Source organism: Carassius carassius, chromosome 13 (assembly GCF_963082965.1).
Source record: "Carassius carassius chromosome 13, fCarCar2.1, whole genome shotgun sequence".
Classification (NCBI taxonomy): Eukaryota; Metazoa; Chordata; class Actinopteri; order Cypriniformes; family Cyprinidae; genus Carassius; species Carassius carassius.
In genome coordinates, this window is record NC_081767.1 from 23,835,084 (window position 1) to 23,979,262 (window position 144,179).

Below are 144,179 nucleotides of genomic sequence, written 5' to 3' on the forward strand. Positions count from 1 at the left end.
TCACACACGCCGCTTTATCAGGCATATAACATGCAAGTCTTCCTTCAGAAATACAGCGATATAAAAAACACATGTGCCTCGTTTTGATATTTAAACATATAAATGTAAGGGATTATTATTAAACGTGCAGTACATAAAGTTACTCATGTTTATTCAGCGAAGCCTTTTTGAAAATCGATCAGTTTTAAAATTGTGGTGAGTTTCCAAAAATAAATAAATGTATGGGAAACACATCCCGCAGCACAACCACCTGAGCCCTCAGTCTACTCATCGCCTTGACTTTAACCGCGTTTGTAGAAGGCACTGCAGCCAGACCGATATACACAACACAGACCGGAAGCTAACTTAGGTCCAGGCGCGTGCGCCCGATGAAACCGTCTATATGACTATCGCGCTTCTTTTTTTAAAGAATGTTTTTCAAATGAGTTGACAGTTTGGAATGGACAGTGAACGAGCGGGAACGAGGCTACCTAGTCTTTGCTGGGATTGGCCAGAATTTCTGGCGAATGTATCATAGACGAGCAAGTCATTTAGCCTTCATACAATATCACAAGGTTGCATCCTAGTGCCATGGACTATAACATATCAAAGTGATAACCTGTAGAACAAATGGATGTTGTTGTACACACGGCATGGGTCTGCAGACCATTGACACAAAGGTAAGACGCGATAACTTATGTTTATTAAGATTTGCTGGTATTGTGGCTAGGTCTTGTGCATTTGCACACAAGGGATCGGCTGTTTTAATTCTTCTCTTGCAATTAATGTTACGTTAGACTTCCTTAGCCACCAACTTAATTAGCTAGTTACGGTTTGCGTTCATACAGCAAGTGTTGGGGGAGATGATTGTTGAGTAGTCAGTATCTTGTTTAATTATTGCTTGAATCTATTGCTGAATTCTGAAATAGTTGTGATGATGATGATGATGATGATGAGGAATGGATCAAGTTTTAGTCAAAATGCCTGATGTAGATTGGATGGATGCATGTTGTTGTGAATTGAGAGCAGTCAGATCATGGTGTGATAGTCAATAGTGTTCATGTGCTACACGTATTTTTGCTTTTTCAATCTTGATAAAATTTGTAGTGCTTAAGTTGTGTTGTGTGTAGATATGGTAAATTGTACTGGGAATTAAATCAAATTATTACATGGCTTGGTTGAATTCCACTGTAGAATGAAGTCTGTTATTTCTTGATAATAACACCGTTGCCATGAAAAACAGAGCGTTGCTATGGACGCGGCAGGATTCTAATCGTAGAGACGGAACTATTTTCTTTAGCGGAAGCAATACAATCGTGTTTAAATCAATAAACTCTTTTTTAAATCAATATTTTGTGTCAAATTATTGATTTATTTGGTGGGTAGCCATGTAATTAGCGGGATAATGTAGAGCGAGGCCCGATTTTGGGTTAGATTTTTTTCCCCGTTTTCAGTGGTTATAACAAAGCAACATGAAAGAGAAATTTGGTAATCATTGTTTAGGTACATTAAACCACGTCATGGCCATGTCATATTGTCAACATGGTACTTATATGATGATATGAAGCAGATTAGTGGGTCATATATCATATGTCTAATGCTTTGTACGGCTTTCTTCTTCATAAAACGAGTCGGACATCATCACATTTTTGTATACATTTTTATTTATTTACATTAATAAGATACAGGACGTCTTTCAAAACATGACCTGCGCGAAAGAGAAAAAAAAATGCAGCATTGTACCCACCACTTCTGAAAATGCACTTCTGAATGCGTCTCTGTCCCCACCACATTTCAAACCAAACTGACGGCTTTTCATAGAAAAGAATGCACAACTGAGAAAACCTTCTTTTTTTTTTTGCCAAGCCCATTATTTAGTTAAGTACATAAACAGCGTGTTGAAGACTACTCACCCCCATACTCTAATTTTCACAGCAAAATATTTACCCTAGAGAACTCAAATCCCCTATCATTTTCCAGCAAAAGGCAACAGTGTAGTACAGAAGAACACAAGAGGGCAGTCTGATCCCTTCACTTTAAAGAACACTGCTTTGTACATGGCCTGATGAAACAGAATTTAAAGAGCTGTGACTCACAAGAACTGGATCAGAAGGGTCTTGATTACCAGATGTAATTTTATGTACTAATCATGCAGATGTAAATATCTAAGTTCAGCAAAAAGAGAAATTCTGTTATCATTCACTGATGTTCATTAGTTTTGAAAAAAATGTCTCAGTGTCTATTTACAGCAACTTAATGTTATTAATGTTTCTTGTGTTGAATTTAGTGGTGTCCAAGTTAAAGCAATAAGACATTAAATGGATAGTTCACCCAAAATGAAAATGCTGTCATCATTTACTCACCATGATGTCGTTCCAAACCTATATGAGTTGCTTTCTTATGTTGAACGTAAAAGAAGATATTTTTTAGATTGCTGGTAATCAAACAGTTGGTTGTTCCCGTTGACTTGCTTATTAGGGTAATATGGAAGTCGATGGGAACCACCAACTGCAATCTTCAAAATATCTTTTTTTATGTATAAGAAATGATGATAAGAAATGTTTCTAAGCATATTAGAATGATTTCTGAAGGATCACATGACACTGAATAATGAATAAAGTAGTGAATGCTAAAAATAGAACATTGCCATTAGAGAAAGATTCAGATTCAGATTATTTTATTTAATGCCATGTCAGCACTCAAAGCTATTTTCATGGCAAAAATACAATTACAAAAATACAAATATCATATAAATACAATAAAATAAATAAATAAATAAACACAGCAAGTCATATTATACAAGATTTTTTAAATTAACACATGATAAAAAAATCCAAAACCTTTTCAGGCATAATCTCATTAAATATGTCCTTAAGTGAAGTAACTTCATAAAAGAGCATTCTGCTTGTAATAAGTCCAGGACAATCCAATAAAATATGTTTAACAGATAAGGGTATTTTACAAAACATGCATAGAGTTGGTAATTTCCGGATTAGTTCCATACAATTTATAATTCTTCAACTCTTCTTGCCACTTATTTAAAATATATCGATCAATAATCGGTTCCATATCTGAAGGAGGAATTTGACTTTCGTTAACTTCCTGATTAAGATCATCCTTAGCAGCTGCATCAGCTCGTTCATTTCCTGAAAGTCCAACATGTCCTGGAACCCAGCAAAAGATAATACTGAAGAACTGATTTAGTAGATAATCCACTTTTGTTAAGATGCAGTCCACTAAAGGATGATCAGTTGTTAAAGTGTCCAATGCTTGAAGACAAGATTTCGAGTCTGTAAAAATTATAGAATTTTTTTGTTGTGCATTTTCAATATGCTCCAAAGCTAAAAGTAAAGCACGTGCTTTAGCAGAAAAAATTGAGCAGTTTTGGAATACGGATTTGATAGCGTTGATGTCCAGTCACCATTGCTGCTGTTACACTATTTTCCACCTTCGAACCATCTGTGAATATAGGTACATGAGAAGGGAATTGGTTTCTTATGTCCAAATATTGCTGTCTATACATTTGGATGAGTCACTCCTTTCCTCTGATGAGCCAAATCCAAATTGATATTAGGTTTCTTTAATTTCCGGGGAGATATAGTGGTGTGGGGTGGTGTTGGCGCAGTGGATAAGTCACATGCCTTTGGTGTGAGAGACCCGGGTTCGAATCCACTGTGAGACACCAATGTGTCCTTGAGCAAGACACTTAACCCCTAGTTGCTCCAGAGGCGTGCGACCTCTGACATATATAGCAATTGTAAGTTGCTTTGGATAAAAGCGTCAGCTAAATGAATAAATGTAATATTGAATTGTATTTGATTTAAAATGTTCAAATTTGTATTTAAGTTCTCAAAATGTGGTTTAATATGAATAGCAAAGGATCTGATGCTTTTAGGTTTGCTCTCATACAAAGGAGTAAATTGTGGGTTGAAGACTGTAGAATAAGCAGGATTGGTTTTATTTGCCTTTATTTTGACAGCATATTGGAGTGAGAGCTTCAATCGTCTATTTTGAAGAGAAGGTTCATTGGCTTCAATGTACAAACTTTGCACTGGCGAAGTTCTAAATGCTCCCAAGGCAAGTCGTAAGCCTTGATGATGTACTGAGTCAAGCATCTGCTTATATGATTTTCTGGCAGAGTCATATATTATGCTTCCATAATCCAGACGGGAACGAATTAGTGTTCTATAGAGTCTCAAAAGAACAATATAATCTGCTCCCCATTTTGTTTTTGCCAATACTTTCATTATATTCATAGCTTTAAGACATTAGTTTTTTAGTGATTTTAAATGAGGAATGAAAGTCATTTTGTTATCAAATATAAGACCCAAGTACTTGATTTCCTTAACAACATTAATCGGTTCTCTATTAATGAAGAGTTCTGGATCATGATGAAGGGATCGCTGGATACAGAAGTGGGTACAAACTGTTTTTGATTTAGAGAACTTGAATCCATTTTCAACTGACCACTGATATATTTTGTGAATACATAACTGCAGTTGCCTTTCAATTGTATTCATGTTCTTCCCTCTATAACAGATACAGAGATCATCCACATATAGGCTGCAGAATATATTAGATCCAATGATATTCTCAATGCTGTTTATTTTAATGCTGAAAAGAGTGACAGAGAGAATACTTCCCTGAGGAACTCCAAGTTCTTGTTTGTGAATATCCGACAAGGTGTTTCCTACTTTAAAATATCTACTAGCCAAAAAATTTAAAATGAAGATGGGTAATCGTCCTCTAAAACCCATGTGGTAAAGATCTTTTAAGATTCCATATCTCCATGTTGTATCATATGCTTTTTCCAAGTCAAAAAAGACAGCGACAACATGTTCTTTTCTAATGAAACCATCTCTGATATAAGTTTCCAGTCGGATTAATTGATCCAAAGTGCACTTTCCACGTCTAAAGCCACATTATTTTCCATTCTCTCCATTGTTTTACAGAGCCAACTGGTAAGAGCGATTGGTCGATACTTATTTGGATCTGTATGGTCTATTCCTGGTTTAGGTATTGGGATTACGGTTGCTTCTTTCCAAGAGGGTGGTATTTGTCCAGAAGACCATACAAGATTGAAGTTATCCAAAAGAAGAGATAATATACTTTGGGGTAAGTGCTTTAAGAATTGATGTAAGAATTGATGAAGAATTTTGTCTGGACCAACAGCAGTGTCATGTGAACATTTTATAGAATGTATTAATTCTTCTATCTTAAAATGTTGATTATATACTTCTTTGTTATCTGAATAGAAGTTCAATTTTTTCCTTTCCTGCTGTGTTCGTATTAACTGGAATTCAGGGAGGCAGTTTTCTATTGACAAATTCTTTTCAAAAGATTCTGCTAATGTATTTGCTATATCCATTTCCTTTGTCTGAAGAATATCCCGTTTTTTTATATGTTGTATATCAGATCCATTTCCAATGCCCTTCATTTTGCGAATCATGTTCCAGATCCTCTTCATGGCAGTGTAACATGTTAAACTTGATACAAATTGTCTCCAGCTTTGTTTCTTTGCTTCATTTATAGTTCTGCGAGCTTGAGCTCTACAAATTTTAAAAAGTGTAAAATTAGTCGTTGATGGCTGTCTATTAAAAAGTCTTTCCGCCTTTTTCCGTGCCCCGATAGCTTTTTTACACTGCTCATTAAACCAAGGGTTAGTCTTACAGTGTGATTTAGAGGACATCTTTGGAATTGTTTCATTTGCAATATCATTTAACTGTTCAGTAAAAGTTTCTTTAGAGTTCTGAGTATCTTGAGTTGCTGAAATAAATTTTTCATAACACATGCTTTTAAAAGAAGGCCAATCTGCTTTCTTAAGTAGCCATCTTGAAGGTCTTTGTTGGGCATCCGGTTTTGTAAATGAGGTGATAAGTGGAAAGTGGTCACTCCCACATAAATCATCCCAAACCCGCCGTGTACAATCTAAAAACATTTCAGCAATGCATATATTCAAATCAATTGCAGAATAAGTGCCATGACCTGGATGAAGGTAGGTTTTTGTTCCATCATTTAATAAACACAAGTCATTATTATGTATAAAATCTTCCATTCTCTTTCCTTTAACATCACATCGATCTTCTCCCAATAAAGGATTATGACTGTTAAAATCACCCATAAGTATAAATGGAGTCGGCAATTGTGCAACAAGTTTATCCAATTCTTGCGTTGTAATAACTTCACTGGGAGGTATGTAGATAGAGCATAGTGTAATTACTCTATGAAGGGTTATTCGTACGGCTATTGCTTGTATTTGGGTATCCAGTACAATATGACTGTGAATTATATCCTTTTTTACCAAGACGGCTGATCCACCAGAAGGTCTTTGTACATTTGGTCCATATACACTAAACATTTAAAAAAATGTAACAGTCAAGGGATCATTTGGAGATAAATGGGTCTCTTGAATACAATAAGCCAGGGGATTTAAAACAGCAGTTAAACGTTGTAACTCTGCAAAGTTAGCTTTTAAACCCTGACAATTCCATTGAATTATATGGTTACTTATCTTCAAGTGGGGAAGATAGGTACAGGTCCTTTATTCTTGCACTTTGGAGAAAGGCTACGACTTAGACTAGTCATAGTTTCTGACATTTCAACATCTTTTGGATTGTCATGTTTTTGAGTTCTATTTTTGTCTTGATTTGATTGTCGAGTTACTGTGCTTTGAGATTTCTTTTTCTCTCTGGATTCTCTTTGTTCCAACTGGGTGTCTTGAGTCGGATTAGTTTGGGTATATACATTCTTGCTTTTTTGTGAAGACAAATTCTTATTACTGCTTACAGCTTGAGGTTTGTCTGTAGATATCCAAGTCAGTTCTGTCTGAGTACTAATTTCCCAAATGTTTGGTTTGACCACAGCAGAATAGGATTTATTCAGCGTGAAGGCAGAGAGACCTTCAACAAGTTTGCGGTCTTCAGGATAGCTCACCTTCTTTGTGTGTTTAATTTTTTGTATTTCCTTCTCTTTAATCCAGGCAGGGCATTTCTTTGATGAAGCTGCATGATCACCAAGACAGTTTGTACACTTAGCGACATTAGTACAGTTTGTTTCATGGTCATCCTTACCACAATTGTGGCAAATAGCCTTATTTTTGCATCCAGCAGAACCATGACCAAATTTCTGACATCAAAAAACATCTCAACGGGTTCGGTATGTAGATATCCACAGTGACGCTTAAATATCCTATTTGAATTCTCTCTGGCGGGTGAGGTCTGTTAAAAGTCAGAATGTATGTTCCTGTTGGAATTATTTGTCCATCTTTTTTGATACTTATTCTTTTGACATCAATCACACCCAGATGATTTAGTTCTGAGGTTATATCAGCTTCGTCCATGTCTTGCAATTCTCTGGTGCGGATCACTCCGTTACTGTTATTCAGAGAAGGGTGACAAAATGCTTTCATAGTGACTCCAGCCAAATTTGTTGCTCGTAATAAGTTCTCAGAGTTTGCTTTGCGAGAACATTCAACCAAAATTTGTTCCAATCGCAGCTTTTTGATATCTTTGACTGTTCCTGCTATTCCTGTGATTCCTTTCTGAATAGCAAAAGGAGACAGTTTAGTGAGAGGGCTATCAATTGATAGAGACTCAAGTAATATAAATATTTGCCAGTTTTCATTTTTAGAGGGAAAAATGAGATTAGAGGTTAGTTCAACTTCCAAGTCTTGAAGCCAAATCCAGGGCAAGTCCTGACAAGCCGATTGGTTGGAATGAGCCATACCAACCTCTCGTCTAAATGAAGTAGGAGCCAAAGTGATGTGTTGGAAATGTGGCGGCCGCAACAAGCCAAAATCCTCAAGCACCAGGATCTCTTCCTCCACTGACACAAGCTGCCCCATTTGTCGCCTCTTACGATCAGCAAGGGGGTGCTAGGGACCTATTCTACCCCGGGTCCCCACGGGGAATTAGAGAAAGAAAATGGAAATATATTTAAATAGAAAATTGTTATTTTAAATGGTAATATTTGACTATATTGCTGTTTTTTATTTAATCAAAAAAGGCACACTTGGTGAGCATAAGACTTCTTTCAAAGGCATTAAAAAAATCTTACAGACCCCATGCTTTTGAACAGTAGAACACACACACACAAACACTCAGGAACAGCAGCACAGTGAATGCTCAACACACACACTCCTTTCTAATCTTGGCAATCTGAAGCAGAGCCACTTTGGCCTCTTCATCTATGTAACCCTGAAAAAGAAATACACCATTTCTGAACATAAATGCAACCATCTTCATGGGTCTACAGTACTTTTGAAAGCACATTAGATAATAAGACAATATACAAAAATAAAATGTTACCTGTGCTGCACTGAGCAACCGTGTTCGGTATATTGAAAGCACATGTCTATAATGTTTTTCACAGTCCTGGCAATAAGAAAAGAAAAGAAAACAAGCAGTTCATAATGCATTGGTTTACCATCAGGTAAAAAAAACACAATACTGCATAAACCAACATTTCATTTAGAAATGGACTTTACAGGTCATAAAGTGCTTTGTTTTGTTGGATTACGGTAAAAGCATCTGATAAACAAGATTATCTTGAAGAAAGTTAAGATGTCTCTGGAGAGTGATTCATGTGTAATGCTGTTTTTGATCACAGTCACTGCAGATTTCTTCTAATATCACAGGACAATTTATGTTACTCTGTGGGACCGTAATAATGGCTTCTGTTAAGTGTGCCAAGGTGAAGACCTCTCCAGCCACCCACCTCATGTCCACTGATGCCCCTGTTGCTAAGAAACATGCTACTGTAACATATTGCCAGCACATTTCCATCCCCAGGGAGCTGAACAAAAGATCTCTGTCTGTGCAAAGGCACAACAACTTTACTAGCAGACTGAATTTAAATTTGGTGAATTTGGATATTCTTTTCTACAAAAAGACAGCACAAGCAACAGAATATTAATTAAAAAATAATCAAACTCTGTTCTTAGTATTACAAATCACTTTGTATATATCTGTACTAATTTTTATACCAGATCACTTTTTATCGTCTTGGGTTTCTTAATGTATTCATTCTTGTTTTACGATGTTGTATTTTGTGAAATTTTTTTTAAAATTATGTCATAAATTTCTCACTTCATGTTGGCCCAGATTAATTTTGTGTTCCATAGAGGAAATAAGGTCATACAGGTTTAGAACAAAATTAGTATGAGTACATGATTTTTCATTTTTGGATAAAACCTATACTTACACTTAAAGGGATAGTTCACCCAAAAATGAAAATTCTGTCATTGTGGGTTTTTTTTTCTTTTTTGTGGAACAAAAATATATTTTGAAAAGTGTTGGAAACAAGACCGTTTTGTTTCCATTGTATGGAAAATAAATAAATAAATACAGTGGAACTCAATGGGAACCAAAACTGTTTGGTTATCAGCATTCAGAATTTTACATTTTGGGTGACCTATCACTTTAATTTTTTAAAAATGTATATACTAAAGTATCTTATCACAACCCTATCCAATTACTCATTTTGAGCCAATCTGCACCAAAAGCAATGAGGTCTCTAGTTCAAGAAAGCATCAACAAAACAAAACCTCAAAAAATAAAATAAGCATAAATGATAAAGCACTCAGTAACTAACCTCTAGCTGCTGTTGTAGGCTGTGGACCTGCGTCTGGAGAGAGCTGTCAGACTGTGATGGTTCACAGGAGCTGATGGGTTCTGATATGTTGACCTTAGCCAACCTCTGTCCTCCATGCTCATGAAAAAAAAAGTATATATATAATATATAACAGTCTTTGTTCTTTTATTTATTTATTTTATTTCTTTTTTTTTTGGGGGGGGGGGTATTTATTTATTTTTGGGGGGCAAATCAGTGCAGGTTTGATGATCTGCAAGAAAAAAAAGAATATCACAAATAAGCAGGCAATAATCACCTTTTCAACCTGATCTTGCAATGTGCTGCCCTGGTCTTCAGTTGTGCTACTTTTGCTCTCTTTTTCAGTTGGCTGCACATTTTTCACCGCACTTCTAGTGATTTCACATTCTGCTCTGTCACTCCCTGAAGAAAATAAAACACTTGATTCTGCTGTACTTCACTTGTGCATGGCTGTCTGTGTTCTTCTCTCTTGAATACCCTCATCCTTTATGTTTGAGATGTTCACACTGCCCTGGTTTTGTTGCTTCTCCATCTCTTCCTGGACCAGTTTGAGTCGCTCCACATCTTTCTCCTTTTCCTCCATTAAGGCAACAGGAACAAACCTAGCCTGCAGAGCCTTCTGGATGGTGTCCAGCTCAATCTTTTGTTCTTGAAGTTCTCTCAGCAAGCTCTGGTTCTCCTTCTGGACACTCTAGTACTTCTGTAGAGCCTCGTCAGCTTTTTTTTCAGCCTGCTGCAGTGCATCTTTTAGTGAGTTAGTTATGACTGTGTGCTCATTCTTGCTAATGTAGTTCTCCAGATCTATGGTTTGTTCATCTGTCTCACTCGGGTTTCCAAGCCGGCCATCCATCTCTGCACCTCACCCAGGGCCTGCTCCAGTTCCCACGACTGGTTATGGGCCGCATGCAAAGCCTGCTCACTACTTCTCCTCAGTCCTTCATACTCCTGAGCACGCAGAGCCAGCGCCGTGTCCAGCCTGTGCACCTCCGCCTCTGTTGCTTCTTGCCTCCTTCGTGAATCTCTTAGTTCTCTCCTAAGGGCCTCCACCTCACCAGGCAATAACTCCATCGGAGCAGATCTCACTGGCACAGAAGCAGACTGTGCAGGCCTGACCTGAATAAAAAGGGTAATGATGAAGTAGGAAATCATTTGTTTGTATATTTTAATTCAACTGCAGTCAGTTTTATTTTTATTTTGATGAGAATAAGATGTAATATGGCTCATGTCAAGTGAGTATATGACTCTTTAATCTCTCATTATAAAAAAGACTCAACTATATTAGTCGGTGTGCCGACTAATACCACGACTGTTAATTTTATATATACAATAAAATAGACGATAAAAAGTTATATTCTCTAAAAAACAAGCCTTATAGAATTTTGAATCACAAGTACATTTAAGTTTTTACTGGAAAACTCACAAAAATACTCAATGATTGATTTGTTTATTTGTGAAGACCTTAATCTAAAATGTTGTTTAATTGCCTAATAAAAGCAAAAACTGTTCAAGTTATCAAGGTCACATACTAAATATACATATTAATGCCACTGACATTGAAGAAAAAGTTAATCAAAATCCAAAATTTGCTGAGAATTTGGAAATTAAATTTCTTCAAATCTGATCCGATCAAGAAACAAACTCATCTACATCTTGGAATGGCCTGAGGGTGAGTACATTTTCATCGAATTAAAATTTTTGGGTGAAAACGACAGACACAGATCAAGTTAGACTGGGTACCTGTGTAGAATCCAGATTATGACTTTGTTTGGCCCCTTTTCCTTCAGGGAAAAGAAACATGTTTAAAACTGTAGACCCCAGACCTAAAAAGCTTCTGTGATATGACTGATTGCAATCCTGATGTTCTGCCATGATAAAAAAAACAACAACAACAACAACAACAAACACACACACACACACACACACACACACACACATTCCAAGTTACCTTCAATAGAGTGACTGCCATGCTCCCTCTGTAATTAAGAGACAACTCTTTACTGGTGACATTCACAACTGATCACAGGACCATAATCAGCTTCACGAGAGGAAAATTACTGCCTTATTTTAAAAAAGTCATACCATGAAGAAACTCACTGTTAGTGGCTCTGAAAAAGGTTACTCAGTGTTTACTGATCCTGCTTTGATCCGGCCAATCCCTGCTGATGGGGGTTTAGCCTGCATTTGAAAAGAAAAACACTATTATAATAAAAAAAACATCATCTGTGCTGTTTTATTGCAGATATAATATTATACTATATACTATAGGGAATATTCAGGGTACCTAAATGTCTATGTACAGCATCACTGACTTGCATTGGCTGCAGAGCATATATCTTTTGTAATTTATTAAATTATAGTTGGTTTGACAGTAAGATCAATAAACAGATGAAGTCAGTTTAAGTGCAGCAAACCAACTACTTTTCTTGTCTGCTCTTAGCTGCACTCCTGTCTTGGATTATAAATACTTGAACTTAACTGCAAATATGCATGCAAATGTGTTTAAACAGTTAAAATGTCAGCTAAATGTCAGTGTTACCTGTTGGATCTTCTGTGAAGCAGTGGCAGGTTCTTTAGCTAAAAACAAAATTAGAGAAATGTTTTTGCACACGATGTTTCTGTTTTTAATGCACAACATTTCGGATAAGAATTTGTCTCATTGTTGCATTTAATTATCTGGAGATATTAAGGCTTAAAGGGTATGATAAGCATCGTTCAGGGACCCAAGTGACCTTCTTACAATAAGCATCTGATTTGAAAAAGGCCTCTCTATTTAAATAAGACGGTCCTTGGAAAAGGAATACAGACCAGTCACCTCTTGAAAATTATTTCCTTTTAGTATTAGGATCTGGGATGTTTCTGTGAGGACAGCTGGATCTAAATCTATCAGGCACTTCTCTTAAATGACATGACATTACCCAGAAATGATACTGTGCTGGTTGATATGGCAGACCTGCTGTTTGCAAGAGCAAGTTCAGTAATTGCTACATGTAAGGATAACAAGACCAGCATTTTGCAATGCCTTTCTGAAAAGAAAAAAAAAACAGCATTGCTGGTCACAAGATTAGATGGTGTTCTCACACAACAACATTTCATTTCACTTTATACATGTATATTGCTGGAAAAATTGTTTGACAAGGAACAAGTTACCTTTATTGGTTGTTTCCAAGGCATGTTGTACAAGTGTTATCAAGTCTTGTTTCTGACTGAGTCCTAGTCTTTAGGAGAATCTCCACTGCTTCTTTACAGGAATTCTCACAAGCTAAGATTAGCGCAGTCCTGGTCAAATACACCAACATACAAACAAGTGAACAGGTCAAACAAAACACAGAAAAAATAAAAAGACTGATCAGTTGGTTTGAACTTCAAACTGATTCCTTCTGCAAAGCTTAAAATATCTTTACATGCATGAGATTTTTGTAATTGACTTATCTGGAGTTCATGGCTTGATGTCCTGAATTATATTATATTATTTATATAATGACTTTGCTCACACAGAGAATAGCCTCCTGCACCAGCCCCCTTCCCCATCTTGTTACATTGTGGTGTTTCTGGTCAAAAATGACCTGCCTACAAAAAATTGCTCATCAATTTCTTAATATGCTATATTATTAGGATCCAAATATTGGATCAGTGAGGCCTATGACCAATCAGTTCCAAAAGAAGTACAAAACCTGTGCTAACTGAAAGACAATGAACCCAAGATTTGGTGATAATATAGCATAATGACAAATGTACTATTTTTAAAGTCTGTATTTTTTGACCATCAACTCAGCACAGAGGTTAAATTAACTCTGGCAGCCTTATCAAATATTTTTTTCATATTAGGTTGCAAGCTGATATACGGTTCCGATTCACTTCAGTATATTGACTGGAACTGGATATAAATATGCATTTGTATTTAAGATTTTCTTCTTTTGCCATTTTGGTTAAACAAATTTGATTTATACAAACATTTTATGCATAATTATTAATACAGAACATAAAATCTGATAATTTTAAAATGCTTACTTGTTTTGTTTGTCTCGAAGAACAGTACATGCTCCATATTGCACAAGCATCTGGCATGCTCCTGATTGGCTCATCTTAGCGGCGAGCAATAAAGGTGATCTACCATCCTGAAAGAGGTAACAAAAGTCAATGCCACATACATTGCAACACCTTTTTGGTTTCAATTTCAAGATCAATTCTTCTATCTCCCTTTCTCACATAGCTTCTTATACATACACAGGGTGCAATGAATTGCTGTTTCAAAACCCATTTTACTTATTGTGTCGACAGCATCAATAGATGAACCGCTGTCACAGAGTACTTTGATGGTGGATTTGCAGCCTATATATGACACAAGACGTTATAATTTCCCAAAAAAAGCACTGCTGGCTTCAGCAGTGAGAGGTCAGTTCAAGAGCAGGGGTTGTTATCGTTTTATACTTTGCGGATTTTTCATTTTGAAAAAAGTTATTTGCAGTGGTTATATTGGCCAGGCTTATCAATAATATTAATAATAAACAATATGAAGCTTTAACGATACATTGTGGTCTGGAAAACAAATGCAAATGTTGTATTATAAATTATGAAATTTTTACTAACATTTTAAGTGGAATAATAGAAATGTAATAAAAAATAAAAATACTGAAAATAAAAATAATAAAATATTTTAAATGTAATTATTTTATTATGAGCCCTTTAATGTGTAGACCTAATACTATTAATAAATAGTACTTTTAATAAAATACTATTATAAAATTTTGCCACATCTTAAAAAGCAAAAAATCCACATACCTGCCTCATGCAAAGCCATACGTCCCTGCAGGTCTGTACCATCAACAGGACATTTACTCTGTTGTAAAAATAACATAATTATTAACACATTGACATCTGCAATATTATACATTCTAAATCGAAATAATATGGTTTTTTTTTTTTAAATCTTAAATTATTTTTTTAACAGCTTAAGATTGGTTCCATATTCTTCTGCTCAACAAGCTAGGAAACTGAGGTAAGGACATATTGTAGAGAATGTAAATTGCTCTAATCATGCATGCAAATGTACATTTGCACTTTAGCTTAATCATAAGATTGCATTTGATTAAGCTGGTATGTAATGTTCACACTGATGCTTAGGGTGCATTATATTTCTCTTAGATTATTTTTAATACTTTACATTGCTCATGGTTTTAATTATTTTGTTTATACTACTTTAATGCAACTGCCTGCCCATTGAATCTCATTTGCATTAATTTCCTTCTTTGTCGCTTGCATTTAATTACTGCTGTATTCACATTAAAGCTCCACAAAAGAGAATTCATATTTGCATACCAGATAACACACCTCACATTCTTAAAGGTATGTTTGTGAGCAAAACAATTGTTGCTGTGATACAAAAATGAGAAGTATATTTCTCTAGCCCTGCCTTAAGCTCACAGCTTTATGGAGGTCAAAAGCACAAGAAAGTGTAGAGATAGAAAAAAAACTAATAAACAAGGGCTTTAAACATAAAACACAAAGTATAGAGGGTAAGAAAAGATAGCAATCACTAAAGGGGCTGGTTAGAAGTCAGTGCTGTGACATTCCAATGTGGTTTCTCATTAGTCAGTCTTCCTGAGATTGTTATTGAAGAAACAGTACCTTTTCAGTATGAAAAGGTACTGTTTTACCTGCAGAAATGAACGACAATGACATTTACAACAAAACACAGTTACCTAATAAATACTATGTTTTTCATAATTTGGTTGGTCCGTCTTTTGCTGTAATGGCAGCAGCAGCTGCATGAACTCTACAAGTTTGACTAAAGCCTGATGATGATGATATCCTCCAACACGATTTGAATTTCACAAATTTGCTTATTTAATAAGTTTGATTAGCAATAGTGCAGAATCTTACCGGCAGCATCTACGGCCTTCACACTGACACCGTTATCCAGGAAAACATTTAGACTATTCACAAGGCCTTTGCTAGCAGCAACATGAAACCTTAAAAAAATAATATACAAGTAAATCTATAAAATATAAGCATAATTACCAACAATAACATCAGTAGTTGTCAATGTTATATATACACAAATACAACATGAATAATGCATATATTCAGATAATTAATATCATCATACTTCTATGAAAATCAACAACATATAGGTGCGTTTACCAGTGATTTACCAATTATATGAGGATGTATTAAGAGCCAAGAAAAATTAAAAGAAACATGCAACAACATGGCAGCCTAGGCCTGTTTCAACAGAAAATAGAGACACTCCTTGAGCCTAGTAACAAAGCAGACATGAGACATCAGTGTTAAGATCACAGAGAGAGACTGTTGCTAATTGAAAAGTGAAATAGTGAGAGGACAAAAGAACTATCAGCAAAATGTAGGAGTGGGTATAAAGACATTGTTTAGCATAAAATTAACTATTTTAATGAAAATAAAATGCACAGGAAATAAATTAAGAAACTTATTTTTTTCCCATCACATTTACTGGCAAGGTCAAGGCAGAAAAACAGAAAACAGAACAGAAAACAGAAAAATGTTAGCAGGTAGAAAATATTTAACAAAAACAGGACATGACTGAAATCCTGTTACAGGCCTAACACATCTAATACATAACAACCCCATTTAAAAACAGCTGACCTGAAGAGATAAAGGAAGAAAAATAGGAAAATTACAGGCTGCATGTAACACTGCACACCATGTTTACTACGCTTCCATTAACATATTATCACCAGAGCACCGCTGTGCTACGCATTTATGATTTAGTTAAACGCCCATAGTTAGAAAGATTTACTGTATGATTTATGATTTGTTTAGTCTGTGGTACAACTTCTCTGCTTTCCATTCTTCTTTGTTTCACTAATTAGGAACCTCTTTTGTGCCTTACATGGCTCCATTGTAAATGGGAAGTGATGTGATGGGCAACTGAAATGCTTGGTAAAACCTTGTAATTGCCTTTTTCTTCCATAAAAAAAAAAACAAAAAAACAACAACAACAGACCAAATGACAGACGCAGCTAACTTTAATATTGGGAACTGTATTTTAAGCTATCATGGAGCTTTTTCTTTTTTTAATCTTTCTATGAAGCAAGCAAAGAGGATGGAACTGGAAACAATCTTGCTACAACTGTTTTATTGGCATATAAAAAAGTTAATAAGATTACAAGATTAAATTCATATTATTTTGAGAATGTCAGCATAAACTCACAGCAACACGAGAATAATGTTGTAATATTTTCAGAATAAAGTCTTAGAATTTTGAGATTTAAAGTTGCAATATTTTGAGAACAAATTCAAAATTACCAGAACATAATTGGAGCAATTTGAGACTAAAATCATAGCAAATTAAGATTAAATTTACAAGAATAAAGTCATAATTTTTTACATGAAAAAAGCAAGCTGTGAATACAAAATATGGAAATCGGACGGCTTCGCAAGGAAAATTAAGTTATAAAACAGGTTCTAGTGAGGCAATGTGAAAACTACATATAGCTTTGAGAAAAAAAATTATTGATCATACTTGGAGGTTCAACATTTTTTTGTGTGCTTTGTTTATCCTTCTTCACACTTACAAAACGATACTATTATTTATCACCACAAGTCTGCAGCAGGCCCACGAGGGAAAGATCTCATACAGATTGTGGAAGCACTACCATAGCTGCGTCAATTATACAATAAAGGAATACAGAACTCTCCACAAAGCAAACAGGGTAAACTGTAAGAAGAAGAAAAAACAATGCAGAAGTGGGATCTAAATGGCATTATAGGTGAAATAGCAGTAAATACTTAGGCTAGCGTGCATGTGCCAGTCATGATCCAGGCAATTCTAAAGCAAAAGAAGAAAAACACTACAAGACTTGAGTACTACAGACTCCCTATTTTTCATTCTGAAGCAGCTACTAGAAATAAATTCAACAACAACCAAGGCATTGTGCATTGCAGTGGAGGATGAGGGCACAAAGAAATCCTATCAACTATCAAAATTCCTTCCTTCATTCTGTGGCTGGACATTTGCACTTTTATTAAAAACATATCTTTTGTTTTGAAATGAGTGAAGAAATGCATATAGGAAACGTGAGCACAGGAGTCCCAGCAGGCAGAAAGGAGATGTTTCTGAGATTCAAGTCAAATCAAACATCACAAGACAACTTGATCCCAGAGCCCTTCACAGAGGGGTTCGCTTCCACTTCAAAATTTAGAGTGGGAATGAGTTTAGTAGTGCACAAAACCTCAGAGGACACTGACTGACTTTAAAATTAGTTTTCTTTGCAAAAATGTTATGACAGTCAGTTGGTTTTTTGCACACAGGCAAAAAATATAGATTATACACAGGAACTTATTCTCAGTAAAGTTTGAGTAAAGAGCATGAAATACTGCTTTTTGTACAGTGGACAATATTTTTCAGCATCACGTAAGACGGGGTCATTTGAAAGTGGTACTTACGCAGAATGGCCCTCTATGTTTAGTTTGGTGGGGTTGGTTCCTTTCTTGAGTGTGCCTGTGAGTTTCTCAAATCTACGTTCTCTGCTGCCTTCATCAGATGCTCATCATACTTTCCCCATTCTGTGCTCTGAGACAATGGCAAATATAAAAAAATGTAATATTCATACCATCAGTTTTACGTATCCTGTTGCAGCTCTACAGATGCATCACTGGAAGTGTAATCACTTTTGTCACTGTCTGTTTGGCTCTGCTAATAAACACTTTCTTTGTTTTATTTTATTTATTTTTTTAAACTAAAACTTTGTTTCCATGTTTAACAGAAACAAATCACACGTTTTAATGTGAAGCCAATGTTAAAATTAAATAAGTGACAAATTCCACAATATGATGTATTTCCTTCTAAAATTACAGAATATAGCTATGCAAAATATAAAATAATGATTCTGCTATGGGCGCAGTGAACGTCTTCTACTGTATATTGTGGAATATAGCAGGCTGGAAAGCTGTATTTGACCAATCAGCATTCAGGACTAAAACTATCCTTTTTATATTGTAATTTATGCCAAGGTGCAGAGGTGGAAAGAGTACAAAAATATTCTACTCAAGTAGCAGTACCATTACATTAATGAAATTTTACTTAAGTACAAGTAAAAGTACCAGTCTAAAAATCAACTCAAGTAAAAGTAAAAAGTAGCTCATTTAAGATTTACTCAGAGTAAAAATTACTTAGTTACATTCTAACAGTGGGAGGGAGTCAAAAATGGGACAGGTCTATTAATCTCAAACTAGTTGTTTTTAATTAAAGGAATCAGTTATTTAGAATAATAAAACATTTGGGCTCTTACAAGGCAAATCAGTAGAGCTGAAACAACGAATCGATTTAATCGATTAAAATCGATTATTAAAATAGTTGTCAACTAATTTAGTCATCGATTCGTTGCTAAATAACTTTTATTTGCCGTAAGCGGCTCATTTCGTGCATATTTCAAATCTGCGGTGACCAAAGTGTGGCAGTAATGAGCCACCGGAGGTTTTAATCAGCCAGTACAGCAGGAGAAGTAGCGAATAGCCAATAGCTGGCCTCGTTTTGTCACGTGCTTCCCGAACAGCGTCTCTTTTTTATTTTTTATTTTTTTTATTTAGTCAGTTCAAGTACAAAAACATTTCAGTACAATACAAAAAAAAAAGAAAGGTTACAAAGTATTAACAATACAGCTCAAAATATTTTACCAGAAAAACAAAAAAAAATAAAAAAATAAACATAAACATAAGAGCAATTACAAAAATATAAGTATAACATATCAGGGCAGTTATATGTATTTGAAAAGCTTTAATATTTGTATTGTTTTTATAAGCTTTTTATTTTGTGATCTCATGTTTAAGAGAGTTTCAAAATATATTGTTAGATCAGTGTTATAGAAGGCAATATAGGAGGGTTTCTTTTGAATTATTTTTGTCTTATGAATATAAAATTTCGCCAAAATGATAAAAAGATTAATTATATAATTTTGTTTTTCAGAAAAAGATGGGTTTTGGAAACAAAGTAAAATGTCATGAGGGTCTAAATTAAGACATTTGTTCAATTTTTTTGTCATATCCATTTTAAAGTCAGTCCAAAAAGAAATAGAAAAAGGGCAATATAAAAATAAATGTTCAATGTCTTCAAGTGATGTATTACAAAAAGTGCACTTATCACAAACAGCGTGAATATATCTACTAATGGTTGCATTTACAGGATAGCATCTATGAATAATTTTGTACATTACTTCTTTGACTTTATTAGAAATAATAAACTTATAGGGCATAGTCCAAATGTTGCGCCAAGATATACAATAAGGTTTAAGCCACTTTGATTTACATGGAGGACTGGATCCAACATTAAAGGAGTTTCTTATAAAGTTGTTATTAAAACCTTTATCAAATAAAGAGAGACCATTTACAAAGAGTTGAGGATTTTGTAAAGATGTATTATTGATATCTACATCTGAAAATTTGTTTAATATTAGTATGCCATTAGGAATAGCCTTAATTACTTTGTTAAATTCTTTTTCATTTACAAATAAACCATATTTTGAAATAAAATTAGGGTAGGAGTAAAATTGCCCATTTTTGTCAATTAGTTGGCTAACAATTAAAATGTTGTGTTGGACCCAATTCTCCATGTACAAAGATTTTTTATTATGAATGATATTACTATTGTTCCATATAAAACACCTACTGGGAGAAAAATTGTGTTTGTACAAAAGGGACCAGAAAAGTAATGTTTGTTTATGATAGTTAGCTAAAGCAATTGGAAGTTTACCGGTCATATAAGGACACTGCAACAAAAAGTTTAATCCCCCAAGTCTCTTGAACAAAAAATAAGGGACTATATTAAATATACTTGTTTGATTTTTTAAAAAGTTTTTAAGCCAATTTATTTTTAGAATTTGGTTAAAGATAGTAAAATTAAGAACGTTTAATCCACCATCAGATAGTTTATTAACAAGAACGCTTTTCTTAATTTTATGAGGTTTGTTTTTCCAGATGAAATTGAAGAGTAATTTATCCATTTGTGAGCATATATCCTTTGGGGCACTAAGTGAAGAGAAAAGATATGCTGCTCTTGAAAGACCTTCTGCCTTACTCAATAGAATTCTCCCTTGAATAGAAAGATCTCTTGCTAACCATGAGTTATATTTCTTTTGTATTTTTTCAATAATAGGCAAAAAATTGGAGTTAACCATTACATCAGTGCTTTTAGAAATTTTAATTCCTAAATAGGTTACCATACTTTTAACAGGAATATTACACACAGTGGATAGGTTGTTGTTTTTAAGTTGTAGGATCTCACATTTAGATAAATTTAAATTCAATCCAGAGAATTTTGAGAAGCTATTAATCATGTTTAGAGCCAAAGGTACCTCAGAACTATCACCAAGAAAGATTGTTGTGTCATCAGCAAGTTGCGATATTTTAATTTGTCTTTCATGAATTTCAATCCCTTTAAAAGGGTGTTGGTTTATCATATTGCTTAACACTTGAGCTACAACTAAAAAAAGGAATGCAGAAATTGGGCAGCCTTGCCGAATGCCTCGGTTTATTTCAAATCTGGGAGATGTCCGATTAATAAGTTTAATAGAGCTATTACTACCATAGTACATCGTTTTTACACCTTTTATAAAATATTCTCCGAAACCAAAGAATTTTAAGGAATCAAATATAAATTTATGGCTAACTGTATCGAAAGCTTTTCTAAAATCTAAAAAGAGTATTAAAGGGTCACCATTTAGTAAATTGCTATATTCTACTAAATCAATAACTAAACGAATATTAGAGGAAATATGGCGTCCTTTCATGAAACCACATTGAGTTTCATCAATTATCTCATTTAAAGCATTTTTCATCCGTTTTGCAAAAACTACTGCCATTATTTTATAATCATTATTTAATAATGATATAGGTCGCCAATTTTCTAATAATAGTCTATCTTTTTGAGGTTTAGGGATCAATGTGATGACGCTTTGTCTAAGTGATGTAGGTAAGGATCCTTTGTTGATGGCCTCTTCATATACTGCTAATAGGAATTTAGATATATCGTTTATAAAAGCTTTATAGAATTCTGATGAAAGGCCGTCATTTCCGGGGGATTTGTTGTTTTTTAGTGTCTTTATACAGAACTCAATTTCACTTAAAAAAAGATTTTCAGAACATTCAATTCTACTTTCTAAAGATAGCAATTTTGGATTTCTAATGGTTTTAAGAAGAATTGAATTATCTTGGTCTTCTCCTAATGAATATATATCTGTATAATATTTAGAAATAAATGTAGAGATTGTGTTTAGGTCTTCAGTAACAAAGTTATTTATTTTTAATTTTCTAATTAGGCACATTTCTGCATTCCTTTTCTCGAGGCTAAAAAAATATTTACTATTTCTTTCACCTTCTTCCATCCATTTTCTTCGAGATCTTACAAAAGCACCTTTGGCTTTTTCTTGATAAATATGGTCTAATTCTTTTTGCAAATTATCTAAAACATCATTATTGGATGGGTGTGTAGATGTTTGAGTTAAATTGGAAATCTCTTTAATTATATCTTGAATACGTGTTCTTTTTTTCACTGCCAATTTTTTCCCAAATTGAATACTGTATTTTCTTATTTCAAATTTTAATAGTTCCCATATCTTGCCATATTCCTTCTTAATATTTGCCTGCTGCCAGTATGTATTTATTAATAATTGGATTTGTTTCACATAATCTTCATGGTATAAAAGTGAATTGTTTAGTTTCCAATAGCCTACATTTCGAGAGTTACACTGGATATCTTCAAATTTAATACTTAAAGTTAAAACTTTGTGATCAGTAAGAATAGCTGGGGAAATTTCAGTTTGTAAAACTTTTTGTTCCAAGTCTAAGGAAATTAGCCAAAAGTCAATTCGCGATTGCAGAGTCATTTGTTTATTGCTCCATGTGAATTGTCTAACAAGGGGGTGTCTATATCTCCAAATGTCCATGAGAGCTAAATTATTACAAAAATTCTGGAGGATGCTATTTTTATTAAAGACTTTGGAGGGGAATCTATCTAGAACATTATCATGAACCATATTAAAATCTCCGCCAATAATTATTTTTGCCATTGGAAATTTAGTTGAGAAAATATTGACATTTTCTTCTATTGTGTCTAACAATTCACAATTTAAAGAAGAAGAGTTGTAACCATAAATATTACATAATATAAACAAATGACTGCTAGTTTCAACAACTATAATTACCCAATGCCCTTTAACATCACATTTGTTACAAATAATTTTTCCTCTAAAGTTGCCTTTCAAAGTGCTTACACCAGCTGAATGGTTGTTTCCATGAGCTAACCAGAGATCATCTCTCCACTGATTCTTCCAAAATAAAACATCTTCCACACTTGAGTGGGATTCTTGTAAAAAAATAAAATCTGCCTTCATTTCTTTGCAAAACAAAAATATTGCTTTTCTTTTAACAATATCTCGAATGCCCTTTACATTAAGTGAAATGAGTGATAACTCCGTTATAATATAACAAGTTACAACAGGAGAAAAAATAACAGAAGTATGAGGAGGGTTTGGTTTATCCTCAATTTCAAAAGCAGAACAAATTTACTATAGCCCAATATACGAACATTATATATGAACTAAAAAACGTTAAGTTTGAACAAAAAAAAAACAACAACCGTGCATGCGTTTGTGGCCATACATCTCAGATGTCTGAGGATCAGTTACCGTAGGTTACTTGTTCAGCTTATCTTTTGGCCTTCTGCATTCAGTTTAATCTCAATACCTTCAATGAACGCCTTGGACCCGACATAGTAGGCTTTTCTGTTATCTTCGCGTGCTTTCTTCACATGTGGCCATAAAAGCGATCGTCTGTCTTTTTCATCCTTGGTCAGATCCTCCACGAAGCGAAGCTTGTGTTGTTTCAGGAACTCGTTGTTTTTGGCATTCTTCCAAATGGCATCACGCACAGACCGTAACGTGAATAAAGCAATGATGGCACGAATCCTACCCGATTGCGGTTTACCAAGCCTGTGAGCAATGTCAATGACTTCAAAACCTTTTTTGCAAGACTCAGGGGCAACAACGTTACAAATTTCTACAACTTTTGCCTTTACATCTTCGTTTGGTTGCTCAGAGAGGCCATGTAGACGTAGGCACCAACGTCTTTTGTAACGTTCAGCATCGGCGACTCTTTCTTCCAGACTGACGAGAGATTTTTGTTGTTGCGTGAATTTCTCACCCAGCTTGGTTTTGTCCTCCTTAATATCTTGAATCTCCGCATAAAGATGATTTAAGGATGTTTTGAGTTCCTCGATCGTGTTGGAGTTGGTAATTATCATTTTTTCGAGTGAGTCTGCCCTTTGATTAATTTTCAAGGTGAGGGCCGTGATGATATTTTCCTGCAACTCAGATAGGGAAGGCTCACCTCGGTTTTTCTTCGGCATAGGGCTGCTCAGTGGAGTGTCAGGAGCGGGAGGAAGAATTACTGGCAGGTCTCCTTTAGCTGAATCAGCTGAAGATGTGTAATCAGTTGCGTAGAAATGATCTGAGATCGCTTTCTTTCGTTTGTCTTTGGCGCTCATTTTAATCGCTTGTCGTGCGTCACGCGGTGACGGATCTAGATCAGCAACTTCTTAGTATTTTTTCCAAGCGAAAAAATAAAGTTTGCTATTACAGTATTATAGACTATAGTTTCAAGTTCGTTTTTTGAAAGATTTAACACACGAAGAGTCTTCACAGAAAGAGGATAAAATCAAACCCTTCAGAGCGTTTCAACATACGTCTGTCTTGGTCGCCATCTTGTCTCGACCACCCCCCCCCGAACAGCGTCTCTGCAGCATTCAGCAGGATGTGGGAGTACTTTACTTTGAGCCTTCAAAAAAGAAGAGTAACCTGTAAACTCTGCACTACGGAACTGTTTAAGGGGACGTTCACATATCGCGTCTTTTGCGCGCTCAAGTTCGTTATTTCCAACACCGCACCGAGTTAAAACATTTCAACTTTTCAGAACGCAGCAAGCTCACCGCGTGTCATGTGACAAGAACTAACCAATCAGCTTCATCCTTTCCCGTAACAACGTTAAAAGCTCAGTCAAGATGAAAGGAACAGCTGATCATAGTTGTATATGGATCTCCATTTTGAAATAAATTTAGTAGCAGAGCTACTGCAAGCGATTTTTTTGAGCTGCAAATCCATTTATCCTTTGCTGAAATTTCCGCGTCTTCAAGGAGAGAGCACGTCATGGTTGCTTAGCAAAGGCAGACGCCTCAGGGGCGCTTCTGCCCGAGCGCTTGGGAAAGGAGGAGAAAGCGGCGCGCCTAGCGTTTTCCACGCGTTTTTAGGCGCGATATGTGAACGGCCCCTAAGACTTTCATTTGTGCAGATTCTCCAGTACAATGTTGTTTGCAAATGTTTAGTCGTAAAAGCTGATAACATTGCTTTTTAACAGTTAACATTTAAAGCTTTACAAACATGTTCTGTGATCAGTTTGTCGTTTACCAGTTCAAAATTCAGTCGTGCAGCCTAATTATGACTGAATGAGAGAGATAAATGTTTAAAGATATTTGAAATACACTTTTTGTCTAAGTATTCACTGCTCTTTTTCACACAGCAGGTTTTTTGTGTGTGTCCAATTTTTTTTTCTGGACAACCTTCTGATGGATTTTACTTTAAATTGTGAGTTCCATTCAGGTTTCATGCCACTGGCACTTTTTTCGAAGGATTGTTTACAATTTCACAGCAAAAGCTATAAAGCTGTTTTCCAGTAAATAATAAAATACAATGCACTGCAATTTTATTCTGTTTTATCCTTATTCTTCGTGAAAATATGTTCTGAAAGATTCCTTAATAAGCTTTGTCCGGGATGTTAAACTACTTTAGTAGCTCTAAGGACTGCCATGGTGAAAACATTTGATATCTCCTTGTGAAATTTGCTAGAGTATGGGTCAGTGTTTTGATTGCAGAAGAGTTCGACAAAGGATTACTAACACAATAAAACAACTCCAGGTATATTTTTAATGAGGATATGACAATGCAAAATGGTTAAAATCTCTTAAAAATCTATGCTGAAGGATAAAGACCATTTATTAATAATTTACTTGGGGAAAAAATGGGAAAAACTAAAATATAAGCACATAAACCGATTAATCGATTAATCGTAAAAATAATCGACAGATTAATCGATTATCCAAATAATCGTTAGTTGCAGCCCTACAAATCAGTATCAACAAACTCATCTTTTAATGCAGAGGAAATGCAGAAGATTCATTGGAAGTGGCATTTAGATGTATTACACTGTTTAGTGCAGGACAAGAATGCATTTAACCTGCAGTTACAAATGCATGAATAATGTTTTGATATACAAGACATAAAATGTTGAATACTCATTTGTAATGATAAGAAATTAATTATTTAAAAAAATCAAAAGATACTTTAAATGTGAAATTAAAATGGCCAGTATGTGTCAGCAAGTCACTGTTAATAAGTGAGTCATTGCGATTGAATCGAATCATTTAAACGGTTGATTCATTCAGGAACGAAACACTGTCACGTTGCTCAGAGACGCAAAACTGTGCTTTGGTGGCTGTGGTTGGAATTATTTTCTGTTGCAGAAATAGAGCTAAAAAAGGCAATATGGTGTCTAAAACGCAAGTCTCTTAATTAACTTGTTTACTGAACTGTTATATGTATGTATGTATATATTCATGATTATTTTTGGAGGAAAAGACGGCATTCTTTGTGTGATTTTGATTTAATTTATGAAATCTGCCCCATATCTTCAATTTTGTGATCATTCTAAATGCATTTTAGGAGACTGAATCACACAGTGAAAGAACGCACTATAAATGCGCGCGCACATCATTAAAACAAAAAACATGATATTATCGCAGACAATATATATAGCACACTCCTCACCACTGTCTTTTTGGCTAATTTGTGCAAAACCTCTTGCTAAAATGTCAAAGCTTCATTTTAACCACCAATGCAACGATGTAATTATTTAGCTTACCTCTAACGTTACATTCTTGCGAAGGGTTGATGTCCTGTCGAGATTTTATAAGCTGCTAGTTTGGTCTTCCTAGGCAAATACAGCTTACACTGCATAATAGAGCATACATATGGCCAGGGGTTCAATTCATTTCCTTCGAGTTCAACTTCAGAATATGACGGGGTTTCGTTTTCAGCATCTTTCTTGTGATTTTAGCGCCAGTTTGCCCTCCTGCCCATTATTTACTGACGTAGTTTCCAGGGAGCGATTTTTTTTTTTACTCAGTAATTAATGTGTTTTAAAATGTAGCGAAGTACAATACTTTAAACAAAATATACTTAAGTAAAAGTAAAATTACAGATTTAAAAAATTACTTTAAAAAGTATTAGTACACAAAAAAGCTACTCAATTACAGTAACGCGAGTAAATATAATTCGTTACTTTCCACCTCTGCCAAGGTGTTTTAAACTTTTCATAGTTCCAGTATAACAGTAATCCCAGTGCTCTTGTCCAGATGTCCAAATGTGCGTCTTTTGTCAAAGTTTGTCTGTAAACTTCATTCCACCCCTCAGTTACAAGGTTCAGGAGACCTGACGCACTCCCTGATCCAATCACCAGGAAAACTGTGTAACAATGAGCCAATCGGCGTGCACTGGAGTCTCCGCATCAAGGTCATACCGTGGAAAAGCTGATTCACATGATTTGTGGGCTACAGATTCCCCAGACACTATATATGCCTTGTTTTGGATTCAGCTTCGAGTAGCCTAATGCTGTCAGTAAGCTAGTCCTGTTTGAAAACTTGTAAACACAGTTGTGTCCTGAGCGGGTTTTTTTGTTTTATTTCAAATTTAGCATATGATTTAAAATGAACATTAATTTATTATATAAACTGATATCTCACTTTTTGTGATTTTGTAAAAAAAAAATAAAAAAATAAAAAATAAAAAAAAAATAAATAATAATAATAATAATAATATTATATATATATATATATATACACACATACAGTCGTGGCCAAAAGTTTTGAGATTTACATAAATATTGGAAAAGTTGCTGCTTAAGTTTTTATAATAACAATTTGCATATACGCCAGAATGTTATGAAGAGTGATCAGATGAATTGCATAGTCCTTCTTTGCAATGAAAATTAACTTAATCCCCAAAAAAACCTTTCCACTGCATTTCATTGCTGTCATTAAAGGACCTGCTGAGATCATTTCAGTAATCGTCTTGTTAACTCAGGTGAGAATGTTGACGAGCACAAGGCTGGAGATCATTATGTCAGGCTGATTGGGTTAGAATGACAGACTTGACATGTTAAAAGGAGGGTGATGCTTGAAATCATTGTTCTTCCATTGTTAACCATGGTGACCTGCAAAGAAACGCGTGCAGCCATCATTGCATTGCATAAAAATGGCTTCACAGGCAAGGATATTGTGGCTACTAAGATTGCACCTAAATCAATAATTTATAGGATCATCAAGAACTTCAAGGAAAGAGGTTCAATTCTTGTAAAGAAGGCTTCAGGGCGTCCAAGAAAGTCCAGCAAGTGGCAGGATCGTCTCCTAAAGAGGATTCAGCTGCGGAATCGGAGTGCCACCAGTGCAGAGCTTGCTCAGGAATGGCAGCAGGCAGGTGTGAGCGCATCTGCACGCACAGTGAGGCGAAGACTTTTGGAAGATGGCCTGGTGACAAGAAGGGCAGCAAAGAAGCCACTTCTCTCCAAAAAAACATCAGGGACAGATTGATCTTCTGCAGAAAGTATAGTGAATGGACTGCTGAGGACTGGGGCAAAGTCATATTCTCCGATGAAGCCCCTTTCCGATTGTTTGGGGCATCTGGAAAAAGGCTTGTCCGGAGAAGAAAAGGTGAGCGCTGCCATCAGTCCTGTGTCATGCCAACAGTAAAGCATCCTGACACCATTCATGTGTGGGGTTGTTTCTCATCCAAGGTAGTGGGCTCACTCACAATTCTGCCCAAAAACACAGCCATGAATAAAGAATGGTACCAAAACACCCTCCAACAGCAACTTCTTCCAACAATCCAACAACAGTTTGGTGAAGAACAATGCATTTTCCAGCACGATGGAGCACCGTGCCATAAGGCAAAAGTGATAACGAAGTGGCTCGGGGACCAGAATGTTGAAATTTTGTGTCCATGGCCTGGAAACTCCCCAGATCTTAATCCCATTGAGAACTTTTGGTCAATCCTCAAGAGGCGGGTGGACAAACAAAAACCCACTAATTCTGACAAACTCCAAGAAGTGATTATGAAAGAATGGGTTGCTATCAGTCAGGATTTGGCCCAGAAGTTGATTGAGAGCATGTCCAGTCGAATTGCAGAGGTCCTGAAAAAGAAGGGCCAACACTGCAAATACTGACTCTTTGCATAAATGTCATGTAATTGTCGATAAAAGCCTTTGAAACGTATGAAGTGCTTGAAATTATATTTCAGAATCACAGAAACATCTGAAACAAAGATCTAAACTTTTTGAAAACTAATATTTATGTAATTCTCAAAACTTTTGGCCACGACTATATACATATATATATATATACATACACACTAGGGGTGTAACGATTCACTCGTTTTCTCGATGCATCGATTACAAACCCTGACGATTCATATGCATCGATCTTGAAACATGATTTTTGAATCATGAATCGCCGATCTCGGACAGTAATAAATTTAAAACACTAATCGAATGAATGAAGTATTATTGTCGAGCAGTGTATTTGATTTCTTACAGCAAATTAAAAGTAATAAAAAAAGAATTCATTAAAAAAAAAAAAAAATTATGAAAACCCTTACGAAAGGAAAATATATTTACCAATATATTTCTTAAAATATATTGTGATATATTGTAATATATTATTTTCCCATATATTATATATTTGAATACATTTAATAATATATTAATGATAAATATATTATATAATATATTGCAAAATATACAAATGATTGCCGCTTTCAATATATTGCAATATATTGGAAAAAATAAATATATATAAGAATATATGCCTTATATATTACATGATATTTTCCAATATACTACAATATATTTTTGTTTCATAAGGGAATACATAGGCTACATACATAAAATGATTTTTTTTACATTTTTCACTTCAGAAATGATGGCTACGCCCCTGGTGTGACAAAATGTTAGTTGATACATAATACTTTTAAAGCTCTTTTTTTAAATCTTGGCTTACATACATTTGTACTTATGCCATGTCATGCCATAGCACCATTAAACTAGCATTTAACAATGGACAAAATTTTTTTTTTTTTTTTTTTTTTTAAGACTGCTGTGTAATATGCCCCCTGACTAAGCATTTAAAGAATTTAGGGGAAGCATTGAAATAATCCTGTGAATGCACTTAAAGAACACAGAATCGAATCGTTATAATCGAGTCGAATTGAATTTAATTGCAAAACGAATCGAATCGTTATAAATTGTTCTTGAATCGAATCGAAAACCTATGAATCGTGAATAGAATCGAATCGCTGCCTACCCAAAGATTCACAGCCCTAATACACACACACACACACACACATATATACATACATGTATATATGTGTGTGTGTACTTGTGCTACCATGGACCTGCTGTCAATGTACCAGGTTTTAAAATTTGGGCAATGCCCTCACAAGATAAAGGCTAGTAATTTTCAGGCATTAATGAAAATAAAAATGACCTATTATAGCGCCACCAATGCTAATTAATACCAATGTTGCTGCTACTTCCAGTAAAAATACATTTAACGCCAGGGTTATGTTTTTTGAGGTAGTTGTCATTTTATGATCCTTGAGTGGCTCCAGTCTGGAAACTTGCCAAATCCAGTAGACAAACCTGTTTCAAACACAAGCCTCTTGAAAGACCTCATTCATTCTGCCCTTAAAATATGTTCTAAGTAACAGCAGAAGCACAAATAGAGTTATTCATTGCCTTGCCACTGCATTTCTCAAAAAGCAGCTGAAGAGTGCTTTAATAGTCACTGTACTGCTGTGTGGTTTCTAAACATTTGTAGTGTGGTGAAAATATGAATCTGTACAGTAACATGTTCTTTTAATTTCATAATATATTTAAACAACATAGGCCTACTCAAAAGTTTCAATTGCAAATCCCCCAAATGTATATTAGATTGAAGCTAGCAAAGAACTAAAAAAAAACAGGGACTCGAAAATCAAACTCTTTCAAATGTGTCCCAAAGTCAACGGCATCTGCTTTAATGTGGCTGCACACCTTTGAATTGTTATTCATCGGTAAAGCTTTTGAACTTTCTATAAAAGAAAATTGTCAAGAGTCCATTTGTTGTTAAAAAAAAATGCAGCAGTCACAGCTGAGAGGGACAATTTATTGAGTGACATGTTTGGGAAAAAAATAAAAAAGGAAATATGCAGCATTTCAACTATATACGACCAGGTTCTGTTTATGAATATTACATAAACCAAAAAAAATTATTTGATCAATAAAATGGGAGCAATTAACAGCAGCTTTCCGAAGAGATTTAATCCTTATCTGGAATACCAGACATTATCCTTAGAGTACTGAATAATTATTGACTGATGTTGTGGGCACGAAGATCTTCCACAAGACTTGATGAATAGATTTTACAAGATAAAAATGAGGACCAGAATGTAGCACCAAACATCCTCACTGGCTTTGCCCTCAGACAGCTTTTCGATGATATTCTGGAGGTGCAACCTCATAGTCACTTGCACTGAACAGAGACGATGAATTCTTCACCAAATACCTAAATCGAGCATAAACGTCAGTTACTACCTGCAAGCAATGTATAAAATGCATTTTAAAATAAATTTCATAATCTGCATAACTTTGGCTTGATATTAGGCCAGCTTTATTAAAAACTAGTGTACAAGATTATCATAAAATGTCTTAATAAAATTCAATAAAAAGTTGTTAACAAAAAGAATGGTCTTATTCATAACCTGACAGCTTCAGAAAGTTGCTCAAATCCTCATAACGACTTCAAAACATTAAAACAGATTTCTACTTACTTTAAAAAATCTTGCAGGTAGCTGAGAAGCAGGGCCAGACTCTTCTCATCCAGAGGTGTGTAGGCCAGCATTGCTCCAATTCTCACTGTCAGTGAATACACAAAAGAGACTATAATCAATCAAAACGTTCTCTGAGATATGGAGACTGATTAAATTTTATTTAAATTTTTTTGCTTTTATTTTAAAGGTACAGTTAGGTTTCAATATAAAATTAGCATTTAAGTTCATACCAAAAAGCCTTAGCAAGTGCGGCGCTCCATAGATCTGAGACATGGATTTATCTGGATGGTTTGCTAAGATCTCTGCATACTGTGGCCTCTCAAACTTGTAGAGGAGCTGAGTGCCCAACATTACATTGAAGTACTCACGGATTCCAGCAACCACCTCATTCACGGCCTGTTCTCTGAGTAAAAATCAAAGTACCTCTTTAGAAACTCTCTCTACATCTTATTTGCAAATTTCTACAACAGGGTATTTCAAATTAACTGGATGATTTAAATAAAAAATGAATAATTTGTACAATGGTGATTTCAACTAACTGGATAAGATTATTATTATTATTATTTTTACATATGGCATACAAACATACTTGTTATCACAGTTTCCTCTTGTTCTCTTGTAGCTTGCATAGTCCTCAAGGACATCATCTACTTTCTTTTTTGCAGGCAAGTGAAAAAGCTAAACAAACAAGAAAAGAAATAAACCACAAAAATGTTCACAGTGCACATTAAGGCGTGTTCACAACATGTAATAATTATCGTAATTACAAGATTCTGACTTGCAAAAAGTTAATATCTTCGTAGAACTCATAATTATAACCTGCAAGCTCTGACAGCAGTTTCAACAGTAAAACGCAGTTCAGTAGTTACCTTGCATAAAACCAATGACTAAAGGTAATGTCTGAATAATGCAGCAATCTCAAAATTAAATAACACACAAAAAATACTTTCATGTGACTAGCACATAGTTGAATACATCTGTCCAATGTCCTACTAAAACTAGTAAGCTATTTTCATAACAACTGCTTCCATGATGGATTGCAGTTTTGTCTCTTGATTACTAAATTCACAAATTTCTAATTCATTTAATTTTAAAGATTTATTTATAATTTCTTGCCTTTATTATATAGTACGGTGGAGAGCAGACAAGAAGCGAATTGGTTCAGAACTCTGGTCATCCTAGAAATGCATAACTCCAAGTCTGAAAAAGTCTCAGACTGTCATCTAGTAATTATGCTAATTACTACATGGTGTGAAAACAGTATTATATTTCAAAACATAATTTAATTGTTCCACCAATTTATTCAGAAACGTGCAGTCGGAAAAATAGTTTATCACATAAATATATTTTTTTTCTGTCTAGTTGTTGCTTTAGACAGCATTCTATTATATAATTTAGTTGAATAAAGAGCAATGCAGAAGTTGGATTGGGTTGAGCATGGGGAGGTTGTTTTTAGTCACCTGCTTCTGTCTAGTGATCAGGTCCCAGTCATCTACCAGCCACGGTTTTAACTCTTCAGGAATTTTTACTTTCACTTCTACTCTGTTAATGAAAGTCTCCTCCTGCATACAAAGCCAGTTTGGAAGTCAAAAATAGCCTCACTTTTCACTTGTTAAAACACCAACTCAGAAAGACTCTAAATATTAGCCATTTAATTTAAACATTTTTTGATCTGACATACACTCTCCACAGTTGGGTCAACACGTGCCCTCTTCTTTCGTGGGGGGTGAGGCATGTCCCCAGTGCTAGTGCCCTCTCCAGCCCCTGGTGCTGAGAAGCAAACAAGACAATTGTGTTATCAGTTAATAATCAATGGTTCCAAACCACATTTAATACTGTATGAATTTGATTGCATCTGCAACTACTTGGAGAACAAGATGACAGATCTGTAAACTAACTGTGAAACTCTTTAAATGGATTTTTACATACATTTAAATTCAACAGGTTCAATCAAACTGCTTTCATAGATCAAAATACATCAGTATTTGATTAGGGAATTGGAACTTACTCTTTTGCTTGTTCTTCTTTGTTTTTCTAGTGAAATGAATAGAAAGCCTATGGTTAAATATGCATCAATAAACATAAGTTTGCAGTTTCGAAAGTTCATTTTAAAAATTCTAGATGAGGCAAGAAGCAGAGTTTATTTGAGGGCACTCCAAAAAGTCAAAGCTGACAAAGCAACACTCACACATCTACATTTTTTTGCTGCACAGCAGCGATTTTCTTGCTTGGTGCGACACCCCTCATCCTTCCCTCAACATAATGGTCTCTGAAAAACAGTATGTTTTGCATTAAATCTTTACTCATAAAAAGATAAACATGCATCACAGATTGTATTAACTGTTTCTTGTTCCACTGGAATTTCAATGACAGAATAATATGGAAGCTTTATGTGCATTAAATAGTCTAATTAATTTCATTTCTTTGAAATATCTATTTTTATGTCTCGTTTCTAAATTGTATTACTCACTGGTTTGCCTTCTGAAGCTCTTTCTGTTTCTGCAGGTTACTGTCCACATATTTGAGCACACGGCTTTCAGGAACCCATTCGTCCCAGCTAGAAACACATTGAACACCCATTCTTAGAATTAAGTGATCAAATCGATAACATAACACGGTAATTGTCAGAAACTACATTAACTACATAACCATTACAACTAGGGCTGTAGCTATCGAATATTTTAGTAATCGAGTATTCTATTAAAAATTCCATCGATTAATCGAGTAATTGGATAAAATGCGTTTTTGCTTAAAGTGCAATATTAATTATGCAAGAGAAAATAAGACTCCTGGGTCTCTTAAAATGAACAACTTAGTTTTCTTTTTTAGAAAAATAATATTTTTATTTTTTAAATGCATAGAATGCAATGCATACATCAAAAACAAAACATTTAATTATTACCCATTGTTTCTCTGTCTGTACTTGAACTGTGAACAATGACAAAGTTGACAGATGAATTAAGTGAATTTAAGTGCCATTCAGTTGGGGTTTTAAATAAAGCATTTTCTGAGATGCACATTAAACACATAAAAAATTTATTTATCTTTTAATTATTGAAAATTAAGCAAACTTTCTGGTAAACAAAGGGGATTTACTATTAAAAACATGGAAAAATGTTGTGTGATTAAACCTTAAAAAAAAATAATGTTTGATTTTTTTTTTTTTGTAGGATATATACATTCTACTGAACAATAGTAATACATATCTGGCAAATACTTGTCTTTAAAACAGACTTTTATTTTGATGGGTTGACGTACCTTTACAGTTCTGTGTATGTGATGTGACGCTAGTTTTACTGAAATCAAACGATCAAATGCTTATGAAGTGACTGTCAGAGCAGTTCTGGAGATGTTTTTCATGTGTTCACGTCCTTATTTAGTGAGACAGCAGATGCTGAAATCACCGCGAGCGTCACGCACGCTTCAGTGTGTTTAAATAAGCGAAGAAGCGCTTCTGCTCCATTCATTAACAGAGACACACAGAACATGCAGGATTCATATTTAAATAGACAGTTCCGGCTTAATATTTACAGATATTATTCCATATGATTTGATGTAAGTGCAATGACCTATTTTTGATTAATTCATTCAAAATTTGGCAAATTACGTGCCATTCCGCGTTAAACTGTAAATTCTGTTTTTATGACTGGATTCCGCGATTCCCTCCGCGTTTTCTGCATAGCGGAAATCATAGGGCCCTAGTTGTCGTATGCCAGCTCTCTTGCAATGGACATACGTTTGCCCGCGTCCTCAAATCAAAACACTGCTGACTCCTTGCAGTATGCCATTTCGGACGCAGCGCTTGTGTCTCCTTCCGCTTTGTGGGTGACGTAAACGCGTTGTGTCACATTAAAAAAATCATTGCGAAAGAACCTGATGTGAGATATAAAATAAATTAAAAGAGGCTTCGAGGCAAAGGAATTTGACTCAATAATTTTTTGTAATCGAGTTACTCGAGGAATCGTTTCAGCCCTAATTACAACTTACATAACATAGGGATTTTAACTGTGTCCTAACTAGCACTTTCATCCCTTCAAACCAGCACTTTGAATACTTAAACTTACTTCTTATTCCATCCACTGTAATGAATAAAGTATTTCACTTGTTTGTCCTTGATAGAGATTCTTACACACTGTGAGGAAAGACATAAAATATGCAGAAACATCCAAATCATCTATCAGAGTAAGACAGTTCAAAAGTTATCTGATAACTACTACAATTTAAATGTTTAACACAACCACGGAAAAAACTTGCAACATTTTCACATGGAAAAAAAAAAATGAGGACGCCAAAACATCTTAAGCCCCGAGATTTAAAAGAATGGTTAAATAGCTGCTGTGCCTATTTTATTTAACTTTTATTTAACAAAGAAAATAATATCAAAAGCATAAAACCCAATCTACAAAACCACTACATCAAGCACTTAGACTACATTTACTCTAATGTTATTGCTCCCCCAAAAAATAAAAAATTAAATAGGCTTTTGAAGGATGCAAAATGACATGAATGATTCGGATACCTTAGCTTCGTATAGCAATGGCCCATGAAAGCACAGCACTCGTTCACCTGAAATACATCAGAAATATTAATGTGTAATGACATCAAATGGCAGGCTAATACACAAATCATTAAATTATATGAAAACATGGGCAGAGGATAATTTGTTTGTGTACATTCTTAGCAAATACATTCAAAATAAGTCACAACTAACTTAAAAAATACATTAAGGGTGTTTATTGTAATTTTCAAATTTCTGCCTGCCACAGCCAGGATTCAGCTCATAAAAACAAAGTTATTTAAAACTGAAATATAATTTGCATTTCTATAAAACAATACTAAATTTAATTTACAAGTCGTGGCTTAAAATGGTTCTGCAAGTTTTAAATAAAATGCTATTTGCTCAACTACACGGGTTTGCATGTATGCATGTTTTATTTAAGTTATATTACATTTATACTGTTATATTACAATATCTTCTTTACGTGGATTGTGCATCAGCACGGTTCGTCAACACAGATTAAATTAATGTTTTAAGGTGTATGTATGGGCTGTAAGTCAACGCACCAGTGTAGATATTTACTGTACTTCAGAATTACAGATAATACATCTTAAAAGTATGTCCAAAATAAGAGGTTTCACCTGAAAATGTAATCTGAGCAAGTAACATGTTTACCAGTTTTGTTCTGAACAACTGAAAAAAATTCAAGTTTTAAAATAAGTCACGCCACCAATGGTGATTAAATCTAATGATCACAAAGTAAGTTCAGATCACTTCAAACCATGCAAATAATTTTTATAATTTGTTCTCAAATTATATTCTCAAATTAATATTAACAATGTCAACATTGGGTGACTATGTGTTTTAGTGTGTATTAGCGTTATCTCTAGATATCTCTTCAATTTAATCTCTAATTGTCACACTGTTCGAATGTCCTTGAATGACCTCTTTTAACCACACACAAACAACAAAAAAATAAAAAATAATATTACTTAGAACTCGTTCTAAAATTAGAAGTTAAAAGCTACAATCGCCACTTGCAGCATCCACACATGTGGTTATAGCCTACTAGCCAGAACTTCTTTATGAATACAGACATGATGCAAAGACAAACGACTCAACCCACTAAATTTTATTAAAACGTTATAATTTATTACAATACAAGCTTACCGTTGTCGATCGGCCTGAAGTAGGAGATAGTTTTGAATACTGATTGGTTATATAAATTCTCAATTGATTTTGATTCATTTTTAACCAAATGAATGCTCTTATTATCTGCTCATTACAAATCAGACAGGTTCGAAAGACACAATCCTTTTTTCAATGAACCACTAAGTTGTTGAATTTAACCATTTATTCATGAAATACATTTTGCCAAATCAAAATCGCTATTGAAATTTAAACCAATACATTTTTTTTTTTTTTTTTTAAATAAAAACACTCTTTTGTATCAACCTCATGGTGTTCCTCTTGTTACTGTTTTTATAAGAACATTTTTATGTTCGTTTTAGTCACAGAACTATGACAGAAAACATGTTTCAACTTTCAAATTCAACAATTAAGACAAAGCTGGGAAAGAGTGTTATTTTGCAGTTGTTTTGACGAGTTTCAAAATTGAATTTTTTATAAATTAAGTTTAATTTCAGTTTTATTACACAACTTCAAAGGGTGTGTCCGTTTCAGTTTAGACAAACATATTGATGGTGGTTTTAGTCACAGAACTTAATTAAACATTCTATAGAAAATTAAACCAATAGATAATTTAGTTTAAAATAAATAGGCTCTACGAGACTCCAGACTCTACAATCTTCTACCTCTGCTTTATAGGCTGTATTGTTAAAGATTTCTTAAAGAACATTTTGCAGAAGCTTTCATTGTAAAAGAGATCCAGTAATCACGCTATTGACCTTCAAGAATCGTTGACATGTCAGACTTGTATTTTTTATTCATTTGTGACCCTGGACCATAAAAACATCTTAAATGTACATTTTTCAAAATTAAAATTTATACATAATCTGAAAGCTGAATAAATAAGCTTTCGGTTGATATATGGTTTATTAGGATCGGACAATATTTGGCCGAGTTGCAACTATTTGAATATCTGGAATCTGAGTGTACACAAAAATCTAAATATTGAGAAAATCACCTTTAAAGTTTTCCAAAAGATGTTCTTAGCAATGCTATATTTAGGGCTGTCGCGATGACCGCAATATTGTAATACCGCGCTATTGACAAGCAAACCGCAGAGGAAAGATAGCAACCGCAGAAACCGCGGCAACCGCAGTGTTCAGTTTTTGTTTTTTTTGTTTTTTTATGAGGCTGTTGCCTTGTTTTTTCAATTTGTCACTGTGCATTCAATGTTAAATAAATTAATGATACAATATGGTTACGACTAATTTTCTCACGAGCCGTTGTAGCTTTATGGTGCACCATTTGTTTTGAATAGGCCGGCTGAAACGATTGGAGGAGCTCGACCTCGTCCCAAAACCTAATGTCACTTCTACAGTTTGGGAAAATTTTGGCTTTCAACCCAATGAAAAGGGCGAGCCAGCGAATATAGATGAGCCGATATGCAAAATTTGCTGCAAAAAGGTTCCTGTGACGCGGCAATACATCTAAAAAAAAACAGATGATCCCTGAATATGAATTCAACGCGTTTAATAATACGTTAAGCCTTTTCCTCCCATAGAAAACCATCATAAGGCTTAACGTGTTATTAAACGACTTGCATTCATATTCAGGGATCATCTGTTTTTTTGGGGGGGGGGGTTTGTACATCGTATACTTTATTAGTATAATGTTTAGTGAGTTTGGTTTTTAAAAATCACTGTCTTAGTACATTAAGCCACATTAAGCGTTTTCTTATAACGGTTTTTTATGGGAGGCTTAACGTGTTATTAAACGAGTTGCATTCAAATTCAGGGCTAATCTGATTTTTTTATAGATAGTATACTTTATTAGTATGATTTTTAGTGAGTTTGGTCTGTTAATATCACTGTCTTAGTACATTAAGCCATGTTAAGCGTTTTAGAGTGTCCCCTGTCATCAAGCATCAGGTCGCGGAGCAACATCAAAAAGAACAGCTGAGACCGGCCGACAGTTAGGAGTAGCTGAAGCCTTTGCGAAATCTGTAAAATACAGCTGTGAAAGTAACAGGCATACCTGCTGAAGTCACGGACAACCTCTGCGTAAGTGCCCATACCCAAGAGAGCGTGAGCAGATAACGAGCTCACACGCTATCTGCATGAGGTGTGCATCGACTCCAATGGGAATCCACTGTCCTGGTGGGCCAGTGGTGACGTGATAATCAGTCTAGATTTCCGCTGCTGTCCAAAGTCGCGCACAAATACGTGTAATACATGTTAGAACTCTTTGATTTCTTCAAAAAAATAATTATTGGAAAACGCATGTTCTTGTTGCTGTTTGGCATTTAACAAGAAACAAAAATGTTTTAAAACGTGTCTCTCTGTCAGTTAAAAAAGCAACAATATATGCTACATAACTCAACGATATAGCTTTGTATGCAGCAAAATCAGGTTAAATTATGTAAAAAAAAAACCAAAAAAAAAAAAAAAACCGGCGGTAATACCGCATATCGCGCTATTGAGCTACCCATAATAACAACAGGGGAAATTTCTTAACCGCGACAGCCGTAGCTATATTACTAATATTAATAATTAAAAATTAACTTTTTATATATTTACAGTAGGAAATTTACAAAATATTTTCATGGAACATGATCTTTACTTAATATCCTATTAATTTTTATAATTTTGACCTACACGATGTATTTTTGGCTATTGCTACAAATATATTCCAGCAACTTGAGACTTGTTTTGTGGTCCAGGGTTACCTGTTTTCACGACTGAATATGAAACTCAGTCGAAGCAAATGCAATGTATTCCTCTAGGGGGCGTTATACTGCACACTCTTTTGGAAGCTTCCAGATATCTTTCTCAGTATTTATAATTCAACAGCTTTTGTTGTGTAACACTTTTGTGAACACCTAAATGTCATTATAGAAAACAATTACAAGATACATCCCCATAAAGCTGAAATAAAAGAGTATTTATATTTTTTTGATGTGCTTACATTTCAATAGCATGTGGTGTGCTATAGTTCTGCAAATTCATCAGATATCTAACTGTTATTCTAACCAGCAACAAGACACAGCCTTTGAGGTTTGAATGTGTATAAAAACAACATCGAAATGTTCTTATTATAAGACACACCCCTTAGATTGGAGATTTATTTCTGATACACTTCACAAGTGAAGCATTTATACGGCATAACTATGCTTTTGCTCTTGGTTTTGCACTTTGCAGACGGTCCCTTTCTGTACTATTACATTATAAGGTAACGTTATATCAGTTATGATACCTTGAGGGAAAAATAAAACAAATAAAACACAGTGTGTTCTCTTTTACATTTGAAAATAATTAGAACACCGTATGTTTCTTGTCATTGTGCTAAATCGTTTAAGAACTACTGAAGATCCCCGAGAATGAATCTCTGACAAACGTCGAACCAGCTTTATATCGGTGAGCTGACATTCCTAGCATTAACCTGTTATGAATGGCAACCATTCCCGCCAGGACTTCAATGTTATAATGGGAGCTTCCTGTAAACAAGCCCTGCTATAAGCTAACGGGCTACATAGACAACAGCTAATGTTTCGTTTCCGAAACACTCAGCTGCGTGCATGTATACAGACTGTTACAGAAAACAGAAAGCACTAACGTGCAGTCGTACATGCGCCTGACTGCTGATAAACAAAACTGCACAATATATAGAAGGCAATTAGCATTGCTCGGTAAAAACTGCTTTTCAGTACACATCCTGCTGTGTACACGCGCCATTGTAGAGTTGTAGCGCCCGCTTCCTTTGCGCGGCTGAATGAGAGGAGACAAAGCTTTCCCATAGGGTATCTTACCTTCTTGAAATTTAGGTTTAGGGTCCTGTTTAGGCGCCATTCACAGATTAAACTATAAAAATAGCTGGAAAATCAAATCCAGGCATTGCCAGCTCCGATTTAATTCACACAGGGTGAAGGCGCCGCGCTGCGTTTCTATGACGCACTTTTTTGGCGCCCCTGTCAGGTGACTTCCAAACTGAGCACCAATATTTAAACAGCAGCCCCTGTTGGAGCTCATGGAAAATCATTTAGGGCAGTATTAAATTCAGTAGCAGTATCTAAAAGCAGTATCTATTCATATTTTTAGACAGCTATTTGTGCGTTGAGTAGCATATTTTATAGTCTTACATGTGCAATGTTCACAGTTGTGATTAATTATTTTATTGTAGCCTATATTTTGCCTAAATAAATAAATACACACACACACACACACACACACAGGTGCTTAATGAATTATAATGTTGTGGAAAAGTTCATTTATTTCAGTAACTCAACTCAAATTGTGAAACTCGTGTATTAAATAAATTCAATGCACACAGACTTAAGTAGTTTAAGTTAGGTTCTTTTCATCGTGATGATTTAGACTCACATTTAACAAAAACCCACCAATTCACAATTTCAACAAATTAGAATACTTCATAAGACCAATAAAAAAAACAGTTTTAGTGAATTGTTGGCCTTCTGAAAAGTATGTTCAGTTACTGTACATGTACTCAATACTTGGTAGGGGCTCCTTTTGCTTTAATTGCTGCCTCAATTCGGCGTGGCATGGAGGTGATCAGTTTGTGGCACTGCTGAGGTCGTATGGAAGCCCAGGTTTCTTTGACAGTGGCCTTCAGCTCATCTTCATTGTTTGGTCTCTTGTTTCTCATCTTCCTCTTGACAATAGCCCATAGATTCTCTATGAGGTTCAGGTCTGCTGAGTTTGCTGGCCAGTCAAGCACACCAACACCATGGTCATTTAACCAACTTTTGTTGCTTTTGGCAGTGTGGGCAGGTGCTAAATCCTGCTGGAAAATTAAATCAGCATCTTCAAATGCTGGTCAGCAGAAGGAAGCATGAAGTGCTCTTAAAATTTCTTGGCAAACGGGTGCAGTGACTTTGGTTTTCAAAAATCACAATGGACGAACATCAGCAGATGACATTGCATCCCAGATCCTCACAGACTGTGGAAACTTAACACTGTACTTCTTGGGCAACTTGGGCTATGAGCTTCTCCGCCCTTCCTTCAGACTCTAGGACCTTGGTTTCCAAATAAAATACATAACTTGCTCTCATTTGAAAAGAGGACTTTGGATCACAACAGTCCAATTCTTCTTCTCCTTAGCCCAGGTAAGACGCCTCAGGAGTGGCTTAACAAGAGGAATACGACAACTGTATCCAAATTACTTGACACATCTGTGTGTGGTGGCTCTTGATGGCTTGACGCTAACCTCAGTCCATTCCTTGTGAAGTTCACTCAAATTCTTGAATCAATTTCGCTTGACAATCCTCATAAGGCTGTGGTTCTCTTGGTTGGTTGTGCTTGATTGTCTTCTGGACAACTGTCAGATCAGCTGTCTTCCCCATGATTGTGTAGACTAGTGAACCAAACTGAGAGACCATTTTGAAGGCTCAGGAAACATGCATTTTTTTTTAATTGATTAGTTTATTGGCATGTCACCATATTCTAATTTGTTGAAATAGTGAATTGGTGGGTTTTTGTTAAATGTGAGCCTAAATCATCACAATTAAAAGAACGAAAGACTTAAATTTACTTCAGTCTGTGTGCATTGAATTTATTTAATACACTAGTTTCACAATTTGAGTTGAATTACTGATACAAAATGAACATTTTCACGAAAAGAACCTGTATATATATATATATATATATATATATATATATATATATATATATATATATATATATAGTTATAGCATACATCCTTGGATGCTACTACTTCAGTCATTTTCCAATGGCTGGAGCTCTCAGCCAGGAGGTTGTGTCATTAGATGGTTACCAACTATCATTGAGTGTTTCGACCCTTAACCATAACACTCTCCTGTTGGCGGGTCAGCAGTGGCCAGCCACTAGTTCTAGTTCTAGTTCTTTTATTTATAAAGCACATTTAAAACAATCACACGACTGACCAAAGTGCTGTACAACATATTGATCATAGATAAAAATAAAATATGCTACATTTACACAACAATTAATTTGCAAAGGCTTCAGAAAACAAGTGAGTTTTCAGAAGGGATTTAAAAACCGATAAAAGATGGAGCAGTTCTAAGGGGTGCTGGCAAGCTGTTCCACAATCTTGGGCCCATCACCGAGAAAGCTCTATCTCCTCTACGTTTCAGCCTTGTAGAGGGAACCAATAGTAGGTTTTGATTACTAGATCTTAAATCTCTGGAAGGGTTGTAAGGGTGCAGAAATTCAGATAGGTAATGCGGAGCGAGATTGTGCAAACATTTAAAAAACAAATAAGAGTATTTTTAAATTTATCCTAGAGTTAACAAGAAGCCAATGAAGTGCTCGTTGAAATTTGGCTGCTGCGTTTTGGACCAATTGTAAACGAGCTACTTGGGACTTTGAGATGCCATAATACAAACAGTTGCAATAGTCCAATCGAGAAGTGATAAACGCATGAATAGCTATCTCAAGAGGTTTTTCAGGCAGATAGTGTTTAATTTTAGTGAGTAAGCGAAGCTGGAAAAAGCTAGAGGCAACAACTGAGGAGACGTGTTTCTCAAGAGTGAGCCGACTGTCTAAGAATACACCAAGGTTCTTAACACACTTTGACTCAAAAACTACCAGGTTGTCCAAGGTTAAGTTGTTAAATTTAAAATTGTCAAAAGGACCAAAAACAATGACCTCAGTCTTAGAGTCATTTAAGGTTAAAAAGTTACTGGCTAACCAATGCTTTACCTCATCAAGACATGTAAGCAGTGAATTAATGGCTGAAGGATCGTTTCTTTTAATAGGCAGATAGATCTGTGTGTCATCAGCATAAAAATGGAATGACACACCATGCCTTCTCAGAATCGAACCTAAGGGAAGCATGTAGAGGGAAAAGAGCAGAAGTGCTAAAATGGATCCCTAAGGAAGTCCAAAATTAAGAGGTGCGGCAGAAGAGGTAAAATTGCCAATTTTGACTGAAAAATATCGATCAGTTAAATAGGATTTAAACCAATTCAAGACTGAGCCTTTTAGCCCCACACAATATTCTAATCTAGACAGGAGCAACTGATGATCAATAGTGTCAAATGCAGCTACTCACTTCCTCCTGGCTTCCAGCTCGACTCCTCCCTCCTATTCCAAATCCAACAGGAGGCTCTCTCTGCTGCCTCCCAGAGTCTTCGTGCCACCTTTTTTCTGTCTGATTCTCTCAGTCCAACAGCTGTCAACAGTTTCCAGACTGATTGGGCTGGGAACCCCCTGCATCCCACCTCAACAGGGTACAGCCATGTCTGCCAGCCTTTCTCGCGGCAGTTTTGCACCAGCTCCCTGTAATGTTCAGATTTCCTTTCAAATGCCTCTTCACACCCCTCTTCCCATGGTACCGTAAGTTCAACCAGGATGATCTTCTTTCCTGTGTGAGAGAAAAGGATTGCGTCTGGTCTCAAGGTAGTGTGGACGAAGTCAGGAAACTGAAGTCTTTTCTTTAGGTCAACCCTAAGCTCCCATGCTTGGGCAGACTGCAGAATGCTCGCACTGATCTTACTGGACCCTGATAGCTTTGAACCCTCCTTTACAAAAGCTTTTGCAAGGGGCGCCTTGATCTTATTTTGAAATTTCCTGTTTCTCTCCTGCTCCAAAATATCAGCAAGGACGGTTAGGACTTCGTCATGGCGCCATATGTCTGCCCTGAGCAAGCGCTGTGCTGCAACCTGTCAAGACATGGACCATTGTTCCTTTCTGCCCACAGAGCTTGCACAGTGGGTCATCTCTCAGCCCCCATCTGTGGAGGTACACAGGGTAAGGAAGGGTGTCATAAACGGCCCTCAGTAAAAAGGATATTCAGTATGGCTCCAGCCTCCAGAGATCATTCCATGACACTTTCTGCTTGGGGAGATCCCACCGAGTCCAGGCACCCTGGGATCCAAGTTCCACTGCCTTTGCCCTTCTTCGCTCATCCTCTAGATCCCTTACTTCTGCCTGGATCATTGCTTTTTTTCTTTTCTTTTTGGCTTTCCCCCACGTATGAAAGTGGGACATGCCTAGGCCTTGCCGTCCTACACAGGGTACTCCAATGATTTATTTGAGCTTTAAGTTCCTTTCAGCTAGGGCTAGTGAAGCTGTGGCATCCCATTTTCGTCCTGACCTCGTTCTTATTCCGGCTTCACTGATTTTCCTATCTCTGGATTCTCTGAAGGTCATGGCCACCCTACATTTGGCTACTTGAAACTCCTCAACCAAGGAAGAGAGAGGTAGCTGAAGTTGCCCTGATCTGATGTATAGCCCAACTGATGTAAAACTAGGTGGAATTCCAAGCCACTTTCTGAGGTGTGTGTTGATCTTACGCTTTACCCCTTCCACTGCAGTGAGTGGGGCATCATAAACGGTCAGCAGCCACATCAGTCTGGGAAGCAGTCCATGTTGATACAGCCATGCTTTGAATTTCCCTGGAAGTCCGGATGTTTCTATTTTCTTCAGCCACAGCTCTGCTTGCTTTTCAGTGGTGCGGACATTGTTGTGGTCCTTTAGTGACTCATCGTACCACTTTCCCAAATACTTGATAGGGTTATCTTTAATGGAGGGGATGGTCTCACCTTGTATGGCCAGGTTGCCTTAAAATGTAATTCTGTTTTGGTGTATAGCTTGTTCATTCAACTTTCAGCTTAGTTGAGGGCCAATAAACTTTTTACTTGTTGTCTGGACAATTCAAAAATGTTTTGTCTAAAAAAAAAAAAATGAAATGGCAAAATCTCAACATGATTTTTTACAGAATGTATACTTATTTTGCACATAAATAATTATTTTCTATTTACGGGGCTCTTGAATGCCTCTCAGATTTAAAAATCTTTTTTTACAAAAAAAAGTTCAGTTTCTTTCTCAATGCCCTTCTCGTAAGACGATATATAAACGGATTTAAGCAACTATTAGTGGATAGAGCAAAGCAAACAGTCACGGGAAATTCATAAGTATCGACAATATAATAGACCTGCGCTTCATCCCAGTGAATCAAGTTCAACTTTACCAAACACCCCAAAATGTAATTGCGTGGTTCGGCATCCAGCAAAGAAAGAATGAACCACAACTGTGATCGAATGAACGTTATTCAGATTTCGCTTTCTCACAAATCTCAGAAGCAGCAAATAAGACACGGAAAGGATCAACATGGGCAGAACAAAAGCAACTAGGATTTTTTTTTTTTTGCTAATTCTAAAAAGCCAGCCAGTAATGTCTAGCAGGAAACTTGAGTAAGCAGAGCTTCTCTCCAGCCACGTTGATCACAGTGGAGAAAGCGGTGGCGACGGTAGCAACGAGCCACAAAAACGCGCAAACACATTTGACAGAACACGATGTAGGAGCACGAACCCCGAACTGTTCTATTTGGCTGAAGCCACGGAGCAGTATCTAGTGATGCTCATAGCAGTGAGGAAGAAGACGCTGGCGTACACGTTTATCACAGTGACCGACAGTATGAACTTGCGCATGGCGTCTCCAGACGGCCAGCTGAAATCCAGAGCGGTATCCACCGCCTAAAACGGCAACGTCAGGACGGACTGGAGGTCTGTGACAGCTTATCAAGATACAGGTGTTGGTTTTCCTGCTGGAGATCACTGCCTGACGCACCTCCTCCAGTGCCTTTTGAACTGGTGTGCCGTGACACCTCACTGAACACTTCTGTAAGCCTGAGCGGGTCGTCAGCTGGGGACCACCACTCATCGACGTTTCGCTCCTTTAACCCCAGTACGTCTCATGGTGGCGGAGCGATGGCAGGGATCTCTCCCTGCCACCCCCTGCTGATGCCCTAGGTGTTTACCCCCCAACCCTTCTCCTTCCTCCTTAGCCACAGCCAGAAGCTGCCTTTCTCTGCCTCCTCTGCCAGCTCTTTCATGGCTTTCCGATGCCTCGCTCCTGTGCATCCCATGCCGCGGAGTAGGCGAGCGGTTGAGGAACCTACGAAGCCCCTACACCCCACTTCTACAGGGCATATAACGGCTTTCCAGCCCGCCTCCCTGCACTCTGCCGCCAGATCAGAGTACTTGGCTCGCTTCCGCTCATACGCAGCCTCCACCCCTCCCTCCCATGGTACAGTGAGTTCCACAAGGAGGACGGTCTTGCAAGCCTCTGACCACATGACGATGTCGGGCTGCAGGGATGTTTCCACTATCTCCCTGGGGAACTGGAGCTGCTTTCCCAAGTCGACCCTCATGGTCCACTCACTTCCCGGTGGGAGGAGCCTTGCTGTATCTCTCTGGCGGGAGGGTCTGACACTCTCTCCAGCCCTCGCGAACTGGATGGAATGTCGTCCTCGAGCGAAATGTCTACTGTTCGCCTCCTTTCTGCATGACTCTGACATCTCTGCCAGCTTTTTCAGTACTTGGTCATGTCGCCACCTGTAGCGGCCTTGGGACAGTGCCGTCGTGCAGCCCGACAGGATGTGCTGGAGGCTTGCATTGCTGGTGTTGCAAAGGGGACAGGTCTCTTCAGCACCAAACCATTGGTGGAGGTTTCGGGGACAAGGCAAGGTGTCATAGGTTGCTCTGATCAGGAAGCTGAGCCTAGCTTGGGGGATTTTCCATAGGTCGGACCATGACATGGACCTGTCTGTGAGACCTTCCCATGACGTCCAACGTCCTTGCTGGCCCTGGGACACCGCTTTGATGTTAAGGTGTTCGTGCTCAGTTCTTGCCACTTCCACCACCACCATGGCTTTCCGGTCTTCTTTGGAAGCCTTTGACCAGAACAAGGGAATATCGCCCCTCCCAAGGCCTGCTCGACCCTCCTGGACTCTGCCGACCACCTCGCGGTGCTTCAGCCTGCCGATTGCCATGTCGACCTCTTCTTGGGCTTTCCACTTTCTTCCCGTTCTTATCTGGGTGCCCGCTGCTCTCACCAGCTGGTCAGTGGTTTCCCTCAGCTCCAGCACCAGCCGAGCCTTCTCTTGCTTGTATCCCACGCTGATGGATCGCAGTGGTAGTTGTAGCGTGTTCCTCCCGAAGAGGCCTACCTCCGAGAAGCATCTTGGTAGACCCAGCCACTTCCTGATGAACGAGTTTGCCAGCCCGTCCATCTTGTTTACCACTGATGAGGGGATTTCACTCATCTTCAGTGGCCACATCACCCTTTGGTACAGTATGGCCTGGTAACACCAAACTTTGTACTTTCCGGGAAGTTGGCTTTGGTTGATCTTGGCCAGGCCATCTGCGAGCTGCTTCCTCACCGTCTCCCCCATCTGCCTGTCTGAGAGCTCTGCTGTGTAGGTACGACCCAGGCTACGGACAGGTTGATCTTTCAGCAACGGGATATTCTCACCGCCTGCGACAAAGATGGTGTTGTCGTTTCTGACTCCGTTCTTGATCGACAAACTGCGTGACTTGGAGGGTTTGATCTTCATCCTCGCCCAGCCCACAAGCTCGTCGATCCTCTTCAGCAGCCTTGTTGTGCATGCTGCTGTCCGGAGTATGGTGGTAATATCGTCCATGTAACCTCTAACTGCTGGTAGCCTTTGTCCTGACGGCAGTTTCACTCCTCCGACAATCTTCCTAGCCCCTATGAGGATGATCTCAAAGGCTGCGATGAACAGGATGAACGAGATTGAGCATCCCTTGGCAATGCCTACTTCCAGCTGTTGCCAGCCTGTTGTAAAGTCCTGGTGGGTGCAGCACATCTGGAGGTCTCCAAAGTACTTGGCCACCAGGGCTCTTATGCCGACTGGGATGTGGAAGAAGTCCAAGGCGAACTCGATGAGTTGGTGGGGGACTGACCCGTATGCCTTAGCAAGATCGAGCCACACTACGTGCAGGTCACCTCTCTCTCTCTTCGCCCTTTGGATCTGCTCCCATATTACTGCTGAGTGTTCCACACACCCTGGGAAGCCTGGCACACCTGCCTTCTGGCAGCTGGTGTCAATGTACCCGTTTCCTGTGAGGTAGCTGGTCAACCTCTTGGCTAGGATGGAGAAGAAGATCTTCCCTTCGACATTCAGGAGGGCGATACTCCTAAACTGGCCGATCGTACTGGAGTTTTGCTCCTTTGGGATGAAAACTGTGACAGCTCTCTGCCACTCTGACGGGATGACTTGGTTTTTCCAAGCCACTCTCAGCAGATTCCAGAGGTGTCTCAAGACCCCTGGGCAGTACTTGTACAGCTTGTATGGTATCCCGTTAGGGCCTGGGGCTGTTCTTGCCTTCCGGACCACCTCTGTTACCTCGCTGAGTTTGGGGAGGGCAGCATCAAAGAGGGAGGTTGGGGGAGCTGGGCGAGGAACATACCCAGGGGATCCCAGTGGAGTTAACTAAGCTAAGTTAATGATAAAAACATTAATGGCGGTGGTCTGCTTGCAGTGTTTCATTCTCATGATAAGAAGTAGCCTACTAAGGATATTGCGCAGACAAGAATGTACACAACGGAGATCGAGATCCTCAGGACCAGGCTCCTGTCCGCGGTCACGTCAATATCCTCCAGATTTCCAAATGTGACATGACCCTGAGGGGTTCAGGTAAACACCCTGCTGCTGCTGTTGAAAGGGTCACCCACGGGTTAAGCATCCAATAGCGCGTTCCATCTGCGACATCTGCGCGCGCGCTGCGCTTAGGTTGTGTTGAAGAGGTTTTCTCAGCGGTGTGTGCGCAAAATTATAAAAATGAATAATAATAAATTCAATCTAAAGTTGAAACTATTCATCATTTGTAAATGTTTATAAACGATTACTAATCACTTTGTGCTCATTATATTTGTAACATTTCATTTAGCATTTTGTGCATTCATTTGATAAACTTTTACTCATGCTTAACATCGAATCAAGAGAATCTTCTGATTTAAACGATACCAAATCCAATTAAAAACCACAAGTGAAACTTTACAAATTTTTACTCTCCAATGTCTTGATCTTCTTGCTTTAATTTCTAATTTATTTATATATATATATATATCCTAATTTTTTAGTATTATTTCATTAAACACTGAAAAAGAACACACAAAAACAGATAAAATAACCTTATTTCTGCAACCAAAGGGAAACAAACAAAGAGACCAAAATACAGATAAGACAGAAATAGAAAAGATTTAATGTATTTGTTTTATTACAGCTAAACCGCTCTCTACATAAACAAGTTACATTCATTTAGTAAACAATGTATCCCAATTCAAATAATAAATAATTCATATAATATTTTGTACAAACTGGTATCGATTTCCTGTACATAATGGTTTCTCTCATAGCGTACCATACAGTAAGAGAAGAACTTAAGGCAGAGAGTTCATACTTGCCAGTTATTGGTACAGCTATACAAGACTGACTGTCTAGTGGTATATTTCAAGGACATAGCGGATCAGTGGGCACATGAAATGTATGATTTCAGTCCAATGTCAAATGGGAGATTTGTGCAGAATGATGGCGGTCTCAATTTTGTGTGCTATCATAACTCAGTGCAAAGGTAAAATATATAAATTAAACAAGCATGGGTTCCATCAATCCAATTGTTAATTTGCAACACTGAAGACAAAAATCACTAATGTAGAAAGGTTTGTGGACTCTGTGTACTGGCTGTCATCAAGAGATTAAAAGTGTGCTAACATTTATCAAGGCCCAACATTAGCTGTTCCACAACCTTTTTTTCAATGCACGAGAATTAATGACAAATCAAAAACAGCTGTCACATCACAATGAAGCCAGAGGATGTGCACACAACAGTTTCATTTCAACTAAAGTTGAATGTGACACAGCAAGCATGATTGTGGAATTAATGCCTCAGATGTCTCATATAGTACAAATATGAGAGAAAGAGAGACAAAGACAGGTAATTAGCTACTTGTACAATGCAAAGCAGGTGTTAAGAGCTCTTGAAATAATTACGAAATGCATGAAAGCAACACATGATCAAACAGTAAAAATATAATATATAGATAAAATAAATTAATTCAATTTTAAACAGATAGCACAGATTATGTTGCAATAAGGTCACCTTCCAAGCGCACTTCGAAAATCTATAAAGCTAAATCTCAATTGTAGCCCACCTGAAGCCCAAACCATACAGACCTTGGGAAAATGACATTTCATACATGGCATTCTTAACATTACAAATGGAATAACAGCATTCACTGGAGGAGACTCCAAATGGAAATGTCAAGTGCGTTTAGCCATTTTTACACAAAGCTGTCAGCTGGCATTCAATAGCTGGAATCTTGGGACCAAATTTGGATCTGAAGGTCTGCTGGCGTGGGATATAACACTACTGTCAGATTCCTGTCTTGAGGAAATAATTATTGTCTGCACTGTGGCTACTGCAACATCATTCTGGTTATTCTTCTTTCATATCTGCAACAAACTAAATGAGGTATGCTATAGCGTCTGATACCCTCAGCGCTGTTTTTGCGAACCACACCTCATCTTTTGAGGTTTAGTTCAGACAAACAACATTAAAGAATATGACATCAGGAAAAAAGTACAAGAGTTTCCCTAAGGTACTAACCAGCAAATCTGGGCACCGAAACCAAACTCCGCTTCTTACATACTTAAAGTGGTGATGGATGAGAAAAAATGTGCAACAGGAATAAGACGTGACCTCTTTTCAAGCATGTCGTGGCTAGATTCTATATTGGCATAAGGGAATGCTTCTGTACAGCATAAATCCTACATAACTTAAAGCAATAAATTACCTGCACAGGCTAATGGCATTAAATAATGTGATTTTCCCTCGCTGATCAAACAATGGCTAGGGAAAAGTGTCTTCGAAAAAAAAAATTATAAAGATGACTGCCATTCTATTACTTCGACTGAAATAATTATTTGAAGTTAAATAAAATAGCAAGTATAAAAGGTACAGAATAAGATAAAATCAAGGAACAACACACAGAGCAGTGAAAAACATCTTCAGTATCCATGGAGAAAATACCAACTGAAGTCACTCACTGGGTAGGCAGTGTCCTATTGTTTATATACAAAAAGTAAAACTGAAAATAGATTTTTCTTCTCTGTACACAGCAATTGTATTCTTCTCTTTACAAAAGTCTTTGTTCTCTTTTTTTGTCTCCCCACCTTCCATCCCATTCACATCTAAATCCTATCACGAGTGCACAAAGCTCCTCCTGTTGTTTGTGATAAAGGCATGTCTGTTTGCGGGGCGCCCCGGTGTGGTCAGTCCAGTGAAATTACGTCAGGGATAGATCCGTATATTACTGATGTGGCGGCAGCGTCAGAGCGCGAGCGGGACACGTTACTTTGTGGGTGGCTGTCTCTCAGACTGCTGGAAGATACCAGACTGCTGCTGCTTCCGCTGCTGCTGCCCCCGCTGGCTGGCACTAGTGAGCTGTTCGCCGGCGTCCCCGGCTGCTCCAGGAAGAGCTGTGAGGAACCATAGGGCATGAAGCGGTTCAACAGCAGCTCGTGGTCTTCTGACGCAGAAGCTGAGGCGGCGGCTGCAGCGGCCATGACCATGTTATAATGCTGTGGAAAGGATAAAATCAACAAATTAAGGCTATGCTGATGTTTAGTAAAAAATGTATATGCTAATTCTCTCTCAGTCAGATCTGGGCCCTAGTGTATCCAATCCATTTAATTCGCCATTAGATGTGGTTAAACCAAATGCCAACCTCCCGCTCTCTCTCGTGAGACCAATAAGGAAGTGACAAACAATTCGATGCAATTCATCGACTGGCTGCTTGAGGCTGGCTGCAAAAGGGAGTCAGTCCCATAGACTTCCCATGTTAAAATGCCCAACTTTACAGCAGGAAAAAACATGTTTACAGCCTGGTTCAAAAAATGGTTTTGGTCTAAATAGCTAATTTTGCCCTTCATGACAACTGTGAGGGGGGTGAATTTTTTTATAACTCATCCATTTAAATTATATTAAGACTTAAAGTTTTGCATAATTAAGGGCGTAGCCACTTGAGTGACAGGTGGATTGCCGCTGCTGACACTGTCGTCGTGCTAGGTGGGTGTGGCTACAGCAACTAGCTCCCGCCTTTTTGCCCATTTTTGATTGTCTGGGAGAGTCGCGAGGTGACGCGCTGCAAAGATGGCGACGGCCCGCTCTACACACTTTAGGCTTCAAAAACACACTTCAGGAGTCTACGGGTGATGTCACGGACACTACGTCCATGTTTTTATACGGTCTATGGGTTAAACACAGGTGTTTGTTCGAGCACAATTCTGCCCCCTAGCAGTGATGTGCTGCGTGAACTTACCTGGTGATTGTCCCCTTGTAAAAATGAGAAGAAATTCAGATCTGTCGAACAAAAAAATAAATAAAAATAAAAATATGTTGTTTGGCATAATTTGTTAAGCTTTTATATGAAGTATTTTTAAATTTTTTAAATACTAAATCTTTGCTCATTGGATTAAATAAAAATAAATTCCAGACTTAACTCTCAAATATTACATTACCGAATTATGTTTATAATTTAATAAACTCAATAACACAAGTTTGGGGTTAATACTTTTTTTTATGAAATACATAACTTTATTTAGCATGCATTACATTGATTAAAAGTGGATGTAAAAGCTTTTGTAATATCACAATAGATTTCCATTTCAAACACATGCTGTTCTTTTGAACTTTCTATTCAAAGAATTCTGAAAGAAATAATGTATTATGGTTTTCACAAAAATATTAAACAGCATGACTGTTTTCAACATTGATAATAATAAAAAAAAAATTTCTTGAGCACATTTTTGTCATCACAAAATAGTAACACTATTTCACGACAATACTGTTTTACAGTATTTGTGATTTATATAAAAACAAAACGGCATTGGAAGCATAAAATACTTTTAAATTCTTTCAAAATGTTATAGACCCCAAACTTTTGAACGGTAGTGACAAACAAGACAAGTCAACATGAACAGTGCCAGTTGAGCTAGTAGGCACATTCTCTATTATATATGATGAAGTATTATTTTAGTGGAATGATGACGGTACCTGAGAGGTCACTGGGTGTGTGGTAATATTGACGGTAGTCTTGAATGAGAGGAGGAGGGGGAGGGATATAGTTTGTCTCCATTGCTGGCATGCTGGGAGCCCGTGCCAGTGGAGACGCCTGATGATGCAGATTTAACACTCTGCAGCAAAATGTAACAAAATTATTAGTAAACTAGTCAAATATTAAAATAATATTTTAAGTAGTACAAACAGTGCCTCCAATAATTATCATAACATTTAAAATCACACATAAACATGTGAATATCTTTGCATTAGTTGACAAAATATGAATCAATGTGGCACTTAAAATAAATAACTTAAAAAAAAACACTTTTCAAAAAAGGTTTTAAAACATTTCACAAAAATGTTTGTTGGGTTTTAAATGTTAACAAAATTGACATACTGTTCAAAATAACAGAAATGTAAATTCTAACCCTTTGTTGATAGGTGGGGAGTTTGGTGATAGAGATGGACAAGCTCTTTTAGGAGGAGGCTCTTCATTTTCATTTTCATTTTCATCATCATCATCATCATCTGAGGAGCTGTCCAGTGTCAGGTCAATCACCTCCACTTTCTTACTGCTACTGCCATGGGACGAACTGTTTCTGTGGTCTGAACCAACTGAGCGACACGAGTCTAGAGAAGCATTAAAAAAAAACAGACCCTCACTGAATCAAAAAGAATGTAGCATGCAAATGTCTACATCTTTTAGTATCTATATATATATATATATATATATATATATATATGTGTGTGTGTGTGTGTGTGTGTGTGTGTGTGTAATTGACACAACTGTCTATAGTCTTCTTAACAAACATACAATACCTTCAATGCCATTTGATGAGGCTGACACTTCCTGTACCACCTTTTTGGATCTCATAGGAGCCCAATTGCCATCTTCTTTAAACTGGATCTCATCACAGTCCACACAGCTGCTCAGGATCTCCATGAACAACCTGTAGAAAGAAAATATTAAGCAGCACAACTGTTTTTAACATTGATAAGAAATGTTTCTCAATCACCAAATCAAGATGACTGCTAATGGATCATTTGACACTGAATATTGGAGTAATGGCTGCTGAAAATTCAGCTTTGCCTTCAGTGGAATAAATTACATTTTAAAATATATTCAAAGAAAAAAAGTTATTTTCAATTGTAATAATATTTCACAACATTACCATATCATGTTGCCTTGCACATTCATATCATATTTTTAGTCAAATAAATGCAGCCCTGGTGAGCATATGAATTCTTTCAAAAACATAAAAAAAATCCTATCAACCCCAAATTCTTTGAACAGTAGCGCATAAATGCTTATACACATTAAACAATGATGTATTCTGCTGTTCAAAAGTTTAGGATCAGTGAGATGCTGTTCTTTTATAAGTTGTATTCATCAAAGAATCTTGGAATCTTGAAAAAAATTATCACAGCTTCCAAAAAAAATATGAAGCAGCACAACACTCATAATAAATCAGCATATTAGAATGATTTCTGAAGGATCATGTGACACTGAAGACTGGAGCAATGATGCTGATGAGAAGTACATTAAAGCAAGCAAATAGTTTATGCATATTTCAGATGGCTCACAATCACAGGTGTAAAAGGCGAGATCAGCACTGACCCGTCAATAATAAGGTGCTCATATGGGGCTTTCTTGTCGCAGACCGGACACACCCAGGTGGGTTTCTTCTCATTCATTTGGATGTAGAGTGTAGCATCAAAGCATTGCAGGTGTGAGCAAGTGAGCGCTCGGCAGGGAATCATCAGTCGCATCTTTCCCAGCTGTTCAGTTACACACAGATAGACACACATTATGTCAGCATTCATTATAAGGGCTACATACTGCTTTCAAACTTTATAACAATGATGATAATAAAGAAGTTTCTTATCTCTAAACTGCTAGCTTGTGGTTTATTCTCCATCGCTCAAATATATTAAACTGACAAAGAACACAATATGGGAAATCAGAGAGTCATAAGCAGAGCTCGGTGGTCACAGTGAACAGAAGCAGAGTTTCATTATTCTGACAAAATGATTAATGCAATTGCATCCAAAGGAACATTACAATGTTTAACAGAACCCCTTGAAGAGAATAAAATCTTTCTTCAGGGTTGAGGGTCCATTACATACCGGACAGAGCAAGGAAACTCGCAGGCTGGTGGTGGCAATCTCACTGTCAGGGTCAGCGGTAAGCTTTTCTTTGACTGAAGAGTGAGCACAGAATACAAAATCAATTGGATTAATTTTTTACAACATTGAATATCTCCCATCATATTCACACACATCTAACAGGAACTTTGCAGGTTATTTGAAAAAATCTTTATTTTGATAATCACTTAAAGGAGCTATGTGGAGGTTTTTACTTAAAAAAATCTTTAAGATAGAGTTTTCATTTGTACATGTATGAGCCAACCATGATGTAAAAAAAAGAATGACACCTCAACTGTCCACCACGGTTGCCTCTATCAGCCTGTAGGCTCAATTGTGTGTGGAGGATTCGGGCCCGAATTGGCGTGAAAATTCACAAAATGTGACGTCATGCGCGTTCTCGTCTACTTGGGCTTACAACCGTACGGCACGCCAGACATTATAGTAAGCAGCGGCAATAGTGTTTTCAAATGGACTCTGAGGATGGAAAGAAGCGACCAGCCTCCAGCACAATTCAGACACCCACAGACACTCCTCGTAAGTAAGTAAAAAAAAAAAAAAAAAAAAAAAAAAAAAAAAAAAAAAAGAGCGTGCGCACTGAGAACGAGCATGCGACTGGCTGCAGTTCCTCTAACGGCCACTGGTGTCAGTAACGGTTAGAAATTTCAGAACCTACGCAATGCTCCTTTAATTAAAACAATAGTTGCAGATGTCAAATTGGAGCACTGGTAGGAGAAAGCCTGAAAATCTAAAGTGAAAATGTTGCAAAATACATGAAGTGGAAGAAATTTGCACTTGTCTGATTAACATTCAGCTATATTGAGACTCAATTCAACTGTTATAAGTCCAGAGTTAACCTACTGAGTGCTCTTGAGTGGTCTGGGTTTCTAATGCCTTTTGACCGTAGTCTCTGTAGCAAAACTGAGGAGGACTGCTGACGGACCAGGTATACTGCCATGGAGTAACTCTGTATGGACAACAAAATATTTAAAAGGCATAAAAATTACTATTTTTTAAACCCATAAGATTTCGAACAGATTTACATTCATTACCCTTCCGATTTCTGACGTCCATGACACAACAATGGTGTTGGGAACTGTTGTAGACAACCTAACCAGCGAGGTAATGTTGATGGGTCTGCTCGGCCGCTTTGGCTCCACTCCATTTTTGGTTGGAGGAAGATATCCCTGAGGACAACCACAACAAGGCATTTAGATAAACAGCCAGCCCAGTACATGAAACAATCAACTACATTTGTATCTGAAATATACATTTGTTGAGGAAAAGGCTGTAAGATGCTGAAACCAAGAAATCTTTAAAATAAGTTCTGGTTCAAGTGCCAAATTCTTTGCATTCATCTTTGTGTCTGATGGTTTCGTACCATTTAAAAAAAAATGTTTGTCATTTAATGACTCAAAAATGGTTCAACGGAGTATAAAAAAAATTATGAAATACTTTCCTTACACTATAAATTTGAGTATTCATGAGTTAATAATTTTTTCATTTGTCTAAAAGTTTCCTGCTGTTTTGTGGCCAAAAATAAAGCCAGACTCACAGGGAGGTTACAGGGTTTTCCATTCACTTTCACACAAAGGTTGGGTGGAAAATGATCTTCCTGAGGACAGCTTGTCTCTGATAAGCAAAACCTGAAAAATATGTGTTGAGATTCTTTGAGGAATGTGTGGGAAAGACTTCCAAAACCCTCTCAGAAACCCAAAAAAAAAGCTCTGAAGATGGGGGTAGGTTAGCTTCAAACACAGAAAATCAGAAAATAGATACAGCACATTCAAATATACAATATTCAACCACACAGCATTCTAAACTGCAAAGAACATGCTATTTTAAATGTTAAATGCAACATTATAAATTATCTTAAGATTTTGTGATAACACAAAACATTAACAATGGTGGCAAGTAAAATGATACGCTTTAATTATTTAACTTAAATTACGTTTTAATTTTTTTTTACAAGTTCCAGCTGAGCTTTGGAGATCTTTTGTTGGAAACTGTTGTCTTATCATACCTTAGCTGTACTTGAACGGTGAAGTCACATTTGGTCCCAGAGATGTCCCTGTTGAGACAAGAGGATGGGAGTAAAGGAATGTGTGATAGAGCGTGGGAGAGAAAAGCATACCAATCATTCTACAGGACCGCTCGCTTGGGCACGTTTCAGAAGCACTATTGTCTGCTATGTAAGAACAAGAGGAAGATATCTAGAAGACAAGATAAACTGCTAAACAGCTGTTTCAAATTCAGCAGCTTTGCAGTTCTGACTGAAATGTATTACAAGCTCAAAATTAGGGTATTTCAAGCACTCCATGTTAACTTGTCTAACTGTCAATTAATATCCCCCCACACTTACACTGAACTGCTGATCTGCTGAACTTGCTGAGGCGTTAGTGCAAACGCAAAACATGTTTCCTGAAACCTCTGACTGCTGTCTGACGCTGTAAAACAAAAAGAGAGGAGACGATTATAAAAGATGGAGAACCCATTACATCACTCTATTGATGAAATGACAGATGAGAAGGAAAGGTCAGCCAAGCTAGTGAGTCGTTTTCATTCCGAAATAGTCATTAAGTCAGTCGTTAAGACAAAAAATAAAATAAAATAGCTACAAAATAAGAATTTAAATACAAATACAAAAAAAAATTATACAATTACTGCAATCAAATTCAATTGATAAAAATAATAAGGAATTCAAATGTGTTTACCATTTTAATGTGACATTTTATTAACAAAAAAAAGTGGGGAGCTTACCAACTAGTCAAATTTTATTAATTTAGCACTAATTTCGAAAATAGTACTTTCATACTGCATACAAACAACATTTTATAGAACTGTATCCTTCCAACTTTGTAGCGAAAGTTAGTAGAGGGACTTTTCTGTTCCACACAGTCCTAAGAAAATGCTTTATTAAAGGCCTTTCCATACTAAACGCGATGCAAAAAAGCGAGGTGAATCGCCGGCGAACGGTGCATTCACACCGAACGCAAAAAGATTGTTCACCTTCTGCTAATTCATGCCTGCATGTTAGGTGGGACCGACCAACAATGAATTTTTCCTCAGATATGTATCTCGTAAATGTATTCAACATCTTCTGCTGCTTAATATACAGCATTAAATTAAGATAAACAAAGTTGGGTTCTACACCAGAAACAAAAACTATCTATTAATCCTTACAAGAATAGGCTACATTCTAAAATATAATTAGAAGTACAATTAGCATCAAGCTACACTTGAAAATGCATATAATTAATGTATTTGCTTACCCACTTTAAACCATTGAGTGCTTGTAATAACTTTCTGATTGTAATCTATAGTTGATCTTGATTAAGCAGACACGTTTAATAATGCTACACTGCTAATATTTGTCATAAACATCCTTTATTGCTATAAAAATACTATGAGTTGCATACAAAACACATACAGAAAATGTATCGTTATAATCATGTCTATTTGCTTTCTTATGTCATGTGTAGAAAAATGTTTCACATTTTAAAAAACGGTCAAATTTCTCAAACTCTTATAATAAAATAAAATAAAATAATATAATATAAAATAAAGCATCTTATCTCTTACCTTTAGTTTGTTTCTTATCCATTTGACTTACAAAAGGAGAGTCTTTTGGTGACTTTTTCATAAGGTTAACTAAACAGTAAATGAGAGTTTCTCCGTCATCTCCTTTTGTGCGCCAAATATATTTATTTGTATAAATGATAATTAGTATAATAATTGATATTACATGATATGATTTTCAAAAGCTGAAGTGATTTCCCTTTTTATTTGTTAGAAAATGTATACCTCAATATTTTAACTAATTGCAAATGCTGAATAATTAAAGTGTTCTGATTAACCAGTGAATTGATTAATCGTTCTAATAATCGTTAGATTAATCAATTATCAAAATAATTGTTTGTTGCAGCCCTAGTAGAAAGGCCTCAAGTATGATGTATTTACTGAAGAGGAAAAATATTAGAGAGGACCAGCTTCTTTGTAATGTAAATGGTTTCTGCTGGTCCACATACTTCTGGTTGTGTAGTATATATTTTAATATTTCGCGACAACATCCTTGACCAAGCATCCAACGTTAAATAAAGTTAATTATCTTAAACCGATAACAAAGCAGCATCTCAGTTACATACACAAGGTTGCTGGTCCTCTTCTGTGGAACTACTTTAAACATTTGTGCAGTTTAGTTCAAAGCCAAACTCTACAACATAGCCCAAAAAAAACTTAGGGTTACATAACCCAATCTCCTTAAATGAAACAAGTGTTTGAGGAGCAAGAGAGAGTGGAAGAGATAAGAGGAACCTCTATCTGCGTCACTAAAGGTGCTCCACACTGCACACATAAGTGGCTGTACTCAATGAAAGAGACTGAAATGAGAGGTGCATTTTCTGGATAGGGGCGCAAAGGGGTGAAAATTTCCTGTACATTTCTGGAAACTTTCCAAAAAATCCCTGAAAGTTTTTACAAATTCTATAATATTTCTGAAATTTTCCACGTTTTTGCAACCCTATTTGTAAACACTAATCACTTAGTCACGTGAAGAGGAAAATCTATTCCAACTGAAGTGGAAATAAAATGTAAAAATGTAACTTGAAATAAGGTAAACCTGCTTCCAAAATGAGCTAAGCATTAGCTCAAACTGCAACTCATTTTTGAATGCATTGACATTTATTCTGAGTCTTTACTTTGGCATTCATTTTCGTTTAAAGAATAAAATGACAGGCTTGTGCTTGAAAATCCACATAACAATTTTAAATGTCCTGATGTGAAAACACTAAGGCTAGTTTTCTGAATCCCTCACAGACCAAAACCAGTAAAAGAACATAACACTTAAACCTGCTGAAGAGAGAACTATGAAAGCAAAAATATATTAACACATCCTTTCCATTGATATTGGCCTTTTATTCTTAGCATGAGCTGGATGACTAAATATAGCGCAGGTGAGCCTTGTCCAATCTGATAAGCCATAAATCACTTGAAGAGCAGCTTTATGTTTGTATAGGCCGGAGAAGGTAAAGTCTTCACAAGAGGCCTACATTATTCATAAAGGATGTACAAAATTAAAAATGTTCAAAATCGATTAGTGGGTGGGTTGTCGGAATACCTAGTTAGTCTAAAGGCAGCGTCATGTCCACAAGCTCCTGATCAGTGCATTTCCTAGCAATACACGGATGCTAAGTGAAGCTTTTAAATACAGTAAAAAGGTTAAATAAGGAGTTTTCAAACCAGATCCTGTAAAATTTTCTAGAAAACAAGAAGTATTTGTAAAAGATACATTTTTTGGACTGTCAAAGATAACATGTTGACTTAAGAGGTTTATTAAATAAGATATAGCCTACATACAACATTACACTAATTGTGGACAGAAAGAAATTGAACCCAATAGTAGTAGTAGCCCTTTATTGTCACTAGTCACAAGTACAGGCGAAATTAGCCATCAACCTGTCCATACATACATACAATATGACAATGGGGTAGACAGGACAGGAAGAAAGGGAATTGAGGAAGAAATACAGCATAACATTAGGGAAGTGAGGAGAAAAAATAAAACAACACCCAGACTATGCTCCTTAAGATATACATAATACATAAATATTATATATAAATAAATATTTCCAGAAAATATTTTAATATTTTGCCATGGACACAAATACATGACAAATATAAAAGTGAATTATTTAAACAGATCAATGTGTTTTTTAATTCAATAACATTATTTTAAGGTGACGTAGTTAAACATTACAAATAACTACTATAGAAATAACAGTAAATTATGCATAATTACAACTAAGCCGACAAAAACCCTAAACCTAACCTTTACCATATACTATATACATGTAGTTAATAAGTATCACTCAATATCTATGTGTTATAACACTGTAAATAAATACATTCAATTTAAAATAGTGTAACTAGAATTATTTCTCTCACAGTATTACATATAAAAATATAGAGATTACTTTACACTTTAGGGTTTTCACCATATTTGGGGGTCCTCTTTGGTAGGGCTATAAAATTTATGAAAATTGATAAACAAATATATATTACATATATTTCTTAAATATACACACATAGATTATGTAAACACAAAATATTATTTTGGAAACGATTCATTGCGATTCATCAATTTTAACCTTTTTCGCATGTGAGTTTTAAATATTCATTTTATATATTTTAGAATGTATTGTTTCCATGGCGACGCGTCATACTTGTCATGTGACAACACAGCCACAATATATCTGTATGTCACATGGATCGCTTTTATTGAATTTTTCCTGTTTTATTCAAAATATTCACAAACATGCTCATTATATTATGAAATAACTGATATTCCGATTCTGAAATATGTGCAAGTAAATATATTTGGTAGTTAAACACTTTTATATTGACTGTGTTATTTGATCTACACTGGGTCATGGGTGCCGCTATGTTAGTCGTGCTGAATCCGAACTGTAGGATTTACAACACGCAAATTCATCCTCTCCTCCCGAAACACATTAAAGTAGGTCTCCGGTAAACTGGGAGAAGAGCAGAGTAAACTTTATAGTTACCAACACAATCTGTATATGATATCAATAAAAACATAGATTATATTTGTAAAGATCATTAATGCTGTTCCCTTAGACATTAGCGTGTATTTTACAAACTGTAAATTTATGGTTTTGCTAGTATTCATGTGTATTTAAATGTCTGAAACCTAAAATAAGCATTACATGATTGAAAACACAGACTATTTGTGATATGACAAGCGCTCAGCGCGTCCGATCTGGCTTTGCAACCAGCCAAAGCTCGAAAGCATATTTAAATTCAGCAGTTGATGATGTGACTAGGGGTGCACGATATATATCGGCTGATGATTAATGCGCATCTAGTCAGTAAACCCAGTCTCTAATAAACGGTAAATTCCATCAGGTGCATGATTTCACATAGAGCAGCTGTTACTACACAGAGCCGTTGTTAACTGACAAGCTGCACAAATCAAAGCTTATATTGAACGTGGATTTGTGCAGCTTGTCAGTTAACAGTTAAATTTTATTAATTTTTTCAACAGTAGTAGCAGTATCACACACATTCTACTAAATAATAGTAATATTTCTAGCACCATGTCTTTTAAAACCCTACTCTTTGGCATCAGAAAACTCCTTGTAACAACAACCACAAGCTGAATTTCTAGATTCATTACTGTAGAAGCACTATTCAACCTTAATAATAAACTAATCAACCGTTAGAGATCATTCCTGTTACTCACCTAAACTGGTGGGTTTGATAAGCTCATCGAGTACATCATAGAATGGCAGCCTTTGGAGCTTGATGTCTGGATGGACTGGGTGAAGGGCTGAGGGCAGATGAGGCAGACCCAGCTCGTGCTTTGGCCCGAGCAGTGCGACGGGTAATAGAGATGGTGAGCCATGCCCATCGAATCCCAGCTGTGTCAGGCTGGTGGGCAGGCCTGCAGGAGCCCCTCTGGTGGTTGAGTGCAGGCCTGGGAGGGAGAGGTCTGTCGGGGACACCATCTTTGTGGGGAAGCGGCGACGGTAGAGCTCCTTGATCTTCATCTGCACAGCAGGGCTGCAGCCGGCTTTCAATAAATGTAGCGCTTTGGTCAAGAGTTCATGCTTCCTTCCATGTTTGTTGCGGCCTGCATATCCCAGAAGAACCTGAAGCTCTGAGACACGGAGGCTCATCACCATTTGCTGTTTTAAAAAAAAGAGAAGAAACAGGAGTTAAATTATGCAATTGACAAAACAAATATTTAAGAGTGCATCTAACTAGGCTAAAGGAAACAGTTCAGCCCAAAGGGGAAAAAATTTATAGGATACATACATATTGTATAGGAACAACATATGGTTGAGTAAATAGTACAGTAAAATATAGTAAATAGTTGAGGTTTTGTAATTTATTTATACATTTTATATTGTACAAATATCTTATTTTTTATAAATAGTAATAACAGTAACAGCATAAAATTGTAATATTTTGAAACAATTTAAAAGAAGTTTTCAATTTTAATATATTTTAAAAAGCAAATCTATTCCCGATAGAAAATGTGAATTTTCAGTGTCACACGATCATTCAGAAATCATTCTAATATGCCGATTTGATGCTTAAGAAACACTTCACAGTATAATCAATGTTAACAGTTAAGTTGATTCATTTATTTGTGGAAACATTAAAACATTTTACTTTGATAAATAGAAAATTCAAAAAGGAAGCATTTATTTGAAATACAAATCTTTTAAACCATTTTAACTTCATTCACTTTTGATCAATCAAGCATCTTTACTGAATAAAAATATACATTCTAAAAAAAAACAAAAAAAAAAAACAACCCAAATATCTGAACAGTAGGGCATTTTTTAATAGATTTTGCAACCCATTTCTACTTGCTGCAACTACTGACAGACACACATCTCCCAGGTGAAATCACGGAGTCATCGCTTAATTTCTTTTTAAACATTAGTCAACCGAATTCATGGTAACTAGTGTCTAGGTACCCATTTTTAATGATGGTGATTTAAAGGGATAGTCCACCCAAACATAGTAAGGACATAGATAAAATAGTCCACGTGATATCAGTGGTTCAACCGTAATTTTATGAAGCTACGAGAATACTTTTTGTGTGCAAAAAAACAAACAAAAGTAACGTCTTTTTTAAACAATTATTTTCTTGTGCATCAATTTCCACTGCCATTCACGAGAGTACCACGATGCAGTATCACACGCATGCATTGTGGTACTCTCATGAATGGTGGCGGAGACTGACACCGAAGAGAAGAACTGTTGAGTAAAGTCAAGAAATCATTATAATGCTGAAGGTGAGGTACAATTCATATATCTTTATTAAATAAATTAAAGTAATTTGAAACTTTCTGTGAGACATAATTTCACAATCAGCATGAGTGAATCACCGTGAGCGCTTTCTCTCTCAAAATGCACAAATGGCTTCAAATCACATCGCGTCTGCACTATAAGCAAACTGTATAGTTGACACAGGAATTGTCACTTGCACAATCGAGGCAGTGTTGCATCGTCACTAAAGTTTATAAACTAAATTTATTAGGGGTGCACCGAAATTTCGGCCGCCGAAAATTTTCGGCCGAAATGGCATTATCGGTTTCGGGCCGAAATAAAAAAAACAGCCGAAAACATAAACCGAAAATGAATGTCACCCGCCCCTCCCATCCGTGAGCAAGCGCTTAGGTTTCACTCATGGTCGAGCCATACTTGCCAACCTTGAGACCTCAGAATTAGGGAGATATTAAAAAGGACCCGGGGGGGTTGGGGCGGGTGGTGGTTGTGTTTCGTCATATATATCACATACACAAACGATGTGTCGCCATATATAGTATCACATACACAAACGCAAAGAAAAATGTAATTCATTTATTTGACAAATTCAATTCCTTAAGGCCTCTCCTCAGGAGGTTAGACCCTAATTTGTTAGCTACTGTAAATGAAGAGATATGAAATAGCTAGATCTTATCAAACATTTATTAATTCATAGCCTAATGCAACAATTACATAATTAAACTCTCAAAACATTATAATTATGACATTTCATTTTTAAATTTTCATGTAAAAGTCTAAAGCTAAATAAATAGCTGTTCTTGCCTTTCATTTCAGACGTCTGCTTCTAGGGGCCGTTCACATATCGCATCTTTTTCGCGCTCAAGGTCGTTATTTCAACCGTAGGTGCACGGCCGCGGTGAGCACGCTCATAATGGAAGCAACGTGGTGCGCTACTTTTTCCAGGCGGGTTTTTCCTTCTCATCTCCAGAAATATATCTAGTAGTAAAGCTAATGCGAGCCGAGGTGAGGCTAGAAATCAATTAATCCTTTGCTGATACTTCGTCGTCGTCATCATGGAGAGCGCAGTTTGGTTGCATAGCAACGACAGACGCCATGGGAGCGCAAGCGTTTGGTCCAGAGCCGTTGAAAAACATATTTAACGGCTCTGGTTTGGTCTAAAACGGCGCCCAGTGACGGATGGTGTAGCAATATTGTTGTCCGGGTGGAAATCGGGAGAAATTCGGGAGAAAGGTCGGTCCGGGAGATTTTCGGGAGGGGCTTTGAAATTCGGGAGTCTCCCGGAAAATTAGGGAGGGTTGGCATGTATGGGTCGAGCTGTTATCACGCGTCTGCCTATCAAAGATTAAGCATGTCAAATGGCTGTCACAATCAAAAAAAGCTTGTCACAAAAGCTGCACAATCGATCGGACCAACCAACACAAGTTTCGAAAACGAAAACGGGGAATCGATTTTAACGGCCTTCTCTCGGAGCGCGTCCAGCTCGTCACTATACGCTCGCAGCGAACGCGCGTCACACAGCAACTGCAGGTTCTGACACACACACACACACACACACACACACACACAGCCTATTAGTGCATAATATCAATGTAGTCTTCAATAATGTTTTTCATTGATGTTATGGCAGTCCACATTGCTGACTTGTGCGCGTCTCAAGCGCCCTCTTTACGTTCGCCCTAATGCCTGTTTAGTTGTCGGTGGATTTGCCTATATTTGGCGTTGAAAAACGGATCAACGCCAAATATAGGCAATTTACTAACGATTCAATGAACACTTTGCCTATGTCTCAAAAATCGAACAGGATTTTTTTTTCACAAAAGTGACAGCCCTATACGAGAGGAGACCAAAGTTGCAATATGTAGCATTTGTTCTGCAAAATCTCCAAAATTGTGGATTTTTTTTGCACAATTTTTAAAAAACTATTTTATTTGATGGAACATAAAACTTGAAGAATAATTATTATTTATATTTATTGTAAAAAATATTTTATGTTTTGTTATGTAACTGTTAATAAAAGTTTGATTATTATATTGTGATTTTTCAATTCAGATCCATTAAATCCAAGCAATATATATATATACGTTTTTAAAAGAAGCCATTTTCGGCTTCAGTTTCGGTTTTCGGCCAAGTGCATCCTAAATTTTCGGTTTCGGTGCAGAATTTTCATTTCGGTGCATCACTAGAATTTATTTTTAATTCTTGACAGTGTTTAGAACATTCAGCAATCACGTGATCTCCTGGAGACTGTGCGCTCATGCACACTCGCAGCGCAAAAACATAATGTCAGGTTCACATTATAATACTCCGTTTGCAGTGTGTATCTTTTTCCCTCACTTATGTTACTGGTTTAAAGCATTCACACTTCACCCGGTTGCGGTCCGGCAGTGCGTTCCAGGAGAGGTGTGTCCTCAGAAGTCCAAAGATCATATATAGTCTATTTCTGCTGTGCTGCAAGTGCTGAATTAAAGTAACAACATATGTTTGTGGTAGATATGAACATGGATTGAAACAAAAATGTAGTAATTACACCATAAATGCATATAATTAAACTCTACTGTGTTTCACATTCAACACATAGGTTATAGCTATTTGGCTAGGTGTAAAGGAATAGAGCACTTTTAGATAAACAATGCAATATAGACAGCACTCGTGGAGGTAGTAAAACAAAGTTATTTATGAACCGCAAGTATTGCCTGTAATAAAGATTTAAATGCTAAAGAAAAGGTAGTAGAGCTGACTGTTTCTGTCAATGGTAAGTATGGAGTGGTGTTGGTGCAGTGGATAAGACACATGCCTTTGGTGTGAGAGACCCGGGTTCAAATCCACTGTGAGACACCAATGTGTCCCTGAGCAAGACACTTAACCCCTAGTTGTTCCAGAGGCGTGCAACCTCAAAAATGCAGTGCATGATCAAACATTTAGGTGAGATGAATATAATATATATTTTTGAAAAATGTAAAAAAAAAAAAAATGCCCCTCTTCAACCCTCAAATTAAAAAATCCCCTCTCACAAGTCACCTAAAAGGTGAAATAATTTTCAAAAATGAAATTCAAGCCCTGAATAAATGCCTAAAAATAATTGGATCATCACTATAAATAATTCTACATTATAAAAAGAAGGCTTTAAAAAGATTGGTGATCATATCGGCTGGTGATTTTTGGGTGAACTATCCCTTCAATATGAGGCTATCAAGGCTGTTCGGTGAAACCTATGGTTTATATCCCTTAATATACACAAAGTAGACTGGCTAGGAAAATTTGCTTCAGGCTTTGTCATGGACAAGCATTCATTTATAAGCCATTATTTAAAATATGTATCTTTTGAAACGTTATAACTTCACTGTCACTTTTGATCAATTCCATGCATCTTTACTGAATAAAAATATACATTCTTAAAGAAAAAAAAAACACCCCAAACTTCTGAACAGTAGTGAATTTTTTAAAATAAATTTTTCAGCACGTAGGATCCCTCAGAACCCGGATATTTGTGGCTGTTTCAGAATAAACATGCTTTCCCGGGATAAACCATAGAGGGATAAACACACTGCTTTGAGGATATGTGCAATTCTATGTGCTGAAACACCCCCCTAAAAAAGGCAGGCAGGCAGCTGCAGCTCAGCATCTATATCCTCCCAACTTTTCTCTCTGGCATTCCTGTTGTGGTAATTTGAAGATGACACGTCGAAGGCTGACATGTTGCTGCCATAACTCCACAAGTTTTCCCTCCATCACTTCAGTCCACACTACACGCCATGTCACCATGGTTTCGTTTATGGTTCCGCGCATGTGCAGTGAGGGAAACGCGGAAAATCGGTTTGTAGTTCAATAGTGCGATACCTCACGAGAGGCGACCAAAATTTCTGACATGTCAGAAATCCATCCAACCAACCGATTGCCGGTTGAGAGAGGTCAATCGCCTCTCATTTCCCCTTGTACACTGCACGAACACTGCACGACACACGACAATGCTGAAAATCTGCCCGACCTGAAAAAGAGTCGCACGAGTCAGAATTCAGCTCAAAATCGGATGAAAATCGCACAGTGTATGCCCGGCTTTATTCACAATCTAGACCGGCTAAGACTAAATTCACTTCAGGCTCTGTCTTGGATGAGCGTTCATTATAAGCCGTAAGTCATACATAGTCATGCTGCCCAAAAGGCATGTCAGTAAGTATACAATCAGTTCAGTTAAGAGCTGTAATCGGGCCTTAAAAGTTAGGCCTGACAGGACCCGAGCCCGACAAGTACATTTTGATTGACAGCTTTTTTAAAGCCCGAACCCGTTTACAACCCGACATTATTCAAATGTGCGCACACACACAGCCCTTTTGCCTTTTGTCAAGAATGAGTCATTTATACATGTTTTAACATAATTTATTCATAACTAACGTAGACTAGACCACTTGGAAGTTGGAATAAAGAAATAAAATAAGTCCTCTGTGACATCGTAACATCTCAGCATTCTAGACATAGGCTCATTTAGCCTAAAAATAGACGCACCAATAAAAGAGTCATTTTTAACAAATTAAATTAAGATATATTTTAAATTAAGATGGGTATCCGGCAATAATGAAATTAGGGCTGTAGCTATTGAATATTTTAGTAATCGAGTATTCTACCAAAAATTCCATTGATTAATTGAGTAATCGGATAAAATGTGTTTTTGCTTAAAGTGCAATATTAATTATGCAAGAGAAAATAAGACTCCTGGGTCTTGTGACGGTCACGGAGGGACCGCACGTTCAACATGGACGTTGATACGCACAAACACACACTGAGACTGTTTGGTGATACAAGAGTTTATTGTAATTATTGATCAGAGAGTGAATGAAATACCTGTAAACTATGTGTATTGTTCCCATTAGTGATGTGTCGTTCGTGAACGAATCGTTCTTTTTGAACAAATCTTTTAGGTGAAAGAATCGTTCTCGTTCACGTAATCCACTCACTCATATTTCTCGTTCACTGAAGTTCATCCCTCGACAGCAGGGTGGCACTATTAGTAGCGCATGCGCAGCTCGGTGAACCGGGTAGCCCTGTGAACTGTTTTATCCTGTCAAGTTACTCAACCTCGAGCCAATAGCCTTCAAGTATGAGACGTGACGGAGCATGTGATTTGTTGAATGTAGTGAACGAATACGCCCTTCACTGAACGAGTTTCATGAGTCTGAACGAGATCCAGAGATATCGTTCGTGAATGAAATGACTAAACTGGTACATGTCGTTCGTGAACGAGTTGAATGATTTAGTACATCACGTTCGTGAATGAAATGACTGAACTGATACTGATTCGTGAATGAGTTATTTGAACGGATACATGTCGTTCATGATTGAAATGAACTTGTACAAAGCTTATCTCGTTCGTGAGCGAAATGAATGAGAGTAAACCGGGTCAGTTGGCCATTTAGCATGTTAATCTCGCAAAATGCAAAGCGCAGTTACAGATGCTATGCACATTGTTTTCATATTTAGCATACAGAACATGACTCCACGTTTAATCCCCGACTTATGAATGTGAATATATAATATACGAACTGTCTGACCAAACAATTAAAATGCTAATTATGCAAGAAAAACTTGTGCTTTGTTCATCTGAACAACTTAATTAGACTTTATATATTGAATGTGATTATGCACACACTTTAATAAAGCCAAATAATTTTTTGTAACAAGTGAGTTTGTTGACTTAAGACATAACATATAAGACACTCTTTTTCGCCACCTGCTGGCATATTTTGTGCAATAGGAAGAAATGGTCACTGAACGAATCGATGAACAAATCATTTTGGTGAACGAACTGAAAATGAAGGAATCTCTAGAAAGAATCATAATTTCCACCTCTAGTTCCCATGTAGCGTTTGTCCCGTGATTTTTATAGTCCTGGTAAGAAACAATGGCAGGAATTATTGGTTCCGCTTAGGGTGGCAATCTACCATGTATTAATTGAGCGTGGGGGTTTCAGGAGCAACGTGGCCGAGTTGTTGCTGTTATTTCCTGTTTAATGTGAACCAATTAATAACATCAAAGTAGATTTAATAAGTAGAACATCATGTCAATATGTTTCTTTCAGACTCTGTATATTTAAGGGAACATGTGTAAAGTGTTTTCTGTGAGTTTGTCCCTCCACATGTGGTAATGGTGCTGGCCACCAGTATAAATGTGAATGTCTTTGTAATGGAAGGTAGTTTGTGTTGTGTTTGTTTCTGCAGTGGAGAGTGTGGCCTGAGGGTTGCAGGTATTTTATTCACTCTCTGATCAATAATTACAATAAACTCTTGTATCACCAAACAGTCTCAGTGTGTGTTTGTGCGTATTAACGTCCATGTTGAACGTGCGGTCCCTACGTGACAGTCACAGGTCTCTTAAAATGAACAACTAAGATTCCAAATTTAGAAAAAAAATATTTGTATTTTTTAAATGCATAGAATGCAATGCATACATCAAAAATAAACATTTAATTATTACCCATTGTTTCTCTGTCTGTACTTGTACTGTGAACAATGACAAGAAAGTTGACGGATGAATTAAGAGCATTTAAGTGCCATTCAGTTGGGGTTTTAAATAAAGCATTTTCTGAGATTCACATTAAACATTAAACACATAAAACATTAATTTAATTTATCTTTTAATTATTGAAAATGAACTTAACTTTTTGGTAAACAAAGGGGATTTACTATTAAAAATAAAACATAGAAGAAATGTTGTGTGATTAAACCTTTAAAAAAAAAAAAAATGTTTGATTTATTTATTTTTTTTAGTGGTAGGCTACGTACATTCTGCTGAACAATAGTCTTTAACCGGACTTTTATTTTGACGGGTTGACGTACCTTTACAGTTCTGTGTATGTGATGTGACGCTAGTTTTACTCAAATCAAACGGTCAAATGCTTATGAAGTGACTGTCAGAGCAGTTCTGGAGATGTTGTTCATGTGTTCACGTCCGTATTTAGAGAGACGACAGACGCTGAAATCACAAGAGCGTCACGCACGCTTCAGTGTGTGTGATAAAGGAAGACGCGCTTCTGCTCCATTCATTAACACAGACACGCAGAACATGCAGGATTCATATTTAAATAGACTGTTCCGGCTTAATATTTACAGATATTAGTCCATATCGTGATTTGATGTAAGTGCAATGACCTATTTTAGATTAATTCATTCAAAATTTGGCAAATTCCGGGCCATTCCGCATTAAACTAACTGTAAATCCCTTTTTTATGACTGGATTCCGCGATTCCGTCCGCGTTTTCTGCATCGCGGAAATCATAGGGCCCTAGTTGTGGTATACCAGCTCTATCTTGCAATGGACACATGCCACTACGTTCTCTTTACGTTTGCCCGCGCCCTCAAATCAAAACACTGCTGACTCCTTGCAGTATGTGATTTCGGACGCAGCGCTTGTCTCCTTCTGCTTTGTGGGTGACGTAAACGTGTTGTGTCACATTAAAAAAATAATTGCAGATGACTTCCTGTGACGTCATGGTTGTGGCGGCAGCCTGATTTTTAAGCTCCCTGAGGAGAATTTGTAAAAACTAGCCAAACCTTAATTATAAACCTTATTTTTTTGCAAAAAACACTCACAATAATCAATCGACATGGCCTGCAATCGAAAAGATACGGATAAGAAGGGTAACGCGTCGAAAAAAGATGAACAACCGAAACAAAAGGATGAGGGAGGAGAAGAGCACATGGCGGCAGTGCTAGCCGAGCTGCGAATACTAAGAAAGGAGCACGCTGAAGCCTCTAAAGACACTAAAGACTCCTTAGCAAGAGTAGAAGCCGCACTGGCCGAAGTAGACGAAAGGATGACGAAATTAGAACAGCGTGTGACTGAATACGAACAGAGGCTGAGTGATGAAGAAGATAAATCGCAAAGAAACGAGCGAGCCCTTCATTACTTGCTACAAAGAGATGCCAGCTTGTCTGCAAAATGTGAAGACCTTGAGTCCAGAGCAAGACGGAATAACGTCCGCATATACGGCGTGAAAGAAGACGAGGAAGATATGCTGAGTTTCGTAAATGATCTCATCCGAACCTCACTGACATTACCAGAAGAGCTCAACTTAAATGTAGAGAGAGCACACCGCTCACTGATAGGGATGGGACGATAACCGGTTTTATTGATAACCGTGATAAAATGTGCTCAAGGTTAGTAATATCGTTTAAAAATGAATTATCATTAAAACCGTGTTTGATTATCGCGGTTTTAATAACTCACTATTAAATCATGTCCAGCCAGCAACAGTCTGACGCAAGCGCAGCGCACAATGTTTTTTTTGTTTTTTTTCGAGAAGGAATGGCGAAAGTCAGTGACCTTTCTATGCTTTTCTATGCTTCTACACTTTTCATTGTAAGGAAGGAAATGCCACAGAATTTAATCTTTCTTTAAATTAAGTGCATAGAGTTGCTTGTTTTATTAGTTGTTTGTTGATTATTAAATATAAAACTTGCTGAAATGTTTTCAGTGTAAGCATCAACTATTTTTGAACACTTTCATCTCGTTTCAACAAAACCGTGATAATATTGATAATCGTGATAATTTTAGTCACTATAATCGTGATATTAAATTTTCATACCGTCCCATCCCTACTCACTGACTATGAAACCGAAAGATGCAGCGACCCCCCCGAGATCCATTATCGTTAGATTTCTGGACTACAGAAGGAAAGAAACGGTAATCCAAGAAGCATGGAAACACCGCGGCGGAGTGCCATATAACGGACAGAGGATTTTCTTTGACCAGGACTACACGTCAGACATCCAGAAGAAACGCAAGCAAGTAAGAGACGTGATGTAATTGCTTAAGGAGAAGAACATCAAAGCTCAATCGCCATTTCCTGCCAAGCTGAAAATTCACCTGAAATCTGGAACGAAGACCTTCACGACCCTCGCAGACGCGGCCGCAACGCTCGGAGAGTTGGGTATCCAGGTTCAATTGAACGAACGTGAGACACTACAGGCGGAACTTTTGAAAAACAAATGGACCGAGACTTAAACGTCAAACAGAGCGAATTCAATGACCACCGCGGACTTGAAGAGCATTCTCCATGGTGGCCATCGATGAACAAATGAAACATTACTGAACTGTGAGTAAGTGATTAAAAAAAAAAAAAAAATTTACCCTGTTTGGCTAGTTTTATTATTTAAAAATAGCTAGCTAATAGGAAAGGAAGGGTTCTCCTCAGTTGAGCGGTTTTAATTTATTTTTTTCTCTCTTCTATTCTTTATTTTACTTTTTTATTTTTTTTTCCGTCGGAGTTTACATTAGGCCATATTACAGGCAACTTATCGTGTAACCTATACGTTAGTTGCAACAGCACTGTGTGCACATCCCCAGAGAGACCGGTCACAACTCTCTGTCCTTGTTGAGACTGTGTTTATGATTGTTAGAACAGTCGGGTTTTTGGAAGTTTTTTTTTTCTTTCTTCTTGTTGTATTTGTGAGTTCTTGTTCTCCACAATGGTGGAAGTTATATGTTATTCTTACAATTAAGCAGTCACATAAGATGCTTTGTAAACACGGGTATGGGTCTACATTTGGAAATTTAATGTCTACTATAAAGGTAAAAATCATGGGATACTGTTATCCACTTGGATAAACTGATTGTAGTAAGCTATAATGTCCATGGATTAAACCATCCTATCAAAAGGAAGAAAATATTCAATCAGCTCAAAAAAATTCAATGTTCAATTGCATTATTACAAGAAACCCACTTATCAGAGAGTGAGCATATAAAATTAAGAAGAGGATGGGTTAATTTAGTATATAGTGCCTCAAATGGGAAAAAAAGAGGGGTGGCTATTTTAATCAACAGAAACTTGGCCTTTAATGCAGAGAAGGTGATACAGGATAAATCAGGCCGTTATGTCATGGTGGTTGGGACTGCTGGAGGAAACAAGGTATCCATACTAAATGTATATGCCCCGAACGAGTATGATCCAATGTTCTTTAGAGAGATCGCTAACATCATTGCAGGCAATGCAAAAGGGGTATTGATAATAGGAGGGGACTTCAATGCAGTGCAGGATGGGAAACTGGATAGGATGCCCACTGAGAGGGGATCTCAGTGCTCCAAAACAAAAAACTTAAATAACTTTATGTCTGAATTGGGTCTTACTGACCCATGGAGAGCTAAAAACCCAAAAGGGAAAGATTTCAGTTTCTTCTCTAATGTCCACAATAGTTACTCAAGGATTGATTTTTTCTGTCTCCCCCAACAATACATGCATAAAGTAACAGACTGTTTCATTGAACCTATAACTCTGAGTGATCATGCACCTATTGTGCTGAAAGTAGATCTAGCCATGCACTCTTTTTTCAGATATTGGAGGTTAAACGTATCACTGCTGAATAAGTCTGAAATAGTAGAAGAGTTAAGCAAAACCATAAAAGAATATTTTGAGATCAATGATAATGCTGAAGTTAATCCTTCAATTCTGTGGAAGGGAGCAAAAGCAGTTATGTGAGGAAAAATAATACAGATATCATCAAAAATAAAAAGACAGCGACTTAAGGAACAACTAAATTTGGAAAATAAAATAAAGCTTTTAGAGATACAACACAAAACCACAAGATTGAGCAACATTGCTACAGAACTTAAGGAGACAAGAAAAGCCTTAGACAAACTCCTGTCATATAAAGCGGAAGGGGCTTTAAGATTTTCTAAACAGAGATATTACGAGATGGGGAATAAAGCTAGCCGCCTTCTAGCATTTCAACTTCGTAAAGCTCAAGCTAATCGTACTGTATGCAAGGTTTGTCATCCTGCACTGAGTAGAACGGTATCTCAACCCAAAGAGGTAGCAGATGCCTTTGCATCATTCTACCAAAAATTATACAAAGAACCAAGATTACAAACATCAGGAAAGGATACTGATACTTTCCTCACTGGTTTAAATCTCCCCACATTATCAGAAGAAACATCTAAACAGATGATAACACCAATTACAGAAACAGAAATAAGAGAGGCTATAAAAAGGTTGAAAAGCAACAAATCTCCAGGAGTCGATGGGCTTCCTGGAGAATTTTACAAATGCTTCATAAATGACCTTGCGCCCATACTAACCAAGGTGTTTAGATACTCCCTCTCTAAGAACAACCCTCCGGAGACATGGTCACAGGCTATTATATCTGTGATTCATAAAGAAGGGAAAGAGTGAAGGATATAGACCCATAAGCCTGATATGCAATGATCAGAAAATACTGACAAGTATTTTAGCACATAGAGTTCAAAAACATATTACTACTCTGATTAAGCCAGATCAAACAGGATTTATTCCTAACAGACAGGGTGCCAACAATATAAGAAGAACCCTAAACATAATTACTTGTGCTAAAAGAGACAAACAAACATCAATGTTAATAAGCTTTGATGCACAGAAAGCATTCGACACTGTAAATTGGGACTTTTTATACAAAACGCTATCAGTAATGGGATTCCACCCAAAATTTGTTGATTGGGTCAGAGTTATTTACAGAAATCCAAAATCTTGTGTCAGGGTAAACGGATGCTGTTCTGAGTTCTTTGATCTACAGAGGGGGGTGAGGCAAGGGGACTGTCTTAGCCCTCTGCTCTTTGCTATAAATATTGAACCCTTGGCAGCATCTATAAGACAGAATGAGGAAATAAAAGGCATAAAAGACATGGGAAATAAGGAGCACAAGGTATCTCTTTATGCGGACGATATCCTGACCTATATAAGGGATCCAGTGCTTTCTGTCCCTGCACTGCTAGACACCTTAAAAAAATATGGAGAACTCTCTGGTTATCAAATCAACCAATCTAAGTCTGAGGCAATGATGCTAGTTGGACATTGGCCAACCCAATTATCAGAAAGGCTTGATTTCCACTGGTCGCAAGGATTTAGATATTTGGGAATTATCATAACGACAGACCTATCAAAACTGTTTAAAGCCAATTACGGTAAATTGTTGGGCAACATAAAAGCGGACCTTACTAGATGGGAAATTCTTCCACTCTCCCTGATAGGAAGAATAGAAACTATAAGAATGAACATTTTACCAAGGTTGCTCTTTCTCTTCCAATCACTACCTATATATGTTCCTGCCTCCACCTTTACTACATTAGATAAATGGTTATCCAAATTTATTTGGCAAGGAAAGCGACCCAGACTTAAATTTAAAAGACTATTTTGCCCAAAGGAAAATGGAGGCCTGGACTTGACTAGCTTTAAAACATACTATTGGGCAGCCCAACTGAGATCAATGGTCGCGTGGATGTCCCAAGACACTGACACTATATGGGTTGGAATGGAGCAGAGTGAATGCCCAAATTTCCCATTAGATTCAATCCCATTCCTAAACCAAGACGTATGGGGGAAAAATAAGATTACTAATGTATGGAGTAAAAACTAGAGCCCGACCGATATATCGGCCGGCCGATATTATCGGCCGATATAAGCTAATTGCATTTAAATCGGCATCGGCATTTATAACGGCCGATGAAACATGAGAAACAGAGTCTCATGCTTCACTCATGTTATGAGTGTTGCATAGTGTGCCCACCAGAGGGAGCTCTGCAGCTCCAGAGTTAACAACAGCGCCAGAAGTCCACTACAGAAGAAAGCGATCAACTGTTTTGACGGTGAGTCTGTCGTTCGTCATGTGAAATGATTGTAGATTTAGTTCATACCCTGTATATAAAAACTGTGTGGTAGTTCTAGCTAACGGTCCTATCATTATTACTTCTAAATATTCTGTAACATCACTTACAGCCGCTAATGCATTGCTATATTAGATTAGCCACAAAGCTAATACCATGTTTATCAGTGGAAGAGCGCGAACGTTAATAGGAGGTCAAACTATAACGTTAGCGTTTAACTTATTCTTATTCTATTGCGGTGTGTTTCCCACATAATGACGCGGAATTGGGCCTTTCACACAGTACGCGGTATGCACGGCGCTTGCCGCTGGGCTCAGCGTTGCCCTTCAGATACAACGCGATTTGCGCTGCGCTATGGCATAGGCGGAGTTTTAAAAACGTTTAGCGGGAGCTCTTTCATAGTCTGTTCCTCCTCCTTTCGGTCAGCAGCAAACATGTATCTGTCCCGTTGTAAGAAGCGAGCGATAGTCCTGCTGATGAGAATTAAGAGAGAAGCAAGGAAGAAGAGGCTACCCTCAGGTCCAGAGAACAATTTGGTGAATTCAGGCTGGTTACGTTACTCTAACGCTAATAGCTTCCTTTTTAGCAGGCCCCTTAAATGCTTGCTATAAACTTGTTTGAAGGTGGTTCTTCTCAAAATTGACAGCGGTGTGTTCATGACACTAACGTTAACCATTCAACTTCGAATTGATTCCGTAATCTTCCGGTAATAGTAGGCAAGACGATGTTTTGATTCAGACTGCACAAAGAGAAGAGGAGAAGATATACGGGTCTGCTGTGAATGTGTCTGTGAGAGCAAATATAGTGTAGTAACAGTAACTACAGTAGGTGCGTCAGAAATGATTAAACCAGAGGGGACATGTAAATAAATGTGAGCTGAACAAGCGCTTTTTTTTTTTTTACATATTGTTTCAAAGCAGCTTTACAGACATAACAGGAAAATGTTGAAATAATATTGTTAAATATAAGTAGGTAATACCTATTGCTTGACAAATAAAAAAATATATATTTCTCATTTTTGCCTATGTAGGAGATTCCAGTTTATTATTATTATAATTCTAATGATGACATGAGTAATGATACATGGTGATATTATTAATACACATGCTTATTCTTTCTCCGTCTCTCTTTCTGCCTTCAGATGGCTGAAAAAGGTGAATGCTGTAGCAGCAAAGTGTGGGACTACTTCTGCAAATACTTTAACTTTAGTATTATAATTTATTTACAGTACACACACAGACTGTTAAAACCAGCTTCAACTGGAAGAAAGTAAAAGTGTTAAATGTTTAAAACCAGACTGTTTTTTGATCATTAAAAAATATATACTTTTGATGTGCAATTGTTTAGTCATTGAGACTGTAATCTAAGGCTTTTTTTTTAACATAGTCCATTCTGGAAAATGGTTTATACAGACCACATACATAGAACAGGCAGATATTTTGCTATTGAATGTTGTGTAAATGCAGTTTATAGGAAATGGGTCTAATATCCAGATTATTTTTTAAATCAAAATATCGGCTTATAAATCGGCTCTTTTCGAGTTAATATCGGCATCGGCCCCCAAAAATCCATATCGGTCGGGCTCTAGTAAAAACACCTTAAAAATATGGTCAATTGTGAGGAAAAAACTACAACTTCCCATGACTATTTCCAGAGCTATAAGGATAGCAAACAATTGTGAGTTCCCCCCAGCTAGGCTGGACAAGGGTTTCCTGAAATGGACAGAAAGGGGTCTAGTGGTTTTGGACCAACTGTTTGACGGAGCAGCCTTGAAATCATTTGAAAAGCTCAAAGAGAAATATGATTTACCAAAACAAGATTTTTTTAGGTATTTACAAATTAGACATTACCTCCAAAATCATCAAGAACAGGAAAGGCTCTGCTCTCTACCAACAAAAATAGAGTGCTTCTTCATATCAATAACAGAAGGAATAGTGAAGTCAAAATTCATTTCACATATTTACAAAATATTGCAGGAAGAATTTAAAGGAAATAATTTAGATATTAAAGAAAAATGGGAATTAGAAATGAACACAATAATTACAGATAAGCAGTGGGAAACTTAAAACTGGGTAACCAGTAGTCCTAACTGGAAGGAATTTGGATGGAAAATTAAAATGAGATATTTTAGAACTCCATTCATAACATCAAAATGGAGTAACAATTCAGACGACTGTTGGAGGGGATGTGGCTTGGTGGGAGATCACACTCATATATTTTGGGACTGCCCAAAGATAACAGAATATTGGCAAAATGTACAAAAAGAAATAAAAAAATGTCTTTGTATTGATCTGCCTCTTGAACCATCATACTTTGTGCTGGAGATACTGCCAGCTGACCTTGAAGAGAATAACCAAACATGTTTGCTGAGAATCCTTCTTTTAATAGCGAAAAAGGTAATCACAGCCTCCTTTGCTGAAGCCACACCCTCCAACGGTTGCTCAATGGAGGGAAAGAATCCAAGATGTTTATAACATGGAGCATACAACAGCATACTTACAACTGAAAGCAGATGTATTCCTAAATAAATGGTCCTCCATTGCCCAACATTTTCATTTGATATGACTTTTATGCAGACTATATTTTTCTTACTTTTATTTTACTTATTTATCATTTATTTTCCAATGGTCATTTGTATTGTAAAAAAAAATCTGTACTATCTTCCAAATGTACATGTGGTATTGCACTTGCAGAGATAAGGATCTTTCCCCTCACATGTATTTTTGTTGGGATGGAAGACATCTATGGACTGCTATTCTATTTGTAGACTTGCCCTTGACACTTTAACTGCACCATCAATATTGTACCATCAAAATGTTAATTCGTGACATACTGTATGACTGCACTTGATAATAGGAAATAAAAGAAAAGTTCAAAAAAAAAAAAAAAATCATTGCAAAAGAACCTGACGTGAGATTTAAAATAAATTAAAAGAGGCTTAGAGGCAGAGGAATTTGCCTCGATCATTTTTTGTAATCGAGATACTCAAGTTACTCGAGGAATCGTTTCAGCCCTAAACGAAATTAAGATAAAGGCTCCGCCGGATTTGCTTCGCCACTAGCAGCTGACAGTTAATAAAAGAATAATGCCAACATTAGCGTAGCCTAAATACTCTGTCCACATTATGCATTTAAGACTCAATGAATATTTAGTTATCATTTGAAAAACCTTTACTCACAGAGATTAGCCTCAGCCTACATGTTTTTGTGGAGGAAAATGATTTAATCCACTGTAGATGGCTTCAGTGCGTTCCTGCGCTCACTGATGGTGCGTCATTATTCACTCATTATTCTCATTATAAACAAGGTCAAAACTTTTCCACACTTCTGACTTTGCTTTAGTTGCTGGTTCAACCAAAACGTAATCGCCAGAGGCAAGCCTCGGTCACACCTACTCAGCATCCATTTTCGCATCTTTCTCGCGCTAATCGAAACACATCACATGACCGCTCGTTTACCTCGCAAACCGTAGCGCAAGCCTGAGCCCGACCCGAGCCCTTATAAGATGATATAAAGTAAGCTCGAACCCAACTGAACCCGTCAGGTCCCGTCGGGTTCGGGCAAAGATCTTTAGCTCTAGTTCAGTTTGCCAAATGCAGATCAAGTCAGGTTTTTAAGGGATTTTTAAGTTACATTTGTATTGTGTTGTTTTGCTTGCCTTGCGACGCAGACATGTAATTAGACATCCCTCATGTACAGCGTTTGACCAAACGTTAACACCGACATGTGTGGGAACAAAGTCACTTCTCATGTGCAGACTTTACCTCCCAAGTCGTTCATGGATATTTTGAGACTATAAAGGGCTGTGTTGGTGGTACCAGCATTTGGATTCTATTAAAACCTATGGGCAAGTAGAGAGGTGAAGAGGGTAAGATAGTGGGGGAAGGGAAGATCAAGCCTGAGCTTGGGCCGGTGAGCTTTCATAACAAAAGCAGTGGAGCACAGCTCCAGGGAAAACAAGAGAACCACAGACCAACAGAGGCTCATATTTCTCCACCCCAGTTTACTGCCAAGTGCCAACTGGACTGTTCACACAAATACTGACACAAACACTCTTTATTAATTTCCACCCACCCCACCTCCCCAACACAAATAAACGGCTTCACTGCCAGTGCAGACAGATGATCAGACTCTTGCTCTCGTCCTATTGTAGTGAGGAATGGCCCCCAGTGTAAACCTAGAAGGGATCAAGAAGTTTGGTGAAGCAAGAAGCACTCATGGGAAAGCCTGATGTTTCTGGTAAATCATAGCATGGGTTCAGAATGCTATGTTCAGAATGTTTATTCTTTCATACTTCTAAAGCAAATGAATATTCCACAACCTGTATGAAAAACAAAAGAAAAAAAAAGAGGAAACTCTTGGCCCACAGTTGAATCCCCTAGTCAACAGGGAGTAGAGAGAGCAGGGTGAAGTTTAAACGGTTTATTAGGATGAGCTCATTCTCATGAGGGACCAATAACCCTGTGAAGACAAAGGAATAGGAAGTAGACCCTGAGCTATGTATATAAAAATAAAAAATAAAACTTCCTGATGATTAAGCAAGCAGGGATCTTTTTGTGATTCTAAGGAATTCTAAACTTTGTGAACGTTTACAACTACAGACAGAGTCCACAGTCACAATGTTCAAAAGTTTGAGATAGGTAGGATTTTTCAAATATTTAAAAAAAAAAATATCTTCTGTTCACCATGGCAGTGATATTTTGAAACTATTACAATTTAAAAGAAACTGTTTTCGACTCTATTATATTTTAAAAAACGCAAGTTATTCCTGCGATGGCAAAGTAGAATTTTCAGCAGCCATTAGTCCAGTCTTCAGGCCCTTCAGAAATCATTCTAATATGCTGATTGGGTGCTCAAGAAGCATTTTTATTATTAATGTTAAAACAGTTGTTCTGGTTAATACATTTGTGGAAATCATGACACACATTTGATTCCTGTCATGATTCTTTGATTAATAAAACATTTTCAAAATAGCACCGGCTATTTAAAATACAAATCTTTTGTACCATTATAAATATCTTTACTATCACTTTTGGTCAAATTAATGATCTCTAATGAATCTCTAAAGACTATTTACACTCTACTGTCATCTCTCAATGACACAGATACCTATGGGAAATGGGCTCTTGGGTCTGTAAACAGACATGTCTAAATATACCTCTACAAACAGCAGGATGCTGAACACAAGATTTCTACACAAGCTAAGTGAACTAGCAGCTATAGAAACAAGTACCATAAGCTGTGTTTCCACCTCTGGAACTTTACCCAGGAACTAGGGACTTTGGGCTGGTATTCGGTGTGTTTCCACCACAGGAACCAGGAACTAAATAAAGTTCCAGATAAAAAAATGCCCCTCAGAAAGTCCCTGCTGGTGAGGTAGTACTTTTTCAAAGGTCCGGAACTTTCAGGGGCGGGACTTGGGCGCTAAACATGCTGATTGGTTGAGTTCACGCAGCATTGTGATTTCATTGGTACAATTGTTTCGGGTGATTCCAGTGGAAACACGGCAATAGGTCATGAAAAACTCCTAAAAAGCCGCAGTGACTTTGTCTGTTTAAACAAACAAAATTCAATATGTTAAAAAAACAAGCCGACATTTTTAAAGAAAAAGATACCTTGCAGAAAATATTAGAACAAGGTTGGCCAATGCCGGTCCTGGAGAGCCATAGTCCTGCAGAGTTTTGCTCCAACCTTGATAAAAACTCACCTGTTTGCTGATTTCTAGTAACCCTTAGATCCTGATTAGCTTGTTCAGGTGTGTTTGATTAGGGCTGGAGTGAAACTCTGCAGGAGTGCGGCTCTCCAGGACCGACATTGGACACCCCCTGTATTAGAAAAACAAGATTGCATTTAACTAAAGAACTGATAGGGACCTCAGATGAATAATGACATTTATCCTCTACAGAGCTGCTTTATTTGAACTGAGTTTATTTCATAAAAACAACATTGCAATATTGGTGGTTACTGAGATAAATTGAATACACTTAAAAACTATATTAATTTCATAACTTTGTAACATTAATAAGTTTGTTACTGTAAAGCTGCTTTGAAACTATAAGTATTGTATAAAATGCTATAAAGGTGAATTGATTTATATAAATTGTTCTGATCTCGGAGTTAAGAGAAGCCTGGGCTGCGTTTCTCGATAAGAATTGATCTTAGAGCTTAAGAGCGTTCTCTACGAGTCATTTTACAATCTTTCGTTATTGTTTCACGTGCGTTTCCCAAAAATACACTTACACAATTGCACGTAGCTGTGCTTTAAGTGCTAGTTAGGAGTCACTAAACACATTTGTCAAGTGCTGAAATGTCACCTTATAGAATGGCTCGTAATTGTAGTACACACTCATTTATTAAAATGTTAACCAAATGCTGTGTTCCAGACAACTAAGATATAATTAAATATTAAATATTGTATTATATTAATACATATTATACTTTACATAATAATATAGTCTATATGATCACTCATAGATCTACGATGATTTTCAAGTGCTACTTAAGTTACGATGCTTTTGGGAAACAGACCGTAGTATTAAGATCAGTCGTATGATCATTTTTATGAACTTCTTGGACTAACGAAGGTTTTGGGAAACTCAGCCCTGAACAGTATACTACTTCTCTAAAAAGATGCATTTAATCAAACAATTGCTTGAATCAACAATAAGGTTATAGTAGTTTCAATGAGTGTGGTTATCATAAGCCTTGACTAACTTATGATAAAGACACAACCTCTTTAGGAAGCACTTCTCTGAAAGGACATCATTTTGGTAACTGCGTAAAGCAGGCTTGCTTCCTTCATAACCCACAAATTGGTTAAAGTTTAATAACAATAAAATAAATCAAACTAAATGTTTGAAAACCATAAATGTTTAAAACCACCAGGAAGAGGTTTAAACTGAACTTTTTGTTTTGACTGATACACCAAACATTAAGATAATAAGAACATGATACACATTATGATATGCAACTGTAAAAGCTAGTTACTAAATTTCACAATAACATGTTATAACTTGGCTGGCGCCAAGACAGCAACCTAATGACATCATATAATTAAAAAAGACACCGGATGAAAGACTTAATTATATTCTATATTTTTATAAGGAAACGAAGGCGTCGAAGAACCAACCAATCCAAGATCATGCCAAATCATCAACTATCAAATCTGAGTTAGCGACATACGAAGAATGGGCCCAAGGACTGTATTGATTACTATAACATTATAAGGTGTTTTAAGAGAGCTAATGTTGTGATAAAAAAAAAATAATTATCGAAAAAATTCAATGTCTTAGCACTTTATTTTGTTCCATATACGACTTACAAAAAGGAGATGTTAGGCAGAATGATGCATCATTCAGTCAGTCAATTACTTCTTCATTCAGTTAATTAAAAGGTAAAGAGAGAGTCTGTCATTTCATTTTGTGTGCCTAATATATTTATTTGTATTGTGTGTGTGTGTGTGTGTGTGTGTGTACAGTCGTGGCCAAAAGTTTTGAGAATTACATAAATATTGGAAATTGGAAAAGTTGCTGCTTAAGTTTTTATAATAGCAATTTGCATATACTCCAGAATGTTATGAAGAGTGATCAGATGAATTGCATAGTGCTTCTTTGCCATGAAAATTAACTTCATCTCAAAAAAACCTTTCCACTGTATTTCATTGCTGTCATTAAAGGACCTGCTGAGATCATTTCAGTAATCGTCTTGTTAACTCAGGTGAGAATGTTGACGAGCACAAGGCTGGAGATCATTATGTCAGGCTGATTGGGTTAGAATGGCAGACTTGACATGTTAAAAGGAGGGTGATGCTTGAAATCATTGTTCTTCCATTGTTTACCATGGTGACCTGCAAAGAAACGCGTGCAGCCATCATTGCGTTGCATAAAAATGGCTTCACAGGCAAGGATATTGTGGCTACTAAGATTGCACCTAAATCAACAATTTATAGGATCATCAAGAACTTCAAGGAAAGAGGTTCAATTCTTGTAAAGAAGGCTTCAGGGCATCAAAGAAAGTCCAGCAAGTGCCAGGATCGTCTCCTAAAGAGGATTCAGCTGCGGAATCGGAGTGCCACCAGTGCAGAGCTTGCTCAGGAATGGCAGCAGGAAGGTGTGAGCGCATCTGCACGCACAGTGAGGCGAAGACTTTTGGAAGATGGCCTGGTGACAAGAAGGGCAGCAAAGAAGCCACTTCTCTCCAAAAAAAACATCAGGGACAGATTGATCTTCTGCAGAAAGTATAGTGAATGGACTGCTGAGGACTGGGGCAAAGTCATATTCTCAGATGAAGCCCCTTTCCGATTGTTTGGGGCATTTGGAAAAAGGCTTGTCCGGAGAAGAAAAGGTGAGCGCTACCATCAGTCCTGTGTCATGCCAACAGTAAAGCATCCTGACACCATTCATGTGTGGGGTTGCTTCTCATCCAAGGGAGTGGGCTCACTCACAATTCTGCCCAAAAACACAGCAATGAATAAAGAATGGAACCAAAACAACCTCCAACAGCAACTTCTTCCAACAATCCAACAACAGTTTGGTGAAGAACAATGCATTTTCCAGCACGATGGAGCACCGTGCCATAAGGCAAAAGTGATAACTAAGTGGCTTGGGGACCAGAATGTTGAAATTTTGGGTCCATGGCCTGGAAACTCCCCAGATCTTAATCCCATTGAAAACTTGTGGTCAATCCTCAAGAGGCGGGTGGACAAACAAAAACCCACTAACTCTGACAAACTCCAAGAAGTGATTATGAAAGAATGGGTTGCTATCAGTCAGGATTTGGCCCAGAAGTTGATTGAGAGCATGTCCAGTCGAATTGCAGAGGTCCTGAAAAAGAAGGGCCAACACTGCAAATACTGACTCTTTGCATAAATGTCATGTAATTGTTGATAAAAGCCTTTGAAACGTATGAAGTGCTTGTAATTATATTTCAGAATCACAGAAACATCTGAAACAAAGATCTAAAAGCAGTTTAGCAGCAAACGTTTTAAAAACTAATATTTATGTAATTCTCAAATATATATATAGTATATATATAATATATATATATAATATATATATAGTACAATAGTCATAATTATTTGACATTCATTTCAAAGCTGAAGTGATTACCATGTTTTATTTATTAGTTAGAATATGTGTATTCAGTATTTTAACTCAGTACTTTAATTGTAAAAGCACAATAATAGAACAAAGCCTACTGATTAATCGGTTAAAATAATTGATTAGACGATTAATTATTGTAATAATCATTAGATTAATTGATTATCAAAATAATCAATTGTTGCAACCCTATTTGGAAAATATTGCAGCTAACTGGTCTGCTCCCTAACTCTTTTGACAGTATTCTGTCTAAGTGATAAAAATCAGAGCCAGTTTAGAGGTCTAGATGTAACACTATAGTACAACAACAAAGAGCTGACCAAATTAATTTTAATATCACTAGCAATCCAAATCATGATTAAAACAACATTGGTGTGACTCAAATAATCACATCAAAATATACAACAATGACAGAGGACACATTAATTTGTATTCACATTTTGTCTAAATGCAGGACAACGGATCTCACAGCATCACCTTGTAATCACCAGCTAAACACACACCAACTTGAAACGAACGTCCAACTAAATCACAGTGAAACTAAAGAAACAGGCCGTGGTCAATGGCTGCATCTCAAAATCTGGTGCTGTGTAAACAACATTTTTGAATGTCACACTCGATTCAAAGGTTCAAACGTGCCTGTGACGCCCAAAATTCAGCCTTGGTTGTCAGATACCTAGGTTATGGGACTGAGTAGTTGTCTGCTTTTATAAATTCATCAGGTTAAAAAAGTTCTAACTGTCAAAGTAACGTTACCGAATCTCCAGGCTGTTAGCTACCTACGCACCACCCACATGCTGCTTCACATTTATTGACTCCTCTGACTATCCATGGACTATTTAATCACTTAATTTAACCGTTAAAAGAAGAATTAACAGTATACCTATCTTAATTCAGATGGAAGAGGGCTAAATTTAAAACGAGCAGGCAGACAGCTGTACGGGTTAGCTGGCAGCTAACGATAGCTGGATCCATCACAACAATAACAGTGTTCCTTTAACCGGGTTCAAAACTGCTTATAAAGCGCCTTTAAATCAAATACGGAACGTCGCTTCTTTCAAAAGTCAATCGCAGAAACAAGTCAGACGGGAAACATTGCCGAACAGGTCTTGTATAAAGGCTATATTGAAAGTAAATAGCGGGTAACACTTTACCTTCAATTCCGCACTCTCCGCCATCTTGTTTCTCTGGCGCAAGCGTGATCGGAGCCTTGGCACGTGACCATGACGAGAGCTTGTTCAAATGTTCGGGAATCCCTCTAGTTCAAAAATGAGCGCGGGTTATGTGATCTCACGCTGCTTCAATGGAAAATATGGCATCATACGAAACGCTCTCTCTGGTTAGATTCATCATGTTATAAAATTAGGAAAGGTGTTGAAGTTGTTGTACTAAATAAACAAAACAAAACAAAACAAAACAAAAAGTAACTGTACTTTCTTTCCAGATAATCACATGCAATTTGCATTCGGTTTTGTCATCTGATCAATAATGGGAAGTCCGAGAACGAACAGTGTGTTTTATAGAACATGGGGGAAAAACGGGATTATGCAATGTTGTGATTTTTAATCACGTGCATTTTTTAGTTGCAAAGATGATTCATTCATCCAGTCAAAACCACATAGGCCTATAACATTTACATTAAACAGTGCTAAAGCCATTGACAACTTTCGTCTTTGCATTTGATAAATACTAATAAAATCCTTAAATGTGAGTTGATAAGTTACCTCTTATCAAATCGTAAACATCTAACGTTAATAGCCTAAGTTTTGTTTGTAAAATTTCTGCTGTTTGGCTGTTTACTTTTTATCCCATCAGTTAAAATAAATGAATTATTGTCTAGTTCATGTATGTGTGAGGTGAATTAAACACTCTGTAAGATAGCTTTTAAGCAGAAAAGTTAAAGAACCAAGCGAGTGTATAACAAGAACTAAACTATTGAACCCTATTTCGAATCTGGGATGACTAACATGATCTGTGTCCACTAGATGGCAGACTCATACCTTTTATTGTAACTGTCCCTGAGTGGACGCCGCCTTCCCTATTTCTTGTTTCCTGTAGTAAAGGGCAGTCAAACTCATGAGGATTTATTATTTTCACGCAGTTTCTTTTAATAATTTGTATTATCATCAAATAGTTTTACTTTGGTTTATTATTGTGTCAGAACAAAGCTATTATGATGATTATTCTGCTTATCTGTGCTGGATAATTGCAAAGAATTAAACTGTGTTTGAGGGAAAACAGCTTGTCCAATAGACAGCAGTTAGATTAAGAGTTACAGTCTTCCTAACCCTAACCAATTTTACAAGCAAAAGTCAGCAAAACAGATTGTCGATTTAGGCGTAATTGCTCAAATCTATTTATGCGACCTATTAAGATTCTACAGTAGAAACCTATACAGCTAACTACATAATATCAGTAATTATAAAGACAGGACATTTATTTTTTTACCCTACATTTCATTAGCTGATATAGGGTCACATTATTTGTGATGTTGTCCATGAGTACATGCTCTGTGGTAGCTGATGGACTCGGAGGAAATAACCAGACAATACCTTCTCATCTTCAAGGTTGTTGTCGTGAACCAGCTGAAACAATAAATGGAGATAGAAACTAATGGAGTTGTAAAATCAGTTACAAATGCTAAGAATTAGTGTTAGTGGATACTTGCGATGCGCCATTGACCTTCATGAGTTGGCCTTTAGATGAAGGGACAGCAGTCTCATGCTGCTTATATGAGCATTAAACAAAAAACATACAATTATTCTTTACAAATAATACTTAATTATTTTTCGGTATATAAAAATCAATAAATGAAGTACAGCATAAGTGTATGAATAAGTGTGAATTTTAACAAATTCTTGGGTTTCTGCACTAATCAGAACTGTCATAATGATAGAGTACTTTTCGTGGAATTATGTGCAGGAATATACAAACTAAGAAAGATTTTGATATCAATGTCATGTTGTTCTTCGGGACTTCTACAGATGCAAATGTAGTTCATTGTTATGGAAATTGATTAAAATGAAGACAGACTCTCAAACAAGTTCATTTAATCCACATTTCAGTAATTAGGGTTTCCAATTTAAAGTGCTTTACATCAATATACAAATATGCAGATGAAAATAAACAACCAACATGGACATGGAATAAATAAAATATACAAAAACATGAATTATTGTTGCAGCCAATTTAACAAAATGTTCTAATCTATCACTAACAAAAAACGTATCACAGGATACATGACAAATATATTCATTGCACATAGCCACTTAATACCAGTGATTTTAACAGCTGATGATTATATTTTTAAGTGGGACTTCAAAAAAATAATTTGGTTGCACTTTATTTTACAGTACGTGTACTTACATGTACTTATAGTGTACTTACAGTGTACTTATCTAAGAAAGTTCTGGTAATACAAGGTAAGGTTAGGGGTAAGGTTAATACATGGGGTGAGGTTAGGTTTAGGGTTAGTACCTAGTTATTACATAGTTATTGTAATTACTATAATAAGTACCTAGTATAAACATGAGGAACAGGACTGTAAAATAAAGTGCTACCAAAAATTTTATAATGCAATTTTCTAGAACTTTATATAAATTATACAGTACATACAGTGACTCTGAAAACTCTTTTGCAAATGAAAATGACTTCATTACAGTGTAAGAGCTAAAATACTACAGTACACACATCCTTATTCCAGGTCTAAAGGTTGACAGTGTTTTGCAGAGGAAAAAAGTAAAGTTTTATTTGACACAGCGGTATTTCTAAAGAACACTTATGTCTTCAATAGGTGTCCATCAAGGTGGTAGAAGAGGAGGTTTAAAGGTGCAGGTTCCAGCACAGTGACGTGGAGTCAGCATCTTACACGAGAAATGGTGTAGTACGTCGTGAGCTTCTGGGAAAAAAGTGAATAAATCATTTAAAACAAAACCGGCATATGATTATGCGTTGGGTGGGGTATACAGAAAAACAGAGTGTGAGAAAAAATGTGTTCTAGGACAATAACTGTTATAATACACTGCAGTGTGGCTAAAATCTGGTTCTAAAATATATAAACTGTCTACAAATTAACAGTTGGTCAAATATTCAAGGTCACACTTCTTAATACAGTCACACCATGCCTTCCTAAGATTCTTCCTAGAGCTTTTTTTGTTCTTCCCAAGTCCTTTACAGTAGTTATCTTGAATGCTAATATTTGCTTGCCCTTGCTAGAATCAATTACCTTTTAACTTCTGCTGAATAGCATAACGTGTTTCCCTCTCATGGTCCAACTCGCTGCACAAAGTGTCTGCGCAGGAGAGACAAAGGATATCTCAGGTGTGGAAACTATTTTTTCCCCCTCATCTAAACTGATTCAGTTTTATGCATTGGATTTTTTGGCATCCAATTGTACATGTTTCAGAAATAAATACCATCAGATCCCTGCAAGTTCCTTATTGCAGCAATGAAAATCCATAAACCTGATGCTTAGTAGCTTATAAAATATTTTTAAGGACTGAACAAACTCTCGAAAGGTCCACAAAAGGTCCTAAGATCATGTGATCGGTTCTGATCGATAGTTTAGTGTATTGTTTTTTTTATTTATTATTATTATTTTTTTTTATTAAATATAGCCAAAAGCTGTCGTGTGAAGTTGAACGCATACCTCGAACAATCTGGAGTTGCTGCACCATTTCCTCTCTGTATGAGAGCTCCCTTTTCATTTGGTCTTGAAAACTGTCTAAGAAGAAAACGTGAAGTAAATTAAATATCAAGGCACATTTATGTTTATTACTATATATATATATATATATAAAAGTGCTTTGCAAAAAATTTCAGACCCTAATTAATTATTTTGACTGATTTATTAACTCTGCTTTTAAGTTTAAAGCACTTACATTTAAAAAATGTTATATATGACATTAAGTCAGAATAAACTTCTTCAAAAATTAACAGAGATATACTGTTCACAATAGATTTTAAAATTGTGTAGAATCAAGACTTTTGAATGTTGTCGTTCTTAGAATCACTTTTCATCAACCTCTCCAATATTCATTTGTCCCTGTTTAAATCATGGTCACGAGCTAAACTTTATTATGAGCTTCAGTATTTAGTTTTTTTGTTGGAGTATTTCATAATTTTTTGTCATTCTCAATAAAAAAATAAAAAATGAAAGAAGAAAAACTGTCTATCTATCTGTCCACAGTGTGGAGAGTGTAACATTTAACTAAATGACCACAAAATCTTTTCAATGAAATTAATGTTGGCAGACTATTTATATGGTTCATTTGCCCATGTTATGCAAAACTTCTCTAAATCTATTTTCATCTTTGTTGATGGTTGGACTTTTTGTTGCATGTCTTGCCAGACTGTTTCTTGTTTACACATTACAATATAATTTTTAACTATGAGTTTTTAACTATTATTATTTCATTTTAAATGAACAACAATTGAACAGCATTTTACAGGAAGAGGCAATTCGTTACGCATTTGTTATTAACTGTTATTAATAACAGTTATTATTTTTTTTTCAGCAAGTTTCAGTACTTATAAATAAAAATATAAAAATATTGAATAAATTTAGGATGACTTCAATTCAAGCAATTCTAAGTAGGTGAGTTGGTAACAATTATTATGATAAATTATCATGAATTAATGATCTGATCTTTTTGTAAACATTTAGGAAAGCACAAAGAATACATTAAAAAGACTTTTAACATAAAACAACCTACCTTTTAGATTTTGGAATTCACGCTCCAACTTTTTTCTAAGCTCAACTTGTTCCACAAGCTGTTTCTGCAGTTCCTCTGTTAAATAAATAAAACAAGTAGCTCATTAGCTCAGTATATATATATATATCAACTGCAACTTTTTTTCCAGCTCTTCTAAATGCAGCACATATTGTTTTGTTTGATTACCTTTGGCCATGTTCTCTATGTTTTTCTCTACTAAGGAGATCCTGCTGCCAGTGTTCTTGCTCAATGTTTCCTCATCTGCACACACAACAAATACAGTATGAAGAAAATCAACAGACTGCTGTTGAATATTAGGAAGTCCAGTTAACCGTAGCTACGCACCATCATTTGGTTCCTTTAGGCGCTCCTCAATAATGTTTGTTTGATCCTGATGATTTCTGGGTTCAGTCTCTTCCACCGTGGACGAAGGTTCTTCTTCGTGCACGTCTTTTACTTTAAGCATATATATTTATTTAACAAACGCAGTATGATAATAAGGACTTTTTTTTTTAAATGAAGAAAGAAAAATCCACATTAATCAAAATAGGCCTACCACTCAGTTCGCGTTGGCAGGTGGTCGTTGAACCAAAATAAGATGTGCTCATCTGATTCACGTGCTCGTCCCTTTCACGCGCATAAACCTGGGAAATTGAGAAGAAAATTATTCGCAATTATCACATTTTTGCATATTCTATTAGAATGCGATTAGTAGAATAGGAGTGGAACCTCCGCTATTTTGATTCAATTACATTTTAAAAGAACTAAGATTATGACGATCCACTCATAACACATTAATTAGGCTATGAAAACGAAAGTTTTAAAAGCAGCGCGACAATTATCAGTAGGCTATCCCAAGAACCTAGATGCACATAACCTACTCATTTTAAAACATTAACAATAATTAGCCGAAATAAGCCTATATAAATTTCATTAAAACAAAAAACACACTTAATAAATCGAAAAGATCTACTTATAGTTGAAGAAGCAAAGAAAAACATTACATTTATTATTTTTAAATGAAAAAATGACATTTCCTTAATTCTAATTTTCTGCCGTTTTACTATAACGGGCAACTTTATATAGCCTAGCCTAGATTAGGCTATTATTATTTTTTTATAATAGGGAATAATAAATATAAAGTTTATAGTAATTAATTATTTCATAAAAAGCAAGCCGTCATATAGGCTACCTAACCCTGTTGTTTTTTTTAAATAATGAGAAAAAAAAATCTTAGCTTTTAATATAAAATCACAGGAATTACGCATGGTCCTGTTACTCACTTCAAATCGCGTCGTGTGTTTATTGCCGTGCCTCTCCAAATCGGACGACCGCGTTTCACTTGAATTCGTAGTGTGTAGATCACTCAGGGTGTGCATTTGGCTATTATCTTGGTCTTGACCTTTAACCTCGTCACTCTGTGCTACGGGCAACCCGCGAGGACTCCGCCGGTCATCGACAGACAGCTGCAAACACTCCTCGTCCTCGTGCACTTTATGTGACTCAACATCCACATCCGGATCGTCCACGCTGTCCACGTCCGGAGACACCGATCTATAACTAGAGCTTTCACTCAAGAAATCTGGTGACATATAGCCAGATGGAGGACCAGAATACGGACCCCTGTTTCCGTATAGTTTTGCGATGCTCTCAACATCTTTAACAACCGGCCTGAAAGCAGATATGTAGCTTATTTTTCTCGGGGTGGTTGGCATCCCTTCTATCGACCTGCTCTCATCCCCAGATTTATCCTCCTCGTTTCGTGTAGACTGAGTGCTGGAACAGCGTTCATTATCAAGTAGGCTGTCTTTAGGGGTGCTCGTGCTTCGGTCACTTTGCTCTGACACGTCTAGCTCACTATTTCTGGTGCACAACACGTCAGATGGAGGCTTAGGTTGAGCATGGTGGTATGTTGGCATGGCCAAGCTGCCTGTTGTAGGCCAAAACATAGGAAAGGCAGGATATGCACTCTCTTTAGCGCTCGGCCAGAAAACACCTGACAGGTTTGTTTTGTTCGGCTCTCCCATCACCACACCGTCATCCTTCTTTTGACACAAACCAAACGCCGGGAAACCGTATGGATGTGGAAAGAGCGGTGGTGGAATTTTCTGTAACATCCCAAAACTCTTACTGGGCACCGGGATAACGGGGTAACTGCGTATGCTGCTCGGCATTGTCACGTTCCCCCTGTCATCCTCACATCGGACAGTTTTGTGGGGCAGCTCAGACGGTTCCCCGTGGGTCTGACCTCTCGGTGCTTGCGCTTTAAGCGAGGACGAACTATCAGACCCACCGATTGGCAGCGTCCTCTTGCGGCTGCCACCGTTAAACATGGCTTTGACGTCTTCCCAGGCATGGGACACATCGTCCGGTGAGTTTTTATCAGTCAGTTTTAAGTGTCTTCTCCATGAATTGAAGTTTGCTGCGTCGGGTTGCGTGTATTTGGACTCCGGCGCGCGATGAGAGTGAAAGATGAACTTGTTTGGAGAGAAATACATGTTGCAGAACGAACATTTAATGCACTTCGCTCTCGAGCTGTTGTATCTGGCTGGGATGAAATTGCCCCGGCTGCCCCACGCGCACTCGTGCGATACGTCAAAGGCGAAATTTTCTGGTAATTTCGGCGGGCTGTGGGCACCCAGGAACGACTTGCAGAGCCTCTCGGCCTCTCGCTTTGAAATCATTCCGCAGCGTCTCGAGGAAATAGGCATTGCTCCCGCGCGCCTGAGAATCTCCAGCTGGACCGGGGTGCACTGCACGCAAGTGATGCCCAGGGCCACGCGTCGGTTGTGGATTTCGTTATAGCTGTAGTTCTTCAGAAGAGTGTTGGATATTTGAGCAAGGCAAAGTCTCTCTTGACCGTCTATGACTAACGAAACGATCGGTATTCCGTATAAAGAGGTCTCGCTGACTTGGTTCGGTTTGAGTGTTGGGCCAGAGTAAGACTTCAAGTCTTGTTTAGAGTTCGGCGAACAGCTGGAGTCCCTTCCAGCCGGCAGCTGATTTGGGATAGATTCCATTCCTGGAAATCTGCGAAGATGGATACAAGGAATATTTTTAAGGACATTATTGTGTAGCCTATACTGATTTACAAACTGAAAAAAAATCCCCTTCGTATTATCTTATTTCACAAATTTATAAAAAGATAAAACTACGAAATTCTACTTAGCCTATTTTGATATATTTACAGTTTGTTTGCAATACAAGTTTACTCTATGTGTTGAACAAAAGACCTTTTACAAATAGCAAACAACGTAGGGGTTATAAAGGAAAAAGCGGAAGGAAATTATTAATTGAGCCTTGCCAAAGAGCTTAACAAAAGGTTTAAGAAGCTTTGAGCCTATTTAATTCGAATAATATGATATTATTAATTAATATTAATACTTAATATGAGCTTTATATATCTGATCTGTTGATAAACCAAATGAACCATAATTAAGAGTAAGCTACAGCTGATTTTTTTTCTATTTTCAATTTAAATAAATCTTCAAATGCGCATCAAGTACAACTGATTTTATAGAGGCTTTAGCTTATTTCAATAGATTGTACATATCTATAGCCCGTGTTTTAATACGGATGTAGCTTATTTATAGTGTTCAAAACTAAGCAGTAGCCGCTTTTGGACAAATTGTGGATAAAAATTCAAACAGTGTTTTGTTATTATCGCATCTGAATATTTTTTTAAACAAAAGTACACTGCAAACCTAAACAAATCTCACCTTTTTCGTAAGAATGCAAGCCTTTTATCTGTGGAGGAAAACGCGTATAGGAAACCTTCGAGTCCTTTGGATAACAGCGCTCTGTCTGTCCTCTATTAGAGCGTTCTGGTAGCCTAATCAGACGCCTCGGAATCCCGCCGATCTGATATAAAATGTCCACGAGAGCTTATTTAGCGGTTTTTCTCTTAGGCCTATTAGAGCGCGTAGACTTGCATCGTAGGCTACTCTGCTCTCCCGCGACTAGTGTTGAGGCGCGCGCGGATGCTGACCACATGCTAGTGTGGACCTCAGCGACACAACCACTGTAGACATTCGACAGAGCTCAAGTGACAGCTAAACTAATAGCGAGGCACTCCCACTTAGCAGCAGCATATTTACATTAACTATTTGCCTTCGGGACCAATGGGGACGACAGTCAGTGCTGTCATCGAGGCCCGGAGACGTTTAAAGTTCACCACGTGATCTTTTAACACATCAAAGTGATTGCTTGTCTGCCAGTGTGTACGGGGGCATTCGTGGCATTTAGTAAAACTTTAGATTAGCCAACCTAGTAGTAAACTAAATACCGTAGCCTAGACTTTACGAAAAGATTTGTTTAATGTGAAACAGCCTACCACTTTCCGAGTTTTTGTATGGGAATCAGGCTGATGCGTTCTGAGGAAAACGGTTGTTGTTGAATGATTTTAATACAATAAAATGTTGTTTTTTCTTGTATAACGGTGAATATGATTTGTTGCAGGCTTTACTTAATAAATACAAATAGCAAAAACTTACAAATAAAAATAGGGAAATAAAAAGAAAATGCTGCAAAATGAAAATGAAAGAAATCGGAGAAAGGAGGAGTCGTCTGATTAAGTTTCATGAAACAAAGCTAATGTTTACATAACGAAAGGTAGAAATGATCTAGGCCAAGTCGTTTAGGGAACCGATTATGATGTTAAGTATTTACAAACCAGTCAATGACCACCGTCAGATACTATGAGCTCGTGCACGAATATCAATTATCTGACTGGACCACTGTCAAAACCTAAACGATATAAATTCACTCGTGGACCAGGCACGTTGGTTACCAAAGAGAAGAGAAAGTTCTAATCAAAACATTATTTATAAAACTTACAATTTATTTTGTTTCGAATAGGAACATTTTATGGAAATCATAAGAAACTGCATAAATTAAAAGAGCGCATAAAACGGAAAAAGGGAATGGCCTCGAGCCTTTTTCATCTATATTCAGTGTCTGTTTAAAAATAAACTACAGTGTTATTGAAACTGCATGGCGCCGGGGGATTTAGGCTATGCAAAGGTTGTCTCCGGGGGCTATTTGGATCGGTGTGGGTTAGGGGTGTGCTAAAGCCCGCATATGTTTTAGTTCCCACGGGTTAATTTAACTTTTAGGGGCAATCATTCTTATGAAGACTAATTTACAACGTTATGCTTTAAATTCAGCTTAAAAGCCGTGTCTGCAATAAATAGGCTATTTAAGATACAACGCAACATCTTAACAGGAATAGGCTATGGGATGTAGGAGCAATAATTGATAACAATATTATTAATAAAAAGAGATTACAATTGAAGAGCCTAATAAACCCATTATGGCGATATTGAATTCGGTGTTCTAAAAATGTGTGATGGACCATCATGAAAACATAATTAAAGGATATAAACAAATCATAAATGTTTTTAGAGAGATACTAGAATTTATACCATGCATGCTAAGTGTATAGTGAACTTTAGCGATATTTTCTTGATTTTTTTTCTTCGCTATGTTTAACTGTTCGTGATAGTCTCTAGTATGCTTGTGATGTGAAAACGAGCTGCAATTGATAGCGGAGGGAGGATCTGGGGGGAGTTTGGAGTAATGCGACCCAGCTCAGTGCTATTGACTTTCACAGGAAAGAGACTTTCTTTCTCGCCAACAATAATTACCATTTTGGACTGTAATTATTCACTTCTTTTAAATTATTCAGGGACCGAGCTGAATACCATATTGGTATCCATTATTTCTTTTACTTACCCATCATTGTTGGATACAGGCCTCACACGATATTTAATTTAGCCCTTTTGTTGATCCTAAAGAAATTAGAGACCCCATTCTAGAACAAAGAATACTTAACAATATCACACTATACATTGGCTGTCATAGTGATAATATTAATAATAATCAACCTTGCTTAAATATGCAATGTTAAATTATATATTAAACATATACAAAAATAAATAAATAAATAAAATAATTAACAACAACAGCAACAACAATTATTATTATTATTATTAGACTATTAATATTTTTAGTAATAGAAATAGTATTTTATTAGGCTATAAAATATTATTATTTCAAATGGAAAGCAACTGAAAAGTTCTTAGTTTATTAAATGTAATCAACCGGATTTTAATCGGTTAATGGACGGGAGATTCTTCATTATAGTTTCTCTCTTCAACATTTCTATATAAAAGCGGCAGTCAGTTCAACAGTACAGACAGAGAATTTGCATTCTTTTTTCGTGATGTAGGCTATAGGCGGCATATATATTAAAATAACATATTAAACACGCAAATTTTAATCCCTGTTAAAAATTGCAATCTAAATGACTACAAAAAGTAGACCTAGCCTGTTTATAAAAGGTCCTCATATTCCGTTTAGTATAGGCTAGCCTAATGTTTGTTTATTTATTTATTTTACTTCAGTTTATTTACTAATTTTAACTGAAGCCAAAACACACCGATTAAATACAATTCTTCTTAAAAACTAATTAAAAAAAAATAATAATAAAAAACTGCCTAGTCTACTGCATAGCCTACATAGCTCGCCTGAACTTTGAGAGTAGGCTACTGATGACGACGGACATTTCTGCACGACGTTAGGCATAAAGATGATCAATTACGAATGAATTTATTAAGTCGTAAGAATTACCCTTAGCCTAAATATAGCATAGGGCCTACACCCATTGTGATTTAAGAAATAAAAAAATGTAAATGTATGATTTTTCTTTTCTTAATATCGCAGTAGGCCTGTTGAAAAAAAGTAACAAGACTGATCAAACGCAATACTTCAAGCTTAATTACTATTGGATTGCACGTGCTGGCATATATCGACGGATTAGAACAAGAAGACTGTGGAAACCGTGTTGTGTTGTAAAGCGTCAGGGAGGTTCCAGCGACCCCTTTCATTCCTGTTAGACAGCTCGTTTGGACAGGTTTAATGGTCTTTGAAGAAAGAGCAGGCGAAATTGTAACTTTCTTTAAAAATTACAACCAAAACCTATAAATATGAACATTAAATAATGCCTTACAAAATCGCCTCAGAATGGAGCATGAGAATAAACACTATTTCTATGAGTTATCAGCATAAAACCATGACCCCAATGAATTTAATTTTAGGGACAAATCAATCCTCTTCTCCTTTATCGATCCCCGCTAGCTCGCTGCACTTGGGCCGCGTTTCAACGCCATTTTGTTTCACTTCGAAATAGCATTTCGATTAGATCCTTTATTAAGAGCGGATTGCTCCAAAAGGATCGGTCTGGCCAGAAAATTAAATGGTGACAACTTAATTACTGGACATTGATAAAGGCGCCCCGGTAATAGTCAACCCATTCTCACTCCAAAGGCGTCAAAAACCGAAGCATGGTCAAGCGCCCTTTACCATAGTAAAACTACAGTTACTGTGGTAAAAACATGGTAAATGTCCCGTTAACTGTGTTTTAACTTTACATTTCATTTATTACTATTGTAAGTGTCGTGATTACCATGATCTTACTACAAATACAACTTACATCATTGAACCTGAAATTAATATGGCAAGCCAAATTTTTGACGTCGAAATTCTGACGCCAAAAGTTTCCCACTGAAAGCAATGAGGGTCGTAGTGCGTCGATATTTCGACGCCGAGAGGCACCTTTGGCGTCATAAAAGTGACACTAGGGGCGCTTGACCATGCTTCGATTTTTGACGCCTTTGAGTGAGAATGGGTTGTAATAGTTGTGTATAGGGCTTACACACTGTGTCAACCCAGGTGGACTGAAAAGTGAAGGCTGTGCAACACACATACAACCCAATACAATCGAGAAAAGGCGCAACAGCTGCACGACGAATGAGCGAATTAAACGCATGTGTGCTTTGCTTGTGAACGGCGAAGCAGTCAGCTAACCACCAGGTTAAGTATTTATGATAATTTAGAAGTTGTATGTATTGAGTTTATATGTTTCGGCAACATTCCAGTAATCAAAAATTATATTACAAGTTTGCCAGAGTGTGCTAAATGTACACACTTCCCGAACATAATTCGATTTTGCGTTTGTTGCCATAACAACAAACGCTAATCGCCAGTGTGAATCAGAACGCAAATCGACAAAACATAGGCAGGCTGCTGTCATTACTTAGAAAAATATCACACATTTACAAGACTAAAATATATATTCACAAATATATCCAAATAACAATATTGCACCAAAAAGCTAAAATAATTTAAGGTAATAAGGTTGACCCTTTCTTGAATCCCATGCACCTGTACTATTGATATAAGTGCCCATACCAATAAGTTTTTATGTTGCTTTGTCTCTGTCTTCCACCGTGTCTATAAGGGTCAAGGTAGGGTCACCTGATGAGGTAGTAAGGCTGTCCGTTTGTGATTGGCAGCTACGGTAATTTTACTTGTCAACTAAGAAAATTAGATACAAAACAAACACGGCTTTTAAAACGAACTTGTCACTTTTGGTTCCCTTGACACAGGGTCAATGTGTTTAGACTCCACTTGAAGATTTAAAATCTCAGAGACTAACCTAAACCAGAAAAAAGTGCTGTGGTTAATAGTATCTATTTGGTTTACCAATTGGTTTGGTTAACCCTTGACATGATCAAAAAAGAAATACACAAAAACAAATGAAGAATCAAGTGGAGTAATTCCTAAAATATGGCAAATCACAGTCACATTATGGTTTGTTTATGATCATTAAATCAAGACTAAATGTAACAATATAAGAGATGATCAAAAGCTTTTTGGACAGAAAACATTTTAAACAGTTTTAAAAGAAGCTGCAAAAAAGTCAGCCTCTGTTATTACACTGACAGCAAGAAAAAGAGAATGTTATTAAGAGATGAATCAGGAGGGTCATTATGTGGATCATGCTTACTTTTACAAGACTGAAGGAAAGAAAAACTCATTTAAGTGTTCCTACATTAATCACAGCCTGCACATCAAACTGTGATAATCACCTGAACACTCCATTAAAATAAAACTGCCAGCCCTAGGGAAATCTCACCTTACTCTTTAATTGTTTTGAGGCTTTGATCGGCTTTTTAATCCAAGATTAATTTATGCATTTTTAAATAACTCTACATATGATTAATAAGCTTGAAAATTAAAAGCAGTCTAATGCGAATTATAACAAGTGGTTGGTCATCACCTCATTAGATGGTGTTGGGAGATGCAGTATGTCTGTGCGTGGAAGAGAAAAGTGTTTGTGTGTGAGTATGTGCGTCTGAAATAGAGAGGCATGTAGATTTACATAATACTGTCTGTACTCATACATTACAAACAGGAAGAATATATGCAGCTGTTTATGTGCATTGCACAATGCATAATGGGGCTGTATGATTTATGATATGACATGCATTTGATGAAAGGCACAAGCGGTGATAAGTAGGGAAAGAGGAGAGAGTAGATTGGCAGAATGAGAGTGGTAGCTAAAAGGGTCAGTATAATAATGGGGACTTTACAGATTTACATACTAATAGTTTTATTCCCATGAAAGTAAAATGCAGCTCAGAGCTTCCAGACTGCCGGCCATGGCCAATTTCAGTTCCACAGCACTGGCTCTATTATTTTGGGAATAACGTCTCTTTTTAACTAATCGTGCTGTGGAGTTGCACTTTTCTAAGTGTAAATTTACACCGGCCCTTCAAAAGACATATAGTCTGTCAAGGTCAAACAGGAGAGCAAAGTAACTTCAGCCATGTGTGTATGTGTGTATGAGTGTCACACTTGAAAGAAACAGCAGCAGACAGGGATGTTAGGGAAATCTCTGGGGTGAAGTGGTGAGAGAGAACAGAGTAAAAGCAGGGGTTCCTTCAACCTGCCAATGTGTAAACAAGACATCACTCCACTCCTAGCCTGGTGCTCATCCTCCTCTTTAAAAACCTTCTTTGCGCTTTGGCCTTCAGCCTCTGGGTAGTAACTGATTATAGACGGTTTCATCGGGCGCACAGGCCTGGTCTATAAGTTAACTTCCTGTCTGTGTTTGGCTATGGCACCGTCTACAAATGCAGGTAAAGTTAAGGTGATGAGTAGACTGAAGTTGCACTCAGGTGGTTGTTCTGTGGGATGCGTTTCCCATACATTTATTTATTTGTGGTGCTCACAATATCATAACTGACCGATTTTCCAAAAGGCTTCATTGAATAAACATGAGCACGCACTGCACATTTAAAAATCAAAACGAGGTGCGGGTGTTTTTATATCATTGTATTTCTGAAGGAAGACTATCTTTAATAAGTCTATAAAATTTTTCATGTCATTTTCATTTCATCTTGCATATTATATGCCAGATAAAGCAGCATTTGTGAGCTCAGCACTGCTTTGTGTACAGCTGTTACTGGGGAAACCTCTGTTTCTCCTGCTTTAAAGCACCTCCTGCTGGCAGAGAATGAATTAGCATTTTCAGTAAATCTGATTTACGCAGCAAACATATTTTGCTTGTTATCAAAAATAATCTTCTCTTGTTGTTATTCATCTGTTTGGAAGTCTACCGGAAGTTAAGTTAGGGCCACAAAAGCGTGCATGCGCAGTAACGTTTGTTTATGTTGTTGCCATTGAAACCGTTTATGTAATTTATTTTACGTAATCAGATTCTAAATATCAAGTACTTGTAAGACAAAGACTATAGAATATCCATCTTAAAGGGACTTTGGTTAAGATTATTTTACATTTTGAAATATTGTTGAATAAATGATTGCATATTATTCACACAAACACAATTATTTATAATGTATTAATTCTTGGATACCAGTTAATGACATGCAGGTAAACAAATAAAATATATATTTGTATAATATTTTTTATATTCTTATATATCTTATATATATTCTTATATTATTTAATTTTTTTTATTATTTTACAATTATTTATTTTTAACATTTCACATTATGTCATATTAATTACTAGCTTTTCACCAACTCGCAAATCTTTAGAATTTATACAAATTTTATATATTTTATTAACCAATCTAGGGTTCATCAATATAAAATATTAAATATAAACTTATATTGTAAAATTATATTAATTATATTAGTTAGGTTAAAAGTAATCTTTAAAAAAGTAAATTATCTAATAGATCACATTGCTAACTACATTTTTCATCATGTCATTTGTAATCAGTAAAGGACAACACTTTATCTCCCCCGCACTGCCTACTGCAAATCATAACACTTTGTCTTACATCTGCTGTTGTCTATAAAGCCCATCACTTTATCTTACTCTGGGTGGTCTGTTTGTCTGAAACAGACTTACATCATGTTTTAAAATTTTAAATGTGTTTGCAGCATGCATTTATTTCTCTAAATTTTAATTGATTTTTGAATTTATACCATGCATATAAGCAGAAGGCAGTATAGAGGTTATCTGCGACGTGCGTATGAGTGTCTTTATCTGTTCACAACAGCAAAGAGCACAAGAACCCTTTTGTCACAAACGGAGCCTCATCTGTCACTGCAGAAACCTGCTCTCAGGAGAGAAGATGGGAACAAAGGTGCTAAAAGACAGTGTGACAGTGAGGGCATCCTGAGGAAAGGGACCCTTTCAAAAACAACCACAGCTGTCAATCATTCTTCAACCACAAACACGCGCACAGCACGCTCTCGCCACACGCTAACATATAGAGTCCAGATTGACTGACAAAGCTCTTTTATACTTAAAAGAAGCATTTTACAACAGCTAAACTCTTAAAAATAGAGGTTTCAAAATGTGGTTTGAAGACAATGCTATAGAAGAATCATTCTGGATTCCTCAAAGAACCTTTCAGTAAATTGAAAGAATAATTTTATTTTTCTTAGTGTGAACAATCCTTTTCCACTATAAAGAATCCGTTGTGCAATGGAAAGGTTCCATGGATGTTAAAGATTCTTCAACGAACCAGAGATTACCAATTATTTTTAAGAGCGTAGAAAACATTTTGATTTGTTTCAAAGTTAAAGAGGTAAGAAAGTGCCACTTAACCTCATTTCAACCGGGTTTTGCAGGCCACAGAAAATGCATATTATATCTGAAAAAGAGCATCACCTCAAAAAGGCAGTTCCATCACCTCAGCGTGTCGGCCAATATAGTGCCGATCCCAAAACAAGCCTCAGCCCGCAATAATGGGAATTATAGTAATGAAATCCGGCGCCTGGGCCCGTGAGCCGCCTGAGGCGCTGGTATACTATAGCAGGGCATTAACATAAAGATGCAACTTGCTTGTTTTGCGAGGTCTATCAGAGGGGTAGTCCACAGAGATAATAACTATTAGTAAAAGGACAGTGCTTTGCTGGATTCCAGCTGTGGAGGATACATTTCCATACAGATGGAAAGGCTCTAGAGGGGTTATATGTATGCAGAAAGGAGCAACTGTGTGGGGTGACGCCATCGGCTATGCTCACCAAAAGCCCTGATCTGATCTTCGTCATCCTCATCATCTTCACTGCAGGAGTAGCAGTGAATTAACTCCTGCTATTAGAATACTAAAAGTTCTTTGCTGAAAGAGGGGAGATTGAAGGTGTGTGTAAATTTGGGGCTCTGTATGGGACCATTGTCCAGTGTGTGGAAATTGGTACACTCACCAAGTGCGAACAGCTTGAGCGATCTAGGTGTGACCATCTGCTTGACATCTCAGGGAGGTTGGAAATATGAGAAAGTGTGCAAATTTCAATGGCAAAGACAAAGCCTAACTTGCATTAAAGGGACAGTTCAGAAAAAAAAATAATAATAATTTCGCCATCATTTACTTGTCCTCATGTCGTTCCAAACCTGTATAACTGACTTTCTTCGATGTTGGCTTTCACTGAATGGACAAAAAAATAGATATTTAGAGTCATTTTTCAAAAGTCTGTATCTGGCAGTACACCTATTGTATTATGTATGTATTTTTAATCTTTGTATAAGTGGCCTGATAAAAGGATTATGTGATATGAGGAAGAGGAGAGAGGATGGGATTTTAGGGTATAGCCTGTTAGCATTTGATTAATTATGCATGTGAGGGCTATACTATAAATAGCTATGGAGAGATGGGTATTGGTCCTCTAATGACCAGGCCAATGTCATGCTTAAGGCAACTAGTTTGTGTAAATAAGGCCAGCGGTCTTCAAACAGCAGCTGTTACACACACACACACACACAATGACCTTCTCTGGTGTCTCACATTCCCTTGATGTCCGAACACTAGGCAAAAATAAATAAACACACACATCTGATTATTACATTGTGATCATCGAATCAATCCATATCAGTGCACCAATTTTTCTAAACCATACATTCAGTCTCAATTCTCTTCTCTTTCTATATTCACTAGAGCAATATTCATCTCTTAACAGGTGGATAACAGAAAGGAATAATGGCATATATAGCTCTTGATTAGGAGCTTAGATTCATGTCATTATGTCCCTTCCGGGTTATAATCACAGTATACATCATGTTTTTTTTTTTTTCAGCACCCCCTTTGTTACTTGCAGACAATGGACATGAAGTATGCTACTGTAGAGAACATAGACCAGGTTTATAGGGCCCTTTTATTATATAATGTTGTTTGGACCCCAATGTTCTTCAAAAATTGTTTGCATTCTGAAGAAATAAAGGAACTACTACAGGTTTGGAATGACATGATGGTTAGTAAATAATACAGTATTCCCTTTTGAGAGAACTATCGCTTTAAGTTAAGATCTGCCAAGTTCTAACCGAAATCACCATGGTTACCAAACAGATATGATTTTAGATCAAGGATGTTTCTGTAATATGACCTCAGAATGAATTATATTTTCATCAACATATTAATGAAAGCTGAAAACATCTCTGTGAGGGCAATGCGCTCAGGCTGCCATGACCACAATGCTTAGTAATTAATAGAAAGATCTGATCTGAGGTTGCCAAGACTGAACAACACCAGACCTTCTAATTCAAAGCGAATTACAATCACGGCAGAGAGCTGTTCAATTTTGCTGTAGCGAACACGGTGAGAACTCACCCGTGACATCAATCTCATTGATGTTACATACCAAAACAGTCCAGGAGATGCTGTGAACATAGCAACAATCACAACAACACAAGCGAAACACAGGGGCAATAAGTGCAATCTAATTGAAGCTCACAGAAACACCTCTTGGATGCTTTGCCTCAGCCCCAGTAACCTCCCATAATGCATTCGGCCATTTAAATTAACTCAACATTTCCCCCCACTTTTTTTTTATTTTTTATTTTTTTTTAGGTGAGAGGGGGTGGAAAAGCTCTCCTAACTGCAGAAAACCCTCCTAACTGCAGCACCGCAGGCTAGGCAGCCTTGCGTGAGCTCCATCTACTGAGCCAGGCAATCTGGCCAGCAGACATGCATGTTTTCATAATGGCAGCAGCCTTTCATAGAGCACAGAGAAAGAGAGAAAAGGATGAAAGCTCTTTTGGAGGACACTAATGCTCATCATTACTAAATGCTAGACACATAACAGCTTATCCCACCCACAGAATGTGCCTAGTAAATACATATTACTACGGCGGTTCAATTGGATTTAAAGCAAAGAGGCTGAGTGGTAATAACTGTAAAGACTGTTAAATGCAAGTAATGTTGCCTGATTATTTTTGTCTGAAGGAGTGGATAAATGCAGACAAACGAACAATTAAAATTTTTTTTTGGCCGAGCTTGATTCAGTTGTGGACAACTGTATCACATATTTTCGTATTATTTACATTAAACTGTAAACACATCAAATACTGTACTGCAAAAAAAGTATTTTCTTACTTGTATGCTTATCTTTTTTTCTAGTACAAATAACTAAACATTTTTAAGCCAAGAAACACTTACTTGAGAAGCAAAATGAGTAAAATATTAAGTGTTGCTTCCTGAAAAATTAATCAAAATGAGTTTATGCTTAAAAAAAATAAATAAATAAATAAAAAAGAAATATATATATATTTCTATATATCTATAAATATATATATATTTTTTTTTTATTAAGCATAAACTCGTTTTGATAAATCTTTCAGGAAGCAACACTTAATATTTTATATATATGTGTATATATATATATATATATATATATATATATATATATATATATATATATATATATATATATATATATATATATATATTTATTTTTGGTCCTAAAAATTTCTTGCAAAATCTCACTTCATTTTGATTGAAAACTATGTTTCATTTTTTTATGTATTTTGATTTAAGAATGTTTAGATATTTGCACTGGATAAAAACTCTAAGAACATATTTTGCAGTGCGTAGTGAAAAACACATCAAATCCAAAACAGTTCTGTCACAATAATTCAAATGGAAACCAGACATAACAAAACCTTAAACCACTCATCTTGCTAAAAAATAGACAGTTTGCATAATAGGACTAGGTGTTAGGTACCCTAATACTAATGATTTAATAACACTGTTAAATTAAATTTATCAAATCTAAAAAAAAAAATTATATCTTCATACATTTTACAAACGTTGTGGATATCAATAATACATTTTAAGGTTACGTTTGTGCCTTGTAAGTAAATTGAGCAAGCTACAAAAATCACTGAGTGTAACTGTTCTGTGTGACACTCGCCTCACAGTATCAGGCTTACATTTTCCACTTTTCTCTTTCTCATCCCAATCTTTGTGCCAGAGAGTAAAAGATGAACAGGATTATGACAGGAAGCTGTTCAGTGGGATTTAGAAGCTTTTCATCCTCAGTGGAACTGAGAGTTTTAATTCAGTACAGACCCATTATAGGCCGCTGGTCAGCTGAATATAGATGCTGAAATAGGTGTTCACTAGCCAAGGGGGAAAGAGAGGGGCGGCAGCGCAGCAACTGATTTTGAATGATGCCTTTGCCGTCTGAGCAATGAACACGTCAGAGAGGTCAACCCATTACAACTGCAGCTACTTAATTATTAATTACACACTTCTATAAAGCAAAGGACAACTTCTCTATGTTGTGTGTGTGTGTGTGTGTGTTGTGGAACCTCAAACACACACATGCAGTGAGTCCAAATGTCTGGAACCACAATAAAAAAAAAAAATCTGTGATGGTCTAATCGGATTTTAAACCTTTAAAATGACATTATGTCATACAATGAAATATTTAAATTCTGTGCTATTTAAAGGCTACTAATTACATATGCAAATTGTGATACGATTTATAATAGGCCTATTCAATATTTCATCCCAGAAACAATTAACTTGTTTATAGTGCATTCCAACATACAATGGAATAAAGTTCCCTTCTATTGTTTACATTTGTTTATATATTTGGGTTAAGCAAGTTATTTGCCACTATTCCTCGGCTATATCAGCCTCCAGGTCAGACCGGCATGCTTGAAATCTATCATGGTTCTTTAGATTTGGCTACAAACTGTTTATATAAAACAGATATCTGACCTCTAATTTTCAAACAGTTCGGAAGTGTGATATTTTCCAAAGTAGAAAGAGTAGGCTATCAGGATGTAGAATCTGACGGGGCTTAGAATTAGCTGATTCAATTTCATTAACAGTTTGTGTAATTTGATTCCAAGATAAGTGAAAGTACCTTGTGAAGGTGACTGAACTAGGGGAAGAAGCCTTTCTGCTTATTGGAGGAACAGCAACACGATTTAGAATTAATAATTCTATACCCCAATAAATCTCCAAACGTTTTAATCAAATGTAACAATGATGAGATAAAATGTTTTATATTGGAAGAGAATATAATTATATCATCTGCGTATAATGAAATGTGGTGTTCTGAGGAGCCAATTGTAATACCCGAAATGTGTATGATTATGAATTTCCATAGTCAGTGCCTCAGTCACTATTATGAAAAGCAGGGGAGAGAGCGACTGTAGAGTCTGAAAGAGGCAGATGTTATTCCATTTGTTAATATTTTAGCTGAAGGGTTAGCATACAGGAAATTATCCCTGAACCCCATCCTTTCCTTAGTTTTGAACAGGTACTGCCACTCTATCCTGTCAAATGCATTTCAGTGTCTAAAGAAAATATATACACAATTTATAAAATATAGAATATACTTAATTAAAAAAGGCAAAATATTACGTATTTTCACTAGTGGTCTAATATCCCACTGTAAATGCATGCAAAAGTGTCAAATGCATACAAAAGTTTTCTTGCTTGTTTTCCTATCTCTCTTACATGCATGCACAGAAACTAACAGCAGATGCAAGTAGTTTAGAGTAACACCATGTATAGATGCTTCACGTTCAACAAGAGCTACATGAGATGAGATGGATTTAACTTAATCATTACACGTGGTGGCAGAAAAACCACACTTGGCTCACACAGTTACTGTATGCAATTAAAATATTATTCATTACCTTTTAAATACAACACTGGTGCTGAAATCCCATTAAATTTGGGATAATTGAGTGTGTTTAATTATCAGCTGTGGCATGAAGTTAGTTTAGGAGAAAGTCAGTGAGAGAGAGAGCGAGCGAGAGAGAGAGAGAGAGAGAGATAGAGAGAGAGAGAGAGAGAGATGCGAGTGAATGGTGACCTAGTTAATGTCAGAAACATTGTGTTTTAAAAATGACCTCGCTCTTAAAGCTGGGCTCAGAATAACTCTTCTCTTAGACTGCCAGGGCATATGAGAGTAATAATATTCAAATGCTGTATCTTTTTCCTCTTACCTAGCAAAACTATTTGTATTGCAAAAATATTGTCATCTCAGAAAAGGCCACAGACCTTCTTTTCTTTGCTGGACTGCATGAAATTCTGCTTAGTAAAAACAGTTTTTGGCTTGAAACTAAGATTTATTTGTTATCTAGATGATTTATGCTCTGTAAAACATGCTTTAATCCAGTGGTTCTCAACTGGGGGGGGGGTCACAACCCTAGAAAATTGTCCGCATGTCTGTTCTGACAGGCATAGCAATGAGAAAACAAGGCTAAATACAAACAATAAAACACAACTAACTATATAATGAAGTATCGTTAAAATCTTTTTGTAAAAAAAATTAAATAAAATAAAAACTCACATATTCATGTTCCTTTATCCTTTGTTGTCAAACAGTATTTTTTGGAACAAATTTATGCATTCTTGGTTGTCAAACTTTAAAATATATAAGAACACAAATTACTGCCAAAATACTGTATTGTCAAACTATAGTAATTTGTCATAAATTCATGAAGAAGCCATAAATGCCAATATGTATAGGTTGCATGACATTAAGTACTTGCAAACTCTTGGGTCTATATTGGTCCTAAAGCAAAACCAATTTAAGCTTTAAATGTCCAATTCATAAAATCAGCTGTTAAATATTTATGTTGAAAAGACACAAATGAAAGTGTCTACCTATTTGTCTGCATATTTATCTTGTCTGAAAGTGACCCTCCGGTAACATGCTGTGCACTGCCCCTGAGCTCCCCTTCTCCTTAGTCCGGCTGTGCAGTTCTGCCTGGCCTGCCTGGTTCAAGCTCAGAGCAGGATGGCTCGGGGCAGTTGAGTCTGGTGTTACTGAGTGAGATGGAGTCGCTCTGCCTGCAACTCCACCGTGCTTCATTAGGAAACAAAATATAAGCTTTCCACTCCATTACCAATGACTTTAGGAGTGAAAGCACATAAGACAGCGACTCACCTCATCAGCAATGCATTGCAATAAACTCGCAGGCTTGAACAGGCTACAGAGACAGTGAGAGAGAGGAGGGAGAGCAGGGGCAGAAAACAGCATTAGCCTACATATGATGCCTTTACAGTGGAACAGCGAGGATAAATCATTAATGCAATATAATGTGCCCAGATTAAACAAACGCATCAAACTCTTATGAAAATATAACAGAGGTAGAAATGTTCTATTATGTCTAATGGTGTCTAATCTAATACAGGCAGTTAAGGGCTTGGGTATTTCTTCATTGCAAAATGCAATTTGGGAAGTTTAAAGTGAGCCAGTGAAGCGTGGGTCTCACACTGCCAACAGGAACATGAGGCATGATGATATATATTTTTTCCTCTCTCTCTTCTCTTTTCTTCAAACTCATAAAAGCTCACTATTAAAGATCCCTGGATGGAGTGCATTTGAAAAGCTAAAAAAAAAGGCAATATGTAATTAGCATGTCATAATCAAAACGACTCATTCGGACACATTATGATCACAGAGAGGAAATTATTGCATTGCTAGTGGCAATCTGTGGGCATGTGTTAACACCATTTCCATAATGAAAATACACAAATGTTAATAGCCCGCGCCTTGATTTGGAGGGGGAATACGGAAAAGAACGTTTAATTTCACACTGCACTTTCACTAGCCCTTAGGTTGTTGGAGAATTGCAGGGTTGAAGAAACACATATATAGGCTCCACCCATTCGCAAATGTTGTTTTTCCGATTTCTTTCATACAACAACGTTCTTCTCAGGCTGAAAAAAAAAACAGCGCCACTCCAATCGCACTCTTTTCCAGAGAGGCTTCACACAAAAATTCTCATTTTCAATTAAATGAATTAAATCTCATTTAATTTGAAGTTGACATGAAAACACAAATAAGAATTAGCATATCTGGGTGCATGCCAAAGTGTAAGTTGTATATTTTTTACTTTAAAAATTGATTTTAGCTCCATCCATTTAGTTCAGAAAGGCAATGATTGATGAGGATGCAGCTTTCTTCCTAAACACAAACAAAAAATAACATGTCATTTCTCGAGGATTGAACAACTCTTTTTAAATTCACAACAAACAATCATTTTCATGTCCAATGATCATGCTCAAATGGAGTATTAAGGCAACACGAGAAGAAAGAGTACAAATGCAATAACACAATTTTTCCTCAGGGTTGAAAGGCACACACACACAAAAAAAGTGAGGAGATGACTATATCCAATTTGTTTCTCCGCACAGAATAGACATGGTTAAATTAACAATTGTAACAATGTTACATTAAAGAAGTCAAGGTTTTGGATGCTGAATCCTCCTCTCTTCTGCCTTTTAATTTGAGTGACTCAAATTAAAACTGTTGTTGTAACATTCAGTAACAACAACAACAACAACAATAATATAGTGATCAAATGTTCAAAAAATCCAATCAAATTATTTCCACAAAGAACTACACACCAGACATGAGTCAGAAGACATCACTGATCTGGTGACATTTTTGGTGACATAAGCTGCAAATAAAACAAGAAAAGACTATTTCCGTTTTTTATACTTCAAAATGTCACATCATTTGCTGTTTCTTTGTAATTGTTTGTGCATTTTTCGAACAATTACTCAGTTTTTCAGTGTAAAAACATTAATGTAAGACAATAGTGATGAGGGCATTTCCTAATAAATTATCCCTCATATGTAAAAAAACAAAAATGAAAAGATCTCAGCAGGCCAGCAGTCCTGTGATTCACAAACCAAAGTGATATTCAAATCTTTGGTTACTGTAGAATCAAAATATGTGATTTAGGGGCCATTTACAAGACGTTTTCAGCGTTTTACTTGTTCGTTTATATGACAACAGTTTTTGGGAACTGAAAACACGAATTTTTGAAACCGTGCTTCAAAGTGCAAATCTTTGAAAATGGCACCGTTATCGTTTCTGTGTAAAACACCCAATATGGGAATATTTGAAAACGGTGATGTCATGTGCATGCGTAGTACGTGTTAGGTATGTAGACATGCGCAATATGTGCTGATTTTAAAGTGCGAACAAACATACACAACAATAGCGGAGTACATGGTACTGTTGTTGCTGCTCAAGAGTTTGCTAATGCTTTTTCAGCAATGTGTGGATTTATACAACCAATATTACAACCAACAGCGGAGACACATCATATACACACAGCAACAGGTACTGTTTACAAACAAGGTGACAGTGCCAACTACTGGCCTGGCATATGCAATACAGTGTTTTTGGCCATTTTTTGTGGATATGTGTAAATGCGAATCGTTTTGAAAACGCTGTCGTGCATACGTGAAACTTTTTAAAAATGCAAGGGAAAAACGTTTCCGTTTTTGACTACATTGTTGTCGTGTAAACGTAGCCTAATAATACAGAAAACAACTTTCAAATGAGTCATACAGGTACGAAACTTTTGTTGTGTCTTGAGTCGATCAATCAGGACAGGCCTGAGACACCCACCCTCCCTCCTCCACCTTTGTGGCTTTCTTCAGTGCCCTATTTCCTGGACTGGAGACAGTAAATTACTTGCTCATTTTACAGGGCTTCTTTGACAAAGCCACAATGCATTTATTGATTAATTCTCTAAATCAAATAAGGCTTCCCCCCTGCGTTAATACCTAGAGACCCCCTACCTGACACAATATCCATTCTGCTGCTGGAAAATGAAGTATCACTCGATGTGGATAATGAATTCATCCTGCATTGCTAAAATAACTCTAATTGCCAACCACATGCCAGAGCAATTGGAAAATAATATTAATGCGCATTTGCTAGGTGTATTATCCATTTGTCCAAGTCAATAAGAACTGTCATTAAAAGCGGCAATAAAACTCACATTTTGCCTGCTTATTTATCTCACAGGGAATTCAAACTTGCATTCAAATGTGATGTTTCTGGAATGAATTGTACAGTTTAATTTGCATATTTATTATCTTTATGGGTAAGGTTCCAGAGTTTGAAAATAATCATAAGAGCCCGTATTTCACTTTCATCGCTTCATTTCTCATAAGCCATATTGGCCCATTTCAACATTTTGGTTCTAATAAATGATTCTTTGCATTATTTTGTGTGCCGCATATAAAAAGTTATAAATACATTAAGTTTACCAACTCTACAATGTGTATCAGGCTAGAGTTCAAAAGACATCACATTGTCTAGGTTGCCTTTCAGATAATACAAGCAGCCATCCAAAATAGACATAATCAACCTCAAGGCCCACAGGTCTAATTGACAGACCTTCGAGTTTCTGAAAAAATGGTGACTACCAGTGATCAACAGCTGCTTTTGAGGCCCTAATTCACTTCAAAAGAGAATAAGCGGAGGGTAGAGGGAGGAAGATGGGTGCTGAGCAAGGGCATTTGGCTTTGGTCTCCATGGAGATAAGAGTAAAGGGGGATGTAAGATGAGAGAGGGAGAGAGGAAATTCCTCTGCGTCTCGCATCATCCTGCCCATTTTTATCAGAATGACAATCCTGTTTTTGAAATGAATTCCAGGTGAGTTAGCTCTGTCAGGACAGAGGTTAGCACTCTGTTCATCTGTGTGGGAATTATGGGCTGGCCAGGCGCCAGTGGCAAATGGGTTTAGCTGTGACCTCAGACATGGCCTCTCTCAGCAGTGGACAAATTTTTATCACGCCCACTTTGGAAGGACCCTACCTGAAACCCAAGCCTCTGACACACACACACACACACACACACACACACACACACACACACACACACACACACACACACACACAAACACACACACACACACACACACACACACACACACACAAACACACACACACACACACACACACACACACACACACACACACACACACACACACACACACACACACACACACACTCAAGACAGTTGAATGCCAGGACACACATGCATACCAGTATCAACAACTGCTGTCTAGTAGTTTAATTTCTAGAACAGATCGCAACTTAATGTAATAACCACAAAATTGAAGTGTTCTTTGGCTGTTAAATATTCCCATCACCACATATGTTAAAATGAACATTTCAGTCACAGAGACGATGATAATAAGAAAGTGTCCCTGAGTGAAAAGTTACTGTGTTTGTATGATAAATACTTTGAAAAGGTCAATGATTCATACATTTCAGATTAAAATCAGCAGTTTATAAGCTTAATATCACTTAGCAGAGGCTCAATTACTAAGTGTCACTATTTAATGAAAAAATGAGGGACCAATAAGAATCAACCACTGCATAAAGTAATCTTACAGGAAGAACGGGGCTGTGTGCCACATGTTGATGTTGACACAAGAGCTATATCTGAGTTCAGTAATGCAATTAATTTTAATTTAAAATTAATTAAGGCTTTTATTCAGCAAAGATGCATTAAATTGATTATTTCAGACATTATTATTATTATTTACAATGTTAAAAATATTTATATTTAAAATAAACGCTGTACAGTTTCTATAAAGAATCCTGAAAAAAATGTATGAGAAATATTAAGCAGAACAACAGTTCTTCATGAAAAACAACAGTTTTTAACATTGATAATAATAATACTTTTTTTTTTGAAGGAACATGTGACACTGAAGTCTGGAGTAATAGCTGCAGAAAATTCAGCTTTGCCATTACAGGATTAATACATTAATTACATTTTAGAAAAAGAGTTTATAAAAGAGTTATTTTAAACTGTTATAATATTTCACAATATTAAACGTTTTTACAGCATTTTTGATAAAATAAATGCAGCATTGGTGAGCTATACATATATACATACATGCACACACACACACACACACACACACATATATATATATATATATATATATATATATATATATATATATATATATATATATATATATATATATATATATATATAATTTTAGCACTCTGGCTGCAGTCAAGAGCTAAACTTCCCTTTCTCCACTCATCCAGATGATTTACATACAACATATGTAAAGGGTTCACTTTCTAAACACATCTTCATATTTGTACATCATAAGCAACATCAAAACAATATTGGCATATGCAGATAGCATAAGCATAATGCTCTCGAAGTTGTATCATACTATGACAAATACTTTCAAACATAAAGAAAAAAATGAGGGAGAAGTGGAAAGGCAAAGAGAGAGAGCTAAAGAAACAATCAATCAGAAGGCAATTCGCTGGCGGCTGCATATGCATCAGATCATGTCTCATGTCTTCAAGGATTTTCAGAGCGAATCGTAAAACAAAACTCCATTACCTCCTGCCAGAGCATGCAAATGAATCACACCATGGGGTGAGAGGGAATTAAAGAGCCTTCTCTAATCAATGACAAGCCAGGATGAAACCCTCCCATCCATTCCTCTACTCTCCAGTAACAAATAAAAGCTTCCCACATCTTTCTTATGTATCCGTCCCACTGCCACAGGGCACACAAACACACACTGAGCCTCAGAGCCTTTACAATGCTAGTGTCACCTGCCAAACAGAGTGGACACCCCTAATAGCGACAACATAGCTCAAACCGTCCCCTCTCCTGACTCCCTTTCGAAACACACTGTTGGAATCTGCTGTACTAAGATGTACATTTGCAGCATGTGTGAGTCTGTTTGCACACAGGGGAGGCTGGTCGGTTCGCAAACAGATGCACAGGGCTGTGAAATGATAGGCTGGGCCCGAGGACGTCTGTTGGAATTTCCCACTCCAGCCTGCCTCTCCTCTCTTTTCCGGTCCTCTCGACTCGCTTCTCACTGCCAGCCTTCTACAGCCTGCAGGTGAGGAGTCTGTGGCGCCATATGGAGCAAGGAAAATTAACAACGAGGAGAAAATCTCCACAGCAGCGGGAGGCCTCTATACCCTCTCTCACGCTTTGGCTCTCTGCTCTTCCTCTTCTCCAAACTAAATTCAAAGATGTAGAGAGAGAGAGAGAGGAGGGGGGTGATAAAATTAATGGGGTTCAACACTTTAACACAACACCGGCGGCAATATTTGCACAGAACGAAAAAAAAAAAAAACGAGAGAGAGATTTCTTCTTACAGTTCGGTCATATTGTGGTATTATAAATCAGACCCTGGCTTAAGTATTTTACGCCCCTGTTTTATAAATGTACATTAACCCCATTTGCCCCCCTCTGCCTCCGGTAGATAGTCCTGAACGCAGTCAGATCATGCTGGGGGAGATACCATTGTTCCTGGTGTGTCCTCATGTTTGATACCATCATGGAGGAAAAGTCCCCCATGGAGCCTCTCCCGGTCTGGGTCATTGATTACAAAGAGCCTCCTGGTTTTGTCTGACAGATGTGAATCTGTGCTATTTAATTTGGAACGTTCTCCTCAAAGGGAGACCATTAGCCCATCCAATAGGAGCACAAATAGGATTCCATTAACAACTAGTGTTTCCGTAGAGCCAAGAAATGGGGGAAAAGCTGCACTTTATGCTCCCAGATAGCGGGGGCCATTTGCATGGGGCGACCTCCATAAAGTGAGTAAACAATGTAAAGCATGATCTGCGTAAAGCACGACTGACAATCGGCCTCTCCTCTCGGGGGTACGACTGCCACGTGTTGGTGGTGAGACTGTCCTTGTTTGGCACTGGAGGAAGGTGGGGTTGCTAGTTAAAATGATAATAAGTGTGATACAGTTTTAATTGAACAGCGTTCTGCATTTCTAATTAGATCAGAGTCTGTGACTAAATGAGAAATAGAGAGAATATGTGGCTTCTTACACTCAGGCTACAGTTTGTTATGCTTTTGTTTGTTGTTTACATTTTTAGTACATAATAAAGTTCCAACTCAAGTAACTTAAGTAACAGCTGTAATGTAAGGCAGGTATTTTAAAACTTTTTAATATCAATAACCCCTAAATATGATGATCACCTTTGTGAGGGACCCATTTAATATGCATGTTGCTTCCAAAATTCAATTATTGACTTTTATTTGTAATAATACTTCCGCTAAAATAAATATTTAAATTGCATTTCTTGAAACATATTTCCTTAAGGTAACGGAGTACATTGTTCTACTCAGTATTTAATTTCAATTTATGTGAACTGCAATGTTTTAATGCACATGGGAGAGATTCATATTTAGGGGAAAAACATTTATTTTAATGAATAAATACATATTAATAATAATTAAATATTCATTAATATATTTTCAAATAAAAAATAATATAAATTACATTCATATATTAAATACATTAAAATAAAATAAATACAAAATAAACATTTTTGAAGTTTTTGAAAACCCTGATTTAGGTATACGATAATGTAGAAATCATATAGCATGCAAGAGCAGGCTCTTAGATTTCATAGCACAATAAAAAGTATTAAAAGCACAACAATCATTTAAGTTAGCTCTATCCACAATTAAACTGAGCGGTGAGTGAACTGGTTGATAAAAAGCCATGGACAGCCAACAGAGGCAGTTTACTACATGTTTTTGTAGTAGAGAAGGTTCTCTGTGTGTAGCCTTGCAATAAAAGTGTGCATAAATTACTTTATGTAATCATACAAAGTAGATTAGCATGATAATGGCAGTGTTAATAGATGCTGGGAAGCAGGGAGTGACAGCACTCTGAAACGAGACATGCCTGGGGCAGAGCTTCACGTACACACACACACACGTGCATGCAGACACACCACAACTGGGAATAGCCAGTCACACAGGCCTCAACACCATCACAGTGACTATGAGTGACAGAGTTTGCAGCCACTTCATTTGTTTTCCCTGAGGCAGACACAGTGCTTTCACTCTGACACAGGCTATGGGCCGCAGGGGAGAAGATGATAATACGGGCAAGTCAACAACTATCCCTTATCCATTCAGGATGGGAGGTATTCTGTAGCAACAGTGTGATTTGCCACTGATTTTAGAAAACTAAATTTACAGTTTAAAATACACAGAAGTCCTCATCCTGGTTATATTTCTCTGCTTAAAGGCGCTCTCTGCTCTTTGAAGGAACTAAAGAAATAGTTATTTGCTAAAAATGTTTGTTTCTTCATCAGAACAGATTTGACGAAACTAAGCATTACAGCCCCTGCCCAATGGATCCTCTGCAGTGAATGGCTGCCGTCAGAATAAGAGTCCAGAGAGCTTATAACAGCATTACAATAAACCACAAGCAATACACACAACTTCAGTCCATCAACTGATGTCCTATGAAGTGAAAAGCTGTGTGTTTGTAAGAAACAAATCAATCATTAAGGTGTTATAAGGTATAATCCATAATAATGTTTCCACCAGTGAAAAAGTCAATCCCTTGTTGTCCTCCCACATTAAAATCCATCAACATTTGCTCACTTGTTAACATTGCTTGATCTGTACATATTTACCTCCTGATTCAGAGGAGACAACTTATTCACTGGAGAAAGCAATACAGATAAAGGACTCATCATTTAGACAGATGTAACAGTTTGAAATAAAAAACGAATGATAAATTTGTTTATTATGAGCTTTTCGCTTCACAAGATGTTAAATGATTGATTTGTGGATTAGTGTGATGTTTTTCACAGCTGTTTGAACACTCATTCTGACGGCACCGATTCACTACATTGAATCCATTGGTGAGTAAGTGGCGTAATGCTATATTGCTACAAATCTCGGATGGTCTAAGACTAAGTAGATTTTCAATGCATTTTTGCCCCAATGCTAGTTGCCTAAAGTGAAAGCTAGTGTGCAGATTTTGGTCAGTCTAAGTTGACATTTCTCAAAGGGTCACATATTGTATGATAGCCACTTTCCTGCTTCAGACTATGATTTCATTCACACTGAGGATATCAAACATGTCTGACATTTTAAGCTGATTCTATTAATTCTGTTTCTGTGTGAATTTGTTGTGATTGTAAAGTGTATGATGCCTTGTGTTTTGAAATTTGTAGATTTTTACATTTGTGTAGTGTATTCCAGCCTTTAATCAGCTCTGATGATATTGTGAGGTTGCACATTGGTTTCCTGGTCTGGGAGGTATGATGTGGTGTTGACCATTCTCTATTGGGCATCAGGCTACCTGCTGCTGGGCAGGCTGGCTCTGAGACATGAAGAAGGGCAGCTGGTTTAATCTCCTAATAGGCGTCCAGCAGCTTTGAAGGGACCTCTGCTCTCCCGACCGGATTTCTCTTCTTAAAGCACCAGCACCATTAGTTAATCACCTCCTTTATGACCTCCTGCAGTGTGACTCAACACAGTGACTACAATGAGCATCGGTCGAGCACTACGTATATTAAAGCTATCATGAGCAATGGACCACTTCAGAGACAACATACAGTTCAAGCCCTGTTTCATCCTACAAAGTCCCAGCAGGCCATTTCAGTCCATCAAACACCCAAACAGCATGAAGGACAAAAGACTTATTTACCAAGCGGATCCACTTTTGCCTGGGGCTTAATCTGAGTCAGGCAAAGTTCAAGACCATGGCAATTTTATAAGTCTGGTGATCGGGCTTATCTACAGATGTCTAGGAATCAAAGCGAGTGCACATGTGGCCAAAAGCAATGCAGTTTAATCAGCCGAGTGAGCGGCCGCAAAATCAAACTGTGGAATTTTTCTCAAATGGTTTTATCAATTACCAATAAAATCAAGATTATGTTCCAAACTATCATTAAACAGCAGAGGGAGGCATGCAGAACCATTTGCCGTCACCACAGGAAGTCCATACAGAACAGATGTATAATCAATAGTCTTAATCAGTTGAACACGGCTGCCATACTGAAGTGTAAACTGAGACCATTATTTCAAAAAGTCATCTTGACTGCAGTGATTATCATGTACCTGCATAGAAACACACTTTCACTCACACTAAAGACAATATAGACTCTCAAGGGCCTGATTTCTTGAAACAGATAATCAGAACAAGTTCTTATGACAGCCGTGGATTGGTAGATGGCTCCATTCAGACTGAGAAGTGGGGGTCAGCAACACTGAAAAATAGGAGAGAGACGGATAAAAATTAATTAAGTTGCTGCGTGTAGTGAATGGTGCGTGGCTCAGGCAGCCCTCATGCATTCAGAAAGAAGGCAGCTCTGCCCCGTGTCCCTGGTGCAAAAAGCCCCCTCTACACCCAGGCTATTGTGTGCCAGCCTGCCACTTGCCCAGCCACCAACAGCATATCAATGAAGCTGCTCTCCTGTTTGTGCTAATGGTAATTACAACATGGGCAGTTTTGTGCTGGAAGACAATGGGTGGGCGGCCATGAGGGAAAACAGGGGGATGCAGTGTGGAGTTTTAATGACTGCAGGACTGATGGGACCACAGAGGGCAGGGAACAGAATAGAGAGGAAGGTCTCTCGGTGAGCCAGAATGGGAAGATGTGTGGTAATGCTGCAAAAACAAGGTGTTACTAATCCTAACCCTAGTAAATAATAACTGAAACTTTGCAACCTCTTCAGCCGTGAATACTGATTATTGATTTTATAAAATGGGTGCTTAAATAAATAAATAAATGCTTATTATAATAATTAATAATGAATATTTACATGTATATTGTAGTATGTATAGTATTATGCCAATAATTAATAGTATAGTATGCCAATAGTATTTCATATTATAATCATGAAATGTTTATATTCATACATAACATTGTTACTAATCTTAACCCTACCAAATTACAAACACTTACAATTATTATTATTATTATTGTACACTTATAATTAAGCATTAAGGTGGCGATCCTATATTACGAGTATAATTATGGCCTACAGCCCTGTCAATCATGAATATTGACAACTGGTTTTACAAAATGGTTACTAATATATAAATACAGTTATGGTCCAAATTTTACATACACTTTGCAGTATCTGCAAAATGTTAATTATTTTACCAAAATAAGAGGGATCATAGAAAATGTATGTTATTTTTCACACAAAGGACGCTTACATATAGTCCACAGGAGAAAATAATAGTTGAATTAATAAAAATTACCCCATTCAAAAGTTTACATACAGTACGCTTGATTCTTAATACTGTGTTGTGGCGTTAGATAAAAATCAATCAATCTATCTATCTATCTATCTATCTATCTATCTATCTATCTATCTATCTATCTATCTATCTATCTATCTATCTATCTATCTATCTATCTTTATTTAATATTGCACATATCTTATTAATAAAATGTACATAATGTTTATAAATTTATTTTTTTAATTGTATAATAAATTGAATAATAGAGTATAAATTTAATATTATCAATAATATCAATATTATTAATTATTGTCATAAAACTAATCCCTAACCCTATACCAAATGACTCAAACTTACCAAAAAAAAAAAAGATATATCCAATTAAAATTTCTGACAGTATGATATTTCAGTATGAAAAAGTTAACATTGTGACTACAGCTATGAGTGCCAATAGCCAGCACTTGTTTTACTCCACTTCAGTTAATGCAAATATCATATTCTATGCACAAGAACAGACAGCAGAGGTGTCAGGAATCTTAAGCAGTTTTTATAGATGGAGAGGCAGTCAATGCATTAGGAAGCCAAAAAGGCAATTTGGTTACACTCAAAAATGTGCAACTATTAAGTCACTGTCAGGAGCCACAGGGGACTAACTGATCCCAGCATTTCTCGATGTTAACTATTGCCATTCCCCTGGTTCCCCACTCATTAAAAGACTGCATCTGCCCATGTAGCTTTTAACACACACAAAATGACCCACAGTACATCTAACAGCTCTTTACACAGACAAGCCGAGAAGTGTGAATGGATGGATGCCTGTGGATATGTGAAGCTGTTTCACATTTAGACTGACCTTATGCTTGCACTAAAGGAAACTCATTTTACTAAAGGGAAATATATAAGAAAAATAGATTCAAAAAGGCAGACAGAAAAGTTAAACACATACACTGTAAAAAATTGTGCCGTTAAATAACAGTAATTTCCTGGCAGCAGGGGTGCCAGTAAAGTACTGTTAATTTACAGCTTTCAACCATTAATTTACCACTCTTATTTTTTACAGTATTTTACCGTAAATTCTACAATGGAAATTAACTCAACTCCCACTGCTTCAAACAGTGAGTTTAAAAGCAAGCATTCCTACGATGTTAGTACTATGAACTTATTTCATTTGAGTCCACTGAGAAGAAATATTTCTTAATATAAAAATGCAAACACTTAATATGTAGTAGTAAAGAAATTAAATGCATGACTTTTACTCAAATCACTGCAGCTCATTGTCAGCTATAGCACACATGTATGTGCTGAAGTACTTAACACAGAGACCACCACTGTATCAGCAACTCCACATTTACTGTCTTTATATAAAGCAGCAGAAGATCAGAATTTGTTGCTCATCATTGACTGAAGCACAGGCTCTACTCTCCAGCACAATGGTGAACAACAAAACTACATTAAAGATTTGGAAATTAAAGATTTGGACATAAAGGTTTGCACAGATCTCTCTTGTGCAAACACACATTAATACAATCGAGTTCAGTATTTACTCTCATTATCAGTGTATGACTTAGCATAAATTTTTTTCTATGGATGTTCACAAATATTTTAGTTAAATTAACTTTTTTTTCATTTGGTAAATCTGACATTTACATTTAACAGTATATTACTGTTTTTCCTTGACTTAACGGCAACAAACTGTAGAAAAACACTTTTTTTGCCGGCAACCATTAATTTATTGCAACAAACTGTTGAAAAAAAGTTATTTACTGGCAGCAGGGGTGCCAGTAAATAACTGTTTTTCTACAGTTTGTTTCCTGTAAATTAATTACAGTTTATTACTGTTAAATTATGTTTCAAGCTGTTTTTTCTTCATCTTAAATCTTTAACCCTTTAAACCCCACAACAAAATCCTCAGTTTTAAATGAACACTTATAATGTGTGCACACTACAGAGTGTTTGAATAACACTGAATCAGTGAAGTTAATGAGATAATTCTGTGATTAATTGATGATTGAGCATTAGTGATGAACACCTTCTATTAACAAACAGAATCACTAAAGGACAGAGAAACACAAGAACTACAACTGACTTCAGCCACAGCCTTAGATGAAATCAATTGAAATAAAAAATTCATCAAATCTCTCAAGATCTGATTAAACAACTCCTAAAACAGCTTCACCAGATTCACATTACTAACCAGACTGACTTTATTTCTGTCAGATGTCTACAGAAGATCTTATTGAGAGTTAAATAGGTTTAGGTGTTTTTTTCACTACCATAATGGAGATCAGTGTTTACTTTAGTTGGGCTCTTGAACGTGACTTTTCAACAACTAAGGTTTTTTTTCTTACATGCTGTAACAATGCATCTTTGGAACTTGTTATAGCAACAAAAAAAAAGTCGACGGAAGAAAAAAATCTGGTATTGTTGTTTATAGATTGACAAGAGAAAACACTCTATGATTTCTGATCCAATCCCGTGTCCCGTCTCTTATTGAATATTGATACTACAGCAAAATAAGAAACCCTGCTGAGCCTTAAGTTATGAAAGCAGCTAAACTGAATAAAAGCAGAATGAACTGATGAAACTAAAAAAAACCCACAAACAATTTATGAATGATGCAGTGCTAATTGACATTTATTACAGTGTCCAGTTCCGTGTCTTCAGGAGTCTGTAGACCTCCCCTGTCATCCATGGCTTCTGGTTGGCCCGGACAGTGATGGTTTTTGTGACTGTTACATCATCAGTACACTTGTTGATGTAGGCAGTGACAGTCTCTGAGTACTCCTGGAGGTTAGTGGTGTTATTGCATGTGGCAGCCTGTTTAAACATGTCCCAGTCAGTTGTGTTGAAGCAGTCTTGAAGAACCTCTGATGATCCTTCTGGCCACACTTTAATCTGTTTGTAAACTGGTTTGGCGACTTTAATGAGCGGTCTGTATGCAGGCATTAGCATAACAGTGATGTGGTCTGAGGCTCCGAGGTGGGGGAGGGGGAGGGCTTTGTAAGCTCCTCTCTGTGTGGTGTAAACAAAGTCCAACATGTTATTACCTCGTGTTGGAAAGTTAATGTGCTGGTGTATTTTTGGAAACACACTCTTTAGGTCAGCATGGTTGAAATCCCCAGCTATGATGAGAAAAGCATCAGGGTGTACTGTCTGCTGCTCACTGATGTGCTGCAGACATCATGCTGCAGCATATATATATATATATATATATATATATATATATATATATATATATATATATATATATATATATATATATATATATATATATATATTCACAGAATTCTGAATAAATGTGTCCGTTATCTTGAGCAATAAATCTGCAAAAAAAAATAACTTTTTTAAAATAAAACAGTTCTGCATGATAATATACATGGCAATGTTAATATGTTTGGTCTTGGCTGAATAATTTAATAATTTTAATTCCTTACATTTATATAGCGCTTTTCTAGGCACTCAAAGCGCTTTACATAGTCAGGGGGTATCTCCTCATCCACCACCAGTGTGCAGCATCCACCTGGATGATGCGACGGCAGCCATATTGTGCCAGAACGCCCACCACACACTAGCTTACTGGTGGAGAGGAGACAGAGTGATGAAGCCAATCAGCAGATATGGGGATTGTTAGGAGGCCATGATGGTCAGAGGCCTATGGGCGAATTTAGCCAGGATGCCAAGGTCACACCTCTACTCTTTTCGAAAGACATCCTGAATAGATCTGCTACACTGCTGCTGCAGAGCAAGTGAGACCTGCTACAGCCAATACATGCACGTCCTGATTTTGCTGAGTTAGATGTGTTCCTAGGTCAACATATTTTGTTGACCCTGGAACATCATTTTACTCCAAAAATATATTCTTGACCATATCCCTACACCTAAACCTAACCTTAACCATGAGTAATCCCTAAAATCAGAGGAAATTATAGATGAATGACACTGTTGTTCAAGCACCAAACAGTGATTTTAAGCGTAAACTTCACAAAATCTATAAACTGGTTCTTCAAATCTGATTGGTTAATAACAATGTTGTTCCAGGGACAACAAAGATGTTGTCCCAGGAACATGTCTCACTTGGTAAAATCAGGTTCTGCGCCAATACATACATAAATATGCTGCTGTGAGCATGTAAGAAATACTGCCGCTGCACATATAACATGAAATACCCCGTAGCAGATCAATACAGGTGGAGCTGGGGAAGGTGGGAAGTTTCTGAAGCGAGCTGCAACTGTTACAGCAAACACTAGCCAAGTATTTGAATGTTGAAGAGCAAGCTCATTGGCTGCGGATGCGACAAAAACCAATCGGCTGCACCATGTGAATAATGATGTGATTATATCAGAATTAATTAGAACCTATTGGCTGGTGCCACCGAGATATTCATAACAGAACTTTGTATTTATTTTAAATTGTACAAATATTTTTCAATAGTTTAAATAATTTTAACTGTATTTTGATCAAGTAAATGCAGCCATGGTGAGCATAATAGATTTCTTTCAAAAACATCTGACCTACCCCAAACTTTTGAATAGTAATCATTACTGATTAAATATATTAAGACTCTAATCATCATTGGTACACATTTAATGGTTTTGAAATGTAAGCATCATAAAGTATTCAAATACATTAATATGCTACTGCATGTATGTTTATGTATAGACCAGACTGCAACACTTAGTTTCATGCAATATACAACAAGAGATCCTAGCTCACTCTATGTATCCACTAAGTGGTCCTCCGTGGCCTGAAAAAGGTAAATGTGAACTATGCCAGGTCCCGGGCAGTGCAAACAGCAATAAAATGAGAGAAATAATAGACCAAGTCAGAGGAAGGGAGAAACACAGTAAGGTACAGAGGTCATTCTAGGGACAAAATAGCTCTCTCTTAGCTCAATACCAACAGTTAAACAGTTCAATTACAAAATGTGCCTTTTGTGCTCACCTAACAATTAGAGAAGGACAATTACAATCCCCCCACTGAACACAGTCATTCATCACCCACCTTCTGCTGGATCTCTCTTCCACAGTGGACCACAAATCCCTGGGGCACGATGACCATCACTGGCCACTGCGACCCCACAGAGCTGACTCTGCTCCTATAAGCTGCTCTCATACTGTCCAGCTGATGCTTTCTGCATAACCATATGTGTGCAACTGCAGCAGTTGTCTGTGGTTGTAAAAATGTACTTCAATTAATAAAATACATCCAAGAATATATTGCTGTATAATTAACAGTTAACATTAACAGTTAACACACTTGACTTGAATTTTTTTTTATAGATTTGAATTTTTTGTGTGTATATATATATATATATATATATATATATATATATATATATATTTGAACCAAACACTAAATGCTTAAAATAAAATATAATAAAATAAAATATGCACATATCAATTCTTTACATATCTAAAATGACAAAATCTTATTTTTTTTAATAAATAGTGAGTAAATGGACTAGACAATGAAGAACAAAAAGATGCAAGTATCTGGCATACTTTGAAATACTGTTTACAAAGAAGGCAAATAGTGTTGTCATTGTTAATGTCTAATTGTTAATGTTAACTATAAATAGAATTCTACAAATAATTTTCAGTAATTGAAATAAAACTTTACAAAAAAATCAGTATAAACATAAAAATAAATTATAAATATCTAAAACCCAAAACTTTTTAAAATGACAGTAGCATATAACAAGATTACTAAAATTAAAATAATATTCATTTTATTAAGTTTCCAAATATTAACAAATTCTTTCAAATTATATAATTAATACTAAAATAACACTGAAATCAGTGATAAAAAGTTAAACATTAACAAGTTTTGACTAACATTTGTGGAGACTACATAATGCACACACTTTTGTGTTATTTTGCGATTTGATCACTTTACTATTATTTTAATGTTTGGGGGAAAACGGTCATCAAAATTGTGGGTGTCCAAACTTTTGACTTGTAATATATGACAAAATGTTGCACAGAAATATTGTGGCCAGACACAGCTTAAGGGAACAAATGTGAGTGAGAGAAGCAGTAAATAATGCAGTAAATAAATGTGCTCCAGCAGTAAGTAAGCATCACGGTTCAGAGATGTTCAGATAAGCACTTGTCAGGTGTTATGTGGGCCAGCTTGAGTCTATGGGCAAGCCTCTCTGGTCTATTCAGAGGGCAACATGGGCCCATCAGTTTGTCAGCACAATGGCCTCACTCAGTATACTGTTACAAGAACCAAGAGTGCATTGAGTTACACACAGATTAAAAGAGAGGAGCTGTTGATTAAATTATAATGCTGGCTCATTGAGACTTTCAGATCAAATGTCTGATAGAGTACAAAGAGTGACATACAAAGGGGAGAAACACTACACAGACACTTACAAAATCGACGATGATCATTTAACATTTAACAATCACTGGAGAGCGGAACACACCAGACAGGACATCAGGTCTCACTGAAACTATATTCCTCTTTAAAAAACAAAACAAAACAAAAAAAACTTAATGACACATCATTATTATTGACATCATTATTGACACATTCCCAACTCTCCCGCTGTATTCAAAGATGGCATATCTCCAGAATTCTTAAAAGAATAATTCAACAATTCTGTCAACATTTAAATAACATCGTCGACTCTTTCCATAAAATGAAAGTAAATGAGAACTGTGGCTGTCTAATTATGAAAAAATCATCCCCATCAGCGAGCTAGTGACCGCTCTGATTGCATTGAGTGAGATGAACTCAGACTGGTTTTGTGAAAGGATTTCCTGAAAAGATCAGTTTTAGGATTAATTCACAAATGATTGATTCATTTGAAGGATTTATTCACAAATGGAACTTTTTAGTGACTACCTATATAATGCACAAACATTTGTGCCATTTTGGGATTTGATCACTTTATTATTCTAACATTTGGAATACATTAATAATCAAAAACGTCCAAATTTGACTGTAATGTAGGATAACTTAAATTTCTGTTTGTTTCTCACATAAAACTTTCATATGGCTTTAGAAGACTCCAAGACAGATAGCAAACTTGATACTTATGATCCCCCCCCCCAACTCACTTTCAATGCATGAAAAAAATGCAGGATAATCTTCAGAATTTCACCACATATGAAAGAAACTCCTATAGGTTTAAAACACCATGAGTGTAAACAATAAAAGAGGTTTAATTTTTGGATGAACTATAACTTTAAAGTGGTTATGCACAAGATCCCCATCAGATTCACCTTAATCTATTGAGCAGATGGCAGGGAGACTCTCAGTGATGAAAGCTGTCAGTATGAGGTTAGGTTTACCTCCACCTCCGCTGGACTCACTGCATTGTCTTTTGAACTTCTAGTCAAGGGCCTTTTAGCACTGATGGGTTACATTTCCTATGAGCCACAATCAATACCTGTTAAGCAACACTTTCATTTCTTAATTAAATGAGGAGAGAGATATTAATTTTGAAGCGTAAGGAGCCTTATGTTGTCTGACATTTTATAGTGATTACCCTATTCCATGTATGCTAGCACTAAGGTAATTAGACTTCTGTCAGCACAAGATGTTTTTTTCTGAGCCAAACCAATACAGCCTTTGAGCACCTACGCCGTTAAAAACTTCTGTGTTTCCATGATGGCCTGCTGACACTCTTTCTCGGTTATTTTAGCACTCCTGTTGCTGGTATACTCTTTTGTGGATTTTCACAATTTTTTCACCATCATATGGCATGTGAAAGCACTTTACTTTCTGTATCGACTGTGTTATTCAAGGGAATGTATAGGAGTCAAAGGACCCTAATGCAATTTAAAAAAAACAAAAAAAATTTTCATCCCACTTTCTTCTTATGAAATCCGAAGAAAATGCCCCATGCCGCTGTGTTTACCTGGTAACCTTGGCGAATGAATGGATGTGTGCAATGCAGATTTGACTGACAGCTCCTACCTACCCAGGCTCGCCTGACCCCTGCAAATGCGCTCCACTATCCTGGTCTTCCTGTATCTTATTTACAATCTAGCCTTGCCTGTAATGAAAGCTTGGCCATGCACTATTCATGGTCCACTCTAAAAGACCCTTTACTGCACTCTGAATGGCTCAGAGAAATAGAGAGCGAGGCAGATCAGCTCACCATCAGGGTATGATACCATTCGGCTTTGGGTATCAAACTGGCCACCACTCTCAGGTCAGAGCATGGCCCTAAATATACGGTTAAGCTTTGCTTGTATAAAGTATTCAGCATGAGGTACTTTTACAGAGCACTCCAAAGACAATAAGCACGGAGGAACATCCGCAGTTTCAATAACAAAAAGGCCATAATGTTGGCTAAGTCTAAATGCTTCTTTCCTTTTACCTTTTCACAGTTTCTCTTAAGCTTTAATTACAGAGTAATAAAGTGATTAAACAGCCACATCACAAACAACAGAAGTGTCAGGCTTCAAAATATCTTTGTCTCGAGCAGGTGGTGTGAAAATATCGTGTGTCAAAATAAAAGAAAAAGAAAAACGCTTGTTATGGCCTTGTAATGACATGGCCAGGAAAAATGCAGGTTTAAAGCCCCATAGACCAGTGGGTTGAATTATTTTCCAAAAAGGGAATATATATATATAGGACCATATCCCAGATGCCCTATTCTGATACAAATAACTGCATGCAAGCACTGCCCTCAGAGCTCTTTGTATTTTACATCACATTTTAATACAAATTTTTTGATCTAAAATTACATTGTATGTTTTCATATATATATACGTGTATATATATATATATATATATATATATATATATATATATATATATATATATATATATATATATATATATATATATATAAATTGTATGAATCACTATTTATTTGGAAAGCACTGCAGCTTTAAATGAGACAGGGTTATTTCTCACTGCCATAAAGGGATAGAGCTGTGCTGTATGGATTTTCTGTAGAGTTCAATTGAGTGAGAAGTTGTTTGGCTTGCAGTATTGACTTTCCCTGAACGCAGGCTAGTCAGGTGCTTCTGCTCATCTCCAATTATACCGTCATAAAAAGACCACAGTGCAATACTGAACTATTGTTGCAGGTCTACGACATTAAGCAAGCAAAAATCCCTCAAGGTTAATTTTTCATTAATAGACAACCGGTCTGTCATGTCTTAAGATTGCTCTGATATTGTTCATGGTAAGGATGGTAATCAATAATTTTAATAAAGCGCTTGAGATTGCCAAGATTCAGATGACGGGGCCATACATGATACATAAAGTTATTAGGGTGGCGACACTGTAGCATTTTGATAATAGAGAAGGATGATCTGACCAAACTAATCTGTGCTCATCCCTCAAGCTCAAAATCAATATTAAAAATGCACTCATGCTTTGAAATCATAAAGAGAATATGATAGGCATTTCACTTTCAGTCTGTATCCAGCTCTCAGAAGTTGCAAAGTTGGAAAAGATATGTATAATGCAAGCAGACATAAATAGAATAATTATACAATTATTGAAATATACAAATAAAAAAGTATACATTTAATTAATAAATCAAAATTTAAATCAAATATTTTGCAATTATTAAAGCATTTTTTTGCTTAAAAAACTGGTAAAACTATTAAGATTCCTTTCAAATATAAATTATTAATTGCTGTGGCCATTTTCATGTTTTTTAATTTTTAAATTTTTTTATGTGCATATATGTAATTTGCTAGTGTGTATGCAATGACGATATATATGGACTATCATAAAAAAACTGTAAATATACTGCATATTTAAAAACCATATAGCATTAAGAAATATTACTATAAACTATAAAAATGGCTAATTCTTTATCTGTTCCAGATGCTGGATGCAGACATGAAGGTCACAGTATAGAAACTGCTCAAGCACTAAGGGAAGGAAAGAAATATAATTATAAGCCTTTTTGCTATGATTAACTTTTAGACAGAACCATAGCCTTTGTGGAGTTGAAAATACCAAAAAGCAATTTCATCTAGCTCTTGCAGACCACATACTCCAGCAGAACAACAAAGCCAGATGCAAGCAAAAATTACTCCTACACAGTAGGAAAGTGAAAAAATTTAAGTGAAAAATAAGAGGGTGTGACATATTACATGACCACAGACTGCCAATAACAAACACAATATGCCACCGTGCTCCCGTTGCTCCCTTATGTTTGTCAGACACTGAGTAACTATGTATCAAATAACATATCAATAAATCTCTTTAAGGTGTGAGGTGGAAGCTATTTGCTTTCCCATCGATAGCTGATTTTACCAGAGGATAACCTTTTTTTTTTTTTTTCTCTCTCAGTGGCCTGGCCTGATATTAAGTCGATATCTGCTGTCAGAGCTTATTTTGGCAACAGAGCCAGGACAGATTATGAATCGGGAGAACAATAACAAGCCTTATGCAGTGCTTTATGTAATTTATCTGATGCATGGGCTCAACAACAATATAATAAAATAGGCCTTACTGTATTAATAAAAACAGAAATTATATATAAATAGACCTATATGCAAACACGTACACGGGCCGTGCTCATGTGTATGTGTGAGACAATTCACATCACCAATCAGTCAAGATAAAGATCTCCCTCTCAGCAGCATGAAAGGGGAAGTGAAAAGCACTGGAGAAAAAAATCAATAAGGAACCACTCATTGAGGAGGCCACATGTGTGTCACTGTCAATAGGAGTTAATAGGCCTGGGCCCATCTCAGTAGACTGGACCGGCTCAGGCTCATTGCGTCCCCCCTCCATCACCTCACAGTGACAACTTAATACATACTGATAGACTGACTGCTTAATGCAACACCAGCCTTAGCATCTAATAAACAGGCTTGTTTAATAGGCCAGCATTAAGAGAGAATGAACAAAAGACGTTGCATTTTAGATTAAGGGCAACCTCTTGAAAGTGTAAACAAAAGGGTAATTTGATACAGGGGCTTCTGCGCTATGCACATATATGAAAAAAAAATTCTGATCAGATCAGAACATGTTGCTTATTGCAGGCTTGCTTGATCAATTTCAATAAGACCTCACAGCCAAGAGTAGGTTGACCTCCAAAGCAACACTGAGCAAGTAGATCTCTGAGCTGCTATTACGAAATCTAAATTTAATGATGTTTTTCCAAACAGAAGATAAATAGTAAAAAATTAGCTTGTTAATTGGGGTCTGCAGGTCACATTGTTTGGTCCAGTTACACATCCTCCCTCTCATTAACACCCATTAAGACCTCATTTAAGGGGATATAATTTTATAATTGATTCTGGTTTAATTAATTTGTAATTAAAGAGGACCTCAGGAGAAGTTCTGCAAATTTTATGGCCCTTTGAAAAATTACATGTAGGGAGAATGAAAGAGTTGTAATATGAATGCATAATTATGCATTGATGGAAAATACGAAATAGGAAGAGTGGAGCAGAAAATAACATAATAACATATCATCTATAAGGACTGTTATTAAAAAATTATTATAAACCTAAAACACTTGGGTAACATGTAACATGCATCAAACATTGAACAATACTGTTACACTGTTACAGCATTTATTAATTTTGGTTAATGTTACCTTTTATATATATATATATATATATATATACAGTATATACATACAGTATGTATATATATATATATATGGATTTTATTAATAACATTGTGTTATTATGAAAAGTGATTATGATAATTTATTTACAAATTAACATTAAACAAAATAGTTAAACCCCCCCCCCCCCCCAAAAAAAAAGAAAAAGAAAAAAACATTTATCCACAGGTCATCAAAGATGTAGATGATTTATTTAATCACTTGCAATAGATCCTCTACAGTGAATGGTTGCCACCATTAAAATCAAATGAAGAGTCCAAACAGCTGATAAAAACATCACAATAACCTTGTAAAGTAAAAGGCTGTATGCAATTAAAAAGATATATATATATTTATAATCATTTAGACATTTTAACTTCAAACCACTGCTTCTTGCTAAAATAAAATATGCACAAATCAAGCACTGTTTACATAGAAAAACTGTCTAAAACAGCTCTAAACAAATATGCCATTGGAATTTGATGTGAGAGGACAACAGGGGATGAACATTTTCTACTGGAGGAAGTGTTATTACGGACTCGTATTTTGGTTAGGTGTCACAGTTTACAGTTAAACGCCTTAATGATGGATTTGTTTCTTACAAACAAGCAGCTTTTCGCTTCTCAAGACATTCATTGTTTGTCTGGAGTTGTGTGATTTACTTCTGGATTCTTGTAATGTTTTTATCAGACTCTCATTCTGACGGCACCCATTCACTGCAGAGGATCCATTGGTGAGCAAGTGATATAATGTTCAATTTCTCCATAATTGTTCTGTTGAAGAAACAAACTGATCTATTCCTTCTATAATAAATGCTGAGAAAGATTGCTGTTCATTAATAGTAAACGATACCTGTTGCATTAACTAAACGTGAACAAATGGAACCTTATTGTAAAGTGTTACAAGTATATGCAGAGCCTATATCAAAAAGCCAAGTACTGTCTGAACACTCGAGTGAAGGACTTCACTTCCAATGAAGCACAACAAAGCAATTTCTGCAGATGAAAATTCCAACAACAGAAAAAGACATCATATAATGTTAATAATGGACATTTAACCATACAAAAGAACATTCCTTTCCCTTCAGTATGAGTACAGAATGAAAAAAGCAGGTTTAAATCACCAACCGGAAAGCAAGTGTGAACAACACAAGCCAAACATCTGTTGCACTCTCCTTGCTTCAGGTCAGAAACATAAAGAGGAAAGGAGATCTATACATTTTTAATGGAACACAGAAATGTATAAATAGAGAATGGTAAGTGTGAAGTCCTGGCTCCAATTGACATTTCAATAAGTAGAACACAGCATTACCGATCCATTCCCAACTTTCCTGAAACAATTATGGAGATGGTACCTTCAGGCCATGTGTGCTCGGCCTCCCTGGAGCCTCAGTGGCTGAAACAGTAATTGACTAAATTGTAGAACACATTGGAGCCATTTACTGTACAAATGTGCTGAAAATGAATCGTTTAAAAAGAAATGAGGGTGACTCTCAAATTAGCAGGGAAAATGATTGAGATGTGGCTCAGGGAATTAGGAAACATGATTTAGAGGTCTGTAAGAGCCTGTGTGTGTGTGTGTGTGTGAGAGAGAGAGAGAGAGAGAGAGAGAGAGAGAGAGCGACCAAGTTAGAGAGGGCCGTTTTACACACCACACAGGTCTGACTCGTATTTAAACACTTCAGCAGCACACACACACACACACACACACACACACACACACACACACACACACACACACACACACACACACACACACACACACACACATCTGACCTGTGCTTAAGCAATACACCATCATGATAATCATCTAGTCAGCTTACACATGACTGATGCATTCAGAAATGTATTCCAATAGCCTAATCAACTGCTGTCAATGCTGCATTTGAGCCCCGTCTCACAATACTGAATTTTCCTGCATAAAACAGTAATGCATTTGACCTCAATCATAACTGCCAATCACATGACACCTTGTCACGTCTTGCTAATACTTAATTTGTGTGGATAATTTCCACTGTGTAGGGAGAGATTGCTAGTGTTAACTAAAAACATTTGACCACCGGCCAAGGTTTTTTCACCTACTCATGTTCATATTCAGCAACGACAACAAAGGGCAGAGTCACAGATCAAAGGACACAGCCCAAGATTGGTTTCAATGTCAACTGCTGTGAGGTGTTACAAAGTGATCTTAGCTACACATTACAGAGTGTACCCATTTCCTAAGAACAATTCCAATAAAGTACACAGTGCGGTAAAGGCGCTGACAGCTTTGATTGATTGTCCTGCAGCCACTGTTGATTTTTGCTTGTGTCTTTTTTTTCCGGCTCCCAGCGTTTTTTTTATTTTATTTCTTAATCATCCCTCACAGTTCTCTGCCAATTAACTGTAGATTTGTGCTCCTTGGTGGCCTGTAGATCTATGTATAATGATGTGTTTATGATGAGCACTCTGGCATTTCGGACTGCTAGCCAGATGAAACTACACTGTCTCATTATGGTTATCCCTAGGTGGTTCACGGTAAACATAAATGCACATTAATACACATCTAGATACACACATAGTTTCATTTATAGCTATACATATCTAAAACATAAACACAAAGCAGGGATTGATCTGAAAGAGACAGTGTTGCTCTACCTAGCAGTGCTGAGCAGGCCCAGCTTCAGATATGAGATAATGGGTGGATCAAGAGATATTCCAGGTGGTATTTGGGTGGGGGTTACATTAACACTACGCTTGCTGAGGAAATTTGTGTTACACGGTATTTGGATGTGATGTCTGAGGCTGAGACTACATTGGACTTGTTTAAGGGGCTTTGTATACATACTATACAATAATAGAATGTACAATTTAGAGACAAATTCTTATGAATTAGAGATACATTTTCCTTCATTAAACAGGTAAATGTGTACTATAACAAAAATCCATGTTTTATTTAATACATCATCAGTACCACATTGTTAATAATAATAATAGAAAAAAAGGAAACCATGTAACATTGCCATAATTACAGCAGAATTTCTAGAAAATTTGTAGCCAATATGGTGGTGGTATGTGTGTGTGTGTGGGGGGGGGGGGGGGGAACTAATATTGTGTTGGACAACGAGGGGCATTCGAGGCAAAAAGGTTGAGAACCACTGTTCTAAACAATCCAGAATTTTCAATGCTAAGTATGAGAGAAAACTACCGACAAACTGATTAATATATAAGCGTTTTTTACTATCCAATGACATAATTTAAAATTTAGAGTCAAATTGTATAAATTAAAGATACATTCTCAATTAGCATATTAATAACAGGTAAAGTTATGCAGAACACACACACACACACAAAACCGAGTTTACATAAACAAGTTGAAAACAGTAGTAAGTACATGGGCTTGAAACACTGAATAACTTTTAATTAGTTCATTTAAATGAAGCATCTGAATGAACCGAATTAGTAGAATGAATTAGATTGTCCATCATTACACAGAAAGAGAAAAAGGACCATTTAGGGGTGTTTGATTATTTGTTCCGCTCCAACATTAAAAACAGCGATGTACTATGAAAATAATTTGCTACTTTTATTGTTTACTCCCCAACACTGGTACATAACGTGTCACTCCAGCGTTTAAAATGTTGACCAATTTAAGTCTATCAGTGATGGAGTCGCTCCTGGCTATTTACAGCAATGTTCACTTAATCTTTCTTTAATGGAAAATTTGCTGCTTATCGATCTACACTTTGCAATGCCTGCCAGCCAAACTCCAATTATGACAGCTGTCAAAAGCATTCAAGGGCTCTCCATACACCTGATGTGAAGTCACGGCACACTGTTGACTTACCACCAATAGTCTTGATCTGTTTTTTTGATGTGATACTACTAAACTAGTACATATTGGCTTTATCAGAAATCCACCTAGAGTAAAATTTGTGGAAAAAACAAAGTGTGTGTTTGTATGTGTTTCTGCCTTAACTCCAGGCCAGAGCTGTGGTTCGCTGGCCGTGGCTATTAGGTTCTGTGATTTGGTATTCTGATCGTGCTCTCTTTACAGCCCATTTCCTCTCCACACAATAACATAAAAGACCATTTTTGTTCAATATCAAAGACTCCAACCGAATAATCACAAGGGTGAAACTGTAACTATTTTACAGGTACCTCTGGGATATCCCCACACAACAGGGGTGTCAAAATCAGTACAGAGAAAGTTTCTGCAGGGCAAAGCCTGTTTTGGCATTTGTTCCAACATCTGCCTATAATTACTTAATTATCCCAATCATTTACTAGCTCTGACATTACCATTTCACCAAATGCTAAATCATAGCCGAAAGTTGCCCTGTTCTATGCTGCCATGGAGTTAAAACGGATCATGAAACATGCATATGTAGCAGTGCTGTTTACTGTCTGTTGGGGTTACTCCATATGAAGGGGGAGTGCCCTTTAATTACGTTCTCTGTGTATATAGGGGTGTCGCTATGTGCATGCGTTCTCTCTCTCTCTGCGTCATCAGAGTGAGACACCGTGTTTCCGGCGGGACTCGTGAATGCTGTAGGGTAAGAGCTGTTGTCAGCGACTATACTAGCATGGCTCGTTTGTGGGGTTGTCTCACAGGGATTACATGATTTTATCTGTTAAAGGTTGGACGGAGGAACTCCGTGTGATGTCGCCATTTTAATGAGTGCTTAATACCAAGCTGGTTGGGTGCCGTGTGAATCTCACTACCAGGTGCGGGCCAACGTGCGCAAGACGTTACAGTGGGTTTCCTCTGGGTTCATCTAAAACGCCGGGTGGATGTTTCCCTTCTGCGGTTTGCATTGTGTTTGCTACTTTTTCTGACTCCCGTCAGACTCTTCACCGTGATAATCACACTGATTATTACGTGAGGCGGGGCTGTTCCGAGTGTGTCTCGCTCATTGAACTGGCGAGCGCGCTTCATTGACTGGTTTCAGCTCGTGTGTGACGCGCTGCTGCTTAACCCCGCGTCTCGTCCTTTGTTTACGTTCAGCGCGCGCTCCATCAGCTGGGCCGTGGACTGCCTGTGGGCCGCTGGCACGGTACATTATTGACGGTGTGTGAGTAAATAAATTGAGCCATAAACCTCCAGTGGCGCCCAAGTACTAGAACCGCCACTTAACTGTCACCAGCTCCTTTACATTTTGTTGTCTTTAGTTTGTGTTTTTTTTGTGAGTTCACTGTTTGTGGGCTATATATCCTTTCCCTTTGATTTGTGTTTGCTGAATGTGTTATTCATATATTCATTTGGTGTGACATATTCACTGTAACCACGCTTATTTATGAGTATGTTTCTTGTGTGGATAATCTGAGGGCAGGTGCTCATTATACCAGTGTTTGCTGTTTTGCCCATTTCTGTCCGCCCAATATTGTAGGGTGGCCGGACGCGACACCTTAATCTGATGCGCCAAACTGATTGTGGTGAACTCTTTTAAAATTGTGCCTTAAACGGCCAGCTGCTTTGTTTAATGTTTTAAATATTGTGTGTGTGTTTCGTGTTATTTTCCTTTTTTTTTCTCTCTCTTCAGAAATGGGGCAGCCAGTGGCAGAGAAATAAGCGTCTCTTCCTGATTGTGGTGGTGGGTTCTTTGGCCTGAATGCTGTGGTCACCGTGAGGGGTGCAGTGAGTGTGCAGTGAGTGTGCAGTGAGTGGGCACGTATGATCGCTATATCCGTTCTGCTAAAGCGAGCCAGTGCCCCATTCTGAAGTGAGCGTCCGTATTATTTTGTGTTTAGATTATGTTTATTGGTGTTGTATTGAATAAAATTTAATATGGTTTTATAGAGAAAATAAAGCTTTGTACTATTTTTCTACACATCCATGTCTGATATCTGACTCTGATCAACGAACCTCTGAGCCTTAGTTAACCAAAGGGCATTTTTCCCGGAAAGAGGCCCCCGGGTGGCGTAGTCGGTGACTCTTTTAGTATACCTCTAGTCAAAGCTGCCACATTTGGCGTATAGTCGGCAGGGTTGATTCAGTTGTTCAGATTCAGACTTGGAAGTGTGTTTTTGTTTGTTTTTGTTATTTTACAGAACGTTGGTGACAGTGCAGTGAGGTTTCGATTGGGTGAGTATCCTTTTCAGCACACATGGAAAACTAATTGCAAGAGATGAGGGATTTAGTAGCCCAATTAAGGGCAGATAATGAGAGACTGCAGCAGGAGAGGGCGACTGCTGAGCAGCCCGATCCTGGTGCAGCTTCTACTAGCACGGCGCGGCCTTCTACACCTCGGTCAGCTGATGCGGGTGCTGGCATGGTTGAACGATTTGTGTTCATTCCGAGAGACAGACGCTGTGCAAATTTTAATGGCAGGTCTGGTATTTGTATTGACGAGTGGGTTGAGGAAGCCAGAGCGTGCATGCGCATTCGTAACATGACATCCGTTGAGCAGGCCTTTTTCCTGTACGATCATCTTGAAGGGGAAGCCCGAGACGAAATTAAATATCGGTCAAGTACTGATAGAGGCGATCCAGAGAAAATTATTTCTGCGTTGCGTGAAGTATACGGTTGTGCAGAGTCATACATCACACTGCAAGAAACATTCTTTTCACGGCGGCAGCATGAGGGAGAAACGTTGTTAGAGTTCTCCCTGGCTTTGTTGAGTCTTTTTGAGAAAGTGAAAAGCCAGTCGCCAAACGCTATTTCTAACGCCGATATTGTTGTGAGAGATCAATTTGTCGAGTGTGTGTCTGATAATGCACTTCGTCGAGAACTGAAACAATTGATTAGACGGCAGCCCACTGTAACGTTGTTAGAGGTTCGGGGGGAAGCAATCCGTTGGGAAAGGGAGGGAATGCCAGGTGGTGCCAGGGGTCGAACTCAGTCGGTCCCCTTACTAGGTGGGTTTCAGTTTGAGGTTCAAGGAGGTCCGGTTCGGGGAGGTCCTAATCCGGTTCGGGGAGGTTATTCGTCCGAACTAGGTGAGCTGCGAGATATGCTGCGTCAGCAGCAACAGCAGATAAATCTCCTCACCCAAACTATGACCCGTAACCAAAATTCCTTTTCGCGTGGTCGTGCGTCAAATTCAACCCAATTGATCTGTAGAAGGTGTCAACAACCAGGTCATTTTGCACGAGAGTGCGACAGGGAACGTTTTCCCCCCTCGCCCCCCGTTGCGCCCGCTGGTTGCTCCTTTGTCCAGTCAACCAGGGCCATTGCCCGGCCCTAACTCTTCGGAAAACTAGTTCCTACCGGGCTTCAGAGCCATAGTTCGGTAGGTAGCGCACGTGGCTCTAATGTTTTTAATGGCAACGAGTCGACATCCCACTTAGTTTCCTCTTGTCCATACCTTATTGTTAATATGGGGGGTGTTCAGGTATCCTGTTTGATAGATACTGGTTCCATGGTGTCAACCATCACGGAAACTTGTTTCCGGTTGAGGTTTGAGCCATGGGGCCAGGATCGCTTGCGGTCGTGTCACTGGCTGCAGCTCCGTGCAGCTAACGGGCTTGAAATTCCATATATCGGGTACCTCGAATTAGACATCGAATTGTGCGGTAGTGCAGTCCCTGATTGTGGTGTGCTGGTGGTTCGGGATCCCCCCGGTGGTGGCACTGACACTCCGGGCATTTTGGGAATGAATGTGCTCGGTCGCTGCTACCGGGAGCTTTTCGGCCGGCATGGATCCACTTTATTTGAGTTACCGTTTGTGGCTCAGGATTCAAAAATTACGCGGGCCTTTCAGGATTGTCAACAAGTTACTCGAGCTTCCGATCGCAGTAGTAACGCTAAGGTGAGAGGGCGTAGTGTGTGTCGCATTCCAGGCGGCACTTTGAAGTTTGTGACTGCAACATGTTCACCCTCCCTTGCGGGCAAAGCCGTGCTGTTCGAGCCTTTAGAGACCGGTTTGCCTGCGGGATTGTTGGCCTCACCCTCTCTAGTGCAGGTAAATGGTGGCACTGTCTTGGTCCCCGTTGTTAATGTCGGCACCATCGATGTAGTGCTTTATCCTACTACCGTTATAGGAAAGTTAGGGGAGGTACATTTGGTGGGTCTACCCAGTGGTCTGACAGAGGTCTCATCGGTGACGGCTCGGGTGGCTTCTTGCGACGCCTCCGTAATATTAGAATCATTAGATTCGGTTGATTTGGGGGGGTTATCGGTCGAGGAACAGGAGCAGGTTAGGGTTCTCCTTCATGAGTACCAAAACGTGTTCTCAATACATGAAGGGGACTTGGGTTGTACTAATCTTCTCTCCCACGAAATCCCCTTGACTGATGATGTTCCGGTCCGACAGCGTTATAGACGTATCCCGCCTTCAGAATACGAGGTGGTAAAGACCCACATTAGCCAGTTGCTCAATTCCCAGGTAATTCGGGAGAGTTGCAGCCCATATGCCTCTCCAGTTGTTTTGGTGAGGAAGAAGGACGGTAGCCTGCGCATGTGCGTAGACTACCGTCAGCTCAATTCCAAAACGCGTAAGGATGCGTTTCCGTTGCCTCGTATTGAGGAAACCCTGGATTCATTGGCAGGGGCCCACTGGTTTTCCACTTTAGATCTGGCCAGTGGGTATAACCAGGTCCCTGTCTCTGAATCCGATCGTCCAAAGACCGCCTTTTGCACGCCCTTTGGGCTATTCGAATGGAATCGGATGCCCTTTGGGTTGTGCAACGCACCCAGCACGTTCCAACGCTTAATGGAGCGGCTCTTTGGCGACCAGCGGCATCAATCTGTCATGTTATACCTTGACGATATCATCGTGTTTTCTTCGTCTGTGCAACAACATCTGCAAAGACTAAGGATGGTGCTGGATCGCTTAAGAGCCGAAGGCCTTAAAGTAAAGCTTGAGAAATGCGCGTTTTTCCGTGAGAAGGTAAGATATTTGGGGCATGTAATTTCGGCCCAGGGAGTGGCGACAGACCCAAGTAAGGTTGAGGCCGTAGCTCAGTGGCCTTGTCCTAGCACAGTTTCAGAGTTGCGAACTTTCCTGGGTTTTGTCGGCTACTATAGGCGTTTTGTAGAGGGGTTCGCTAAATTAGCGGCCCCATTACACAAAATCGTGGCCGAATTAACTCGAGGTAAGTCAGGTAAGCATAGTCAGGACTTGGCAGTCGCGTGGTCTTCACAGTGCGAGGAGGCATTTCAGACCTTGAAACGCAAACTTACGACAGCACCAGTCTTGGCGTATGCGGATTTTACGCAGCCATTCATACTGGAAGTTGACGCCAGCTATGCAGGGCTCGGAGCGGTGTTGTCGCAGGAGGTCAATGGGAGGGTTAGACCAGTTGCCTATGCTAGCCGTGGCCTTCGGCCGGCTGAGCGAAACACCGCCACATATAGCTCCATGAGGCTTGAGTTTCTGGCCCTTAAGTGGGCCATGGCCGAAAAATACAGAGAATACCTGTTAGGGCATAAGTGCGTTGTTCGTACCGATAATAACCCGTTGAGTCATTTGGCTACAGCTAAGCTGGGTGCTACGGAGCAGAGGTGGGCAGCTGAATTGGCCGCATTTGACTTTGAAATTCAGTACCGGGCCGGCAGAACAAACCAGAATGCTGATGCACTGTCCCGGCTGCCTTCGGCGGGTCAGATGATTGGCAGTGGTGATTCATTGGGGTCGGTTGTGCCGGAGCTGTTGAGGCGAGCCGTGAGTTTGGAACCAGTGCAGGCTACCACGCTGAGTGCAATTCAGGTTTTGCCGAGTCGTTCAGCACTTGACCTTATGGCCTTACAGGAGACAGACCCTGTTATAGGGGAAGCCTTAAGGTTCTGGAAGCAAGGGCAATGCCCAGGGCCACAAGAGCGGAGATCTTTCCCTAAGCCTTTGACCTTGCTCCTTCGCCAATGGGATCGGTTAGTACAGCATGAGGGCCTATTGTATCGTAAGGCTTTTCGCCCTGATGGAGGGGAAGTGGTGCTTCAGTTAGTAGTTCCCGAGACTTTGCAGTCAGAGGTTCTAATGTCATTACACCAGCATCATGGACATCAGGGCGTTGAGCGCACCCTTGAACTGGCACGGCAGCGGTGCTACTGGCCGGGTATGTCCACTGATGTAGCCCGCTGGATTCAGCGGTGCGAACGGTGTCAGCAAGCCAAAGATGTGGCACCAGTCGCCCGAAGCTACATGGGTCACTTATTGGCCTCCCGCCCAAATGAAATAGTTGCCATTGATTTTACAATGTTGGAGCCATCTCAAGCCGGGCAGGAGAATGTATTAATAATGACCGACGTTTTCAGCAAATTTACCGTGGCGATTCCTACTTGGGATCAGCAGGCCACGACTGTGGCCCGGGTCCTGGTGGAGGAGTGGTTTTTTAAGTTTGGGGTCCCTGGCCGGATTCATTCCGACCAGGGCCGCAATTTTGAGTCCCACTTGATCCAGCAGTTGTGCAGCCTCTACAACGTGGGTCGGTCTCGCACTAGTCCCTACCATCCAGCCGGTAACGGCCAGTGTGAGAGGTTTAATCGGACCCTGCACAATCTGCTGCGAACCTTGCCTACCGGGAGGAAAAGGGACTGGGCATCATGCCTGGCGCAAGTGTTGTTTTGTTATAATACCACTCCCCACCAGGCCACTGGTGAATCCCCTCATTTTTTAATGTTTGGGCAAGAACCAAGGCTGCCTATTGATTTCTTGCTCGGCCAGATACAAGAACCGGTGGCAGGCCGAGTACACAGGTGGATGGAGGAGCACCAGGCACGGCTAAATGTTGCCATGGAGGGGGCTCGAGAACGGCTGCAGGTTGTGGCAGGCCGCCGTAAGGCAGGACATGATCAACGGGTGAAGGAACTACTATTGAGCGAGGGCCAGTTGGTCTACCTGCGGGATTATGGGGTCAGGGGTCGCCACAAGATCCATGATCTGTGGAGTTCCACTGTGTACCAGGTAGT

General features: G+C 37.3%; 3 protein-coding genes and 1 pseudogene across 14 annotated transcripts; all 4 read right to left on the reverse strand.

Annotated features, from left to right (window-relative positions):
* Positions 1 to 30,844: 30,844 nt before the first annotated feature.
* On the reverse strand, positions 30,845 to 41,133 carry LOC132156151 (mortality factor 4-like protein 1). 3 transcript variants are annotated; one of them, XM_059565034.1, is made up of 12 exons: positions 40,961 to 41,133; positions 36,049 to 36,095; positions 35,594 to 35,661; positions 34,000 to 34,086; positions 33,718 to 33,798; positions 33,538 to 33,563; positions 33,211 to 33,299; positions 32,990 to 33,091; positions 32,119 to 32,207; positions 31,760 to 31,932; positions 31,530 to 31,614; positions 30,845 to 31,264 (listed from the first exon to the last, which is right to left on the reverse strand). In XM_059565034.1, the coding sequence occupies exons 1-12, from the start codon at positions 40,998 to 41,000 to the stop codon at positions 31,180 to 31,182; spliced, it is 972 nt and encodes a 323-aa protein (XP_059421017.1). In that variant the 5' UTR covers positions 41,001 to 41,133; the 3' UTR covers positions 30,845 to 31,179. The 3 variants fall into 3 exon arrangements, with proteins under 3 accessions (XP_059421017.1, XP_059421018.1, XP_059421019.1); XM_059565035.1 differs by lacking the exon at positions 40,961 to 41,133 and adding an exon at positions 40,120 to 40,147; XM_059565036.1 differs by lacking the exon at positions 35,594 to 35,661 and having other exon boundaries at positions 40,961 to 41,118.
* A 3,061-nt stretch (positions 41,134 to 44,194) lies between these two features.
* Positions 44,195 to 50,419, reverse strand: LOC132155757 (relaxin-3 receptor 2-like; annotated as a pseudogene).
* LOC132156152 (E3 SUMO-protein ligase PIAS1-like) lies at positions 50,159 to 88,126 on the reverse strand. 4 transcript variants are annotated; one of them, XM_059565038.1, is made up of 14 exons: positions 87,860 to 88,126; positions 63,426 to 63,870; positions 58,527 to 58,611; positions 58,188 to 58,235; positions 57,720 to 57,810; positions 57,217 to 57,351; positions 57,026 to 57,131; positions 56,147 to 56,220; positions 55,638 to 55,798; positions 54,839 to 54,969; positions 54,448 to 54,649; positions 54,014 to 54,153; positions 53,280 to 53,320; positions 50,159 to 52,539 (listed from the first exon to the last, which is right to left on the reverse strand). In XM_059565038.1, the coding sequence occupies exons 1-14, from the start codon at positions 87,881 to 87,883 to the stop codon at positions 52,231 to 52,233; spliced, it is 1,992 nt and encodes a 663-aa protein (XP_059421021.1). In that variant the 5' UTR covers positions 87,884 to 88,126; the 3' UTR covers positions 50,159 to 52,230. The 4 variants fall into 4 exon arrangements, with proteins under 4 accessions (XP_059421021.1, XP_059421023.1, XP_059421020.1 ...); XM_059565040.1 differs by lacking the exon at positions 87,860 to 88,126 and adding an exon at positions 83,315 to 83,337; XM_059565037.1 differs by lacking the exon at positions 87,860 to 88,126 and adding an exon at positions 67,355 to 67,459.
* Positions 88,127 to 90,272: 2,146 nt separating this feature from the next.
* On the reverse strand, positions 90,273 to 95,445 carry LOC132155678 (SKI family transcriptional corepressor 1 homolog-B-like). Of its 7 annotated transcripts, none has more exons than XM_059564401.1 (8): positions 93,703 to 95,445; positions 92,976 to 93,063; positions 92,765 to 92,875; positions 92,606 to 92,680; positions 92,420 to 92,494; positions 91,354 to 91,428; positions 90,931 to 90,996; positions 90,273 to 90,600 (listed from the first exon to the last, which is right to left on the reverse strand). In XM_059564401.1, exons 1-8 carry the CDS (start codon positions 95,437 to 95,439, stop codon positions 90,506 to 90,508), a joined length of 2,322 nt encoding a protein of 773 aa, XP_059420384.1. In that variant the 5' UTR covers positions 95,440 to 95,445; the 3' UTR covers positions 90,273 to 90,505. The 7 variants fall into 7 exon arrangements, 4 of the variants coding, with proteins under 4 accessions (XP_059420384.1, XP_059420383.1, XP_059420386.1 ...); XM_059564400.1 differs by having other exon boundaries at positions 90,273 to 90,603; XR_009437335.1 differs by lacking the exon at positions 90,931 to 90,996 and having other exon boundaries at positions 91,354 to 91,424.
* Between the last annotated feature and the right edge of the window lie 48,734 nt (positions 95,446 to 144,179).

Coding starts and splice junctions, on each gene's coding strand:
- LOC132156151 (XM_059565034.1), bottom strand. CDS start 41,000: ATGGCGCCTAAACAGGACCCTAAACCTAAATTTCAAGAAG. Junction 33,564..33,717: donor CAGCAAAAAAATGTAGATGT/GTGAGTGTTGCT, acceptor TCATTTCACTAG/AAAAACAAAGAAGAACAAGC. Junction 31,615..31,759: donor GCACTTGCTAAGGCTTTTTG/GTATGAACTTAA, acceptor ATTCACTGACAG/TGAGAATTGGAGCAATGCTG.
- LOC132155678 (XM_059564400.1), bottom strand. CDS start 95,439: ATGGAATCTATCCCAAATCAGCTGCCGGCTGGAAGGGACTCCAGCTGT. Junction 92,681..92,764: donor CCTAAAGGAACCAAATGATG/GTGCGTAGCTAC, acceptor TTGTGTGTGCAG/ATGAGGAAACATTGAGCAAG. Junction 90,997..91,353: donor GCAACTCCAGATTGTTCGAG/GTATGCGTTCAA, acceptor TCTCCTGCGCAG/ACACTTTGTGCAGCGAGTTG.
- LOC132156152 (XM_059565037.1), bottom strand. CDS start 67,414: ATGATCTTTGGACTTCTGAGGACACACCTCTCCTGGAACGCACTGCCG. Junction 54,650..54,838: donor CTCATCAAATGGCATTGAAG/GTATTGTATGTT, acceptor ATGCTTCTCTAG/ACTCGTGTCGCTCAGTTGGT. Junction 53,321..54,013: donor CACACCCAGTGACCTCTCAG/GTACCGTCATCA, acceptor TTTGTTCGACAG/ATCTGAATTTCTTCTCATTT.